At 47.5% G+C, this 144,179-nt stretch overlaps 1 long non-coding RNA gene across 1 annotated transcript; it reads right to left on the reverse strand.

The window, feature by feature from the left end:
• Window positions 1–44,023: 44,023 nt before the first annotated feature.
• On the reverse strand, window positions 44,024–117,704 carry LOC138487738 (uncharacterized). The gene is made up of 4 exons (XR_011274535.1): window positions 117,579–117,704; window positions 112,609–112,687; window positions 112,104–112,182; window positions 44,024–46,164 (listed from the first exon to the last, which is right to left on the reverse strand). It is a non-coding gene; the product is annotated as an uncharacterized lncRNA (long non-coding RNA).
• Window positions 117,705–144,179: the final 26,475 nt, after the last annotated feature.

Consider the following 144,179-nt stretch of genomic DNA (forward strand, 5'->3'; position numbering starts at 1 on the left):
TAAACGAAGGACCAAACCACTGGAAGCGTTGAATAGTTACACTAAGGCCACCAAAAATATGCAGAGGAGAGCAGGCGATTTGTCCCGTGTAAGGGTTGGGATATTTTGCAAACCCTGGATCTTTTTAGCGCATGTCATTCTGTGTTCTTGTTTCTACTATAAACGCAAGAGCACCAGGAAGTAATGTGATGGGGGCTTAAAGGCCAGGACTGGCTCAGCACATACATCACTGACACGGTCCAACTCGAGATGTCCTAAATATCTCTCCTGGGACAGTGTTACCATCAGCTGGTGACAGGAAGCCAGCCAGGGCAGCGCTGCAAGTAGCAAAACGTGTGCGGCCTGATCCAGTCCAAAATGAATGGAGCAAATCAGAGATGCCTGTGAGGCCTGATTCACAAAGGCTGGACATGGTGCAAATCTAGGGATGCCTGGGGCAACTTTGATAGCCCCTTGAGCAAATACGTGTTAATCACATGTGCACATGAACATCTAAGAGATGCTCCAGTCGGGACGTCATTTCACCAAAATGTCAGGGGTAGTGGAAGTAAAATCATATGACCCTTGACCTCTGACAACATCACAGGAAGTGATGTCATTTGACCCCACCCAGAAGTGACATTGAAGGAAGCGATGGAACATGACCGTTTACCCCTTAACAAAACAGGAAGTGGCATCACATAGCATTGTTTCTAAGTACACTATGAAAAATATGGTTACAATATCACTGTAATATGATATATACATTTCATACAAGAATGGACCACCATATGTATCGGCAGACAAAAACATGCTATTACTGCAACTTGCGAAAAGCAAACTACATAGTCCGAAATGGATGCTTATTCTACTCTAAATGCTTTTTGGAGGATTGTGTATGAATTGTGAATTTGAGGTGTTTAAGAACAGACTAAATCAGTGACTCACCCCTGAAGTGTGTCTGAAACAAACCTCTAATGAGTCTACCAATTATTTTGTGGGATTCCAGAAAGACAAATAGCTCAAATAGGCACATGGCTTTGGCCACAGCCCAGGAGCTTCAATTTGTTAAACAAAAAATGTTTTAATACCACAGGGGTAGCAAGGGAGACCTCAGGGGTCGCAAGTGGGACCCCTGGCGACCCCTAAATGACGTCCCTGAGCTCCAGGCATCTGGTTTGCACCCAATTTTGGGCTTGTGAAACAGGTATAAGGTTCCAGAAGCAAATCAGAAAAGTTCACAGTTTGGGGCTTGTGAAACAGGTATGAGGCATGGGCGTAGGACATGGGAGGGACAGGGGGGACAAACCCCCCCCCCCCACAATTAAGTGGGGGGGAGGTAATGTAATTTATCCCCCCCAGAATATGTGTTTGGTGTGTTGTGCAGGGATCTGTTTTTGCAGTAGGGGGAGGGGCTGCTTACTATGTAAGCTGCCCTCTCCCCCCTGGATCCCAAAGCATGGGGGCAATACCCTGGGGGCAGATGGGTGATCATCAGCCCCCAGGGAAGGGGGCAAACAAAAAAAATATTTTTTTAAACGTAGTTTTGGGTTGGGTGGGTGAGGGTGGGACCACTAGCCACCAGGGATTTTTGCAAGGGGGGTGGCCCTCACCCCCCCACCCTAAGTGGATGGGTGGCACCTTATGTAGCTCTCCCTGGGGGCAGATTTCTGCCCCTAGGAAGAGGTACATGAGATGCCCTCCATCCATTTGGGGTGTGGGGAGAGGCCACTGCAAATATTGGCAGAGCCACCCCTCCCAAGCCCGGGGAAGTACGTTTTGACCCCCCCTGGGGGCAGATGACACACACATGTGCCCATCTGCCCCTAGGGAAGGGCAAACAAATATATATATATATAACTTGTTTTGGGTGGGTGTGGGGGAGGGCCCACTAGACCACGAGGATTTTTTGTGTTTGAAAGGGGGGTGGCCCTCCCCCCCACCCTAAGTGGATGGGCTGCACCTCTTGTAGCCCTCCCTGGTGGCAGATTTCTGCCCCTAGGAAGGGGTACATGAGATGCCCGCATCCATTTGGGGTGGGGGGAGGCCACTGCAAATATTGGCAGAGCCACCCCCAAACCTGGGGCAGTACGTTTTGCCCCCCCAGGGGGCAGATGGCCACACACATGTGCCCATCTGCCCCTAGGAAAGGGGCAAAACAAAAATAAAATACATTTTAACTTGTTTTGGGTGGGTTTGGGGGACCACTGAACCACCATGGATGTTGTTAGTGGAAAGGGGGGTGGCCCTCCCCCCCACGCCAAATGGATGGGGGGCATCTCATGTAGCACTCCCTGGGGGCAGATTACTAGCACAATCTAGCACAATCTGCCCCTAGGAAAGAGGCAAAACAAAAATAAAAAAAATGATAACTTGTTTTGGGTAGGTGTGGGGGTCACTAAACCACCATGGATGTTTTTAGTGGAAAGGGGGTGACCACGGGTGTCTTCTTTTCGGGAATGCATGGGGTTCTCCGTTTTCCTTGCTGGCTTTGACACCCTACCCCCAAATCTGTAGGTACTCCACATGAGCAAAATCTGCTTTGCTGAAAGGCTTGGGGTTATCAGTGGGTTAGCCTTTTCCCTTTGGGCCGAGGTAGGTGCATCCACACGTGAGGTACCATTTTTGTTGGGACACCTTTGGGAACGCGGGAAGGTAGGACATCTGTTGTTGGCAGCGTGTTTCGGTGGGTGGCAAGAGGGAAATGTCTGAAAATTGTCATTTTTTCACCAAATTTCAGACTTTGCCAGGGATTGTGGGTAATACATTCTGGGGTGATTCGCGCAAGTCAGACCTCTGTTGATTCCCAGGGGTGTCCTCTTTTTGGAAATGCTACTGTTAGAAACAAAGGCAAGAGTTGTGTCTCTTGTGTAGGCATTAGGAAGGCAGTTGCCAGCCTCTGGCATAATATGCCCATGTCCTTCCAATATTGGCTAGCTGTTGCCCTCTCATGGCCAGGTAGAACCATCATGGCAGTGACTGGCAAATGTCTTTCCCCTGCAGACAGAAAAGCGGAAATAAGGGGCCAATTCAAGACACGGAACAAATAGAAGTTAAGACAGACTGCAGCTGCCTTTGCTGTGTTAGGGAGAATATGTTGAGTGTTCAAGCTAGGAGGTATGTATTAAGCACGCAAGCAGTGAGACAAGGGAGAAGCAAAGAAAGACCAGAGGGGCTTTTTGAATAATGTAACAGGGCAGAGGACCCATGCTCTGCCATCCTAGTAACATATGAGAGAATCAAATGGATCAGGCTTTGCAGCAAATGTTAAACGAGAAAGGAACAGAGTCCAGCTCTGCATTCAGAATAACAAAGGCAAAGAAAGGCTAGGCTCTGAAGCCTGCATGAGATGGAATAAGAGGGACCAGACTCATCGTGAGAGGCTGGCCCGGCCCTTGCAGGGGTGCTAGAGGGGCAGCCCACATAGCGGGCTGCCCCTCTGGCCACCCCCCTGGGTCCACATACACCCCACCTACTAGACATCCCCCGGGTCCGACACATCTGGCCATGGACCTGGGGAGTGCTTATAAGGGGGTGGGCTTGTGATCGCTCATCCTCTTTGTTTGCTGTATCCCCCCCCGGAGGACAGTCAAAGAAGCAACATCACACACCTGGTCCCTCTACTCCCATAACAGGGCTTACTCAGAGGTACAAACAAGATTTCCTCTTTCTTTGAAACCCCCATCTTTCCATTCCAAGAAACACACACGCCTGCTTGCCCCACACAAAAAAGTAGCAACTTGCAGTTGGTAGAAAAGGCTGCAACTCTTTTATTTGGCAGGAGTCCACTTACAGGTGATCTGCCTCTTAACGAGCTGGCGTCCTAGATGTGGCCCACTGGAAATAATTGTTATTTCCTCTCTCTTACCATGAGCTCATAGTCAGATGAAAAATCCAGAAATGCAACATACAAAGACATGTTCTTTGCTGCTGCATCCTTCTGTTTAATTTTCTTCTGTTTTCTTTTCTTCTTTTCTCTTGTTTTATACAGTGATATTTGTAATTTAATACGTACTGCTATTTCAATTCTAATTTTGTATAAAGTCGAGTTCTTTGACTAAAACACAATAAATACATGAAGCAAAGTCTCCAAGATGTCCCCTGTCCCCCCCAGATTTTATGTGTCTCCTACGCCCCTGGTATGAGGTACCAGGTGCAAATCAGAAAAGTTCACATTTTGGGGCTTGTGAAACAGCTATAAGGCACCCAGTGTAAATCAGAAAGGTTCACAGGCATCTCTGATTTGCACCAGTTGTGGGCTTGTGAAACAGGTATAAGGTACCAGGAGCAAATCAGAAAGGTTCACAGGCATCTCTGATTTGCACCAGTTGTGGGCTTGTGAAACAGGTATAAGGTACCAGGAGCAAATCAGAAAGGTTCACAGGCATCTCTGATTTGCACCAGTTGTGGGCTTGTGAAACAGGTATAAGGTACCAGGAGCAAATCAGAAAGGTTCACAGGCATCTCTGATTTGCCCCAGTTGTGGGCTTGTGAAACAGGTATAAGGTACCAGGAGCAAATCAGAAAGGTTCACAGGCATCTCTGATTTGCACCAGTTGTGGGCTTGTGAAACAGGTATAAGGTACCAGGAGCAAATCAGAAAGGTTCACAGGCATCTCTGATTTGCACCAGTTGTGGGCTTGTGAAACAGGTATAAGGTACCAGGAGCAAATCAGAAAGGTTCACAGGCATCTCTGATTTGCACCAGTTGTGGGCTTGTGAAACAGGTATAAGGTACCAGGAGCAAATCAGAAAGGTTCACAGGCATCTCTGATTTGCCCCAGTTGTGGGCTTGTGAAACAGGTATAAGGTACCAGGAGCAAATCAGAAAGGTTCACAGGCATCTCTGATTTGCACCAGTTGTGGGCTTGTGAAACAGGTATAAGGTACCAGGAGCAAATCAGAAAGGTTCACAGGCATCTCTGATTTGCACCAGTTGTGGGCTTGTGAAACAGGTATAAGGTACCAGGAGCAAATCAGAAAGGTTCACAGGCATCTCTGATTTGCACCAGTTGTGGGCTTGTGAAACAGGTATAAGGTACCAGGAGCAAATCAGAAAAGTTCACAGGCATCTCTGATTTGCACCAGTTTTAGGCTTGTGAAACAGCTATAAGGCACCCAGTGCAAATCAGAAAGGTTCACAGGCATCTCTGATTTGCACCAGTTGTGGGCTTGTGAAACAGGTATAAGGTACCAGGAGCAAATCAGAAAGGTTCACAGGCATCTCTGATTTGCCCCAGTTGTGGGCTTGTGAAACAGGTATAAGGTACCAGGAGCAAATCAGAAAGGTTCACAGGCATCTCTGATTTGCACCAGTTGTGGGCTCGTGAAACAGGTATAAGGTACCAGGAGCAAATCAGAAAAGTTCACAGGCATCTCTGATTTGCACCAGTTTTAGGCTTGTGAAACAGGTATAAGGTACCAGGTGCAAATCAGAAAAGTTCACAGGCATCTCTGATTTGCACCAGTTTTAGGCTTGTGAAACAGGTATAAGGTACCAGGTGCAAATCAGAAAAGTTCACAGGCATCTCTGATTTGCCTCTGTGCAAATCTTTGAGAGTCGGTCACCTTGGTGTTTTTTTTTACCTGCCCATTGCCCAGTGACAGTTTGTGTGGCTTTGTGCATTTTCTCTAAATATTAATATACAGAATAATGTATCCCTAATGTAAAACATGAGGATTCCTTTTATCAGAGTACGTTCCAAACTGAATTGTCTATTTTCTTCTAAAATGAGGAGCTGAAAGTAAAGACATCATTTTCTTTTTTTTTTAAATGTGACTCTAATAAAGCGGGCATGTTTGCCGAATTGTCCAGTTCACCTCTCACCTTTCACCTCTCTCACAACCCCACTGATGGGATAGGTAAACAACTTCACGCGTACATACATCTTGCGTGTCGAAACACAAACGCCGCAGTACAAAGGGCTATATTTAAACACTATTGTTGCGTTCAAGATATCTGTAAAGACGAACGCTTCAGTGTGCATTTGTAGAAGGAAAGCGCTTACCGTAGGGTTGGGCGATGGGGCCGAGTCTCCGGATACCAGCAGCCTTTGGAGGTTTCCAAGCTTAACGCCGCAGGGTCGGCCTCGATTCTTAATTGATAGCATTTTATTTGAACATCTGCAGACGTGTTCCCTCTCCTTGGTGGATGGCAGCCCGTGGATGGCGTCATGGCTGCCAGTTATCTCGACAGGCTCCAGTTTCTTTCAACTTTTCCTTCCAGCAACAAAAACTCCCCCAAACCCAAAACATATCAAGGTTGACTGTCCTGCCAGCTCCTTTCCAGCGCTGCTCTAATGAGAAGAACCCAACAACCGGGGGCCGGATTCCAGAAACTGTGCACAGGTGCAAGTTCAAAGTTGCAGCGTAGTAGCACCAGGGCAAAAAAACATTGGGACCATATTTGAAAACATTTACACTGTGACAAGTGCCTTTTTCCATGGTCTAAGCACGAGGGCAAAAAAGTCCCTAGTGAAAAAAACATGCACTTCCAGTGCACTTTTTATACAGGGCAAAGTCTGCCCTTGTGCTTACACCATTCCACATGAGCACGAGGGCAAACTTTGCCCTGTTTCAAAAATGCTTTGAAAGTGCATGTTTTTTTGCACAAGGGACATTATTGCCCTAGTGCTTATATCAGGAAAAATGACACTTGTCACTGTGCAAATGTTTTCTAATATGGCCCCAATGATTTTTGCACTAGGGCAAACATTGCCTTGGTGGCAATATGGCGCAACCTTGCACTTGCGCCGGTGCAAGGTTTCTGTACAGAAGAGGTTTTCTAAAAGTTGTGTGTGTAGTGTTCTCCTTGGCATGAGGACATATTTTCTGTAGCTGAGGTAGGAACACCTGAACCCTTTGACGTTGATTAAACCAATGCCCCCCTCGTCACACAATGACTTACAGAAGTTCTGCTGAATTCCTCTCCTTAGAAGATTTATGTAACTTCTTCTAATTGCGCCTCTTAAACTCACACTAGCAGAAGAAGGGGTGATTGGTCACCCGAGTGGTTCTGTTGCGCTTCACGTTCTCGAAGGATGCGCTTTCACGCAACAAAGCTTGTCCCCCACCAATGTAAGCAGGCCCAAGGCCCAACACCATTGAGCTCGTGGAGCTTTCTGGAAGCACAGTGAAGTAGTGAATCACAGGACCATAGAACCCCTCAGCCGGGCCAGCTGAAGATGTGTTGGGGCTCGGAGGGGCCCATTTCAACTTGATGTTTGGGGGATCCCTTGGCTGCAGCTCGGACAAACAATCTAAGGCCTTAGGGGTGCTTAGATTTTAATGGAGAGATACAGGAATGCAAGGAAGGGGTACATAGCTGCCGACTGTAACGGGACAGGCCGTCGGTAGGGACCTGAAACGCTAAATGCACACTGAAAAGCTATTAATCTCTCATTGTCAGCAAGGTTCTAATGTATTCAAAACTGGAATAGAAAGGGTAGGAGGTGATAAGAACGTTGGTGGATTATAACATTACTGGATAAGAACGTTGCTCAGTACTACAAAGCCCAAGGTAGGTGACAGCCTGAGGGTACCAGCAAAGGCAGCCTGTAACGTGCGTGCCACAAAGTCCACATTTAATGTCCAGAATTAAAGAAGTATTTTGCTATGTCATAAGACTGCCAACATGGGGGCAGCTGTTCGGGATGCCCCGTGAATATCGAGGTCCATCTCAACTGAAAAGGTCGAAAGGCCCTGACACCGTACCTGCTCTTCAGCCCCATCTGAGCATGGCCCATGGAGGTGGTAGTGGTGGTTCAAGTGAGGGTACTGAGAGTCACTAGCTGGTTGGTGAAGGCTTTTAGGCCACATCCTGTTCTATTGCTAAGCATTTATCATTGTTCCCCTTTGCCTAGTGTTATGTACAGCAGTGTCGCAATGTGTATGGTCTACAACGATTCAGTCTAGTCTTACACTTCCTTGTCTGGAAACATATTTTAGCCAAGATCCGCCAGACATTTGTCAGATATGCGACTGATGCCTTCTGTTTTGTTCTATATCTCTTTAACTCCTTCCTTTCTCTACTCTTTGGGCACTGCTCAGTGCTATCTAGCCAGCTTATTTGAACATGCCCCCCGTCCCCGTGCTTGTGTTGTACCCAGTTACCATACCCATCCTTCATAGATGACAAGTGATGTTGTATGCATGCGTTTTAATCGAAATTCAACTGGGGTCAAATTTGATTATCTATATTTTTAACCCAATTTTTTGGCAATCAATGTGGGGGGAGACCCTCAACCCCCACAAACCCTTCCCACCGCAACCCACCCACCACACCTAATATTGCCTGACCACAACCTACCATATATCTACTGGTGATAAAAAAATCAGTAACACAAATTTGAGGCCAGTTAGGGTTCGACCAAAATCGATACACCCGTTATGCTATGTTACTATGCTTTTTTACTGCATCAAATTATCCTGGGGTACACTGCAAAAATACACTTTGCACATTTCCATGAATCAGGGTTTTTGTCAGCAGTGCAAAGCCACTTTTCAGGAGTGCAAATTCACTTTGAATCGTGCAAATAACTGCATGAATGAGGCCTACAGAGAGCAGTGCTCATACTGCGTTTCATGTGCTTGCCATGCTCTGGAAGCAGGCACAGCCGATTCCGAACAACAAACGTAATATGACGGTGGCGGAGGAAGCACAGAGCCTGGAATAAGAGAGGTGGAAATGATGCCATGTGTGGCCAACAACATAAAAAAAGGACTACCTAGGCCTTTCCCTTTAATCGCTCCACCTCCACGAATTCATCAGTATTTCCAGCACTGCTCCTACATATAAAGTGTGTGGTTTTTACTTGGGATGTAAGCATGTTAATAACACAGGAGCTTTTGATCTGATTGATAGCACAGGCCCCGTGATCCCCAGCCAGTCTCTGTGGCCCAGTCAGTTAATGCATGTGGCTGGTACCTGAACAATTGGGAGTCAGAGGCCATCCAGCAATGGCGAAATTCAGACAATGGCAAGATGTTTATTTCTCCAAAACCGGAACTATCACCCTCCCATTCCCCAAAACCAGGACAGAGATTTTATGTTAAAGAACACTCGGGACAGGGGGAGAGGGGACCCTATTCTCGGACCTTAATTCACGTTTAAGATAGGAAAAGAGGCTCACAGGCAGTGGTCGAAGAGTTAAAAAGAAAGTAGTGGTGCTAGGTTCCCCTGCCTCGCCCCCTTCTACTCCCGCACCAGCCGGCCCCGTACCCACTTCCCAGTTACTCCAAACTCAACCCCCCAATAATGCAAACACCATACCTTCTTTTTCTCCACTGCACCCCGCAGAGTACCCTTAAGAACGAGGAGTCCACAATGAAAGAAAATGCACCCGTGAATAACAACCATTAGTCGGTCATTGCCCCCCACAGCAGCCTCACCCTTCCAATCACCCACCATCCACACCTCTTAAGAGACACGACTGGGGCTATAGCCACTCACCCCTGCCCATTATCTGTACAGACACTTAGGGCCCGATTCATGGAATATTTGCCCCGTTCAAAGTGAATTTGCACTGCTGAAAAGTGACTTTGCACTGCCGACACAAACCCTGATTCATGGAACCGTGCAAAGTGTATTTTTGCCGTGCAAAGTCCGGTCAAAGTCAGCGCATAATCATTTTTGCAGTTCAAAATGACTTTACACAGCAAAAATACACCTTGCACTGTTCCATGAATCAGGGTTTGTGTTGGCAGTGCAAAGTCACTTTTCAGCAGTGCAAAGTCACTTTGAACCAGGCAAATATGCCATGAATCGGGGCCCTAAGGCTTCTCCCAGGCATTCTATACAAAGGAACAACAGCAACCAAGCACCTGCGAGGGAGCTTAGCATGGTGTACCACTGGCGTGTTACCCACCAGACCCACGCTCAAATCCCCAGTAGGAAAGGAGTTACTAAATATATAAATAAAGGTGTACATCCCTCCGGGGCCTAAGGGGGCGTTCTACCCTTTAGTTCCCGCCCACTTTGATCTCTGCTCCCTGTGGTATGCATCTAATCGGAAAGTCAGAAATAAAAGCAGCGGCAGAGCAGCAATGATGTTCTGACCCAGGCAGCTGATACTCTGGAGGGCAGAGGTGGAAACAGAGAAAGGTACAGTGCAGTAAAATGTCCCCATCCCATTGGAGCCCCTGGAAGAGATGCCTTCTTATTAGCCAAGAATATAAAGAGGGATTCAGTAGCAAAAAGGCCCTGATATTTATGTTATGTTACTGGTCTTCAACCTGTGCTTCTCCGATTGTTTTGGACTAGAACTCCCATGATACCTCCACATTAACTATGCATCATAGGGTGGATGGTAGTTGTAGTCCAAAACATCTGGTGAGCCAAAGGTTGCCTGCCCCTTTTAAAGAGTTCTTTATACATCACCACTATTTGTCTGACAGCTCCCAGGCTGGGGGTGGGCGCAGCGGAGCTTGTTGCACCTTTGATGGAGGACATTTTGCCTGGGGTCCTTTTTCACATTAAGGTTATTGGGTGATTCTTTTTGCAAAGGTGACACAAAGAACCCATAAGGGCAGCATGTGATTGACTTTATTCCTTAACCACATTACACAAGATGTGCAGAAGACTCTGGGGGTGATACCCTGGGGTGCAAACTCAACTTGGGCTAGGAGCCACTGTAGGGTGTTCAGGGTTTGAAACATCTATCTGAATCCGACGAGCTGCTCTATTTTGAATAGTTTACAATCTTTTATTATATATCTAGGGAAGCTTACATGTATATTATGCAGAATCTGATCTTCCATAGGACCAGGGTCTAGGTCAGGGGACTGCAATGTTTTATCCTCCAGATGTTTTGAACTACAACTCCCAACAGCCCTAGCAACCATAGCCAATGGCAAATGATCATGGGAGACATAGTCCAAAACAACTTGAGAGCCACAGGTTACAGACGCCTGCTCTAGGTAACATCACCCATGGGATTCCTGTCCGGAAGCAGCAGGATGTTCCTAATTATATGAAGTTGGAGGTGGTAATTGCTGCACGAGCACTTATGTGATATGACCCAGAGACTGGATCCCTAATGTAAAACATGAATCAAAGTTAATGCAAGCTTTCTGACTCTGCATTATGCTCTACGTGGCCGGTCCAGGAGAGGAAGCTACCCGAAAGCAAACTGGGGCCTTACACGAGTACCTGTTTAGGGTGTGCGAGCCATTTGAACAGTGAAAGCCAGAGTTCATCCATGTTTGGACAGATTGGAGGAAGGCCATCAAGTTAGCGTTGCTAGAGTCATCTTTGTCAAGACAGAACAGCACCAGAGCATCAACAGAATAAAGGCAGGTAGATGGAGATAGACCTTTAACCACTAGGGTGGTGATGTGCAGCCCTCTGGGCCTCCACACCTTTGCAGCACCAGAGCTTACTAAGGCGTGCAGCCCTCTGGGCCTCCGCACCTTTGCAGCACCAGAGCTCACTAAGGCGTGCAGCCCTCTGGGCCTCCACACCTTTGCAGCACCAGAGCTTACTAAGGCGTGCAGCCCTCTGGGCCTCGTGCTTACTAAGGCGTGCAGCCCTCTGGGCCTCGTGCTTACTCCGCACCTTTGCAGCACCAGAGCTCACTAAGGCGTGCAGCCCTCTGGGCCTCCGCACCTTTGCAGCACCAGAGCTCACTAAGGCGTGCAGCCCTCTGGGCCTCCGCACCTTTGCAGCACAGGAGCTCACTAAGGCGTGCAGCCCTCTGGGCCTCCACACCTTTGCAGCACCAGAGCTCACTAAGGCGTGCAGCCCTCTGGGCCTCCACACCTTTGCAGCACCAGAGCTCACTAAGGTTTTGATATTGCACCTGAGTTTGGCGGTCTTTGCAAAAAAATGTGATCCAGTCAAGTGCAGATCTCGAAATGGCCACGTTCTACGCCGGGAAGAGAGCAGGGTCACATGACTCACGGTATCATAGACCACCGAAAGGTTTAGCAGTTTCATGGCAACCGGTTGGTTTGTATCTGTGGATTTTAGCATTGGTTCTGTTACATCCAATAGAGTAGATTCCATACTCTTGTCTGGTCTGAAACCAGATAGGCTTTCATGCATTAGAACAAAGAGGGAGAAATGGCGTATGAGGAGGGACACAAAGCTTGTAGGTGTTGTTTGCTTAATTGTCCACCCATTGACTGCCCATGGCCATGCTAATACCTATGGCAATTCCCGGCCACTTCCTGCTCCTCCCCGCCCAAAACACCTTCTCATGTGAACTCTTTGAGCTCACTTTAGCAAGCCTTACCATCAAACTTTACACCCGAAGTGCCTGGCAGTGTTTTTTCAAAGCAGTCTTCTGAGAGTTAATGACTTAATCAGAGCTGTAAATACGCTACTGGTGTAATAATGTCTTAACCACAGCAACTCGATTTATAAGCACTATGCATAGGCTTCACTGAAGTCCTGTTAAAACAAGCATTGTCAAAGACAACAGTTTTGGCTTGTGTATAAGTATTAGGCATTTGCCAGGCACTGCTATTAGGAGCTCGGGTACTTGCACCATTTTGCACCTGTTACCACCAACGGCCAGTCACTACCACTATGGCAGTGCCTTCCCCATCAACGCACAACAGCCCCAAACTTGGCATTGCGAATGCTTGTTTTTCAATGCTGTTGGTCTGTAGTTTGAAAGATCCATGACCTCTGAATTTACTTTTCCGATATTGGCGTGATTGGGTCGTCTTTAGGCCATGAGTAGCCATCCTGATTATAAGATGCATGACATTGGTGACTGAGGCTCGGGTGAGTATGCTGATCATTGTTTTGATTGGATGTGCTGAGCAAGGTGGTCATTGGGCTTTGGATTTCATACCATTGCTTGAGATACATTCAGAGCTTGCAGGTGACAACTCCTTTTTTTCTGGGTGAGTTTCTAGGCCTGAGTCCGAGGACAGGGTGACTGGCTCTTTCCACCTGCCACCTAACAGGGACTGGGTAATCTGCGCCTCCTGCTTTCGCCCCTGCTTGCTTGTAGATCCCTTGCGACCATATTGCCCGTCCTCCTGTTCCACCATTGCCAGCTCCCGCCCCCTTGTCTTTTTGCTTGGGACCATGTCCACGTATGCCTTGTAAAGCAATGTTTTGCTACTTTAAGGTAGATCTGTGCTCAGTAAACGCCCTGATACTGTTTTATTTTTTAAAACAAAGACTGATACTGACCAATGTCCCAGATCTAGCAGATTTTGTTAGAATTGAATGCACAAAGCAATCAGTTTAGTGAGTTCATTGTAGATGTTGAAAGTTTCAGCGAAATTGTTTGCAGTGTCTTGGATTCTCCTCTGAATGGGTCTTTGGAAAGCCTTTGCTTGTCTAAAACCGCCCAGTTTATGTATCTTGTCTTTCGATTTCCTCCAGGAGCCTGGGCCGTCACGAGGGGCAAACTGCCCTGGGCCTCGCACTTGGGGGGGCCTCGCGCCACCTTCCAGGACTGACCTTCATTCCACACCTATGGGGGCCCAGGGAACGTTCTCTCAAAGAGCTCTGGCAATGCGAGCTTAGCTGCTATCGGACAGTGGTCCATCTTTCGGCTTGACAGCTTTAGATCCCTGGTAACTAGGGCGGTAGCAAGCCAGAGACTCAGAGGTCGTATACTGTGACTAAGGGGACACACAACACACACACAAATGCACACACACGCGCCGGGGGAGTTATACCCGCAGGATGGTGTAGATTTTACAAACTGATTACGGAACATAATTTTCAGAAGGGGCAGTGACTCCTATTAAGCTAAAGAACCAGAAAAAAAATGTACCGCCGCTGGCCTCCCGCACCACGCTCAGAATCAGTGTTGCCGACCTTCCAAAACTCTAACAGGGTGGGATTATACTCTTGCCTCCCTTGCCACCCTTCCAAACCACACTCAGGGTTTAAGAGGCTTTAAAAGCACGCTTGAAATGAGTAAAATATAAACTTTCTATCTTCGAATGCACTATAACATGGATACGTGATATGTTCTGCATGAACCCACAATAACACGGAAGAGTGACATGTACTGCATGAAACCACTACAAACAAGCACTGATAAAGGCAACAGGTTTGGCTTTTGTGTAGCCATGGGATAGGCATTTGGCATGCACTGCCTGAATGGTGATACTTGGCTATAAAACAACGGCAGCAAAAGGGTGTGCACTCCTGGACCCATGATACCAGAACTTGGCAAACGTCTATGATACTATACATGATCCAACACTGTTATCTTTGAGAATGGTTGTTTTTCATAGGACTTCGGTGCAAGGAAGAGATGCAAGGAAACACACACTAATTATAAATCAAGTGGCTGAAGGCACACTTGTTTAAGACATGTTCTATTACACCAGTAGCACAATTACAGCTGCAATTATTATGTGTATTTCTATTAATATTATTATGGTATTCATTGAGCACAGACCGTGCTTTGGGTAGCAACAAAGCACTTTACACCTCTTAGGAGAAAGTACACAGTGGGGAGAGCAGAGATACAAGGGAGCGTGGAGCGAAGAATGGGTGAGGGTAGGAGTTTGGCAGCAATGGATATGCAAGCAAACAGGGGAGGAAAGAGGAAGGAGCAGATCCCCCAGTCTCAGGCTAGGTGGGGAGTTGAGCCATTAACTCTCAGAAGACTGCTTAGAAATAACACTGTAAGGCCCTCTACAGCACAAAGTTTGGTGTTACTGTTTGATAGAGATTGCTCAAAGAGTTCTCATGAGGATATAATTTGGTTGGGAAGATGCAGGTAGTGGGTTGGTATGGCGATAGGGATTATTAGCATGGGGTAGTAAATGGGTGAGTAAATACCCAAACAACACCCACACGCGGTGTGCCTCTCCTGATATCCTATATCTCTCCTATATGTAATCCAGTATAATAGTTTTGGCTTCTAGGTGGCACTTAGGCACTACCTAATAAACAAATAAAACTAATAAGGGGTGCCTCCTACCACTCTGAAACAGAGGGAAGAGTCCACATATTGCATTAAGAACACTGATACTGAAATTAGCCTATAGAACTTTCCCCCTTGCATAAAATTTGAAAATGGGAAATGTGCCTGCTTCAAACCACTCAGGTATCGCACCCTGTGATCCTCTCTGACAACAATCAAACATGTACTGGTCTAAGAAAAAATATATTGACAGCCCAATACCTCTGAAAGACTTATAGGGCTGTTGCAGAGTCTGTCGGTGGTTAATGAGAGCCTGATGTGAGACTGGCAGAGTCTATCCCAACCCTGCTGACCTCCCAGAGGCACAGACACTTTGAGAAATGCCTCAATGTGGCCAGCGGTGGGGGAGCCAGCTTGCCCCCACACTGGACTCCACAGTGCAGAAAACTTCCACGGCCATGCCAAACCCTATGGCAATTCCCACCCAGTTCCTGACTGCCCCCACCAAAAACACCTCCTCATTGGAACTCTTTGAGCTAACTTTAATCAAGCCTTACCATCAAACCTTGCCTTCAAAGTGTTTGCAAGTGGTATCTCAAACGAGTCTTCTGACAGTTAATGACTAATTGGAGTTGTAAACACGCTACTGCTGTAATAAAAATGTCTTGACCAGGTCTGGCTTTAGCCACTTGATTTTAAAGCACCACATGTCTTTCACAGAAGTCCTGTTAATCAAAGCATTGGCAAAGCCAACAGTTGTGGCTTGTGCATACGTATTAGGTATTTGCCAGGCACTGCTATTAGATGCTCAGGTACTCAAACCATTTTGCACCTGCTACCATCAACAGCTAGTTAATACCAATACAGTAGTGCCTTTCCCATGCCTACACAAACGCCCAAACTGTCAGCATTGCCAATGCTTCCTTTGCTTTGCCCTTGGTTTACAGGACCATGCATCAAGGGTAAAGCAAATATACTACTTGCCTACACTGAACCACATTGAATATAGGCCAGTCTAGTCAGTAATAAAATGTATAGTACATAGTCATCCTGGGTATACATTATTTTACAGGCTGGAAGTCCTTATATGGTAATAATGGCATATGTTGGTGCAGCCAGAATGGACAGACATGGGAACAACCAGCACAAATATATTCTTATATTAGCATATGTTGTGGGCAAAAGTGGCATGAAATATATTGGAAAATGTTCCTGTGCAACGTTTGGTGTTTTTTCATGTGCTTCCATACAAAACCAATTGCAAACTGTATGGCTTTCTACCCAATTCTGCAAAGAAAGTGCGTAAAAAGCATCATTTTAACCCAATGTTTCAAACATTTTCTTGGGAGTGAGACACCCCTCAAACTCCCCTTGTCTGGTTCGGTCTCCCTCACTGTGCTTTGTCGATCCCGCATAATTGACGCAAACATTTAAGCCTCTTCAGTTCAGAAATTCACCAGCCCCCACTTTACATCATCTATCTGTCAGTGTTTATGATGTGTGTTTTAATGTGCACACAGGGACAGGATGCTCCTTAATGCTGGTGCGACGCACCACACACCGTTATACAATCCTATATATCTTTATGCATATGATACGAAAGTTAGTCTGGCATAAACCTTTCTTCAGTAGAGAAATCTTTGCTGTAGTTGATTTGCAGTAGTAATAATTACCCATATTTGGTTTCCTCCACATAAGGGGAGATTTCTCACCACAGGTTTGCGGCGGTGCCGCGGCTGGCCCAGTGCAAAAAATGGTAAGGGGGCCTCACCCAATTTTTTGGCCCTGACTTCAACACACCTTGTGACAGCCCTGCCAGGAGTGTTCGAGTTTCATGTCTTCACTTGTTCAGTTGTTTATCAAGCCATTTACTTCTTGCTTTTAGTTCTGATTTAAAGTGTTTGGGAACCAGGGAGACAGTTGTGCCAAGAGGAACGTAATAGCCTTGTGAAAGTTCATAAGGAAGACCTTGGGGTCAGAGGAAACATCGTTTATGTTGTCTAGGGCTTCAAGGTTAAGTCACACGCAAATTCGACCTTGGAAATTTGTTTTCCGGCGCCGAAGGAGGTTGAATTCTGTGGTAGGGCTTTGTGCTGAAGGGGGTGGGAGTGAGGACGCTCTAGAATACCCCCGACCATATGGTGGGGCAGACCAGAAGAGAAGTGTAGATTGAATGTGTGAGAGTAGCATGCTTAGAGACAAGGTTCAACATGTGACCATGTTTATAGAGTGGGCCTTAAAATAGCGGGGAGATAACCCATGTGTTGCCAGTTCTCGAGGGGGTGACTGGTCTTATGGAAAAGGGGCATAAGCTTGAAGCCTGGAAAAGGGAAACTAATGAGTGGGGCACTTGCTCTGCCACGATCACTGACTATTTGATAGCACGCATATACTGCTTGCATCCTCTGCGCGGTCTGTTCCGTCGTGCCACCCAGGCCCTGTTGCACTGATATCATGTATGCTTGCCTGGAATTCCGCACTAGTATCCATCAATTCACACTGCTTCATATTATATCCAGAAAACCATTTCAGTGACAGTTCATTCCCCGGTCCATGTGGTTACAAAAATTCCTTGCCGCCTTCGAATGTAGGAAAAGCAAGCATGAATGGTCTAGTCATGGCGGCGCATCTTCAAGATGAATACAGGTCAATCCTGGATGTAATCCTGGAACTGCTTCTGGATATAACTGTCAAGGCCAGCACTTTGATGCTTAGGTATTAAATGTCCCCAGGTCAAATGTATTCATTTTCTGAACAATGCAGGAAGAGGGTGAAAGAGTGGTATGTGGACAAGTTTTCATTACTTGGGAGGATCAATGAAATTCTGGTGCCACCTCTGTTTTTGTTGTGCCGGATTTTACCAGTGCCAATTCCTGACAAATTTTGAAAGGAACCGCATAGGGAAACTACCTCTGTCATCTAGCCTAGCGAAGAAAGCAGATGACCATCGCTTAAATCAACGAAATGCAAGAAAAAGAAAGGATCAGCATTGCCTGTTAATCCTTGGCTGGAGCTCAGACCATTGGTTTGAACTCAATCAAATGCAATATTGATCATAACAGGAGTAAACACACCGCAGAATGTATTGCTTACATGTCCCAGTCCACTTCCCTTGAAACTACATGTCTTAAGGTTTTCTCCCAAAGCACAGGTCTGCATCAAGCTGCGGGTAAATATACCAAACTTCCCAAAACTTTGGTCTATTACCCAGTTCTGGGGTAATGATACCCTCCCTATAATCTTTTAAGTGTTCTTTTGAAGCCTTCTCTACTTAAGGAAATGAAAACACCCCACAACAAAAAATTGAAGGCCGCGGGGAGCCCTGGAATGATGCAGGAATGTTCCGCTTTGCTAGTCCTCGAATGTTAATGAATCCCACCGATTAAAATATCTTCATTATACAGGCATGGGTGCTAGTTAGGAAAATGTTTGCACTGTGGTAAATGGATGAGTCGATGAAATGCTCACATGCAAGGGTAAATCTCGAAGGCTTCCTCAGGGGCATCTCCGATGTGCTCCGGGCATCTCCAGATGTGCTCTATTTGTAGGCTTTGTGAATCAGGTATAATGTAGCAGGTGCCCATCAGAAATGCCCCTAGTGCCAGAGGCACAGATTATTGTTATTAAGCGATTTGCAAATGGAATTTATAGAATACAAAATGTATCTAGTTCTGTGTTTATGAGGCAATGTTGCAAATGAATCAAGAGATACCAGGGGCTTTGGTGATTCTAGGAGGGGATCTCAATGCATGTTGTATTAAAAGGGGGGGTGGAAGAGCAAGGCACGGGGAACCAAGGGGGGAAGTTAACCCCAATAAGCAAGGGAAAAAATATGGCTTGCTGTTGGTGATGATCTAGACTTAACGATGGTAAATGGGACAATTAAGGGGGATGCTCCAGCCACAAATACGTGGAGGTCAGGTTCGAAGGTGTCCGCCCTGGATTATTTCTTTTGTAATGAAGCAGCAAGACAATTTGGCTTTGAAATGAGGGTGGCCTTTCACCATTGTAGTGGCCACGTCTTCCTAAGGTTGTTATTGAGGATAGAATTGGATGATGGTTGTCCCAGGCCTGTGTTGGGGGAAGTGGATGTCAACAATACCGGGAATCGTTTCCAATGGACAGAACTTTGAAAGCAATAATGACCTATGCTGGGAATATAGATGATATGGATTGTACACTATTGCAAAACTGTCTCGAAAAGGATTATAGGATGGTTGAAAGGTTTTACGGATCATTTCCACCTATTGGAGGATATAATATCTTAAAAAGAGGGCAAAGCAGATCCTGCCAATTATGACAAGTCTATAGTCAATCGGAAAAACCCACTGAGGCAGAAGATTGGTAAGGATGGGTTGTTGTCGGACGGCCAAGGTGCACTGAATGTAAACATTAGGAAAATTAAAAATAACTACAGAAATTGGACAAAAGCACATGCATATTCATACAGAGTTAAGGTGTGGCAATCGGTGTATAGGATCTTTAAAAAAGGGGACAACAAAAAGCTATGCCATGTCCTTTCAAATAAAAAAGGAAGTACTCAAGGTACATTGGTAAATGTGGTAGAGGAAAATTGTTGGTATGAGTACATTTAGGAGAACTTTAGAGGAATTGAAACTATGATACATGAAGTGATCCCCTTTAATTAAGATGTAGAGTCCGATGATATCCTGAGTGTTCTAAAGGGTTTGAAATATTCAAGAGCCCCGGGCCCGGATGAGACAGCCAACATCGTTGTGAAGCAACAACCGAATGAGTGGACGAAAATACTGTTTTGCTTGTATAATAAGATCATAAGGACAGGTTTTATTCCTGATTCCTGGAAAGTGTCACATTTAGTACCCATATATAAAAAGGGAAGTAGGAAAGGCCCCTGATAATTACAGGCTCATCTCGCTACTGGACGTGGCTAGCAAGGTTTTGCGGCTTTATTGCTGAAGGATATAACTATCTGGGCAAAACTGTCAGAAATATTAAGTCCATTTCAAACTGGATTTATTCCAGGGCTCTCCACAGAGTTAAATATTTTAATCTTGAATTTAATGATTGAACAGGCTTGAAAGATCGTTAATCGTTCTCTGCATGTAATATATATGTATTTTACTGCAGCGTTCAACTGATTAATCGTGAAAGACTCTGGCTTAAACTAAGATCATTAATTTTCCAACTAACTTGCCGCAAATATTGTTACACTTGCATTCAGAAACTCCTGCCAGGGGTAGGTTGAACAGCATGGGTGCCTTTTCTAGAATGAGTGCTAGAGTAAAACGGGTGTGTGTTGGCACCCTATCTTTTGAACCTTAACCTGATGGACCTAGGGGTGGCATTGGAAAGAGTTAAACATTTGCCCCCAAAAATCGGAGGCCATTTGTCGTGGGTGGCCTATGCCGATGACTTGGTCATATTTGATCACACGTTGCTTGGTCTAAAATGAAGTTTCGAAGCATTAGTGGTGTAAGTACATGAAGATAAACATGTCTAAAACAAAATAGATGACCTTTGGCTTAAAGAAAGTCAATGCCAAGACTATAAAAACAAGTGTGGGTGATATAGAAAAGGTTAGTTCATACACATATTTAGGAATCCAAATAATGGAAAAAGAAAATGGGACTGAGCTAGTGGCAAGGAAAAGAAAAATGGCCTTGGCCGCTATGAATTAATTAAAAAAAATATGACGCAAACTGCTGGCGTTAGTCTGTTGGGAGTAAGACAGGCATACACATTGAAATTCGAGGCTAGTATAATTTACGGTCTAGAAGCAAGTAATATTGCTCATGATTCCTGGTTGAAAACAATTGAGAGAGTTATTTGGAGGAAGATCCTGGGAGTCACTGCGGGGACTCCGTGGAGGCAATAAGAAGGGAATTTGGTCTGTCATCATTATCTTCCAGAGTCAAATTAAGTAGAGGAAAGATGTTTAGTAAAATCATGACAGCAAGAGATAATTTGATTCTAAGGATGATATAGCAAGCTATGCTAGAATATAGTAAATCACCTTTTCAACAGTTCAAAGGAGTTAATGAAAATGTCTTTAAAGAAATAGTTTGGACCCCACATTTGGGAATATGGGTCTTCAACTCTCCTGAAGAAATTAAAAAAACAAGTGAACATTTGGGATTGGGCCAATAGCCATGATCATTTGGTTAAGCTAAAAACGTATGTAATTTACACTAGACTCCCTTTTTAAGATGCTGCAACCACACAAATATCACGGTCAGTTTCCAAGCCCCAAGTGTAGGTGCATTTTTATGCAAGTGTGCTTTAACCAACGAAGGGCCTGATTCACAGAAGCATTTTATAATGGCGCAATCCCATCAGGCCCTACATGTGTTGGTGGTAGTAGGGGCCCGGAGAGGGATATCAGTGGTGGAAAGAACGTGTCTTTGTAGAGAGAGTGGCACATTCAAGATAATGAGGACCATATTAACGGAAGGTCCCGCTCTCTTGGCCTTCTACGTTATCAATGATGGAACTCTGGTGAACGATTTGAGTGAAATGAATCGCAATTAATTTTGGCGGACATGTTTAGCGGGAGTCAGAGTAAGACTCACATTAGCAGTCATATGTGTATGGCTATATGTGGAGAAAACTCTTGGATTTTGTAATGAAAGGAAACTAGGGGCTCGTGCACCATGCATCCGTATCCAGCTTCAGCACAGATCCCTGCCCCGAAGGAATCGGCCAAAATGACAGAGAACAAATTACTGAATGGGAGATTTGGCAGAATTTCAGCCGTTTCGAAAATACCGAACAGCCGAAAAGTTCGTCCAAATCCCCCATCGGTGGCGGGGGCTACAGGGGTGTCCCCCTCACCCTTGATCACTATATTGTGAGTGGGGGTTGCGGGTGTGTCCCCTGCAGCCGGTCCTGAAAAAAAAAAGGAAAGGACCCTGCAGCGCCAGTTCCCAATCACAGAAGTGAAAGGGAACAGGCGTTGCAGGGACACAGTGAGTCGGCAGCAAGGTAAGTAGGGGGGTGGGGGGGTGGGTGGGGGTGTGCTGGGGGTGAGGGTGGGGGGGGTGCCAAGTCGGAAATGTTCAGAGGAGAAAAGACTGAAGTTTATTTCGGAAAAATAATCTTCAGTCTTTTCTCCCTCGAACATTTCTATCTCAGGATTTCAGCCCCCATCCGCCCTGAGCGCTGTTCCTGTTTCTCTCACCGAGAGATCACAAGGACACTGCCAGGGGTAGCAACGTTGGAGCCAGGGGTAGCAGCTGTTACCTCAAATGGCAACCCTGCACACAAATCCCAGTTGTGACTCAGAGATTTATGTGCAGGAAGATTCAGTTATATACTCTATTTTGAACCCAGTATACCTCCTCTCACTATATCACCTCACATATATCTTGAGCATTTGCTCTGTCATAAATTGCATTGCTTATTCACCGTCCCTTTTGCAGAGAGAGATCATTCTTGAGTAAGCCCTAGAGGCGTCAAATTGGGGACACAGATCCCCGGAAAGCCTCGCTCCTCAGTGTGTGAGGGTCATTGAGAGGGTTTTTGGAGGAATAATTACCTAATGCAAAAGAGACTTTAGATAAATATGCGTGGCCACAGTTTTTGCACACAATAGGATGTGGTAAAGGTGTAGAGATGCAATGGCGATGTTTGACTCTCAGCACTGGTGCGATGCAATGGCGATGTTTGACTCTCAGCACTGGTGCGATGCAATGGCGATGTTTGACTCTCAGCACTGGTGCAATGCAATGCCGATGTTTGACTCTCAGCACTGGTGCGATGCAATAGCGATGTTTGACTCTCAGCACTGGTGCGATGCAATGGCGATGTTTGACTCTCAGCACTGGTGCGATGCAATGGCGATGTTTGACTCTCAGCACTGGTGCGATGCAATAGCGATGTTTGACTCTCAGCACTGGTGCGATGCAATGGCGATGTTTGATGCAATGGCGATGTTTGACTCTCAGCACCAGTGCAAGAGCACAGCAAATCTAGGTGGTCTGTTGGGTGCCACTAGCAGAGGTGCCAGATTGTTGAAACTGTTGAGTGAAAACACAATCTGAGTGGCATATACGGATTTGTCGTAGAAGCACAGACCTGTCAATTAACCCGAATAGACCCACACCCATTTTGGCTGATGCCATGCCATGAGGGCGAACGAGAAAGTGGGAAAGACAACGATGCATCCATACAAACAGCACCTTTGAATCTCCTGTCGTAGCAAGATTAGTAATGCAGACCGCTTTCGCTTGAGAAACTTCAGAGAGTACACCTATTAAAATACTTCTTCCGTTCCCCGATATGCCTTAAAGGGGATGTTCCAGATTGTTATTGTCCCAATGGTTCGGGCATGTAGTTTTGAGCATACTGAGATTGATCTATGTATCTTACCTTATTTCACATTTACACATGCGAAAAGAACGGGTTGGGTGCTGCCATCTTGTGCTAATCTTATCCGTTGTTACATCGCCCTAAATTCAAGTGCCCATGCAGCAATAATTCAGATCACCCGCACCTCAAGCTGCCATCACTAGATGCTTTCAGCCCTTTTCACAACATCAATGCAGGTCTCGTGTCAGCATCCTCTGTGCGCAATCTATTGACGTGTCTCCATGGAAATGCCAAGACACCTCTTTCCTCGACTGATCACACAACGTTGGAGTTTCTTTTTCCTTCTTGACAGCGTATTTCGTTTCGAGCCTCCGTGACTTGTTTCTGCTCTGTTCAGCTATTTTGCCAGTACGACGCACTGAGAACAGGTTGACACTTCCTGAAATGAATTAACTCAGTAGTTTCTTTTGATTGAAACATTTTTTATATTATGTACAAATGTCTTTACCAAACCATATTTAAATTCTACTTTTACAAGGTTTATTTTTTACGTGTCAATGTGAAAGTTCAAAGTTTTTGCCTATTCTTATCTTTTCACTAAGGGTTTTTGTAACATGGCAGTATATTCTCTTCCCCTTCTTCTACAGTCATTACTGTATACAAACAAAAACATTATTATTTTTATGACTGCTGATTTTGTACTTGTTCAAAATTCAGGACTATGACAAAAATACAGCCCTACCAGTACAAGCCCAAATATTCAGAAGAGGAACTGCCGAAGAAAGAGAAAGCAGCCGAAATGATGGGCATTCGGATGAGAGTAGTGAAGATGAATTACCGGAGCCTGAACCCAGTTGCATGGAAGACGTTTCCACCTGGTGTACCTGCGATCGTTGTGAGGTTATGCCAACTGAGGTGGAGAACTGCTGTTGCCGAGAAATCTCAGGATGTTTGGCCTACATAGCCGAAGAAGACACACCAGCACTATGTGTTAACAAGCTGCATGACTTCAGGGCTGCCTGCCTCACAAGAGCCGTGTTGCGGATAATGATGGTCCTTATGAATGAACTTCGAGCAATAGTTTGCCCTTGTAATCCAAGTAACGAGTACGTTTAGTCTATATTTGTTATATGTTTGACAACTGAGATGAATAACATTTGTTGTTGTTCTCCTACATCATTTTAACTTCGATCGATCACTGGCAAATTATTTTTTCTGTAAATTGAATACATTTATCATACTAATCTCAAACCAAAGTATTCATCACTAGATTTAAAGTCCGAACAATTACGTTTATTTCGCTTTGAACTTAAAAACAATATTTCCCCATGTCCAAAACGATTCTTGCTTGAATGGGCGTTCTCATTTGTAATTTATCGATACTTCAAATCACAAGTACCTTGTTCTCAAAGCTACGTTTTTAAGGGTAGCAATGCCATTGAATTTAGAAGGCATTGCAAACTAAATAAGTAAAATGATCTGGTTCATTCAAGTAAACTATTTATGTTTCTCTTGCACAGGTGGTACAGGCTTGTGGCCTATGGTGCCTTTACATGGTGGATTCATGGAAGACTTGTATTCCGTGTTCGATGAGTAATACCTGCCTCTGTTGTCCAAGCCATTCGCAATACATTCCCCAGTGATTCCAGACAATACAAAGGATATTTACGCACAGTCCCTCAACTGCATCAATATAATTTGTAGTTTGTTTGTGCCATCAACATTACCAAACTAAATAAAATATAAAGAAATTAATGGTTATGAATAGTTATTTGACTTTTTCAGTAATTCAACAACACGTCCAATGTCTAGGACGTTCATGAAAGAAGTTTGTCAGCCTATTGCGCTCGACGCATCCACATCCATCCCCCGTTCGGTATCAATGCCAGTTGGCTCCTGTGGCCATGCATTCCGGAGTGGGCTGGGTGGATGGGAAAGCTCAAGGTGCTGAACCCCCTTTACACCTCAAAGGGCTCTTTGACACGGGACCATTGTCCACATGGCCACCCCAGACCCGGTGTCTCCAGACTCGCCTTTGAACACCCCATCCTAGCAATCAACATATCTGTGTCTCCCTTGAACATTGATTCCGGGCCTATTGCACTCGTCGCATCCACATCCATCTTCCTTTCAGTGTCAATGGCAGTTCGCACCTGTAGACGAGCGCTTGCAAGGGGACTGGATCGGTGGGAACGAACAAGGTGGCAAACACCATGTTCAACTTAAAGGGCTTTTTCGCACAGGGCTATTGTCCACATGGCCACCCCAGACCCGGTGTCTGCAGACTCCCATTTTAGGACCCCGTACCTGCAATCCACATGTGTATGTGCAGGGTTGGACTGGGAACCAAAAGAGGTCCTGGAAATAATGTTCAAAGTGGCCTCTTATTACACATTTTCAGCAAGCCCAAACCTTTTCCTATGAGAACATTGGGAAATGAAATAGGTTATCACACAAAACAGGCACGGGTGCAGAGGCCTGCCAGGTAATCTCCAGAGTTCCCTATATGCCAGTCGCCCTTTTGCATTTGCCTTTGAATATGTTCCAGGCCTATTGCGCTCGCCTCTTCCACATACATCCCCCCTCAGGTTTCAATGGCAGTTCGCACCTGTAGCCATGCGCTCCCGAGGAGGCTGGGTGGATGGGAACGCTCAAGGTGCCCCACACCATGTACACCTCAAAGGGCTCTTTCACACAGTGACCATTGTCCACATGGCCACCCCAGACACAGTGTCTCCAGACTCCCCTTTGAAGACCCCGTCAAAGCAATCAACATATTTGTGTCCCTTGAGCATTGTTCTGGGCCTATTGCCTCGCCTCATCCACATCCATCCCCCCTCCTATATCAATGGCAGTTGGTACCTGTGGTTGTGTGCTCCAGACGGGGCTGGGTGGATGGGAATGAGGATGTCAAACACTGGCACTTTTCAAAGCCTTTATAAACACCTTGATAGTTACCAAGAAAACATCTCTGCCATCTACAATGGATATCGTCATCTATCCACTTGTTACCTGGCTTGCTGAATCGACTCAGGTATTCATCCAGGTAAGGGTGGGTCAACTATCTGTTTCTGTTGTTTCATTGATCGCTGCTAGTAACATTTCTTTTGCTGTATACTCAATCTACAGAGTGTTCTCATTTTAATTTATCTCAAAGACTTCACCATTATCAAGCGTTTTATGAATTTTGATCTCTGGAATTAACACATAACATTACAGAGTATTGTAGCCAAATCTAATGTTTCGTAGTCCATGTTTTGAACGCATGTTTTATTTAGGTGTCTCAAATTGTGTTCAGTGGGCTACTAATATGTTTCGGCTTGCTGTAGAACAATTACTTCTGACTGATTTGATAGCCTGCATGATTAGACCAGGTTACAGGGCTTTAAAAAAGAAAAAAAAGGTTTACAAACAAAGCTATGTGATGGTTGCTTTACGCACAGTGATACTTTATTAATTGTAATTTTTTTAAACTTTTTTTAACAGATCTTATGGACATTCCAACAATTAGTTTAGTTTAGATTATTTATTTGTAAAGCGCACCAAGCCCTTGGGCATCATGGCACTGTGCTTACAAGCTGCAGTTACATACAGGCATGGAAAACAATAGAATAATGCAAGAAAGTAACATATATACATCAGACATGAAGAAATATAATACATATATACAATGGAGGTCATGGTAGAGCTATTGGAGTGAGGTCTTACTCATGGAGCCAGACCCTGACTTTATTGCAGGATTGGGGGTAAGAGGGTTCCTCTCTTATAGATAAAGGCAGGGCATTCCATTTCTTTGCAGCGAGTACTGGGAAGCTCACCCCGCCTGCTCTTTGTTGTTTGAAGTGTGGGATGTTGACGCAATGCGTCTGGGATGTTCTAGTAGGATGGGATGTGGTCTCGCGGGTGATAGTATCGGCTCGGCTCGGAGGAGCCTGAGAAACTCGGAAAGAAAAACCGCAGCGTTTTCCAACACAACCGCGTTGTTTCTGCCTGAATCTGCTTTCCCATTTGGGGCTCTCGGGCTCCCGGGGAGCCCGAGAGCCCCAAATGGGAAAGCAGATTTAGGCAGCATTTAGCATTTCCCATTTGGGTCTCTCGGGCTCCCCAAAGGGAGCCCGAGAGCCCCAAATGGGAAATCAGCTGCAGGTAGAAACACTACGCGGCATGTAAACATAACCGCGTGTGTTTCTGCCTGCTGTGGCTTTCACTTTGGGTCTCCGGTGCTGCCCTGGGAGCACCGGAGACCCAAAGTGATAGCCACAGCAGGCAGAAACACACGCGGTTGTGTTGGAAAACGCTGCAGTTTTTCTTTCCAAGTTTCTCAGGCTCCTCCGAGCCGGAGGAGCCTGAGAAACTTGGAAAGAAAAACCGCAGCGTTTTCCAACACAATAATGTTGTATTTATGTTTGCGGTCGCTTCAAAAGCGACCGCAAACATAAATACAATGTTTTTAAAGCTGCAGTTTTATTTCTAAGTTTTCCGGGCTCCTCCAGCCCGGAAAACTTAGAAAAAAAACCGCAGCTAGTGCTTATTTAAAAGAAATAAATAAATAGCACTTACCGAGATTCAGCTGCAGCTTTCCTGCTCTGGTCTCCGGTCCCCGTCCTCCGCCTACAGCACTAATGAAGGGAAAGCCTCCCAGCGGTAGCCTTTGTTTATTACAGCTGGCTGGCTTTTCCTTCATTAGTGCCGCAAAAGCAAAAGCCAGCACAGGCGGGGCATCCATTTCACAAAATGGATGTGCCCATGTGCTTGCTTTTGCGAATTTTGAGCTTGAGTAGCTCAAAATTTTACATAGGAAGTTTTAAAACGGAGAATGCTAGTATTTTTTTTTTTTATGTTGCCTATCTATTTTTTAAATAAAAATTTTTACTAGACCATCCCTTTAATGATCTCTCAATCTATTGAAATAGTGTGTGGGAAAGGTAAAGTGATGAGCGGTTTTGAGTTTTTGTGGAATATTTCAGTCAATTTTATATTACACAAGTTGCCTTTGCGACACAATGCACTGTAGTTTATACATTTTTCACTTTAGACTACGTTGTGTATCCCCACTTTCGGGATACTCTCATAAATCAGTGCAATGGAAAACTTCCTAAAAGATTACATAGCGTCGTTTAAAAAACGGTTTATTTGTTAGATCTGTTGGTTACCATGTCTTTCTTTACGTAGAGCTCGCTGATGAAAGTACGGACAGTTACCACTGAGGAAACCACAGACACATTGAATATTGAAATGGTGAGGCCAAGCAACATGCACGTAAACCTATTTCAGAGCGTACAATGAGGTTTAATTTATAATACTAATGTACCTTTTATATTGAACACTGTTATGAATATATACATTGAATTTAGGACCGAGATTCAACATCGACCACTATTCCAGAGTCAACAGCAACCTCACTTACCTAACAAGTCATTTTTTTATACTAATCCCTTGGATGCGACTGAACTCTATGTGTATGTGGCCTACTTCGAATTTAAACATAATGAAGATTATCATGTATAATATCATCTATCGATACAAAGTGGCGTGTAGGATTGAATCTCAATAGGGACCATCTTCTGCATCTGATGTTTTCTTTTAATTTTGCTTTTACATCCTTATTATAACAATTGATATGTTATAAGGGGACGCTGGAACTTAAACGACATTCCCTTCCTCAATTGCAACCGGTCTGGAGTATGAATTATGCATAGTGGGAATTTGTGTTATATTGCTAGTTGTGTATTAACAATATTCTGTTTGAAATGAACCTAAGTGCTAATTTACAGACAGTGGGCCTCATTACAAGTATTGGCGGTAGCCTAACATTTACCTGCCTACCCAATGCTGGTTAACATTGTAATCACCATGTTTTGCAGGATGATCTCACAACAACTTCATGTGACATCTCGGAATGTTATCAGGTCAAATCTAACATATATATTTTGAAAATGTCACACGTACACAGTGTTCGACTTTATCTTGATAAGAATATACACATTGCATTACAACTAACCTTATCGTTTAAGGTTGATGATCATTTAAATCAACTTTGTCAAGAAGTACTTTATGAGATCAAAGATTGTAAAATTCAATTTGTTTAATCATTTAAAAAAAATGTTTATGAATTGTTATGTCCAAGGAGTGTGCCATTGAAGTGGTCGAAATTGAAGAGACACATGGACCAGAGGTACATACATAACATATTGTACAACTTCAGTTATCATCCCATTTGATTGGCAAGTAATTTATAACATGTTTTATTGTTTTATGTATGTAAAGTAGGTTCTATTTGTAGATGCGTATATATGTTTCTTTAAGTGGAAAATAAAATTGCTTGGTTTAGACATTGTCGAAATGCTGTTTTTCAGCTAGGTCTTGTGGTCGGCAAATAGAAGTCGACTGTTTCAAAGCAAATTAAGAAAAAAAAGGTAAACACCAAACCTGTCAGAAATAAGGGCTGGGGCAGCCCTGGGGTGTTACAGTTTGCTCGTTGAAGTGGCATTTGAGCTACGGGATGCAAAGACTACACTTCCCAGCAGCCTTAGAGTTCTTATGTAGTTCTTTGGTTATGCACGCGTTGCCAGCTGACCATAATTAAGAACAGCTTATTAGCCGGCAACGGCGCAGTGCAGGTGCGGCTTATTTTGTATTTCAGGCATTGAAGAAGGAGGTTTTGCTGCTCGCTACCGACATGGTAGTTTGACGGATTGCAGATCAGTGCCACGCAGGTCGTAGGGCAGAGACACTGCCAGGCCTTCTAATCTGCTGCGCATTCTTCGTCCGGGTAGTCCCATGGGGTTCCTGGACTAAAGATAAGTACAAGGCGGGGACGGTGTTAAGTTGTTAAAGGATACCAATCAAATGATCGATTTCTCACTCTTGATGTTGGCCGATGGGTAACACAATCAAAGTACAGCCTACCTTGTCTTCGGAGCTGCAGGAAGTGATGAAAGTTCACCTGCCGCACTCTCCTCGCGCTTGTAATTAAAGCTCTTGGAGACCACAGCAGGGAAACCCTCGAAAGGGAAAAAACCCTGGGCTGCTTGAGAGCGCTGGTCAATAGAAATTGGGGTGCGTGGCTAGAGAGCGTAGTTTGATCCCCAATGTCTAGCAGGTGTATTCTACTTCACGTGGAGGTAACTATAATATAAGGAGAGAATTACTAAGATGTTTTTGATGGAAAGGTATGTCAAAAGATATAGGAAATGAGGATACCTTTCCGGACTGTATTTCTGTTGGAACGGGAGAATAGAAGGATGTGAAGTCCTGCTGTTTGAAACATGCTTGACTCCTTTGGGTAAAAGAGTAAGGAAAAAGAGAGGTTTGCAAGAAGGGAGTAGGAAGTCTTACTCAGAATACCTATTGAGGAGTTTAGTTTACCTAAGTTGACGAGGACAAGGTTCGTGACTTGTGGAGAAGGGGTTACGGAAATGTAGTCTGATACCACAAATCCTCGTTTAGCAGAAAGGAACACAACCTGAAAGGGTCGAGAATTACTAACAGCAAAAAGTAGCCTGATGGGAGTCAAGTATCTGACGAGGTACGCGACCTACTTGAAAAGAATCTTCCTTAGCTACGGGGAACGCTGCTTGAAAGGGTTCCTGCGATAAGCTCGGGGCCGTGGGAGTACTCTCTGCGCTCGGTGGGCGCGGAGGAAAAGAAAACCTGGAAATATAAAGGAGTTGAAAGGTAAGAAGCAGAGGAGTTGCGGAAAGGTAGGGAAGCAGGAGGAAAGTTCGAAACTATTCGATTACTCACGTAACGTAGCTACAGTAAGCAGTAGCAACGCACCCTCCTCCTGGCTTCTGCTTCAGATGTACCGTCTCCAGGAAAGAGGGAGGAGCCTCTTGTCCGCCATTCTGCAGGACTAGACTGTTACTTTCAGTTCGATGCGCCATTTTGGAAGAACTATACGTCAACCTGGGTTTAAAGCGATATGTTGACGAGATGTGACGCCAACGGTGCCAAACCGACCAAGTCCGCCGTCGATGCATAACAGTATGCCCCCTTCCAAGGGATGAACCCCCCGGTTTGCCCGGATGATTTCTGTAAAACAAGCGAACCAGGCGCGGGGCATGAACCGCTGAAGCGGGTTCCCAAGAGCGCTCAGCCACGGAATATCCCTTCCAGTCCACCAGGAATTGAAGAACCCCGCGATAGTAGCGGGCGTCACAAATACCCGACACCTCGTATTCAGGGGCAGAGTCTAGCAAAACAGGGGGAGGCATACCAGAGTGTTTAGGATGAAATTGACTCCTCACATCCGGTTTCAATTGAGACACATGAAAGGTAGGGTGAATGCGACTCCATGACAATGGTAACTGTAAACGATAAGCCGCTGCTCCCTTCTTTTCCAATACAGTGAATGGGCCATAAAATTTAGGCGACAATTTGGAAGGGACAAGTCTTCTGGGCAGGAACTTGCTTGCCAACCATACTTTGTCTCTGATATTTATAAGCAGTGCTGGAGTCCGGTGTCTGTCCGCTTGCCTCTTGCTTGCTTCTTGGGCAGCTTGTAGGGCTGTAACCGCTCTGGCGTGTCCCTGTCGGATTCCGTCAGCGATTTTCTCCAAATTCGGAATAGGCAGGGATTGAGGTAGAGAAGCAGGAAATACTGACGGATGAAATCCATATGTACAATAGAAGGGGCTGGAACGGGTTGCGGAATGTTGTGCGTTGTTATACGCAAATTCTGCTAACGGTAGAAGTTCCTTCCAATTGTCTTGGGCCGACGATATGTAACATCTGAGGTAACCCTCTAGGGTCTGATTGAGACGCTCGGTTTGCCCATTGGTTTGTGGGTGGTAGCCCGAACTCAGGGCTCGTGAGATCCCTAAGGCGTTACACAGGTGGCGCCAATAGTTGGAGGTATATTGCGGACCACGGTCTGATATGATAGTATCAGGGAGTCCATGCAATGAAAAAATACGGTCCAGAAAAATTCGAGCCATCGTACTTGCTGAAGGTACGGAAGAGAGAGGAATAAAATGAGCCATCTTGGTCAGAGAGTCAACCGTGACCATAATCGTGTTACAACCCTCTGACAAAGGGAGATCCACTATAAAGTCAGTGGAGATTATTTGCCATGGCTTATTGGGGAGTGGCATTTGAGTCAATTCACCAATGGGGGGTTGACGTGATGACTTGGTTTGAAGACAGACCGGGCAGGAACTGATGTATAGTCGTACGTCCTGTTGCAGAGAAGGCCACCAGAAATGTCTCTGGATCAATTCCGTAGTGTTTACAAAACCCCGATGTCCAGCAACACGAGAATCATGACAGAGTCGTAAGACTTCTTTTTGCAGGATTTCCTCCGGAACAAACATCTTTTCATCTTTGAACAGCAATCCCTTGCTAAGTGTAAGACCATGTCGTGCGATAATCTCGGGGTTAGAAGGGAGCCAAATCTTGCTTCGGTCTTTCATCCTTTGCAAGAAGTTATGGAGGACTGAAATGAAAAGCGCCTTGGGAAACAAAGGTTCAGGTTGAAAAGCTGTCTTCTCCCAGGGATCCCGTCGAGATAGTGCGTCCGCCCTTTGGTTGTTTCTTCCTGGAATGAAGGTGAAAACGATGCGAAAAGGAGAAAAGAAATGTGCCCATCTCTCTTGTCTGCTGTTGCAGGTTTGCGCGTATTGTAAGGTGCGGAGGTTTTGATGGTCCGTTCTCACCTCAACAGGATGTTGTGCTCCTAATAAGAGATGGCGCCATTCCTCAAAGGCACGTTTGATGGCCAAGAGTTCCTTCTCGAGGACTGTATAGTTCAGTTCCGCAGGGGTCAGAGTCTTGGAAAGATAGGCGATGGGTTTCTCATTGTTTCTATGGTCCGGTTGTAAAAGAATAGCGCCGATGGCGTGATGAGAAGCATCGGATTCCACAATGAAACGTCTCCTTTGATCAGGGACCGATAAGATAGGTGCAGCAGTAAACAATCCTTTCAGGTCTTGAAAAGACCTTTGTGTCTCAGAAGACCAATTGAAGGCAACTCCTTTTTTCAACAAATGAGTTAAAGGCATGGTAAGCTTAGAAAAATGGGGTATAAAGCGCCTGTAAAAATTTGCGAAACCTAGGAATCTCTGGATATCCTTTACCGATCTTGGTGAGGGCCATTCAATGATGGCTGACACTTTTGTTGGATCCATAGCGATACCCTGAGGGGATAGAATATAACCCAAGTAGGCGACAGTTGTTTGATGGAACTCACATTTCTCCAGTTTACATAATAGGTGATTTTGTTGCAATCGATGTAGGACTTCACGCACATGTCGTATATGTTCGGACAAGGAAGGAGAAAACACCAGTATATCGTCTAAGTAGACGATAACATAATGAAGAGAAATGTCTGAAAAGACATGATCCATAAACCTTTGGAAGACTGCGGGGGCATTTGCCAAGCCAAAGGGCATTACACGATATTGAAAATGTCCAAAGGGCGTTCTAAACGCTGTCTTCCATTCGTCTCCAGTACGTATGCGAATCAGATGATACGCACCCCGTAGATCGAGTTTAGTGTAGATTTGGGCTCCTCTGATCGCCTCCAAGATGTCTGGTATAAGCGGCATGGGGTACTTATCAGGTACTGTGATTTTGTTTAGTCCTCTATAATCGATACACGGACGAAGTTCCGTTGTGTTCTTCTTTGGAATGAAAAACAAAGACGCGGCCGCTGGGGAGGTTGATTCCGTGATCAAACCGTTTTGTAGATGGGTATGAAGGTACTCTTTTAAGGCTTCCTTCTCTTTGGCTGATAGGATATACATGCGACCGAAGGGCAAGGGACAGTCGGGAAGCAATTCGATAGCACAGTCGTCCCTTCGATGTGGTGGGAGAGATGAATATTCTGACTGAGAAAATACTGACTGGTACATCTGGTATTCTGGGGGTATTGAAGAAACCTGATTAAGTATCTTGCTGGAAATGCTGTCATCTGGAGATCTTTTCATTTCTTGACAGTGATGAACACAATGTTCTGAACCCAAAAAAAGCTACCCGCTGACCAGTTGATGTATGGGTTGTGTCTCCTCAACCAAGGTAGTCCGAGTATGATCGGATAATGTGCAGTGCGAATTATATCAAGGACCATTATCTCTTGGTGGGCAGATATGTGAAGACCAAGGGAACAAGTCTGTTCCTTAATAGGGCCAGATGTTAATGGACTACCATCTACACTTTCAACTGGGATTTCCACGTGTTTGGTTTCTCTGGGTATCCCATGATTTCTAGACCAAGAGTCATCTATAAAGTTACCTGCAGCGCCACTGTCTATCAATGCGGATACTCTCTCTAATCTAATGTTATTCCAAGACAAGGATACTTCAAGAACCACCATGGAATTATTGATGAAGTTGGGAGGATGAGACTCCTTCTAAAGTAGGGAACCGGTAACTGAAAGAAAGCCCTGCCCCGTCGTTCCCTTTACGGTCGGGCTTTGGCGTTTCCCGGCTTCCTTTGTGGAGCCACAGTACATTCTTTCACAGTATGGGTGTTGGAACCACAGTACATACAAAGTCCCTGTGTCTTTCGCCTAACTCGTTCTTCTGCCGAAAGGGGGCCTCTGGTAGTCCCCAACTGCATAGGTTCTTCAGATGAAGTGCCTTTGTTTGAGGAAGTACCACCTTCTGTCAGCTGTCTAAAAGTACGTCCCTTCCTTCTCTCCTTATTCCGTTCTTGTAGACGAAAATCCAGTTGCATTACTAAGGAAATGAATTCGGCCATGTTGTGTGGTCTCGCTACTCTGGATACCTCGTCTTGAAGTTCCTCAGAAAGACCTCGCCTAAATATGGTGATCTGAGCATCGTCTGCCCAAGAGGTGTCTGCAGCCATTTGTTTAAATTTGGTTATGTATGTTAGGATATCTTGATTTCCTTGTTTTAAATCCAATAGCTTCTCTTGGGATACAATGGTAACTTCTTGTCTCCCGAACATACTTTTAACACTATTACAAAAGGCAGGATAAGAGTCGAGAATGGGATTGTTGTTGATAACAAGAGGAGTGGCCCATGCCAAAGCGGCTCCCGTCATCTGGGCGATCATGTGACCTACCTTATCCCTGTCGGTAGGAAAAAACGCTGCTTTGAAAGTAAATTGGATTGTGCAGGATTCTAAGAATTCTCTCACCATATGTGGGTTTCCATCAAATCTGCCACAAGGCAAGGGACCCGGGGGAACCCCTGAACTCTGTCCTGACTGCCCTATAGTCTGACGTAAACTGAGGTTTTCTTGTTTAAGTTGTTGCATTTCCGCCGATAATGCTTGCATGGCCGAAACCAACTGTTGCACTTGTTGCTCCATAGTAGGGCTACACTCGGTTGCGTTCTCCAACCGCCAACACTAGGTGATATCAGGCGTTGCTATCTGTTAAGTTGTTAAAGGATACCAATCAAATGATCGATTTCTCACTCTTGATGTTGGCCGATGGGTAACACAATCAAAGTACAGCCTACCTTGTCTTCGGAGCTGCAGGAAGTGATGAAAGTTCACCTGCCGCACTCTCCTCGCGCTTGTAATTAAAGCTCTTGGAGACCACAGCAGGGAAACCCTCGAAAGGGAAAAAACCCTGGGCTGCTTGAGAGCGCTGGTCAGTAGAAATTGGGGTGCGTGGCTAGAGAGCGTAGTTTGATCCCCAATGTCTAGCAGGTGTATTCTACTTCACGTGGAGGTAACTATAATATAAGGAGAGAATTACTAAGATGTTTTTGATGGAAAGGTATGTCAAAGGATATAGGAAATGAGGATACCTTTCCGGACTGTATTTCTGTTGGAACGGGAGAATAGAAGGATGTGAAGTCCTGCTGTTTGAAACACGCTTGACTCCTTTGGGTAAAAGAGTAAGGAAAAAGAGAGGTTTGCAAGAAGGGAGTAGGAAGTCTTACTCAGAATACCTATTGAGGAGTTTAGTTTACCTAAGTTGACGAGGACAAGGTTTGTGACTTGTGGAGAAGGGGTTATGGGAAATGTAGTCTGATACCACGAATCCTCGTTTAGCAGAAAGGAACACAACCTGAAAGGGTCGAGAATTACTAACAGCAAAAAGTAGCCTGATGGGAGTCAAGTATCTGACGAGGTACGCGACCTACTTGAAAAGAATCTTCCTTAGCTACGGGGAACGCTGCTTGAAAGAGTTCCTGCGATAAGCTCGGGGCCGTGGGAGTACTCTCTGCGCTCGGTGGGCGCGGAGGAAAAGAAAACCTGGAAATATAAAGGAGTTGAAAGGTAAGAAGCAGAGGAGTTGCGGAAAGGTAGGGAAGCAGGAGGAAAGTTCGAAACTATTCGATTACTCACGTAACGTAGCTACAGTAAGCAGTAGCAACGCACCCTCCTCCTGGCTTCTGCTTCAGATGTACCGTCTCCAGGAAAGAGGGAGGAGCCTCTTGTCCGCCATTCTGCAGGACTAGACTGTTACTTTCAGTTCGATGCGCCATTTTGGAAGAACTATACGTCAACCTGGGTTTAAAGCGATATGTTGACGAGATGTGACGCCAACGGTGCCAAACCGACCAAGTCCGCCGTCGATGCATAACAGACGGACAGGAAGTTATGTGTGCTATATGCTTTTGAGAATCCTTGCTAAAGAACCGGGGGAGTGATTTTACAATGCGGGCACGAGGCATGGGTTTGCTTTATGGTTATATGTGCCTTGCTGGAACTTTTGACAATTAAGGAAGTACAGACTTTACGGTGCTAAAGCAAATGGGCTTAGCACGAGGATAGACAAGTAATCCTGGTATCAGAGAATCATGTGTGCTGAGAAAACACGTGTCAGTTTTGGGAAGCCACGCTAGTGCTGCAAACTAGTGCTGGCTACAGAGTGCTATTTTATGTTTCTTCATGTGTTGCTTATGCCTGCCCAAGAGACCATGCGTTTTGTCATCTCATGTTGGGATGTCTCCCATTTGTTTGTTTCATTCTGCTTAAAGCACATTGTTCTCTATGTGTTCATGTTTATCGGGTACATGTATTAAGGTGTGCTTGACTAGGTAGGACCAGGAGACAGGTATATAGGTGTGTGTGTGTGTGTGTGTGTGTGTGTAGCCACACAGGACTTGAGTTATATGACTATGTAAAAATATGTTCAGATAGGTTAGGGTTTACCCTGTGCTCCCCCCATTCCTATCCAATCTAGGTGTTTCCTTACCCTCTTACCAGTGTTCCTATTTCCCCACCCTATCCACAACCTCTCCCTAATCCCTCTTCCCCCCCATTGGCTGCCAGGTGGTGACCTGTATATATATTTGTCAGGTGCCTGTGCCAACCACGGTGGGAGGGTTGAATTCATTCAGCTTCTGTGGGTCGGTGGAGAGTGTTGAGCTCTCTTCCCTTACAAAGTGTAATTGTGACAAAACCAGTTTCTTTTAAAGAATTTGTTTAGTGTATAATTTACTCGTATTAAGTTTTTTGTTTATAAATCATATGTTCTGTAGGTGTGCTATAAATTGAGCATGTTTTTCTTTAAATATGTTAGAGGCCCAGGAGGAAGCAAAGCATAAAGACTCAGACAACAACAGAAACTAATAATGTCACTTGCCAAACCAATGTCACTTGGGAGCAACTACATTTTGAGGCACAGCATGGTCCACTCAAGATTCAGAGTCGTGATGCAGATGTACAGTGGCCGGGAATTTTAATTGAATGTCACCAGTGAGCAGCAGAAAATAGCCATGGATCATTGCTACATTACAAAACATCACCCTGATGAAACTGACAATGACTGTCCGTGAGTACACTGTCTGTCTCTTCGCCATAGACCCCACACACAGTGTCTCTATGAGTCCCAAGATTCCCTTGCTGTCTGTCCATGAGCCACAGGCTCCTTACGCTTTCTCTCCATATGTCCTGTGTTTCTGACACTGACTGTACATGTGTCTCAGGGCCCTTATACTGGCAGCCCCTTGGTCTCTCGCCCTCGTGCCTATGAGTTCCAAGCTTCTCACACTGTCTTCTCCCAAGTCTGTCACTGTGCTACAGGCTACCTACACTGACTCGCCATCTGTCCCAGGCTCCTGAAACAATCCGCCCAGGCATCCCGACCGCCCTGGACATCGCCCAGGCCTCTGTATCAGCAGGTAGCCACAGTGGAGGATAATGGGAGGCCAGGTCCCGCCTCCCTAGCGAGGATGAAAGGAGTAGGTGACATAGAGTATGCGTTCTTTATCTCAGCGATATGCCTGGACTCGTGGCAACAGCGAAGGGAGCCCTGCTGCTCCATCATCATCATAAACACGAGGATGTCGATCCTGGTGGACACCGGAGCCTCGGTTAACGTGATGCCAGCGGCTGAATTCAGGAAGCTCTTACCTGCGCCCCCATTGCTGCAGCATCCGACCATTCGCATCTTCACATATGGGGGGTCCTCAGCCCTACCACTGGATGGATTCTTTGTCACAGCAGTGCAGCACAAAGATTTCACGATACAAGCCAAGTTCTACGTGATGCCGGTGGCAAAAGAGACTCTGCTCAGCTGCACAACCGCGGAAGACCTTGGACTGGTGCACTTTGCCTTCCAGGTATACCGCCAAGACATAGGTTGCCTGCTGTTGCAGTTCCCAGGCCTGTTCTAGGGAGTGGGCTGCCTTGAAGGACAAGAGGTGTGGCAGCACGTCGACCCAACTATCCAACCAGTGGCCCTGTGCTGCTGATGCGTACTACTCCACATGTGGCAGAAGGTAGAGGCCGAGATTGTCAAGAAAGAAAAGTCTGGCATCATCAAAAGAGTAGAAGGGCCCACGCCCGGGTGTCACCGATCATCGTGGTGGCCAAGCCAAAGTGTCCAGAAGAGGTGCACATCTGTGTGGATATGAGGCTGCCCAACCAGGCAATCAGGAGGGAGAGGCATCCCACACCCACACTGGACGACATCCTGGTGGACCTACGGGGAGCGCAGCTCTTCTTGACGTTGGACCTCAAAGCCAGGTACCACCAAGTCCCTCTACACATGGACTCGAGAGCCATCACAATGTTCTCCTCCCATATCGGCGTGTTTTGGTACAGGCGGCTGAGCTTCAGGGTGTCCTCGGCGGCCAAGGTCTTCCAGCACACCATCAGGGGTGTGTTGCCGGGCTTTCCAGGGGTCTTCAATGTGACCGACAACGTGCTGGTATACTCAGCGTCGCCGAAGGAGCACATGGCCAGACTCACAGCGATACTGGTGAGGCTTTCCCATCTGGGACTAACCCTGAACCGGAGGAAGTGCAAGTTCATGGAGCCAGGGGTTGAATTCCTCGGCTTCGTCTTTTACGATGGGGGACGGTCGCCGGACCCCAAGAAAGTAGAGGACATAAGGCGGCACCGGCACCGACATCACCCTCTGAGGTCCGCAGTTATCTCGGCATGGTCATCTTTTGGGGGAGATTCTTCCCGAATCTCGCACCCTCACCAAACCACTATGCATCCTAATGAAGAAGGACAAGGCCTGGAACTGGGGCAAGGAGGAACAAGAGGTATTCAAAGCCTCTAAAATGCCCTCACGGTTGATGCTACCATTGTGTACTTTGACCTGAAGAAGGAGTCAGAGGTGATGGTGGATGTGAGCCACGGAGGTCCTTGTTCTTACAAGTTTCTGAATCAGGTGTACAGCAATCAATTGCCTTCACAAGCAAGGCACTCATGGCCATACAGCGCAGGTACTCGCAGATTGAGTGGGAGGCACTGGCCTTCCTGTGGGGGTGCAGGAACTTCCATATCTACATTTACGGGCATCCCATCACTGTGGTCACGGACCACAAGCTCTTGGTCCCCATCTTGGGCGGGACCTCAGCCAGGCCCACGATCAGGTTCGAGCCCTGGCTCCTTCAACTGCAGTAAAATAATATGACAGTGACTTTCAGAGCAGGCGCCAACAACCCGGCTGACTACCTTTCCCGACACCAGAGAGGACTGGCAGGAGGGGAGGAGACACCTGTGGACGATACAGAGGCCACGGTCGCAATGGTCACACAGGCGGCGATCACCAGATCCATGTCCATCACTGATGTTGCAGAGGCAACCTGCCAGGACTCAGGCATGCAGGAACTGACAAAGAAGCTGCAGTCGAGATGATGGAAGGACTTCTTGAGCATCACACAAACCTTTCTCGAGGCCTATGGAAAGTGAGGAACAAGCTCACGATTGGATCAGACCTCGTACTGCACCGGGGGACACAAATGGTAATCGACGTGTCCCTCCAAAAGTCAGTAGTGGCGAGGCTCTGCGGAAAGGTGCGGTTCCCAGAGATGGAAAGAAAAGTGGACGATGCGGTTGCTGCAAGCGCCTGGTGTCAAAGGACACCCCATTGCATCCTCAGCATGCGTGGACGCCCCGTGGAAAGCCCTCAACATGGACTTTGGAACTATATTCCAGTCCCAGCACTTCCTGGTGCTGCTGGACGAATACTCAAGGTACCCAGTGGTACACTTAGTGAGCTCTACGGTGGCCAGGACCGGCATCCCAGTACTGAAACAGGCGTTCGCCACCTTTGGGTTCCCGGAGTCCGTGAGGTCGGACAAAGGATCCCCCTTCCAGAGCGAGGAGCTAGCCACCTTCCTGGCATCGTATGGGGTACAGCACTAACGGATTACACCATGCTCACCCCACCCAATGGCGATGTGGAGTGGTTTATGCGGACCCTCAACAAAGTTTTCCATATTGCCCTGGAGAGGGGTCAGGCACTAAAGCACACACTCACAGAGTTCCTCATGGCCTACCACACAACGCTGTACTCAACCACAGCTGTGTCCCCAGGGGAAGCGCTTTTCTGACGCAAAGTAATATTAACAATCCCGGAGCACGAGGCTTGGCTGCCCGGAGTGTTAGAGCCCACGCTGGTGAGAAGCAGACAGGAGCAATCAAATGCCAGAGAGTCAGTTTGTCGTGGCCTGGCTGAGCAACCACTGAAAGTCGGTGATCAGGTACTGGCCAGGGCCAGAAACCCCATGCACAAGCTGTGCCTGCCCCACAACCCAATACCCTTGAGGGTGGCGGCTCTACAAGGAACAATGGTCACAGCATCCCGTGAAGGCACTTCCCTCACAAGAAACTGCAGCTGGTTCCGTCGCATCCGAGGGACATTGACAAGGGATAAACCGGAGAGGAAGGAGGACCAGAGCCCGCACCAAGATTGAGAAGGCGAGCTGCCGGCAGAGGGAGGCGACTGGAGCAGCGACGCACCTGACGCAGAAAGCACCAGCAGCTCAACACCCAGTCTGGCGAGATATCCCCAGCGCGCTGGCCGCCGACTCCCAGAGAGGCTGAGGGACTATGTGATGGAGTAGGCTGTTATGAATCGCAAGTACAATAAGTGACACGGTTCAGTAGTGTTTTGTTACTGTTATATGTTCTTGTTCTGGAGGAGAGTTGGAAGGGGATGTTACGGTGTGCGTGGGCACTGTGCATGGGCACTGTGTCAGGTGACCGCAGCGCGCCGCGGTCAATAAATAGGGAGAACTTTGTGCCCTGAGACAGACATTCCCAGTTGCACCACAAAGACATCTCGCTTCTACATTTCATGGCCTGGAGATTCCTGTCCCGAGCCTACAAAACAGATCACTGTCTTCCTCGACCCTATTGGGCCTTTGGTGGCCCTCCAACTCTTGGGGTTAAAGAAGTTTAGACTCTCACAGGGCTCAGCATCCGGCTTCCCCTTCTTGCTCTCCCACTTGCTAGCACACCTCTCAACCTGTAGTGTCTCCAAGGTGTGGGAAACGAGATTAAACTTTTGACAGGTGACCCCATTGAAGTCAAGAAAGATATACACTATTTTTAGAGTCTGATGATGTTTTGCTGCAAGGGTGAACCCATTAAGGTCAATAAAAGACATGGGGTTGTTGGAAGGGTGTAAATGAGTTCAAGGTGAGTGCCATCCACTCAATGAGGAGTGTGTGCTAGGTCTACATCTGTGCTGTCTCTAGGACTCTTCTACTGCGAGGACAGTCTACAATTGCAAGGTCTTGGAATTCACTCGCCCCTTAATCTCACCCCTCTCAGCCTTCACGTCATGCCATCCTTCCCCAGACTTGCCAGGCCTTTCTATAGTCCCTTCACTCCTGCCCATGGTAAAGCAGCACAAGGTCAGCCTGGCATTGAGCGTGTCCACCTAATCTCGGCCCCGGCATGCATTGCAGCGAGGACGCTTTGCGTGCAATTCAATGCAAAAAATCCTCTCTGTGATGCATGGAGATCGAGAGGGGACAAGACAGGCCGCGGCTGTGGAGAGTGTTATGGGGGGTGGGGGGGGGACTGGTCATGGACATCACACCAGCCTCCGGTGGTACTCTGGGACACGAGTACCATGGAGGCCCAGTGCCTCGGAGGATTGATGGGTGGGGGCTGGTCATGGACATCATCAAACCAGCACCCCCCTGAGGTGCTATGGGACACCAGCACCTATGAGGCCCCGTGCCTCTAGGGGTGGCAGGTCGAGACCTACCAGCACATGCAGACCCTGGCTGCCTTCCTGGCAGGGGGGCCCCGTGGCAACCGGGGCTGCAGGCCCTGCTTGTACAGGGAGGGCCTGCAGGCCTTAATGAGAGACAGACTCAAGTCATTCCATTTCAGAGTCTGCAGCCGTTCTGTTGCACGTGCCTACAGGGCTCCCTTAAAAGGGCAACCCACAAGAGAGGGGCACAACACACATGGGAGTGCTACTCTGTAACATCCCTCCTTTTTTATAAGGAACAAACATGCATGATTACAACATAACTGATTCCCCCCCCCCCTTTACAGAACGGCATTACTTCAGAGTCGTGGGACCAACTTTAAACAGGATATGCTACTAACACACATATGGTCTCATATTCTTATATACCTATCACATATCGACCCATCACCCTCAGGTGACAGTCACAGTGGGAAAACCTCTGGTGGATGGTTGGCAGTCAGACCGCAAGTTACAGAACCCTTTATTAACCTGGGTACGGAATTGCCACCATTGCGTGACGCTCACGGTTAGCCACTGGTACCATTTAGAGCATCCCTACCACCTGCAGGAGCACAGCTTCACATCACCGTCATTTACTGAGACCACTTAAAGCATGTAAATACTATGCAGGTTCACAGCATCAAAGCGCATGTTTACTGAGACACCAGTACCACGGAGGCCCAGTGCGTCGGAGGATTAATGGGTGGGGGCCGGTCATGGATATCGCAACAGCCCCCCCCCAGAAGTGCTATGGGACACCAGCACCTATGAGGCCCTGTGCCTCTAGGGGTGGCAGGTCGAGACCTACCAGCACATGCAGACCCTGGATGCCTTCCTGGCAAGGGGGCCCCATGGCAACCTGGCCTGCAGGCCCTGCTTGTACAGAGTAGGCCTGCAGGCTTTAATGAGAGACAGACTCAAGTCATTCCATTTCAGAGTCTGCAGCCGTCCTGTTGCACGTGCCTGCTGGCATCCCTTCTATTAGCTTGGGCCATGACGCAGCCATGGCCCATCTTAAAAGGGTAATGCACAAGAGAGAGACTCATCCCTTTAAAGGGTCAACACACATGGGAGGGCTACTCTGTAACAGAGATGACGGGCCACGAAAGGAGGTGAGGGGTAGTGCGTTCTTTTGCACAGCTAGCGATTTAAGGGCACGAAGGTTTCTGAACTTGAGCCATGCAGTCACGCAAAGCCCAAAAATGGTCCAAAGCATAACCATGATTTTCAAATTTAAAGCGGAAATTCAGAAAGGATATGATTTCACATTTTTGTATAGCAATTCGTGCTAGATTCCGGCCGTTTCTAACCACTCTTACGCGATAGGTGAAACTATTACACAGTTTTTCTCAGCTCTCAATAGACATGGCCTATTGAAGATGACGGGCCGAGTCGTCCATGCAAGGATTCGAACCTGTGACTGCAGCTAAATGCAGACAGCAGCGGCATGTACTGGACTGGATGACTTACGTTAGCGGCTTGGCCTGTGGATACCGTAGCTTGCAGTCAAGCCATGAAACACACATGTGCATATACAGGTGGCATACAAGTTATTTATTATAAGATATTTAATATGGTAATCATTTGGTTGTAATACATTCCAAATAAGATTCACAGTTACAATAGGAAACATTTGTGCTTGCATGGACATTGTGTATGGTAAAGCCAGGGTGTGCATTAATTAAAGGCAAGCTGGACAAGTGCAGAATTGCAAGGCTTATCAGCAAAATCATCTTTTTCCTTCCCCCACTCTTACCAGTTTCCATGAGTAGCTGGTGCACAATGTGGGGCTGTGTCTTTCTTTTGGTAGTTGTCATATTATGCTGTGTCTTGTTATGCGCCTTACTTTAGTGCCATTTCTGCCATTTTCATGACCTCTTGGCGCTTAGGGACCTCCAAGAGAAGATTTGGGTTGGAGTGGGAGGTTAGTAGGAATAGAGGGAGAGCAAGCTGAGTATTACTGAGGTCCTCAGTAACAGCCAGCTTGCAGGGGCAAGCTGAGTATTACTGAGGACCTCAGGAACAGCCATCTTGCACACTGTCTATTACTACTAGTCTCCCCCTGTGTAGAGAAGCTTGGAGGTGTTTTTGCAGTCATGGTGTCCGATGAGTGCTACTCTGGGGTGGGCATGTTTGTTATCAAATGTGGGTCCACACAGTGACCCAGTCGGCTTCATGCTCACCTGTCATGTGATTTGAGGTTGCAATCAAGGGTGCTTGGAATGGAGTGTTTTTGTGCTACCGTGGTATGGGGGAGATGGTGCTGGTTACGGCTGGAGGATGAAATGTGAGTTGGTACTTAGCACGCATTATGTCAATTAGATCCCTTGCTCCACCCACAGAAGAAATCAAATTGGACAGAAAGAAGGACACAGATCCTTACATTTAAGTGGCTGTCCATCATGTCAATGGATCACAGTGAGGCCTAAAGAGAATTCATTGGAATTAAGAAAACGAACTGCAGTCAACACCAAGCCTGCACACAACAGGACATTTCTTTGCTATTACCAACAACGTGTCCTGTGGAATTTCCAGTGGCCTAAAATCAATTGTCCACACATTTCCCAAATGAAAAAATCTAGACCCATGGCAGTGAAATCCGGATTTTAATCCTCAGATGTGCGTCTGTTGGTTTCAATTTTCAGGAATTCAAATATCCACCCAAATGCCACAGCTTTAATATCAAAACATTTCAATTTTCACCTGAAACATTTTAGTTTTCAACATTGTTAGCCCAATGATAGGAAAAGTCTTATTTCTAGCTCGATGGAATTGCTACAATGTTGACTAGAATTTCTGAAAAAAGGGATTTATCCAAAATTCTGCAAAATTCAGGCCCTGGGTAGACATTCTCGTCTAAATATAGTCAGGAACACAGAAGTGGGGATGAAATCCATTGTGTTCTGCAACCAAGGACAAGATTGCAGGTTTTATTTTCTAAGAACTACAAAGCTTTTATGTTATCACCATCAAATATATATCTTGCAGAGGTTTGTCTAAGAGTAAAGATCTGTACTACGAATCCCCGAAGAAGAGACTCATCCCATCTTGAAAATTAGCCTACTAAACTGCAAAGTGAGCCTATTAAAGGAATCATTCATGCAAGACTCCCACAACCTGCTAGTAAAATCAGTCGCCATTACTTCTTTTTTCTGACTAATGAATTATGTACTAATTGCTTCAGTGTATTAAGAATTTCTAGAGATGGAGCGTAATCCACATCAATGACCTTGAGTCGGGTGGGATTGGCAATACAATCCTCCTCTAATTTCCCCACACCCACCCCAGCCATGGGGGGTATCCAGGCAGTGTCGTAATGGCTGTGCCAAGTTGTCTGAAGTGGGTGCCCCTTTCTGTCAATCTTTATAACTCTGCCTACATTCACTCGTACCCTCAGGACCACATTCTGACCCCTCATGCCAGGAGGGTAACGTTTAGCTTTCTCCAACTGTCTGCTTACGTAGACCCCTGGCCCTAGTGTGCCGCCGCTGGACCGTTGGAATCCATTTCTGATGATTGACTCTGCCGCCTTCACCGTGGTCCCGTGGAACATAACGTAGAGCTTGCCATTGGAGGGAATCACAGCACTTTGCAGAGTGATGTCCACATAGCCTTCTGAGTTCTCTTCTTCCCACAGGTCTACCACTCCAACCCATAAAGCACTCATTTTGGTCACTGTAAAAAAAAAAGAATACACAGTAGGTCATTTCCCCAGGTTACTGAATGTGACCTCACATCCATATATTTGACTCCCTGATGACAATGCATAAAGGGATATCACACACATTTCTAACCTGGCGACATCACATGGAGCGACAGAGGAAGCAACGCCGCACTGATGACATCACAGGAAGTAGATAAAGTGCAGACATAGGCGATGCAAGCGGAAGCAAAGGGTTAGCAATGCACCCCCTGCTGGCCTCTAAATAATGCTGCTGACATCAGTCACTATGCCACAGTGTTTTAATCCATCAATTTCTTTCTGGTTCCTGTGGCAATGGCAGAGTGGTCGTACGCACACGATAATGTTGTCTGTGCGTGCTGGCATAGATGATAGGGACGGTGCCTCTTTGAAAGCTGAGTCCAATGAGTAAAGAGGTTGCTATGGAAACCAAAAGGTGCCCAATTGATACTCCTGAATACCCCTAAATGGCATCCAGGGAGAAATGCAGGCTGCACCATCGCAACATCCTGCTAATACCTATAGAACATGACACGTACATGATTAAAAACATTGCAGGTTCTCAGATATCAATAAAACGTTCTCAGATATTTTGGTTGAATAAGATCAAATTCATGCGGTCAATTTCTATAAAGTCTGCCCAGCGCATACTGCATCTTTCTGGAATTCCAGATGACATGGTTGCCAGGCAAGTACGTCAGGTAGGACTAGCATGTTTTTCTACATGGCTACCTCTCAGGTAGGCCGGGGCAGCTATGAACCCGACATGAAATGTACTGAGCGACGGAGAGAATAAACTCCAGCAGACCACAGGATCGAATCCACAGCACACGTACGAAACCAAGAAACCAGCCGGGGCACACATGTACGTATCACACTCCACGCTTTGGAAGATAGCCCAAGGCACGGCCAACCCACCCTCATGCATCTGCTGCCATACACTACGTAAGACACATCACACAACACCTCTGCCATAAGAATGCAGCTATCCCCCACGACAGAAATTCGGTCTAGCTGCACAAATAATGAGTCTCTCGCACTCGCATACTCTCCAGACTACCTCACAGCACCCATCCACATGCCAGCTCGACATGGGTAACTAGCAGGGACTTGACCACACCTACCTACCTTCGTATTGGCTAAAATGCACACACACATTCTAAACTCCTCTGACGAATTTCCCATACCTTGGAATTCGGTCCCTCAAGGGTGTTCACCTACAGCACTTCGAGGCCATACCAATGGGAAATGGCGCTATACAAATAACTAATTACATTACATGAACAGCAGAGCTATATATTCAGCAAAATCTGCTCTAGACTCTTGATGCAGGTCCAACACTGAAATATGTCGTGTAACAGAGAATGAGTTGGCCAGCATTGACTCTTCTTTGAATTTTACAATGATATAAATACATGTAAAATGGAGAAATAAAATGTGTCTACAAACATATACATGAAAATACTTTTCTGTGAAAGAGACCGCTGACAATGGCACGTCATCTTGCATAAAAATAATGCATAAAAATAATCACCTGTTCTCAAGAAAACAGCCGAATATCATCATTAAAAAACACGTGGTCATCATTGCTAAGTTGAGTGCCAAACAAGCTCAGGGTTTCAGTGAATATTTTAGCCACCGCTCTGCTGTCATCTCTGTGCTTCTACTCTTTCCTTTGCTGCACTGACTGCAGATCTAAACCACCCCTCAGCTGTCATCTCTATGCTTCTCTTTCCCTTGCTGCACTGACTGCAGATCCCAGCCACCCCTCAGCTGTCATATCTGTGCTTCTACTCTTTCCCTTGCTGCACTGACTGCAGATCTCAGCCACCCCTCTGCTGTCATCTCTGTGCTTCTTCTCTTTCCCTTGCTGCACTGACTGCAGATCCCAGCCACCCCTCAGCTGTCATATCTGTGCTTCTACTCTTTCCCTTGCTGCACTGACTGCAGATCTCAGCCACCCCTCTGCTGTCATCTCTGTGCTTCTTCTCTTTCCCTTGCTGCACTGACTGCAGATCCCAGCCACCCCTCAGCTGTCATATCTGTGCTTCTCTTTCCCTTGCTGCACTGACTGCAGATCTCAGCCACCCCTCTGCTGTCATCTCTGTGCTTCTACTCTTTCCCTTGATGCACTGACTGCAGATCTTAGCCACCCCTCTGCTGGCATATCTGTGCTTCTACTCTTTCACTTGCAGCACTGACTGCAGATCCTAGCAACCCCTCTGCTGTTATCTTTGTCCTTTTTCTCTTTTCCTTGCTGCACTGACTGCAGATCCTAGCCACCCCTCTGCTGTCATCTTTGTGCTTCTACTCTTTCCCTTGTGTACTGACTGCAGATCTCAGCCACCCCTCTGCTGTCATCTCCATGTTTCTACTCTTTCCCTTGCTGCACTGACTGCAGTTCTTAGCCACCCCCTTTGCTGTGATCTCTGTGCTTTCACTCTTTCCCTTGCTGCACTGACTGCAGTTCTTAGCCCCCCCCTTTGCTGTGATGTCTGTGCTTCTACTCTTTCCCTTGCTTCACTGACTGCAGATCTCAGCCACCCCTCTGCCGTCATCACTATGCTTCTCTTTCCCTTGCTGCACTGACTGCAGATCCCAGCCACCCCTCTGCTGTCATCTCCGTGTTTCTACTCTTTCCCTTGCTGCACTGACTGCAGTTCTTAGCCCCCCCCCCCTTTGCTGTGATGTCTGTGCTTCTACTCTTTCCCTTGCTGCACTGCCTGCAGATATCAGCCACCCCTCAGCTGTCATCTGTGTGCTTCTACTCTTTCCCTTGCTTCACTGACTGCAGATCTTAGCCACCCCTTTGCTGTCATCTCTGTGCTTTCCCCTTGCTGCACGGACTGCAGACCTTAGCATTTCTGCTCTTCTGTGTAATTGTTCAGATTCCTCTTGCACTGGCTGCAGAGCCAGCTCTAACCCCCACCCCATTCTGCAGTGGCTGCATTGCCTCCCCTCAGTAACCCTCTCATGCCACACTGGCTGCAGTGCCTGCCATCAGAACCCCACTCACATGCTGCACTGGCTGCAGTACCTGCCCTCAGTGCCACCTTCACACGTTGCACTGGCTGCAGTGACACCTTCTCATGTTGCACTGCCTGCAGTGCCCTTCCCCAGTAACACCCTTCATGTTGCAGTACCTGCCCTCAGTGCCACCCTCACATGTTGGACTGGTTGCAGTGCCTGCCCTCAGTGCCACCTTCTCATGTTGCACAGCTTACAGTACCTTTTCCCAGTGACTCCTCTCATGTTACACTGGCTGAAGTGCCTGCGCTCCGTGCCACCCTTTCATGTTGCACTGTCTGCAGTGCCTTTCCCCAGTAACCCCTCTTATGCTACACTGTCTGCAGTGCCTGCTCTCAGTACCCTTACGCTCATGCTCAGTACCCCCAGCCCTATCATGTTGCACTGGCTGCAGTGCCTACCCTCAGTACCTCCCTCTCATTTTGCACTGTCTACACAGCCTGCCCTCAATACCCCCCTCACATGTTACACTGGCTGCAGTGCATGGCCTCTGTATCCCCACTCTCATATTAAACTGACTGCAATATAACCCTCAGTCCCCCCACTCATGTTTCACTGGCTGCAGCGCCCGCCCTCAGTACCACACTTCAATGTTGCACTGGCTGCCGTGCCTGCCTTCAGTACTGCAGTGTGATGTTGCACTGGATGTTGTGCCGGTCCTTAATAATCCCCTCTTGTGTTACACTGGCTGAAGTTCCTGCACTCAGTAGCCTGACTCTCCTGTTACGCCAGCTGCAGTGCCTGCCCTAAGTACCCCCTCTCATGTTACACTGGCTGCAGTGCCTGCCCTCAGTATCCCCTCTCATGTTACACTGGCTGCAGTACCTTACATTGGCTGCAGTGCCTGCCCTCAGTATCCTGCTCTCATGTTGCACTGCCTGCAGTGCCCACCTTCAGCACCCCATTCTCATGTGTTAGTGGAGTTTTCCTAAAGTCCCACTGGAGGTAGGATTTTAATAAGCTATCCCAGTGGTTTGTACATCCCCAACTCTTAGTATGAGTCTGTACTATTGCTGGAACCTTGGTAGTGAGGCAGAGCAGGCAGGCTTATCTTACGAGGAAGATGTGAGCTGCAGGTAAGTACTCTGAATGCAATTAGTAAAGCACATCAAAGAAACACTTACACATAAAGGTATATTAAAATATAGATGTATTATATTTAAACAAGAATCACTTTAAATTACTTAGCACAATAAACCCAAAAACATAGGAATACTTTAGGATGCTTTTCAAAGGCCAGCGCTTAGTGTGCAGTTGCTCGCGGTTACATTTGTTACAGCTTTTGACAGTAATAACAGTTCTATCCTATTATCGTTGGTAACGTGCACTCGTGAATCTTGGCAGAAAGACAGTAAAGACATTTACTCTGCATACACATCTAGGATAGTGACTTTTGAGAAGGAAAATTGTTGGTTAGTACAACACTAGCAGTGCTTAAGGTTTTAGAGGCAGTTTCTTCGCACAGCAAGTCTTTTAAAGTCCAACACACAACCCAAGCTAAAGGTGGTTCGGAGAGGGCTCAAAGTCTTGACGAGCAGCAGAATACAAAGGTTCCTGTGGATACTTTTCCGTCTCTAGTATTTAAGATGCAAGAGGACACAATCAAAATTGGAGACCCCATTAAAGGACTCGCTAAAGGGACACAAGCAGTGTCTTGAGTCTGAGGTAAAAAGGGGGTACACCTGACACCTCTAAGTGCACTCCAATGCTCTGAAGCGATTTCACAAATTAAAGTAAGAAATAACTTTCTCGCATCACTACCTTAGGTTAGAAGAAAAGATCATGGCTGGATTCTCCTCGATGTGGCGGCGCTGGACGCGACCTCTGGATTCCTTGGTCTGATGATGAAATGCAGGACAATGGATTGGATCTCTCAGCAGCAGTCTTGAGGGAGGACCTCTAGCATGACTTTCAGTAACTTATCCTGTCACTCTGTGGTTTTGGCACCTTTTCTGCAGGTCCAACAAAAGATGTGATTTACCCAGTTGATCTTCTTCGCTTCCTGCAGTCCTGCACTCTGCTGAGGGGGTCTGGGTGAGTTAGATTGGATCTCTGGAGTGTCATTGAGGGCTCAACAAAGCTTTGGACGATTTCAGTCTTTCCATGATGATGCAATCAGAATGGGCAGCAGGTCTCCTGGTATTGGGGTTTCGCAGCTCTGGAAACTCACAGAACCTCGGGAGATGGCTCAAATCAAAGTTTGTCTTGGGACTGGTTGTTCTCATCAATCAAGGGAAGAAGTCATCCTCCTCAGATTTCCTCTGTCACACAGAAAACGGGGTCAGGACAGCAGTGGTTGCTTCACAGTGTTGAAAAGGGTCTGCAGGTGTCTCTGGTCGTCTTTTTCTTCAGTTACTTCAGTTTCCAGTGGTCAACTTGCCTTTCACCTCAGAAGCCTCACCTTTAATACGGTTCTAGCACACACTCCTCTGCAATCTCTCTCAGCAATTTACAGAAAGGGGGGGTGGCTTTCCAGCCAGACTCCCAGTGCGAGGTGGACCTATTCAGGCACTCAGACAGGCAAAGTACAGTGGAGTGAAAAACTCCTCCCCCACTTCCTGCCTGCCCAGACACACTGGAGCCTAGGCGGGGACACCCAAAGGTTCCCGCCAAAAGGAAAAACACACACAGAGGCTTCCCCACCCAGAACGGTAGAAGAAGGGCAGACAAAGAACAACCATGCTATAAAAGGCGAAAAAGAAAGGAGCCACCAAGTCAATACTTGGGTGACCCTATTGTGTATAACTGAGGCTATGGACATAGCCTGCAGTAGAACATGTGCACAATAGTTGGTAGAACATGTCCACTGCCACCAGCCATAACTAGGAAATTGTCATTGTGACATAAAAGTCACAGGAGCAGAGAGAAAGGGGATACTAAGTATTCCTTTGATACTCCACCTAAGCTGGTGTCTGCCAGTCTCTCAGACTATAATGTTTTAGGAGAGATACTAAATATCTTCTCTATCCTTGAGAACTGTAGTGACTCTAGGATATTGAAAATAATCTCAAAGGAGAACCCAAGGGTCCCCAGCAACACTGCCCATGAGGAGCTGTCTGCTGCCATAGTAAAAATACATATGCCTTAGAAGCGAGGAAAGTAGACTCCGTTGGACAGTAAAATACAAAGTAAAGAGTTGCAAAAGACAAAGCCCATAAAAATGAATGAGCGGAAAAAAGCTCCACTCATTCAGGATTGAAGAAAAAGGTCCCTAAGTCCAGCAAAAAGTGCTGGGGGTCCCACTAGGAGAGGGGATGAAGCATGCACATGATAGGTCTCCCTAACATCATGTTGCACTGGCTGCAGTGCCTGCCCTCAGTACCCCACTCTCATGTTGCACTGGCTGCAGTGCCTGCCCTCAGTACCCCACTCTCATGTTTCACTGTCTGCTGTACCGGCCCCCCAGTGCCCCCTGATGTTATATTGGCTGCAGTGCCTGCCCTCAGTACCCCACTCTCATGTTGCACTGGCTGCCCCCACTCAGGGACACCCATGACCCACTCACACGTGCTGCAGGCCTAGGGCATCATGACTGCACTCTCCGACCCCCACCTAGGGACACCCAGGACCCACTCACACTTGCTGCAGGCCTAGGGCATCATGACTGCGCTCTCCGACCCCCACCCAGGGACACCCAGAACCCACTCACACTTGCTGCAGGCCTAGGGCATCATGACTGCGCTCGCCGACCCCCACCGAGGGACACCCAGGACCCACTCACACTTGCTGCAGGCCTAGGGCATCATGACTGCGCTCTCCGACCCCCACCCAGGGACACCCAGAACCCACTCACACTTGCTGCAGGCCTAGGGCATCATGACTGCGCTCGCCGACCCCCACCCAGGGACACCCAGGACCCACTCACACTTGCTGCAGGCCTAGGGTATCATGACTGCGCGCCCCCACTCAGGGACACCCATGACCCACTCACACATGCTGCAGGTCTAGGGCATCATGACTGCGTGCCCCCACCACCACTCATGTACACCCATGACCCACTCACACGTTCTGCAGGCCTAGGGCATCATGGCTGTGAGCCCCCGCCCCCACCCCCACCGGACACCCATGACCCACTCACACTTGCTGGAGGCCTAGGGCATCATGACTGCACTCTCCGACCCCCACCTAGGGACACCCTCAGTTCCTCACTCTCATGTTGCACTGTCTGCTGTACCGGCCCCCCAGCACCCCCTGATGTTATATTGGCTGCAGTGCCTGCCCTCAATACCTCACTCTCATGTTGCACTGGCTGCAGTTCCTGCCCTCTGTATCGCATGGTGCACTGGCTGCAGTTCCTGCCCTCTGTATCTCATGGTGCACTGGCTTCAGTTCCTGCCTTCTGTATCTCATGGTGCACTGGCTGCAGTTCCTGCCCTCTGTATCTCATGGTGCACTGGCACTGGCTGCAATTCCTGCCCTCTGTATCTCGTGGTGCACTGGCTGCAGTTCCTGCCTTCTGTATCTCACGACTGGCTGCAGTTCCTGCCCTCTGTATCTCATGGTGCACTGGCTGCAGTTCCTGCCCTCTGTATCTCATGGTGCACTGGCTGCAGTTCCTGGCTTCTGTATCTCACGGTGCACTGGCTGCAGTTCCTGCCCTCTGTATCTCACGGTGCACTGGCTGCAGTTCCTGCCCTCTGTATCTCACGGTGCACTGGCTGCAGTTCCTGCCCTCTGTATCTCACGGTGCACTGGCTGCAGTTCCTGACCTCTGTATCTCATGGTGCACTGGCTGCAGTTCCTGCCTTCTGTATCTCATGGTGCACTGGCTGCAGTTCCTGCCCTCTGTATCTCATGGTGCACTGGCACTGGCTGCAGTTCCTGCCCTCTGTATCTCGTGGTGCACTGGCTGCAGTTCCTGCCTTCTGTATCTCACGACTGGCTGCAGTTCCTGCCCTCTGTATCTCATGGTGCACTGGCAGCAGTTCCTGCCCTCTGTATCTCATGGTGCACTGGCAGCAGTTCCTGCCCTCTGTATCTCATGGTGCACTGGCTTTAGTTCCTGCCCTCTGTATCTCATGGTGCACTGGCTGCAGTTCCTGCCTTCTGTATCTCACGGTGCACTGGCTGCAGTTCCTGCCCTCTGTATCTCACGGTGCACTGGCTGCAGTTCCTGCCCTCTGTATCTCACGGTGCACTGGCTGCAGTTCCTGCCTTCTGTATCTCACGGTGCACTGGCTGCAGTTCCTGCCCTCTGTATCTCACGGTGCACTGGCTGCAGTTCCTGCCCTCTGTATCTCACGGTGCACTGGCTGCAGTTCCTGCCTTCTGTATCTCACGGTGCACTGGCTGCAGTTCCTGCCCTCTGTATCTCACGGTGCACTGGCAGCAGTTCCTGCTTTCTGTATCACACGGTGCACTGGCTGCAGTTCCTGCCCTCTGTATCTCACGGTGCACTGGCTGCAGTTCCTGCCCTCTGTATCTCACGGTGCACTGGCTGCAGTTCCTGTCTTCTGTATCTCACGGTGCACTGGCTGCAGTTCCTGCCCTCTGTATCTCACGGTGCACTGGCTGCAGTTCCTGCCCTCTGTATCTCACGGTGCACTGGCTGCAGTTCCTGCCTTCTGTATCTCATGGTGCACTGGCTGCAGTTCCTTCTCTCTGTATCTCATGGTGCACTGGCTGCAGTTCCTGCCCTCTGTATCTCACGGTGCACTGGCTGCAGATCCTGCCCTCTGTATCTCACGGTGCACTGGGTGCAGTTCCTGCCCTCTGTATCTCACGGTGCACTGGCTGCAGTTCCTGCCCTCTGTATCTCACGGTGCACTGGCTGCAGTTCCTGCCTTCTGTATCTCATGTATCTCACGGTGCACTGGCTGCAGTTCCTGCCCTCTGTATCTCATGGTGCACTGGCTGCAGTTCCTTCTCTCTGTATCTCATGGTGCACTGGCTGCAGTTCCTGCCCTCTGTATCTCACGGTGCACTGGCTGCAGATCCTGCCCTCTGTATCTCACGGTGCACTGGCTGCAGTTCCTGCCCTCTGTATCTCACGGTGCACTGGCTGCAGTTCCTGCCTTCTGTATCTCACGGTGCAATGGCTGCAGTTCCTGCCCTCTGTATCTCACGGTGCACTGGCTGCAGTTCCTGCCCTCTGTATCTCACGGTGCACTGGCTGCAGTTCCTGCCTTCTGTATCTCATGGTGGACTGGCTGCAGTTCCTGCCCTCTGTATCTCACGGTGCACTGGCTGCAGTTCCTGCCCTCTGTATCTCATGGTGCACTGGCTGCACTCAGCACCCCCTCTCATGTTGCGCTAGCTGCTGTACCTCCCCTCAGTAACCTCCTCCCCCCTGTGCTATACAGGCTGCAGTGCCTGCTCTCAGTTGTTATACTGGCTGGCAAGTGTAGGGGTTCTATAAGCCCCTTGTGCAATCTGTAGGTAGCGGATGTGGGGAAGAAGCACACGACAAGTCTTCTTGGGGGTTCTTCCACATCCACCCATTCTCTATTGGTGGGGTTTGCCCCGGCTTTGCCAGCGGTGTCTGTTCCTATGCCATGATAACATACCTCAGGTAGGGGCCTTGAATGGAGCATTGTTGAGTATTCTGCTGACAGCGAGAGAACATGACTGCGCGCCCCCACCCCCACCCAGAGTCACCCATGACCCACTCACACGTGCTGCAGGCCTAGGGCATCATGACTGCGCGCCCCCACTCAGGGACACCCAGGACCCACTCACACGTGCTGCAGGCCTAGGGAATCATGACTGCGCTCTCCGACCCCCACCCAGGGACACCCAGGACCCACTCACACGTGCTGCAGGCCTAGGGAATCATGACTGCGCTCGCCGACCCCCACCCAGGGACACCCAGGACCCACTCACACGTGCTGCAGGCCTAGGGAATCATGACTGCGCTCTCCGACCCCCACCCAGGGACACCCAGGACCCACTCACACGTGCTGCAGGCCTAGGGCATCATGACTGCGCTCGCCGACCCCCACCCAGGGACACCCAGGACCCACTCACACTTTCTGCAGGCCTAGGGCATCATGACAGTGCGACCCCACCCCCACCCAGGGGCACCCATGACCCACTCACACTTGCTGCAGGCCTAGAGCTTCATGACTGTGCGCCCCCACCCAGGGACACCTATGACCCACTCACACATGCTGCAGGTCTAGGGCATCATGACAGTACGACCCCACCCCCACCCAGGGACACCCATGACCCACTCACACGTGCTGCAGGTCTAGGGCATCATGACTGCGTGCCCCCACCCCCACCCAGGGACACCCATGACCCACTCACACTTGCTGCAGGCCTAGGGCATCATGACTGCGCTCGCCGACCCCCACCGAGGGACACCCAGGACCCACTCACACTTGCTGCAGGCCTAGGGCATCATGACTGCGCTCTCCGACCCCCACCCAGGGACACCCAGAACCCACTCACACTTGCTGCAGGCCTAGGGCATCATGACTGCGCTCGCCGACCCCCACCCAGGGACACCCAGGACCCACTCACACTTGCTGCAGGCCTAGGGTATCATGACTGCGCGCCCCCACTCAGGGACACCCATGACCCACTCACACATGCTGCAGGTCTAGGGCATCATGACTGCGTGCCCCCACCACCACTCATGTACACCCATGACCCACTCACACGTTCTGCAGGCCTAGGGCATCATGGCTGTGAGCCCCCGCCCCCACCCCCACCGGACACCCATGACCCACTCACACTTGCTGGAGGCCTAGGGCATCATGACTGCACTCTCCGACCCCCACCTAGGGACACCCTCAGTTCCTCACTCTCATGTTGCACTGTCTGCTGTACCGGCCCCCCAGCACCCCCTGATGTTATATTGGCTGCAGTGCCTGCCCTCAATACCTCACTCTCATGTTGCACTGGCTGCAGTTCCTGCCCTCTGTATCGCATGGTGCACTGGCTGCAGTTCCTGCCCTCTGTATCTCATGGTGCACTGGCTTCAGTTCCTGCCTTCTGTATCTCATGGTGCACTGGCTGCAGTTCCTGCCCTCTGTATCTCATGGTGCACTGGCACTGGCTGCAATTCCTGCCCTCTGTATCTCGTGGTGCACTGGCTGCAGTTCCTGCCTTCTGTATCTCACGACTGGCTGCAGTTCCTGCCCTCTGTATCTCATGGTGCACTGGCTGCAGTTCCTGCCCTCTGTATCTCATGGTGCACTGGCTGCAGTTCCTGGCTTCTGTATCTCACGGTGCACTGGCTGCAGTTCCTGCCCTCTGTATCTCACGGTGCACTGGCTGCAGTTCCTGCCCTCTGTATCTCACGGTGCACTGGCTGCAGTTCCTGCCCTCTGTATCTCACGGTGCACTGGCTGCAGTTCCTGACCTCTGTATCTCATGGTGCACTGGCTGCAGTTCCTGCCTTCTGTATCTCATGGTGCACTGGCTGCAGTTCCTGCCCTCTGTATCTCATGGTGCACTGGCACTGGCTGCAGTTCCTGCCCTCTGTATCTCGTGGTGCACTGGCTGCAGTTCCTGCCTTCTGTATCTCACGACTGGCTGCAGTTCCTGCCCTCTGTATCTCATGGTGCACTGGCAGCAGTTCCTGCCCTCTGTATCTCATGGTGCACTGGCAGCAGTTCCTGCCCTCTGTATCTCATGGTGCACTGGCTTTAGTTCCTGCCCTCTGTATCTCATGGTGCACTGGCTGCAGTTCCTGCCTTCTGTATCTCACGGTGCACTGGCTGCAGTTCCTGCCCTCTGTATCTCACGGTGCACTGGCTGCAGTTCCTGCCCTCTGTATCTCACGGTGCACTGGCTGCAGTTCCTGCCTTCTGTATCTCACGGTGCACTGGCTGCAGTTCATGCCCTCTGTATCTCACGGTGCACTGGCTGCAGTTCCTGCCCTCTGTATCTCACGGTGCACTGGCTGCAGTTCCTGCCTTCTGTATCTCACGGTGCACTGGCTGCAGTTCCTGCCCTCTGTATCTCACGGTGCACTGGCAGCAGTTCCTGCTTTCTGTATCACACGGTGCACTGGCTGCAGTTCCTGCCCTCTGTATCTCACGGTGCACTGGCTGCAGTTCCTGCCCTCTGTATCTCACGGTGCACTGGCTGCAGTTCCTGTCTTCTGTATCTCACGGTGCACTGGCTGCAGTTCCTGCCCTCTGTATCTCACGGTGCACTGGCTGCAGTTCCTGCCCTCTGTATCTCACGGTGCACTGGCTGCAGTTCCTGCCTTCTGTATCTCACGGTGCACTGGCTGCAGTTCCTGCCCTCTGTATCTCACGGTGCACTGGCAGCAGTTCCTGCTTTCTGTATCTCACGGTGCACTGGCTGCAGTTCCTGCCTTCTGTATCTCATGGTGCACTGGCTGCAGTTCCTTCTCTCTGTATCTCATGGTGCACTGGCTGCAGTTCCTGCCCTCTGTATCTCACGGTGCACTGGCTGCAGATCCTGCCCTCTGTATCTCACGGTGCACTGGGTGCAGTTCCTGCCCTCTGTATCTCACGGTGCACTGGCTGCAGTTCCTGCCCTCTGTATCTCACGGTGCACTGGCTGCAGTTCCTGCCTTCTGTATCTCATGTATCTCACGGTGCACTGGCTGCAGTTCCTGCCCTCTGTATCTCATGGTGCACTGGCTGCAGTTCCTTCTCTCTGTATCTCATGGTGCACTGGCTGCAGTTCCTGCCCTCTGTATCTCACGGTGCACTGGCTGCAGATCCTGCCCTCTGTATCTCACGGTGCACTGGCTGCAGTTCCTGCCCTCTGTATCTCACGGTGCACTGGCTGCAGTTCCTGCCTTCTGTATCTCACGGTGCAATGGCTGCAGTTCCTGCCCTCTGTATCTCACGGTGCACTGGCTGCAGTTCCTGCCCTCTGTATCTCACGGTGCACTGGCTGCAGTTCCTGCCTTCTGTATCTCATGGTGGACTGGCTGCAGTTCCTGCCCTCTGTATCTCACGGTGCACTGGCTGCAGTTCCTGCCCTCTGTATCTCATGGTGCACTGGCTGCACTCAGCACCCCCTCTCATGTTGCGCTAGCTGCTGTACCTCCCCTCAGTAACCTCCTCCCCCCTGTGCTATACAGGCTGCAGTGCCTGCTCTCAGTTGTTATACTGGCTGGCAAGTGTAGGGGTTCTATAAGCCCCTTGTGCAATCTGTAGGTAGCGGATGTGGGGAAGAAGCACACGACAAGTCTTCTTGGGGGTTCTTCCACATCCACCCATTCTCTATTGGTGGGGTTTGCCCCGGCTTTGCCAGCGGTGTCTGTTCCTATGCCATGATAACATACCTCAGGTAGGGGCCTTGAATGGAGCATTGTTGAGTATTCTGCTGACAGCGAGAGAACATGACTGCGCGCCCCCACCCCCACCCAGAGTCACCCATGACCCACTCACACGTGCTGCAGGCCTAGGGCATCATGACTGCGCGCCCCCACTCAGGGACACCCAGGACCCACTCACACGTGCTGCAGGCCTAGGGAATCATGACTGCGCTCTCCGACCCCCACCCAGGGACACCCAGGACCCACTCACACGTGCTGCAGGCCTAGGGCATCATGACTGCGCTCGCCGACCCCCACCCAGGGACACCCAGGACCCACTCACACGTGCTGCAGGCCTAGGGAATCATGACTGCGCTCTCCGACCCCCACCCAGGGACACCCAGGACCCACTCACACGTGCTGCAGGCCTAGGGCATCATGACTGCGCTCGCCGACCCCCACCCAGGGACACCCAGGACCCACTCACACTTTCTGCAGGCCTAGGGCATCATGACAGTGCGACCCCACCCCCACCCAGGGGCACCCATGACCCACTCACACTTGCTGCAGGCCTAGAGCTTCATGACTGTGCGCCCCCACCCAGGGACACCTATGACCCACTCACACATGCTGCAGGTCTAGGGCATCATGACAGTACGACCCCACCCCCACCCAGGGACACCCATGACCCACTCACACGTGCTGCAGGTCTAGGGCATCATGACTGCGTGCCCCCACCCCCACCCAGGGACACCCATGACCCACTCACACTTGCTGCAGGCCTAGGGCATCATGACTGCGCTCGCCGACCCCCACCCAGGGACACCCAGGACCCACTCACACGTGCTGGAGGCCTAGGGCATCATGACTGCGCGCCCCCACTCAGGGACACCCATGACCCACTCACACTTGCTGCAGGCCTAGGGCATCATAACTGCGCGCTCCCACTCCCACTCCCACCCAGAGACACCCAGGACCACCTCACACGTGCTGCAGGCCTAGGGCATCATGACTGCGCGCCCCCACTCAGGGACACCCATGACCCACTCACACTTGCTGCAGGCCTAGGGCATCATGACTGCGCTCTCCGACCCCCACCCATGGACACCCAGGACCACCTCACACGTGCTGCAGGCCTAGGGCATCATGACTGCGCTCTCCGACCCCCACCCAGGAACACCCAGGACCCACTCACACGTGCTGCAGGCCTAGGGCATCATGACTGTGCGCCTCCACCCCCACACAGAGACACCCATGACCCACTCACACGTGCTGCAGGCCTAGGGCATCATGACTGCGCGCCCCCACTCCCACACAGAGACACACAGGACTGCCTCACACGTGCTGCAGGCCTAGGGCATCATGACTGCGCACTCCACCCCCACCCAGGGACAGCCAGGAGCCACTCACACTTGCTGCAGGCCTAGGGCATCATGACTGCACGCTCGCACCCCCACACAGGGACACCCAGGACCCGCTCACACGTGCTGGAGGCCTAGGGCATCATGACTGCGCGCCCCAACCCTACCCAGGGACACCCATGACCCACTCACATTTGCTGCAGGCCTAGGGCATCATGACTGTGCGCCCCCGCCCCCACACAGAGATACCCATGACCCACTCACACGTGCTGCAGGCCTAGGGCATCATGACTGCGCGTCCCTCCCACCCCCACTCAGGGACACCCATGACCCACTCACACTTGCTGGAGGCCTAGGGCATCATGACTGCACTCTCTGACCCCCACCCAGGGACACCCAGGACCCACTCACACTTGCTGGAGGCCTAGGGCATCATGACTGCACTCTCTGACCCCCCCACCCACAGGGACACCCAGGACCCACTCACACTAGGTAGAGGCCTAGGGCATCATGACTGCACTCTCTGACCCCCACCCAGGGACACCCAGGACCCACTCACACGTGCTGGAGGCCTAGGGCATCATGACTGCACTCTCTGACCCCCACCCAGGGACACCCAGGACCCACTCACACTTGCTGGAGGCCTAGGGCATCATGACTGCACTCTCTGACCCCCACCCAGGGACACCGAGGACCCACTCACACTTGCTGGAGGCCTAGGGCATCATGACTGCACTCTCTGACCCCCACCCAGGAACACCCAGGACCCACTCACACTTGCTGGAGGCCTAGGGCATCATGACTGTGCTCTCTGACCCCACCCAGGGACACCTAGGACCCACTCACACTTGCTGGAGGCCTAGGGCATCATGACTGCGCTCTCTGACCCCCACCTAGGGACACCCAGGACCCACTCACACGTGCTGCAGGCCCAGGGTTGCAACCTTTCTTTGAAGCAAACACCGGACTTGACGCCCGCCCACATTTTAGAAGCCACACACCTTTTATAGATTTGAAAACTGGAGTGCAATAGCAAGGGGAGAGACAACATCTTGCTTGCAGTTATATTTTAATGTACCTCTGTTCATTTTTTAAAGCAATCTTTACTGTTAAAATAGTTAAAATAAAAAATTATATGAGGCTGAAAATGACAATTCACTAATTTATATACCATACATTTTTGATTTAGAATTTGGAAAATCTGAGCTGGTTCTGACAAAAATGGATCCAGTGACTGTCAAGCTGTTCAAACTCTAACCAAATGTGCATTAACCCACTCGCCCAACTTGCAGATCAACAGAAAACACAGATCATTTAATTTCTGAAAATGTTCTTCGTTTAAAGCAGCTGTAAAAACATTTCTATATATTTGAAGCTTTGAAAGACATAAATTTTAGGAATAGCTCAGTAGGTTAAGAACCTGCAGCAAAGCTCTAGCTACAGGTTTCACATAAATCACTGCAGCAGGCACATTAACCCACCAAGCCAAAATGTAAGAGTAATTATTTAACCATAATAAAAAGCACACACCAAAAACAGAATGGTGTTTAGCGATTTTTAAGAAACACTGACATTACCCCCCAACCAAATTAGTTTTATAGGAGCAAGAACGTTCAAAAGCTGGTTGAGGCACATCTAGTATTAAGCTGGCTCATCCCAACCTCTACCAACCTTTTAGAGGTACAGGCCAGTCATAACTTCCTGCCAGATAATATTTTCCACTAGAATCATATTCATTTTGTCAGATGAGAGAAGAAGCTGAGCCGGGTACACTGACTTGTCCCAGTTCCTCCAAGTCTTTCACAGAAACTGGCCTGTTATTAACTCTTCCCATGTTAGCTCTGTCCTTGCACTTGTTAAGCAAATCACACAGCAATATTGTAGCTTTCTTACCCCCTTAAACAGTAATCCCCCCATCTAATTGCCTTTTCACTGAAAATACTGCAAAATATTTGGGAGCACTGGGCCAGAGAGGGAGCAGCGGGCCAGACTGCTTTCTGGCCCACTGCTCCCTCTCTGCTGAGAGGGAGCCGTGGGCCAATAATAGTAGAGGGAGCGGTGGGCCAGAAAGCAGCAAGGGGATAGTGACCAGAAAGCAGAGAGGGAGCGGTGGGCCAGAAAGCAGAGAGGGAGCAGTGGGCCAGACAGCAGAGAGGGAGCCGTGGGCCAATAATCAGAGAGGGAGCGGTGGGCCAGAAAGCAGAGAGGGAGCAGTGGGCCAGACAGCAGAGAGGGAGCCGTGGGCCAATAATCAGAGAGGGAGCGGTGGGCCAGAAAGCAGCGAGGGGATAGTGACCTGAAAGCAGAGAGGGAGTGGTGGGCCAGAAAGCAGAGAGGGAGCAGTGGGCCAGACAGCAGAGAGGGAGCCGTGGACCAATAATCATGGAGGGAGCGGTGGGCCAGAAAGCAGAGAGGGAGCACTGAGCCAAAAAGCAGAGAAGGAGATGTGGGGGCACAGAGGGAGCAATGGTAGGTAAAGCAATGAGGGGGTGGGACAGGAAGCAGAGGGGGATCAGTGGTACAGGAAACAGAGGGGGAACAGTCAGAGAGGAAGCAGACGGGGAGCAGTGGAATTGGAAGCAGAGGGGCAGCATGGTGAACTAGAAAGAGAGGGAGTCTTGGCCCTTCGGTGTGAAAGAGGAAGTGTGGAGCAGATTTGAAGAAAAGATGGGGGAAGAGTGTGATAGACTCGCAGAAAGGTTGCAAGATGTAGAAGGAAAGAGAAAGAATGAATGACTATAGACTGCACGAGGGACTGGAGAGGGTATGGTGTGAGTGGAGAGCATGGTTGAGAGTGTAGCAGGGAGTAGGCAGTGAGAGTTGTGACTTAGTCATGTGACAGATCAAGTGAGTATGTGCATGGCTGGAAGAGTGAGAGGCATGGGAGTGTAATTTATGATGGTGAATTGGTGAGTGTGTGGGATATTGGTGAGTGGGTGTGGTGTCAGTGCTCAGAAAATTGGAGAATCCAGAAGGGGAATATTTGTGCCATTACAAATCATAACGATTGATAAAGTTAATAATCTAAAATAGTCACACACATTAAATTTAAAAAGTAGAGCAAAACAAACACTTTTCTGTCAAGCTGCGGCATCTGGGACTCTATTAAAATGAAATCTGGAACCACATGCAAAAGGTGCAAAGAAGGACACCCTGGCTCTTTTGCAGGTCCATGTATTGTCTCTTTATAGCAACCTGGCTCTCTTGCAACCTGGCTCTCTTGCAACCTGGCTCTCTTGCAACCTGGCTCTCTTGCAGCCTGGCTCTCTTGCAACCTGGCTCTCTTGCAGCCTGGCTCTCTTGCAGCCTGGCTCTCTAGCAACCTGGCTCTCTTGCAGCCTGGCTCTCTTGCAGCCTGGCTCTCTTGCAGCCTCCCGTGAATAAGAAATATTCTACACTAAATAGAATGTTGTGCCGTAAAAATGTGCTTTTTATGCTGCAACATGTTACATTTCATGCAGCAACATCTCAGAGGGTCTGAAAAATTAAGTTTAATTTTACCAATGGAAATTTAGATCTATAAATAACAGACGTGAAAGGTTATGTTGGCCGTGAGGCCATGAGTGGTGTAGCTCTCAACTCTGGTTAGTTGGATAGATCTAAGAGAGCACACTACATTCCAACAAAGATTTATTGAGAAGTGGTGCCATAACATGCCTGACACCTCACATCCAGCCCTGGCTGTCCATCCAACAGCGGTTTGCATTCTGGGACTTTTTAGTTCAGGTTTTCCCAAATGTGTGTACCTCAAATCAAATGTAGGTTGGCACTGGCTAAAATGCAAACACTGACCACTAGCCAGCTTCTTTCCCGCCACTGCCTCTGTCCTGTATATGATGGGGGTTGTGAAGCAGACCATTTCAGTCAGCTGTGAGTGCTGCATCCGAAATAAATGAAATACAAATGGCTGCCATGGAATGGAATGGAAAACAAAGTATGTTTTCCCTTTTCATGGAGGACATTGAAAAAAGTAAAATAAAAGTAAAAACAGATGTGTTGCAGATCGTGAGAGGACGCGCCGGGGGCAGAAGTGTACCTGGCATGTCCGCTCCCGATCCAGACCAGAATGAATAAGGTAAGTGGGGCGGGAGTGGGAGGGAGGGAAATATGATGTAACGGAGGGGGTGCGGGCAGTGGAGTAACTTCGCTGAAAATGTTGGGGGGACAGGGGTGGGCTGGAGGGAGGATGGTTGGTGGCTCTTAGGGATCTTTACGACCAAATTGTTCAAAATAATTTGGTCGAATGGTAGATTTGACTGAATTCAGACACCACCATTAGTTCGAAGCCGAAGATACTGAACATGAAGAGCTGGGGTTGCGGGGTGGTCCCCCGCTCCCAATGTTTGGTATATTTGGCTTCAGCGGTTGCGGGGGTGTTCCCCGCTTCCTCCGCATTGGTGGCAGGGGACCCAACAAAAAAAAGAAGAAAAGGGGACCCTGGAGCGTCAGATCCGATCCACGTTAGATGGATGGATCTGACGCTGCAGGGTACAGGAGAGGCGGCGGATGGAGAAAAGATAAGTAGGGGGGTTTGTGGGTGTACTGGCAGTTTGGGGGGAGATGGGTTTGTTTTTTTTGTACCGAGGTAAAAACGTATTCGCAGCTAAAATGACTACCGTCAATTTCGCCGTGATTTTGTACCTCAGTCAAAGAACCTAAATCCCTGAGGGATAACACTAGACTACTACACCACAAGAGTCCATTGCTGACGCTCTGTTATAACTTTCATAAGACTGGTGGCCTATCTTTAAACTTCAATTGGGCCCCCACACATCTTCAGCCGGCCTGCCATGCACCCGGTGACACAACATAACATTCATAAACTTAATTCCAATAGAACATACAAACAATGCATTATGTGTCATTCATTCAGACACAAAAGTCAACACACATATGTTTGCACACACTCTGACTCACACACAAATGCACCCAGCACCTCCATTGGCATACACTGTGTGCACACAACATTTATATGTACATATACAATAACACATGGAAACAGTTGCGCACTGTCCATTGAGAAGACCAGACTTTATCACCCCCTGATACCTGAAATTTTGGGCTAAATTGACTTGACCTAGCTGAACTATTCACTGGAGCGTCAGCAATTCCCTTGATTTTCCTTTCATTCAAAGGCAGAAGCCATTGGTTAATGCAGTGCAGTAGGTGACCAAGTATACTTGGTGTCCATTTTTAAATGCCATACATCTCCAAACTTGGGTACTGCATAGCACCTTATATATGTATGCATTGATAGATGTTTTCTAAAAGATTCTGGCTGATTAAAATTAAGGTATGTTTTCATGTGTTCAAATGGCTCCAAGCAGTGGAGTAACAAGCCGTTAGAGGCAGTGGGGTGGGGGGAGCTAACCCCGTGGCTCTTTTAAGAGCCAGACCGGGACATTTGTCATTGGGACACCTCTCCCAATCGGCACATCAAAGAGGACGCCCAACAGCAAAGGTGTCCTGCTGGCAGCACAATGTGTGCTGACCAATTCCTGTTCAGCAATCTCATTGTCCTGGCAGCAGTACACCTTACCCGTTCTGAATGGTAGAGGTGTCCTGCTGCCAGGACAATGTCACAAGGAACTCGGGCAGCAGAGGGTCCTCACGTTGCTCTGTATCAACAGAGCATTACAATGTGAGCCATTAGGCAATGATGGGAGGGAGGGGGGTACTTTTAGCAGGGACTTTTGTCCCTTTAGAAATGGGAATGGGAGGGAGTGATCACAATTGAGAATCGTGCATAATGTTGCATGCTTTATGAAATAATGACTATGGCTTTAAAACAAAAGGGGATTTGTAAGGCTCACATTAATCTATATGATGCTATTGTGACTTTGCATGCAGAATGGGGAGAATAAAACTAAAGCCATACTCCCATTGCTCAACATATTTCTATGACAATGTACATAGTGTATGGTTAGTTTACTGTGAAAGGCTAGTTTATTATGTAATGTGGTTTGCTTCCAAGGCATTGCTATAAATAATTATTTAAGCACATGAAATGTAAAGCAAAACCTTAATAAATATCTATTATCAGCTTAACCTGGAAAGATGTGCGTGGTTGCTTAAATTGTCCACATCCCAGTTTCACCATTTAACCAAGTGTGTGATCCTGAGCAAATCATGTAATCACATTGTGCCTTATATGCAGCTCTGCAAGTGACTCTGATTCACTTCAAAGCTTATGTTAATGTGTCATGGTATTATAATAAAAAAGCCTAATAACTATAGAGTTGCTCCACATATAACAATAGTGCAAATTAGGTATTTTGCACCACAAAGTTATGTGTCACTTGGCTTATTTATGGCGACTTATTCTAAACTCACTTCCATGGTGCCTCCATGCGCCTTGCAATGTCCTTTTCTGTGAAGTCACTTCTGTTGGTGCAATCCATATAATAATTAGGATGTTTGCATGTATTTTGCCCCAGAGGGCTTGGACAGAGCTCTAATAGGCGAGTTTCCTGCATCTGGAATGATCCTGCAGTTTTTTAGTTTTTTTGTTGTGTGTTAAAATGCCATCTACTACTAATGTTACCAAAAAAGTAGATTGGGGCAGGGGTGGGCGGTTTGGGGGCACCAATGAGACCATGTGAAATTCCACACACTGCATTTTGTTGTTCCCCCCTTCCCCCAACTCTTACAATGCTGGACACTCCCATGCTTAGTTTGGTAAGTGAAGCAATTTTTGGTGGCCTGTAACCTGAACCATGACACCCATTTACTAATTTGCACCAGACTGTCCTGAAAAAGCATCTTCAAAACTCAAAATACTTTGGTGAAGATTATTTTTGGCGGCAGGGTGAAATGTGCTTTTAACACAAAATCCCATACGGTTCCTTCTACGCACCTAGAGCAAAAACTGCTTAACAAAAGTTTACCATGTTTGGAAGGCGTATAGCACTCAAATTAATTTCACAGAATTTACAGAGTACGACAGTTTTGGGTCACAGGTTTTCTCACCTTTACTCTTTCCACTCTACTTGGGGAGGGCGCTCCTTCTGCCAACTTCATTTTGAAATTAGGATGGTGATGCTTTAGTAGCATTTGAAACGTGGCAAGACTAACTTTGGAGGCTTTGCAGAGCTGTGGCTTCCCTCGGAAAATGCACCATTTGTTATTGTTAGTGGGCCTCATTACGACCCTGGCGGTAAGGGGTTTACGCCAGCGTTAGCTGCGCCGACCCCTTACCGCCAATTACGAGGTCCCTTAGCGCCATGGCGCTTTTAACACCTGCTTTTAGCAGGTGTTAAAATCCATGGCGCTAAGGGACCATGGAGTTAATTACGCCACCGTAATTTACGGTGGCGTAATTAACGCCTTCCCCACTCCCATTATGCCCTATGGGGCAAAAATGGGAATGGGGAAGGGTAAATGGGGATTGGGGACTTACCGCCCCGCCGACCTCGGAATGGGGCGGTAAGTCCGCCAACCACCATGGCGTAAACGTAGTTTACGCCATGGTGGTAAAGTCACGGCCCAGGCGGTAACTTACCGCCTGGGTCGTAATGAGGCCCGTTCATACCTGGGACCTTAATGTGTACTGTGAGCTCGGCTCATATTGTCCAAATGTGACATGCGCCTTCACTAGGGTCACCCCACAGCACAGCCCCCCAACAAACATACACAAACACAATAAAAACATTTTTTTTTTAAGTACCTCTGCTTTCAAATACCGCCTGGGCCACGTCTCATGTTACATCGACCTAACCTCTTTGTACTCACGCACCTCCAGACAGAAACCAGCAAGCTGAATGAACTTCCTAGTTCCTGTCTGTGTGTCACATGAACACAAAGCTGGAAAGCAATTCTCTGCGTTGCGGCTCCTTAGCTTGGCAGCACAGGCGCCAGTCCCTGAAACACCCAGTTCAGCACCCTGGCTGCTGACTTTGAATCAGGCCAGCCAGGGTGAGGACTGAGCCATGCAGGGCATCCCGGCCCTGAATGTGTTGCAGCGTCGCTGCCAGGCATCTCAGCATTATGTAATGAGACAGTGCAAGCCTTGCTGGGCACCCCAGCTGGGCTCGCGCTGTCCAATTACATAATTGATGATTGTGGCCCCCCAGCCCTCCCTTCAAATGATGGGGGGGGACAAAAAGGCATACCACAGCAGTTGGGGGGGCAAAACCCCCTGCTCCCATAATTACACCCATGGGTGCGGAGGACGCCACTTACCTCATTCCCCGGCTGGGAAGATGGCAGCCTCTAGCTCTGACGAGGGTCAGGGCACTGGGATTACTGTTTGGTAATAACCCTGTTCCGAGCCTCCTCATTGGCTGGGAGGCCACTACACACCCCTCGCCGGGTACTAATATTGATAACTTTACAATTAAACCACTTCACAGGCATCAGTGCCAGGGTGCTGTGAGCGAGGAAGCAGTGGATGAATGCCACCTAATGGACAATGGCTGCAGCTGCAGATGCCAGGGGCATGGTTGGAGGGAGGATGCTCACCATAAACAATGTGGCCGTCACTGTACACAGATGATCGCTCGTGCACTTGATGAGTCATTAAACCTACCATGCTATCGCTATACTCTGTCTACCACCATATGCGTGTGCAGTGTATGCACTCCATACAATGAGTCATGGCCTCTACTGGAACACCCCTTTGTTTCTCTGTGTGACATGGGTGCTTGTACCTTCCACTGGACATCACTTCAATGTATGTGACAGATGCTCATCTGAGGTGGATATGCATGGTTATTCCTCGTCCACTGGTGGCACCATAGCAGAGGAAGTAGCATACATTGTCTGAGGTTGTGGAAGAGCAAGGCTACAGGGCTTGTATACACACAGGTGCGTCTAGGTCCACATTCTCAGCAACACTGTGGGACATTGATAGGATGTGCAACTTGCAGTCATGATATTACCTTAAATGTCGAGGCTTAAATGTTGAGTCATGCGAGGAGGATGCACCTCGGGTGCACCCTCGTAGCCAACACTTGTAAGTCACTGAATCAAGTGCACACTACTTTGTTCACTTATCTGTGGATGAGGTGTGTGGTGCGACTCGTGTTAAGTGAAATACTCACATACAGCTACACTGCTCATGATGATGAATGGGGTGTTAACATCATAAAGTGAACATTGAACTTGACAAATTTAAATGGCAATTGCTACTGGATAGACATCGATATGGCAGTCACTGAAGATGAAGGTGTTGAACTTTGTCCATACTGTGTGTCAATCAAGTCACAGAATTCCACACGCACACACCAATGGAGCTTCTGTGTCACTGACATTAAGGTGAAGCATGCAGTGTTAGTACTTGAAAGTGGGAGGTTGCTCAACACTGCCAAATACAACCCTGTGGTGTACAGGCACATGAGGGTGGATGTGCAAAAACCACACAGAATGACGGGGGTGTCTGAACACATCTACAATAGGCCAACACAACATACTAAACTGTGGCCAATGAGGATGAGGACCTGTAGCCTATGTGTGATGTTGTGCGGCATTCATATGTCAGTCATGATGAAGTCCAAGTTGTCTGTGGCAATTACCCTGCCAAGTCAGCATGCATGTTCTGCAGCTCACTCCACGTAGGGGAACATCAGTCCGTATGTACTGTGGGTAGAGGAAACGTCCCCCATTTAGATGTTACACTGTGTCAATTGAAACTATGAGCCACAGACTGTGACATCGAAACTTGTGACATGCAAAGTACAGACCCTTTAAGATGGAGATCATGTGAGAAACAGACATGGACATGTTATGTTATTTGGCATTTGTATAGCGCTCTATATGTCAGTAGAATGACCTTAAAGCGCTAGTAGGTTGAACGCCCTTGGAGACCGTAGTCCAGGTCAGTTAAGAGAATAGGGTGTTGAAGGGTGCTTGGGTGCACCAGTTCAGTGTGCAGCTGATGTAATTGCCCGACGGTAGCTGCATTCTAGCATTAGGTGTGGTGGTACTGATATCTGTTCAATGTGTGCAGTCTGGCGGGTGGACACAAAGACTGGGTTCTGGCTGCGTTAGGCCTGTGGAACGCTTATGTGTGCAGCTAGGCCGGTTTGTCGTGGGATATAGCTGCATTTTATTAGGATAATGAGGTGTTCATGGGATAGTGTTCATATGTGAGCAGCTAGGCCAAATTGATCGAGGGGTATAGTTGCACTCTAATTGTGTGATGGTGTAGAGTAGTGAGTAAGCATAGTGATGTGATATGATATGATATATTAGTTTATTTATACAGCGCCCACACACACTGTGTTTCAAAGCATCCCACAACAGGGAGGGAACAAGGGAAAACACAAAAACATTCCTACAGGCCATGAATAACAAGAATGTGAAGATTAACCATCTCGCTCGGCCTAGCGACACCCCAGACAGTGCAAGTGCCACGACACAGACTTGAGGGAGATGGAAACAGACAGGCGATTACCACGCTAGGCCTGACGACATCTCCGGAGAATCACACAAAATGAGGGAGAGGGGAGGAGAAATAACCACAAAGGCACACATACAACAGCCAGCAAACTCATGCCACACACGCCTAAATGAGACTGCAACATCCACTGTAGGTAAAAAGTATAACTGTAGTCATAAAATGTAAAGTGAGTCAAACACTGTACAAATCTATTAAAATGAACAAAATAAACACAGAACAACTGCAAAAATGTCCAAACCCTCCCTATATTTTCATAACTATTTTCATGAGTCAGCGGCCATGTCCTCTTCAATGGCAGCCAATGCCCGGGCAAGGCCGATTCACCTTCAGCCTCTGCCTCATGCAGGTGGACTTCCGTAGATGTGTGGAGGGCATGCAGGGCTACCTCATCCTATTCTCAATGTCCTGCAGCCCAGCACCACTTTCCATGATGGAATCCCGCACCTGCGCCATCCTCTCCTCCACCTCGACCATGGCCCCAGTAATTGCTGCCTTCCTAGCCCTCCTCCTGCTGCCTCATGTGTTGGAGTTGCACAGACACCTCGGTATGCATCCTGTACATAGCCCCATACCTTGCTCGCCAGGTGGCATATGTCAGTTGCCTCCTCCTGGCATACGGCCGTTGCAACTGCTGCTTCCTCTGGTGTAGAAACCCCTGCTGCCAGGCAATGCGTTTTAGGCGCTGGGACTCCCTCCTATAAGAAGAATGGATGCAGAGGGAGTCAAACGCACTTGCAGTGTCCTCTGGTTTCTCATTGTCCTTTAAAGCCTGCTCTCATGTGTGGGCATTTGCAGTGCCTGTGAACACCTCATCTGGCTCTGTGCTGACTACCACCACACCAGGGACAATGGCACATCCAAAGTGTCCTATGGTGGGACAGGGGCAGAGGAGGCTGCGTCCATGTCAGCCATGGAGTCCCCGCTTGAGGTAGTCTGGGGCACAGATGTGGAGGAGGGGGCCATTGAAGGGGTCTGTCCGAAGAAGCCACCTGCAAGTAGTGCAGCAGCCAGGCATGAAAAGAGGTGTAGCACCTGTCCGTGATGCCGTATAATGTCCAAATGAGTGGCTTCCACGGCATCACGGACAGCTGCTTGCCGAATCAATCCACCCACCAGCAATGGCAGCACTGCATCACGGATGGCCTCATCTGCCGTAACAGCGGGCGTTGTCTGGGTGGAGGCATCACAGAAGGTGGGTAGGGCTGCAGGCGATGGTCCAGGGGCAGGAGGATGTGCTGACTCCTCCATGGTGGTGTCCTGCTCAGCCTCCTGCCGCCCAGGTTTGCAGCCTGTGCATACCCCTTTGAGCATGCCCGGGGTCTGCGGGGGCATCTGGATGGAGGCCTTGCCCATGGCATGCAGCTCCTCTTGAGGTCCGAGTCTCTCTTCCTCAGCATTAGGCACTGGATAAGAAGGATGAGAAAACAAACATATACCATAAGTATGTGATTACACAGGCGTGAGAACATCAATGTAAATCGTACCATATAGTCATAAGAAGTCACAGACCAACTGTATCACACACACACACACACACACACACAAGAGTCTCGGGAGGAAAGCTCAGGGCAACGTGCTCACCTTGGAAACAAGACGACGCGGAGCAACACAGGTTCGATCCCCGGGTCCGCGCTTAGAAACCTCTGGGTATTAAGCACGTTATAAATAACATATAATATCATCCATTCACATAAGGAAATGTGAAATGCAAAATAACAAACTTTAGACCTACAGATGTCAACAGCCAACCATGATCTCTGGCCATGGCAATTCAGTACTGCAGCATAGTTGTCAATGAATGTGGGAAATGTAGCTTCCACAATAATGCATGTGTTGCGTCCCTCTCCTTCGCCTTGGCACCTGTATCAGCCATTCCTTGCACACATGGCTTGTTTAGCACCCCAAGCTTACAGACACCACCACTTCACAACTTGACCCAGAGGCGTTGCTAGGAAGAGTCTGGGGGGCTTTAGCTCCGTGTCTTTTGCTTGTAGCCCCTGATAGAAGCTCAGGGGCTACAACCAAAAGGCTAGCTAGATGCGAGTCCTGACAGTCCCAACATTAGCATAGCCCTAGATCTTTTCCAGAACTAGCAACACCCCTGACCTGACCACTTGGCCCATGTGACCCTTACCATTGTGACAGTGCGTGAAGGAGGTAGCAATGCGAGTGATTTGTTTGACAGCATGCACGTACAGTTTCAAGAACTCGTTAGGTCCCATCCTGCAACTTCATACATGAAATAGTTACTATGCAGTACTGTTTTTCCTCTGTGTAACCGACAACATCTTGGATCTGGGCATGAAGCGCTGGATAGATTTGCTCCAGGATCCGGAGCTGGAGTGGTGTCGCAAGATGGCGGCCTGCAGGGTGCACCTCCATGGTGGCTCCTGCCTCAATGGCTTCCCTCGCCTTCTTCTGACTCTGGATCTTTAGGTCATCCCAGCGCTTCTTGATCATCTCGACAGTACATACTGCTACCCCCTTTGCATTGATGGCGACTATGAGGTATTCCCAGATCCTATGACAGGCAGAGGCCCCATGCTTCTCTGCATGGAAGAGGGATTCATAATGTCAGTGACAGAGAAGTTGACAGCCGTCAGCCTCACCACCCTGGTGGTGCTGGATGATGTAGCAAACATGGTGCTGGTGAGGATCCTGGGGTGACAGTAGGTCAGGACTGTAACTGTCCAGAGGAGCTGTGGTGGCACTAGGGAGTTGTGGTAGTCCTAAGGAGCCAGATGAGGTGGTCACAGAGCCTGCCAGGGAACCCACAGCAGAACAGGCTGTGGAGGACAATGAGGCACCCCACGATAGTGCAAGTGGTCAGCAACCAGTGGCACACTACCAGGCAGAAGGAGATTTTGCAGAGCGAAGGCAAAAATATGCAGGAGGAGGCACGAAATGGCTGAAGGCAGCAGGACAATCAATGCACAGGTGGGATGAGTAGCTTGACGAGGCAGCAGTTTGAAAATATTTGAGGAAAGTCACTCTGCATGTAAGTTCCACACATCATGCAGCGTGCACTGCGCATGTGTGATGCCACCCTGGAATTTATTGTATGAATAGGGCTTGCATGCACAGATTGGACTTGCATCCCGTTTTCCTAACAGACCCAGTAGTCAAGGAGCAAATTACGGATAAGCGTGGCCAACACAGGATTCCTGTGGCATTTTCCTTTTTTTCTTGCAAAATCCATCGTGAGGGAGAGGGAATCTCAGAGAGGCAGGGGGTCAGGGAAGAAGAAGAAGGTTCCACCAGCCAAATCTGGGAACAAGGTCCTAGTACCATCACATGGGAAAAAGGCCCCAGGACCACCAAAGCCCACTAGGGCTAAAATGGGACAGCCCACTGAAGACCATAAAACCCAGGAACAGGCACAGGTAAAGGAGAAGAGCGGACCCAGGAAAACGCTTCTCTGATGAGTAACTGCAACTCCTAACAGATTTTGTAGAGGAGCATCAGGGAGAGATGTGCACCTGTCCTGGCAGTACTCTGTCCCTGGCCCAGCAGTGAAAGCTGTGGCCGGAAGTCATAGACAAGACAAGCATTGGCAATTCCAACAGTTTGGGCTTTTTTGCAGGCATCGGAAAGGCACTTGCCAGGCACTGCCGCATTGGTATTAACTGGCCATTGATGATGGCAGGTGCAAAATGGTGTGAGTACCTATGGGCCTCATTCCGAGTACGGCGCTAATGGAAAAACGATGGCGGTAAAGTAATTCCGCCATCCTTTTCCGGCGTGGACTATTCCGACCCTTCACACCGTAATTACCGCCGCCGTAAAGTACGACGGCGTAAATAGCGGACCAGTGTCGCGCGCCCGACACACCACGTCGGAAATAACGCTAAGGCGTAAACCAGTGCTGATCCCAAGTAAAGCGGACACGGTAAAAACGGCCTCCACAAGGGCGCAAAGTACCTTAACGCCATGGCGTAATTACCGGCATCGCAGAGAAGGTGTTAACAACCCTGAACAGTGCCAGAAAGAGGAACAAGTGCACCCAATCAGCACAGGTGGAGTCCATAGAGTCAGGCACAGCACAAAAGGAGCACACCCACACACCACACCCCCTCCCACACCAAGATGATACCAATTCTCGCAGCATTCATGGAGCTGGAGGCCCTGCTTGCAAGGCAGCAACGACGACAACATCAACAACAGCAACCACAGCAACCACAGCCCCCAGCACAGAGGATACACAGGAGGAGAAGGAGGCAGAGACAGGCCCAGCATGCCCTACCGGTGCAGCCACCATTACCACGCCGTCAGCCCCCAATTCCACGCATCAGACCCACCCCCTTCAACCTCACACCAGAGCAGATACACACCCTGTACCGGCTTGACCGGGACACGATAACCACCATAGTGGCCCTGATACATAACGACATAGTGAGCCTAATAGAAATCAGCACTGCCATCCCCCCTCTACTAAAGGTAGTGTCTGTGCTCCACTTCCTTGCCACAGGGACCTACCAGCATACAGTGGGGCACATGCATGGCATTTCACAGCCCATATTTTCCCGGATACTCAACCAAGTGCTCGATGCCCTCCTCAAGCACAGAAGGGACTACATATGCCTCCCCCGGACTCCCCAGGAGACATATGATACCAAAGCTGCCTTCCATGCACTTGCAGGCATGCCAAATTGCATAGGTGCCATCGACTGCACCCACGTAGAATTGGTGGTTCCCCATGCCATGGAGGTGCCGTATCGCAACCGCAAGCAATATCACTCCATCAACGTCCAGATGGTGTGTAATGCCAGTAAAGCCATCACACAATGCAATGCCCGATACCCCGGATCAACTCATGACTCCTTGGTCCTGCGGAACTCTACACTACCACGCTACATGGAGCGACATGCTGAACGACGTACCTGGCTGCTTGGTGAGTAACCGGAATGGGCCATGGCAGTCCATTGGGGCTGTGAGTAGGCTGTCAGCATACTCCACCCGGGTGGTAAAGGGTGGGGTAGAGAGATGCATAAGGGTGGGACAGTCAACGCCATTGTACGATGTAATGGGATGACTGTATCCTGGGACATGTGTGCATGGCCAGTGAACACCTGCTGCAATGTCAGATTAGCCCAATTCTCCACCATGATTGCACGAAAACTTACCTTCATTCCACTCTCATGCAGGTGATGCTGGCTACCCATTGAAGCCGTGGCTCATGACCCCGGTCCGCAACCCACAAAACAGGCACCACGAGGACTACAATAGATCTCATACCCGTACACGGGTGGTGATAGAGCAGACCTTCGGCCTTTTGAAGGCACGATTTCGTTGCCTCAGCCGGTCAGGTGGGGCCCTCATCTACAGCCACGAGAAGGTGTCCAAGATCACCATGGCATGTGCAATGCTGCACAACATGTGCATCCATCGGAACGTGCCACTGCCCCCTGACGTGGGTCTGCTACCACCAGAGGAGGAGGAGGAGGAGGAGGAGGAGGAAGGAATGGCAGGACAGCATCACGGGGCCGATGCACAGGAGGGACGTCACGTGCGACAAGCATTGATTGACCAATATTTCTGAGTCACAAGTCAGCTGAGGGGGTGAGGATGACAGGACATTGGGCACTGGGTGTGGGGATACATGTACTACATGCACTGTGAGACATTAAAAGACACATGCACAATGATCAATGTCCACTCTGTTTTCCAGGATACACCAAACTGTGTATTGTATAATCATGTGAAAACGTGTACAAATAATCCTCCACCCTCACCCCCCTCCCCCCCAACTCCCACGCACACCCTCACCCCCCTCACCCTCCCCCCACAACAGCCCCACAATCGTCCCATCAATACTACATAGGCCACATGTGTGTGGCTTCATAGTCAATGGGCACGCCCCGAGCATGAGGAATCATTTTCGCATTGTGCGTTGTGACCTGCGGACCGGGCTGGTCTGCGTGGAGGAGCACTGGGAGGGTGGTTCCTCCTGCTGGGGCTGAGGTCTGGGGGTTGCTGCCTCCAGGGCATCAGCAATCCTGCCGAGCACCTCACAGAGCCGGTTTGTTGATGTAGTGATGACCTCGCCCAGAGCCTGCAGGTCATTGTGATGCACCAACCCTGATTCCCGGTTGTCCCGGAGAAACTCCTCAATCATGGCCGTGAGGTTCTGGGAGTGCACAGCTTCTGCGGCCGATGTGGGGGATGTGGTTGGCAGGCTCGGTATTGGGCCTGCAGGCCTCTCAGGTGTTTCGCCAGGGGAAGTGGGCTGATGTGAGACAGGTGTTACCCCTTCGCCTGTGAGACCTGGTCCATCACTCGACCCGGAGTCGCTGTGTGCAACCTGGCTGTATGATGGTGACTCAGGGCTGTAGACGTTGGTCTCCTCCACGTTGACCACGGAATGGGATGTGGGGCTGTCTGGCACACTAAGGAGGCACATGGCAGCATTCTCCCCTGACATGCTGGATTCCTCAGGGTGCAGCGTGGGGCATGTTTCCGGCGGAACTGCAGCCATGTCCAGGTGCGCGGGTGGGGGTTGTGTACCCTCCATGGGGGTTGCTGGAGCAGGTGGTGTAGTATGGGCCTTATGTCTGCCAGCAGGTATGCGCTGTACCCTGCGCCTGTCCCGGGAGGTACTTGGCCGGGAGCCTTCCTGCTCCTCACTTTCATGACCGCTACCTGTGGGGGGCAAGAGAGAGACAGCATGATCAATGATCTGGGGGTCATCATGACTTCAAGCCTATGGTAACACATTGGGAGAGCAGCGTCTTGGTGATATTTTGGTTGGTGAGTGAACTTGGCTTGGATGGTAAAAGCATACTGTTGGCGGGGTCAATCATGTTGGCGGAGTACTGTGGTGAGTGACATTGACCAGCTTTCTGTGTGGAATGGCCAATATGGGTGTCAGCCTTGCACCTGACATCATCCTGGGTCCCACTTGTTACGACATGGTTGCAGGGGGGGGGGGCGGCTACGAAGCAAACATGATGTGACTCTTTGGCCGGCCCTTTGCGGTGAATTACATTAGGGATGCATGTACTGTTTGGACTCATGACACTCACCTGCATCAGCGGATGAGGGATCACCGCAATCCATTTCGCCCACACCTTCGATGGCTTCTGTGCCCATCATCTCCGCACATGTTTCCTCCCAGGGCATCATTTTAATGGGTGAGCCTGGGCCTCCTCCTGTCTCCAGGGCCTGCTGACGGTTTGCTGACATGATGGCCCGCACCCTGAGACGGAGGTCATCCCAGCGTTTGCGGCAATGCGTTGTGCTGCGGGGGGTGTTCCCAGCGGCGCTCACCCTCTGTGCGACCAACTCCCATATCTCCTTCTTTCTGAGGCTGGTGGGCCTACGCATGTCGCTGCAGAATACGATATCTGCATGTTCATGCAGAGTGTCGACCAGGACCTGTAACTCATCCTGGGTGAATTTTTCTTTTCGGATGCGCGCAGCGCCCTTTTTCAGAACTTTAGGCATGATGATCTTCTCTGTTGTATATTTGGTCGATCTGAGTCCTGTATGGAGTCCTGTATGTCCTGTATGGAGAGGATTGCAATGGATTGTGATTTTAAATATGGCAGCCGTGATGCTTCCCGTTCCTGTGCGATGACGTTATTTCCGTTTCCGGTATTTAACGGTGGCCGTAATTTACGGTTAGCGTAAATTACGGTCTCCGCTAATTACGGATTCCATCGAAGGCGATGGTGTTAAATGCGTCTAGGTTTATGGCGGTAAGGGGTTTGACGGGACCTTTTGCGCTATGCCGCAAGGGAGTTTACCGCCATGGCGGAATACTCGTGCACGCAAAGTCGGAATATGGTGGAAATAGCGCCTTCCGACCACATCGTACATGGTATTTACGCCATGGCGGTAATTACTGTTACTTACCGCCGGACTCGGAATGAGGCCCTATGACTCTAATAGCAGTGCCTGGCAGATACCTAATACTTATACACAATCCAACACTGTAAGCAGGACTTCAGTGAAGGACAAGCATAGTGCTGATAAATGGAGTGGCTGAAGGCAGACCTGCTTTAGACATTATTATCACACCAGCATCAGGTTTACAGCTCCAATTAAGTTATTAACTCTCAGAAGACTGCGTTTAAAAAGATACTGGCAGGCACTTTGAGTGCAAAGTTTGATGGTACGGCTTGATTAAAGCAAGCTCAAAGAGTTCCCATAAGGCAGTGTTTTAGACGGCGAGGGGCAGGAACTGGCTGGGAATGACCATGGGGATTAGCATGGCACTGGACAGTCAATGGGTGGGCAAATAACCAACCAACACCGTCAAGCTGTGGGTCCCTCCTCATTTGCCATTTCTGCCTATCTGTACTCTAACGGAATAGTTTCGGCTTACAGGTGTTGCAAGTGACACCTAATCGACCAAACTAATAAATGCCTGTGGGGTGCATGTGGGGTGGAGAGACATACAGCTGAAGAGGTGCACAAAAGGATGGGGGGCCTCGCTAGGCGCACTAAATCGAAGCTCAGCCACTATGTGGAGGATCACTGCAGATGGAGGGACTGATATTCTTTGAGGTGGTGGCCAGTAGGCTCATCACGAGTGAGCAGGTCATGGGGTGGCAGCTATGAACACCTATGCAGACACATCCTGTGAGTGACATGTGTGCATGTTGTTCTCACCACATGATCTGTGTGCTCGTGTGAAAGGATGGTTTGTCTGGGTCCTCCTCTTCCAGCCCTCATTCCTCCTGTAATGTGTACACGCCCAGTTCAAATACTTGCTGTTCTGTGATCAAGGTGGAGGCTTTATGCCCGATTCCCCCGTGACGTAGCCTTTTCTGCCACTCATGCCGGCTTACTCCAAATAATAGAAGGAGAGTGGCCAATAATGTGCTAATTGTTGGCAACACACATGTTACAGCGGGCAGTCCCTGGGGCATGCCTCTGGGTAGGCCTGTGGCCCCATACCAGTTGCCTTTTTATGGCACACACTTTGCAGCTTGGTTTTCATGAGACATGTCTCCACTGCCAGAGGCTGCCCGAGTGTGTGGTGCAACGTGTGTCATAAGGAGCATATGGGTTCTTGTGTTTAGGAAAAGGTCTAGTGTGGCCAGCAAAGTCATAGCGGTGTTCAGGGCCTTGATCCATGTTGAGTGTGATACATGTGGTGAGTTGAGGAGGCCACAGTGGTGATGTCCACCGTACGCTCATGTCAGACACGTCACTGATGAATATGAGCATGGCCAAGGCAACTATTTACTTAGGTATGAAAGGGAAGAGGGTGAAGGGGATATCTGTCCCACATGACCTATCATGCATGTGTTGTCATTGTTCCATGACGGCTATGCCTCAGGTGTAATACTTAATAGTGGAAAATGAGGACAATAGGCACATCATTGAAGTGTCAAAGTACCATTGAAAATAGTTGCAATTGCCATTCACAAACATGTGCGTATGCCTTGATGCAAACCCGCACCTGTGCTCGCATGATGTGAATTAGTATTCAGTTAATTGTCCCTGGACTTGCCACATGTGCCATGTTCATTTGTCTGTGTGTTGGATGCTGGGCAATACATGCAGCCACATCCCAAACTACTTACTGCACACCGTACTGATCACATCATTGTACCAGCGGCGCAGCTGGGCGTAGGGCTGGGCAGTGCCATCATCTGGGATTTACATTTGGAGGTTTTTCCTTCAATGACTTCAACTGACGTCGTGATTTTCACTGCTACAGACTCACGCATCCAGGTAAACATTGGGTTAACAAACAAAGGGCATTATATGTGTTGTTTGTGAGACACAATCTTGTAGGGATTCTAACCAAATCCCCACTCTCATATCAGGTCTCATTCCACTTACGGTAGCCAACCACCCAGCCAAAACACGCAGAGCCCTCTTAGTCCCCCTCTACTCCCCATGCCTCTGTTGGACACCAGCCCTCCTAGTGCCATTGAGGGTGGGCGGTGTTTGCTGGAGGTGGTGAGGGATTCACAGCACACCCACTCTACATGAAGTTAAGGCCGAACTCTCTCCTGCACTTGGCTAGCTGTTGATATTAATATACAAAGATTGCACTGATATGATAGGATATGATATGATATGGCAATTATAACGCACCAATACACAAGTGTTTCAAGGCGCGACGAGGCAAGGGAGGGGGAACAGAGGGAAGACAGACAACGATCCTACTAGGCCAGGTGACATTGAGATTGTGCAAGTGCAGGGGAAGGGGGAAAGGCAGAAGTGCAAGGGGAAAAGGGATGGGGAAGTGCAGTAAATAGGATAAAGAGTAAATAAATAAAAAACAATAGATACGAATAATAAATAAGAGGTGTGGCCAGCTGGTGGCAGGTGAAGGGTAAGTGCAAACATCAGGTGTCAGTGCTGGTAGGGGGCCGTAGGGATGCAGAAACAGCCCCAGAGTGCAAGGGTTGCCAGGGGGGGCAGTGCATGTGTCCAACTGGCGGGGAGGACCTGGGCCCGAGAACAGAGGGTAGCCAGGTGACCAGTGCAGTTTCAGTTTCAGCCAGGAGTTCAGCAGGGGAGAGGAGGAGAGAAAACAGAAGCAAAGAGGAAGGTCTTGACGTGCTTCCAGAACCAGAGATGATTCTCCTCAGTTTTCAGAGAGGCAGGGAGGCTGTTCCAGAGGGAGACCCCAGCCGAAGAAAGAGATCGGCCACCAACTCGTTGCTTGTAGAAGCTACTGACCCTGAGGGAGTTGGTGGCGGATGAGCGAAGAGGTCGAGAAGGAAGATATTTAGGAAGTGAAAGTTGAAGGTATTAAGGCCCCAGGCCCCAGAAGGCCTTGTGGACAATGCAGAGGGTTTTGAACTTAATCCTCACAGCCACTTGGAGCCAGTGAAGAGATTTCAGATGTGGCACTCATAGGCGTGTGGATATATACTTTTGGCATGTTCACTGTGGGTGATGGTCACTTTCACCAATGAAGGAAGTTGTCCTACAGCATTACGTGTGATTATGTGAATGGCTTCCCATGTTCATGGCCTTTGTGTTTTTGGGTACACCTCTGCAACATGCTTGTTGCTGTGTGTCTCCTTGTGATGTATCTGTGTTACTGTTGTTGGTGCAGGTTGTTGTTGTACTAGGTTATTTGGTGAGTGTTATGTCATGTTCACTTCTGGGAGATCTTGCTTGCATGAAATCTCCCCACATATGACGGTGGTTCTATGTGAAAATGTCCCCTAGAAAAATGTAGTCATGTGAAAAAGTAGTCAGCAAAAAATAGTTTGCAAAAATGAAGTCATTCAATACAAGCAATGCAAAGTGTGAACATTTTGCCAGTAACGAGGTTGCCAAAAATCTATTTTTAAATACACAAATGTACAAGGCAGTAACCCTAACAATGACCTAAACCTCTAATAAAACCTCAACAATCACCCCAAATCCATTCCCTTTGTGGTGACTTTTGCAAGGGAAGTGATGATTGGTAAGCCAAGGTGTTCATTTTGGTGGATAGGTGTCTTGTGGCAACTGTGGTGTGGCTTCTTATGGAAAACAGTAGATTGCTATGGGTGTGAATCCTATAATATTCATGAGATTTGTGGGTGTTTCATGAGGGGCTGCATTGCTTTTGGAACGCTATGGAGTGCTTTGGAACCAAAGGGAGTAGTGCACATTGAGGGTATCAAAGACATACATAATCAGGGAGCAGACAGGGGAGGGGTAGGGAAGTCTAATCTCATCAATGGATGGACTGACAGTGAGGGGAGGTGACGGGGGAGTTGCTCACACAGTCTCACGTAAGGTGGTGAGTGGAGGGTGTGTTGCCGCAGGTGTTTGGGAGGAGCCTTACATTGAAGAGGGGGTCATCAGATCCTTCCTGAACTCTAACTGTGTGGGGTTAAGTCTGATGTTGACGGGGAGGAGGATTCAGAGTCTTTGGGCCAGGCAGAGAAGGGCTCTTACCATCATGCACCGGCTCAGAAGAAGTCTGATAATGTCCTCGCTTCTGGTGTGTTGTAGGCCCAGGCCTCAGGTTGCTTAGTAACCTCAGGGTGACAGCCTTGTGGATGATGCTTCATGATTTAAAGATAATACAGATGTGCAGTGGGAGCCAGTGCACTTCCATGAGGTTGAGGGTGTTGTGATGTCATTTGCAGAGTCCTTTGATGAGTGGTGCAGATGCACGTAGGACATGTCTCAGGGGCAGGAGGGTAGTCAACAAAAGGGCTTACGGATGAGCATTGCCACCACCCAGGTGGGAGAGCCACCACCCAGGTGGGAGAGGACCAAGACTTGGACAGCAGATCTTACATAGTTTAGTGGCCTGAAGGGCTTAATCTTCCACGGGCATTATAGTGCATGGCAAGCCATTTGGGTTAATTTGTGGAATATATGCAGCATTTGTGCACAGGGGATGTTATGGCCTCATATGCTATGGGTGTTGAACTGTTCCCTTTCCAGGGCTAGGCAGTGCCGTTAGTTACTGGACACAATTCCTTTGTGGACCGAACACTGCCCTCACAGCATGGCACATGGCCTGGCCTTCCATACCAATACCATTGACGGTATTGTCAGTGTTGTATGCCCCCCCGCCCCCCGGCACTATAATTTGCCTCCCAAGATGTTAGTCTGCGAGGAATGGGGGGGGGGGTGTTAGTAGGAAAGTGGCATGGCCTGTTGCAATACTCTGCATGCATTTATGTCCATGGTACATAGGGTACATGGTACATGGTTAATGTGTGCACATGGCCTGTAATCATTTCATTTGAATTCCTATTTGTGAGTATGTTTTCTTTTATATAAGGGTGTTAATCTGACAATGTCCTGCAATGTGGGTTGTTGTCGGCTGCTTATGTTTGTCTGATAGATGGGGATGATGTCAAGAACTTTTGCATGGTTCTGTGTGTGTCCATGTGCTCACGGATCGGCATGAGTGTGGCAGTGGGGGTTGCTCAGCCAGGGAATAGGCAATAGGAGGGTAGTGGACCTTCCAATGCTAATGTAGTTTAGCAATGTTACAAATACAACAACGGCCTATTGCTGGTGGTGTCCATTTTGTTTGTGTTCGTTGTTCACTGTGTGGACATCTGTTCCTCTCTTGCTTGCTCTCACTCGCTGTGAGCAACATCATGTATCAGGTGGGTGTGTATACAGGATAATGGTTGTTGACATGTGAGGTAGGAATGGTACAGTAATTGTAATTGTTTATTTATAATGTGTTTAAAGGTATAGTGCGCTCAAAAATAATATTGTCCCGAGGGTTCGGGCATGTGTTTTTAAGGATACGTTGATCGATCGTACAAACATTTCCAATGCACCTTACCGTAGTTTTCCTCTTTTGTACACATGCGAAATCAGGCAGCAGGGTGCGGCCATCTTGTGATAATCAGATCCGTTGCCGCATCGCCCAAGGTGGACTGCCCTGGCGGCACTAAATCGTATCCCCCGCCCCTGAGGCTGACATCACCAAACCTAGTGATATTCTCCGCCTATCTCCATGATGTTACTGGGCAGCGTAGCCAAACACGCCCAGTCATCACCTATGTGATGTGACGCAGAACCCGGAAATCTACACACATCATCTCACAACACATCGCATCACAATTCGGAATATACAACTATACTTTAAAAGGAAATAGCAAAACAGTACAATTTGTAAAGTACTTTTATTTCACAATAAACGCTCCGAGAACATCCGCCGACTGCCATATTCAATCAAATGGGTAATTTTTTTCTTTGTTCTCGGTCCACACATGTTTACCGTGAGTCACGCGGTGTTCCTGTTGGGTATAAGAAGTGCATTGGACGCACCGTGAATCGCAAGGCTTGGGCATCAGCTTAGCGCTAGGCCACCATAAATGATGTCGGGTTGCGCTGGTACCGCGTAAGGGCATATTGGCCCGTGGCGATCATCCCAAAAAAGGGTTATTTTGATCCAGCCATTCAAAAGTATCTGCAGCTGGTGGTTAAAAAGCCTGTCTATTGGTATCTGGAATCGATGATAATTGCAAAAAGGCAGGATGTAGCTGTTTGGAAAACATAACAGAAATGTGTCTCAGTAGCCGATCTTTATTACAATTGATCATTTTACCCATTAATTCGGCCCCGTGTTAAAACTAATGATGAACACAGACGTGAAACAATGGGAACACAGAGAAAACAAAGTGGAAAGTAGTCTCCAATTTGCTTCAGTGATTAGTGCTATGGAGTATGTTCAGCTCGAAATGGGATGCGAAAGCTGACACTACAATTCAATGAACACATAGATGGCATTTTAATAAATATTAGCATTGAATGATTTTTCATAAAATGAAATGACATGTTCCTTTGTCCAGTTTTGGAATGGTGAACCTTATCATATTTGACGTTATTACACCCCTCCATGAATTAATTCCTTTCGGAATCATCCCTTTCTCTCAAGGTCGAAAAACAATTGAACCTTACACTGTGTGCGATGCGTGGGCTTGCTGAGCTCGCAAGCAAAAATTCAAAGCTGCTGACCTTCACTCAGAATGAAGATACATTCTTAGTTTGCAACATCTTGTCTCGGAGCATCCATGAGAAAGGGACTTGTGAGGCACAGGCACAGGAAGAAAAATGTGGGGGCTGTCAGTGCTCGCTGTTTGCGGCGCTGCTGAGGGGTAGGGGAAACTTTGCAATGACAGAATGCGGCCTAGTTCAAAGTTGGAGTCGAGGGTACACAAAATGGAGTCCAAGTGTGTCTAGCAATAGCCCCACCTCTGCTTATGTCAGGGCCTTCTTCCCCATGGCAGCAGAAGGACAAAAGGTGCGCTCCCCACGAGTGCAAGAGCAGGGTGTCACTTTCGCGTATAATGTATGGGGGCCCGGAGGCTCAACCGACCCACTCCTTCCTTACATTAGCAACAACCCCCAACACATGCCCCATAAATATATTGGTCAGAGTGCAGATAATTCTCACCAACAACCCACTTTGATACGCTGTTTTGCTCACAGTCAGTAGTTCTTGCGTGCCGAGTATCTTATCTAGCCTAGGTCTCATCCCTTTTGTGGGACGAGTAGTTATTCAGCTATTTGGGCAACTGTTTGGTAAGGCAACTGCAGAACCCCAAAGTTGCTTTCATACTGTTATCCATCTGGCCCTCCCACGATCAGTGAAGGTCCCACAGTAGCTCGACAAAAACTGGGAAGTGTGAAAGCACAGCATTACATTGTATGGCATTCGTAAAAATAGTACTTGTTGAAAATAAAATTGACAAAGAGGATAGATTTCAAGAGACAGATTGGATGCTTTTTTAGGACACTTCATAAAAACATTGTTGATCAAAAAAACAGATGGTAATCATTTGTACCTGGAAGTGAACTGTTCCACGAGCTCTGCTTTAGGTGGACAGGGCACATTGGCAATGTTTTTTTGTAATGTATGTGTCCTTGGAACAAAATCATACACAATTCCGTGAGTATGTATCTCCAAGACAGTCATAATAAGATCTTTCACAAAATTGAATTTCATTTCCTCATATATTGGCTTCACCACCCATTTTTTGCTTCTTTTCTTAAAGGCCATTGTGTAGCGAAGCATCCCAAAGTTTCCTGCAGTCCTCGATTGTACATGCCCCACATTCTCGTTATGCGCTAATACCGCTAGTAATGTCCTATATTGCATCCCTTCTATGCCGAAATGCAATCTCTTTGGCCTGTACTTTAGGCACATACTGTGGAACACCTCCAAATCTCCTGTGTGACAGAAATCTGTGAGTCCCTTCAGATCTCTTGATAGAGTTTTATCAAACACAATCTTCTCAAGGGCTTTATGTGGAGGTGAAGATGGAATCAACCACTTCTTCTTCCGTTCCTGCTCTGGCGACAAAGGGCCATGTGCACATTGGTGGAAATGTTGGTTTTCTGTCCAAGAGTGAACGTTGGAACAGTGGTGCATTAGTGATCGCCATTTTTCTAGTAGAATTTCCATAGACCCATCACAAGTTTTGGAGCTCCACCAAAGATGGTTGCTGAAATACTGGGACCACTGTAAAATATTTTCAGAACCTTTTTTTTTCCCTGCAGCTGAGATCTTTTTATTGATTGATTTGGCAACGTGCCATACATCAAATTGATGGCGAATATTTGGAAACTGCTCTCTCATTGTCTTGGCTATTGAAACATGTCTATCCGTCACTATGAGGTCGATTTGCATTCCCCTCGATTGGAGATCTTCCAGTGATTTTATAAAACCAAGTTTCTCCATGGCAACTGAGGATTTACATTCGGACACCTGCACAACCACCGAACTCACAATTTTTTTAGTGTCCATGTCCTGAAAGTGGTATGTGCAGTACTTTGCTGAACGTCCGGGGCTGTTAAACTGTCCATCGGAAGCTAGCCTGAACTTTTTTTTCGGAGAATGTACTTTGAGTAGACATTTGTTCAATTTTCCAAGCTTCACTAATGGCAGGGAATAGATATTGACGTTGATATTTGTAGTACTGCGTTTTAGAAAGGAAATGGAGTCCCACAAAATGACAGAAACTGGACAACTTACTGAAACTGGAGCCACTGAAAAGTAAAGCAGCTGCACACAGTAGATTCCCAGCTGGCAGTTTCCCCAGCATCGGTTGAGCGGACCATGAACATTTTTTATGGACCATTTCACAGGTGGCATGTATTTTGAGGTTACTGCCTTGTGATACACGGGTCACATTCACCAATGGCTTCCCACATACTTCCCCTCTCACTGAATGCATACATTTCAGCATCATTATAATCTCCATCTAGCTGCTGTCGAATACTATGTATTTGGGCTCCTCTATTAGACTATCATCCTGCATTAATGTTGTTTCTGACTGAACTGTGGTTGACATATCAGCCAAACTGGACATACTGTAGTCGAGATCTTTGTCTAGTTCCTCGGTCAATTGTATTGATTCTTCAGTCTCTGTCATTTCAGCGTCTGTTACTTGAACATGAATCGCAGAAAACATCAATGTCGATTGGTTTTTGGGTGGCCCTTTTTTGGTGGGTGTCGATTGTGTCAAGTGGTCTGCGACTAATTCAAAAGCATCTTCATTACATTCAGTTTCATCTTCATCTGGTGGAGCAGTCGCATTGTAGCAATGGTCCAACAACACTTTGCTGGCTTCGCCGGTCACATTAAATTCATATTCTGGCCATTGGGCAAAAGCATCTCGAGTCTGCTTCTTGATTTGAACACGCTGCACCTCAAATAATAGTTGCTCCATGGTGAAATCAGTTTGGCAAGCAGAATCTCTGACTTCTGTCGCTGTCTGTGTCTGCATAGTTCGTACACCATTGGGCAACTAGAAGATAGGTTGGAAAAACATGTTCAATGTAAATCCGACATACAGTATTGGACAACTTAGATTTTAAAAAAAGCATGTTATGAAGGCAACAGCACAAAACACTGTTTGAAAATGAAATTGTTTGTAACTTACCGTATATTTCTTGCTTTTCTGTGAAACCTTCTTCTTTACTCTAACGACAGCACCAGCAAGCTGGTCCACCGACTCGGATCCACGTGCCTCCTCTTCTATATCCTGATCTTGTATATATCCCTAGAAAAGAGTATCCATTAAAAATAAGTCATTTGTATTTTAAATCAATTTATTCCATCGCACACATGGCTTACACAGATACACTCGTACATCGTGTCCCTCATTTAGTCAAAATATACATTTTGAATTTCACCTGATTGATGGCTAGTTTATTCGATCAAAGGTGACTGTGCAAAACACACATATTGATATGTTGCACTCAAGCAATTTGCAAAAGCTGCTCGTTTATAATAATGTCACTGTCTAATAGTATTAGATCTAGGACCTATTTTCTTTCATTCGAGGGAACTGTCAGTACGCATACCTCTGGCTCTGGATCAACTACGAGGGATGATTTAATTGTAGTCGAAGTATCAGCATCTCCCTGTAACACAGAACTTGTTTTAGTATGGATGAAAGAATTGAAATTGAACACACACAATGCGACGCAGACAATGGTACACATCAAGAAAAAAACGTAAATTAAACATTGTGTAAACGAATGACACGATACATAAATGTAATCATATTATCTCAAATTCCATGCATAAAACATATCCGGAACTGAATAGCTAAATAAAACTACCTGATACGCGCTCAAAGTTGTTATTGACTCCAGCCAAGACATGGTTGCAGAATCTTGCTCCTTCATATTCAGTGCATAGTCATGGAGTTGTAAAGGGAAAATTTGATTTGATTTAGAAATGCTAATCTTAAAAGTATGCATGTAAAGAGACAGATTATGGAAAAATTATGCTTATTTCAAAGACCACTATAGCATAGTTATCTGTGCCCATAAATAGTTTTCTATGATGCTCCTAAAACCAAGGACAGGTGTTTAGCAAAATGGGGTTCAGTTATAAAGCAATACAATCTTGTAAATATAAAAAGTATTATAAGGGATATTTACACCTAAAACACCAATCTGTCCATTTAGTTACCTGTTCCCTACCCCAAGGCCTACAGCTATCTCAAGAACCGTGACTCACCTGAGGCGGCCTGTGCATGAATAGAGTCGGAATTGCATTTGGAAGCAATTTACGAGATGTTCTGAGTCGATGCTTCTTTGTGTATTGCGATTGGTAGTACATATTCGTGGCAAAGTGCAGGCTGCAGAGGCGGAATCGATTACCCCTCAAGTCCCCCAAGACTCCATGGGCTCTACTTTCAAGCTCTTCGTGCGCAAATCCGCAATATCTGACCCATTCTTTTATTAGATCTATATTCCTCGGGAATACATGCATTGTAGTGCCTTTAGGTTTGTTATGGGTCTTAGAACGGCAACTGTAAACCATACATGCAGGCATTGTTGGAAATTCTGTAAAATAAAAAGGTCAACATTATTAGAAAATTACTTTGCATAAAAGCGTGAGAAAGATGTAATTATACCATACATTTTTTCTATGCAATCTATGTTTTGGTCACCGAAGCAAAACCAGTGTAGCATAGTTGGCTGTATTATAGGATAAATTTCATAAACAATTCATTGATGTGACACAAATTGTAACATGTTACTCGTCCCTTGAATGTACTATCGTGCATCCAAAGGAAACATGCTCATAGACACGGTCCGCAACGGATGCAATTCGATCCCAATTGACACTGATGACAATTGCTATATATCGATAACATAACAAATTAAAATCAAGTCAATGTCAATGAGATGAATGACCATAACACTACTAGGTATGTTCGTTCGAAATAGATCGAAATTTAGAGATCAAGGAGATATGATTAGGTGACCTGCCCTTACCTTGACCAACAAACAGTTAGATTCAGCAAGCAGGATTGTTAGTGGCAGGAGAACAGGGAGATGTTCACAGGTAGCACGACTACGAGCTGACTCGCAGTGGTCACAGAATTTCTCAGGTAGCACGTTCATGAGTTGACTTGCAGTGCTCAAAGATGGTCTCATGATAAATATCAAGTGGTTTATAAAGAATTAGAAAAGAGGGTATGTATGTGAATGAATGACGTGTATATGGCGTGGTCTTATGTGGATTGCAGGGGCGCGGCCTGCTTCAGGGGGAGCCTGCTTGGAGACACAGGGTCTGGATAGGCCATGTGTAGAATGGCCCCTGCGCCTCAGATACCTTTGAAGTGTACATGGTGTTTGGCACTTTGGCCGTTCCCACCCCTCCCAGCCCCCTTTGGCAGTGCACATCCACTGGTGGCAACTGCATTTGATAATGGAGGGGGATAGATGTGCCTGAGGCGTGCAGGAAAGGGCCGGAACACTGCTGAATGGAGACACACTTATGTGGATTGCAGGGGCACGGCCTGCTTCAGGGGATCCTGCCTGGAGACACGAGCTCTGAGGAGGGGCATGTGAACAATGACCCCTGCGCGTAAGATGCCTTGGAAGTGTACACGGTGTTTGGCACCTTGGCCATTCCCACCCCTGCCAGCCTCCTTTGGCAGCGCACATCCACTGGTGCCAACTGCCTTTGATAATGGAGGGGGATGGATGGGCCTGAGGCGTGCAGGAAAGGCCGGAAAAACTGCTGAATGGAGACACACTTATGTGGACTGCAGGGGCGCGGCCTGCTTCAGGAAGAGCCTACCTGGAGACATGGGGTCTGGCTAGGCCATGTGTAGAATGGCCCCTGCACGTAAGATACCTTTGAAGTGTACATGGTGTTTGGCACCTTGGCCGTTCCCACCCCTACCAGCCCCCTTTGGCAGCACACATCCACTGGTGGCAACTGCCTTTGATAATGGAGGGGGATGGATGTGCCTGACGCATGCAGGAAAGGGCTGGAACAATGCTGAATGGAGACACACTTATGTGAATTGCAGGGGCACGGCCTGCTTCAGGGGATCCTGCCTGGAGACATGGGCTCTAAGGAGGGCATGTGAACAATGACTCCTGCGCGTGAGATACCTTTGAAGTGTACATGGTGTTTGGCACCTTGGCCGTTCCCACCCCTGCCAGCCCTCTTTGGCAGCGCACATCCACTGGTGCCAACTGCCTTTGATAATGGAGGGGAATGGATGTGCCTGAGGCGTGCAGGAAAGGGCCGGAACACTGATGAATAGAGACACACTTATGTGGTTTGCAGGGGCGCGGCCTGCTTCAGGGGGAGCCTGCCTGGAGACACAGGGTCTGGCTAGGCCATGTGTAGAATGGCCCCTGCGCACAAGATACCTTTGAAGTGTACATGGTGTTTGGCACCTGGGCCGTTCCCACCCCTGCCAGCCCCCTTTGGCAGCGCATCCCATTAATCAAAAAGCCCACGCTTGACCCGAGTAACCCATCCAATCACCGGCCTATTACTACTGTGCCATACTTACTAAAAATTCTGGATCGCGCTGCCTACCTACAAATTCAAGGCTACCTCGAAACAAATGAACTATTGGGTCTCCGGCAATCTGGTTTCCGCCCCAGACATGGGACGGAAACTGCCCTGAAGACTTAAAAACACAAATCGAGGATCTAAAATATAAGGGCAAGTTGGCACTCCTACTTCTTCTTGATCTTTCAGCAGCTTTTGATTTGGTTGATCATCAAATTCTCTGTCACCACCTCAAAATAGCTGCTCATTTCGCAGAAGATGCCAGATCCTGGATCAGTTCCTTCCTGACTAACAGAACCATGAGGGTTTTCTCACCTTCTGCCTCTGTTGATCCAGCACCTGTCCCATGTGGTGTCCCACAAGGATCTTGTGTCTTTTCCACACTGTACAATGTGTTTACAAAGCCGCTCTTTGACATACTTGACTATCTGGGTGTCTCTTACACAAACTATGCTGATGACACCCAGATACTCATCCCTATCACAGGCGACCATGTAATCGACTCTAAAGCAGTCAATGAAGTCTACTCAGTGATCCAGGCTTGGATGGCACATCATGGGATCTGCCTTAATGATGAAAAGCTGAGTTATGCGTTGTATCTGCGCTGTACTATACCTGCAAACTTATCACCACTTGCAGACATTTCCTGACATCTGATAACTGCATTATCCTCGCTAGAACCCTCATCATGGCAAAAATCAATTACTCTAACGCCCTCTATTTAGGGACTAGCCAAAGAAATATTGATAAATTGCAAGTTACTCAGAATAATGCCATCAGGGCTGCCCTTAACTCCCGAGGAGATCACACATCTCTGTTACAAGACACAATTTACATTGGCTCCCCATCACTCACCGAATATTGCTCAAAACCCTTGCTCTAACATACAAGGCCCAGAACAATCTGGCACCCGCATACCTTGCCAATCGCTTCACGCGGCACACAGCCAACAGACCCCTAAGGTCAGCCCATGTCCGCACTTTGACTGTACATAGCTACGAGCTCCAGACAGCCGGAGGTTCAAGCTCCCTACTCCTCTGCAACACAATACCTACTACACTCAGAGCTGAACCATCCGTTCATTCCTTTAAGAGCAAAGCCAAACTTTGGCTCTATGAGCTCAACGCACCTGCCTCATCCACCTAACTATGGAATGGTTGTGCGATAAAAGCATTAGCCTAACTGGCTGCGCCGAAATGCCCTGTCCCGTGCTCCAAGCCCCTTGTTTTATGTCCAGTCTCTTGGTGACTGTTGTGATACATCGCACAACCCCAACTAATCACATTTAAGCAGCACAGAAATGGGAAAAAAAAGACCGGCTGCAAGAAAAACATATGCCCAGGTAGTTTCTGCACCCATAGCGAAAATCAAAAGCTGACACCCATGAATATACGCACAGTACTGCTTAGCTTCAAAATGAGGAAGGAGCCAGCAGCCTCAGGCCATGTTGCACTAGGTGTTCTTGTAATGCTGCTTTGTTTATTACGCACCATGGCCTGAGGGAGCCGGCCTTTTCTTCACTTTGAAACTAAGCAAGGGCAGTCCTGGTTACTGCATGGATGAGAGACCCACACCACCAGTGATTTTTGACCACCGATCTAGCTGTAAAAATATCCATTTTTTTAATGTTATGTATAAAGGATTGCAGGCTTTGAGAACTCCCAATGTTTTATGTTAATGCCCTGTGTGATTACATTATTTATCGAGTATCACACACTTTAATTAAGCAGCGTGCTACAAGCCCCTTGTTTTATGTCCGGTCCCTTGGTGACTGTTGTCATACATCGCACAACCCCAACTAAGCGCATTTAAGCAGCACGTAATAGGGAAAAAATGACCAGCTGCAAAAATAACATATGCCCAGGTACTTTTGCCCCCATAGGGAAAATCAAAAGCTGGCACCCATGAATATACACAGTAAGTGAACATATATCCTAAAGTGAAATATACAAATGTAGTTTGATAGACCTACTCCTTAGACGAAGGTGTGCAAGACAAAATAGCATTGGACTTTTAAAAAAAGTAATGAACACCAGAAAAATAATTATATGAAAGGTGCTCACCTTTTAAACGCAGTAATCTGTCCTTAAATATTCCCTGGAAAACTAAATCCGAACACGAAACAAGTGTTTGTGGTCTTGTGAGTAAGCGTCTGCACTGGGAACATGAGAACCTGAGTAAAATCCTGTTAGCCAAATACTTGAGCAAGCTGGCCTACCTCAAAAAAACCCATGGGGATGCGTTCGCCCTCTGAAAAAATGTTTACACTGTCCACCCACATGTGTCCTTTACTGGTGCCCTGAAAAGCAGCCACAATCAGGGGAAAAGAAACTGCACCCGTCTCCAGGATTGCAAACTCTTGTGCCACATTGTGGGCAAATACTCATGACTTACTTGCCCTCTCATCATTTCGCCTCCTCACCCACATGTCTGGCTTTCAACATTAGTCTCTCTGCTTTATAAAGACAACTTGAAAAGTACACATACCATAGTGTCACTCCAATATATAAATCCTCATAGAACTATGTTAGGCAAAAAGTGTACAATTGTGGCATTGTTCCCCCCATCTTGACTGTGAGACTACAACTAGCAGAATGCAATTCAGAAAAAGGCAAAAAAAATGGTCTGTGAGTGCAAAACGTTCAAGGTATGACAGTAGCACGGTTTTAAAAAAAAGTAATGCGGTTGCTGTGTTTTATGAGATATTTAAAACTAAGAAAATGCACAGCATTCAGGACTGGGGACTTTCTCCCATCCATGCAGTAACTGGGGCTGACCCCGCTTAATTTCAAAGCAAGGAAGAATCCAGCCTCCTTAGGCCATGTTTCTCTAAGTGGTCTTGCAAGGTAGGCTCATTCCTTAGGTAACATAGCGTAAGGGGGCTGATCCCTTCCTCACTTTTAAGCAAAGCAGGATTTATCTTAGTTACTGCTGAGATGGGAAACCTACTGTTGCTGTAAAAATATCTATATTTTTTTTATTATTGACTGGGAGACTACAAAATGCAATTTAGCAAAAGGCAAAACATGGTCTCTGAGTGCAAAACTTTCATGGACTGACGTAGCATGGTTTAAAAAAATAGAATAATTTGGATGCCCATTCGGTCGCCCATCCATGCAGTAACTGAGACTAACACTGCTCAGCTACAAAGCGGGACTGACCCTGCTTAGCTTCAAAGCAAGGACAGGGCAAGCCCATTTCTCTAAGTGGTCTTTTAACGTTGGCCCATTTATCAACCAACATGGCCTGGAGGAGCTGGCCGCATCCTTGCTTTGATGCTAAGCAGGGTCTGTCTTGATTACTGCAGGGATGGGAGACCTGAATGGCAATTGTGATACTAGCCATAGCATGGAATGTTACACCCCTGCTGTCACAATAACTGTCAAAATATCTTACCCTCTGCTATCTGTAGTCCTTTGTACCTCTGAATATTGGCAGGAAAAAGATATGTTTTCTGGCTTGCCTCAGATGGCAATGACCTGTTCACCTCCTCTGCCCTCTCACTTTCACCCGAGAACAGTTTGCTTCGAGAGGTTGGCTATTCAAGTTGTGTTGCAATCACAGTCCCTATCCAACTCGCAAATTCCATGTGGTGCCTTCTAGTCATCCCCGCCTTTTGATGGCATTTGCATGTTTTTTGACCTGCAAATAGCTTTTTTCCTGCATTTCATTTACCTATATCCTTCGCTATAGCCGTGGATATCTGTCCATCGAGAGAAATATAAGATGGCGGACATTTCATTTTTTTAAAAAAAAATGGTTTCGGGTAAATCCCTGAGATATAGCTACCTATTTTTGAGAAGGGGGCACCCCTTCACTGTCAAATATTTAAATAACTACTGGACAGAATAACCCCAATAACCATGCATGGTTCGCCAGTCAACACTTCGTGCCCAAGTTGTTTCAGACCGGGTCCAAATCCATTCAGCGGTTTGAGCTGTGCGCTTTGCCAAAAATTGACCTGTTTGTCTATGGGAAAATGAATGGGAAGTAGGTGGCACTTTTGGAGAAAATAACTTTTTTTATGCTTAATACCTTTTTTATTTTTTAACAAATCTTTATGAAAGTTTGTAGTCTGGGGGGCTGCGGGGTTTTAATCACTTTCAAAATGTCAGCCAAAACCATTACTCGAATCAAAAGTTATTAACAATAAAATTTTGAGGGGTTCCTATCGGAGTCCGACCTTAAGTAAAGGAAGTCTATCGCTGGCCTTTAACAAGCTGACGAAGCCCGTTCTGTGTGAAAAGTGTTGTTTGTGCTGTAATGTCGATTTTATCCACTGGAAATGAATACAGAGGAAACATAACCACTGAAGGGGTCAGAGTGTTTTATAATCCATGGGAGAGAGTGCTGCCGTTTTTCTGCAAAGGAGGAATCCTGTTCATATATATATATATATATATATATATATATATATATATATATATATATATATATATATATATATATAGATTTATTCAATGAAAAAAACATTGTTAAAGGGACGTTATGGTTAAGTTGCACTAATAAAAGCCTATGAAATTCAATGAAAAACATTGTTAAAGGGACATTATGCTTACAAGTAAAACCGAAAAACCTAAGAAACTCGCCAGTTATGGTACGCTAAGCAACCATAACTCGCGCCACCACTGTGCACTGCTAAGACTAACACCCAGGACATCAAAGATGACATCACAAATTACGAAGTTTTTTCATTGAATTGACTTTCATAGGTTTTTATTAGTGCAACTCAACCATAACGTCCCTTTAACAAAGTTTTTTTCAGAAAATTTCATGGATTTTTACCAGTGCATGTTTTTTTCCTACTACTTACAAATATCATACTTACCCCAAAATAGGAGTATTTGTGCCCAATTTACCAAGTTGCACCGTAAATCTCTGCCATTTCCCACCTTCTAGCATCATTTTTAACACTTATATACAATTTCAACTGTTTTTGTAGATGTTTTTTGCGAACATCTGACGTCATCTAGGGCCTTCCGGACAGTCCCACGTGACCATGCGCTCGCACGCGGCATGATCATGTGTACATGAACACGTTTGCACTTCGTGTTCGGGTCCTTGCTTTGAGGACATTTCGGAACTGCATTTCCTACTGATCTAGGAACTTTCAAGCTCAAAATTTACCCTTGCACAGCTCCTACCCCCAAACATACTCATTATCCATTAACAATCTAGTACAAAGCACATACTTGGAAGAATAGTAGGTAGCAAAACTGCTATTTATCTTAAAAATGGCATCAGCTATTGCCATCCCTCTTCCCCAAGAGCGACCACCACCAGCTGGAGGACCCACACAACAAAAAAAGCGCAGTATTTAAAAAGACAATGAAGAGAACCAAGAAGATGAGGTAGAGGAAGTGCCTACCTCTAGCACCCAGAGAGGATCATGGGTGTGGCTGTTGGGAATGTACCAAAGGCTAAAGCTACAAAAGTGAAATGCACTGAGTGCAACTTTGTACTCAGTTGCAGTGTACCTGTACATTATTCCTACAGGACCACCTCCATGCGCCGCCACACCAAATCCAACCACTGCAATGCACTCAGAATGATTGTTCCTTTCTTAGCAAGTAGTAGGCTGTCTTCCTCCATCTCATCTTCCTCAATCAATACTGTAAACACACAGCCTATTTCTGTGGGACACAAAATCCCACCAGCTACCTTTCAAGCAATAAAGGAGGCTGCTGATCCATATCTTTCAAAGACAACAGTCCTCTGTATATACTGCAACACACCACTCTGCAGGGGGAAGCAATTTCAAAGTGCTTTTGAAGCTGTAATCAAGGAGCATGAGAAACATAGAAAAGTAACCTCTCCTGCACAAAAAGAAAATACATCAAACAACAACAAAAGGAAGGTTCCTTTAGGAACCACCTTTCACAGTTAAACAATCGAACTAAAAATAAATCTTATAGACTCCATCTACTTTAAATTTCTCAGTAAAGTACATAGACTCAATATGTTTTTCCAACATTCCCATCAGCATTTTGTGTTATGCTAATGGGAATAATGTGGCGTTCATCCCCCGTTCCAGGAACTGGAACAGGGGATAACCACCCGGCAGCCCAAGTTATCCACCCAAGCGAAGTGTGTCTGTGTGCGCCCTGATGCCTCCGGGCTTCGGCGCGGTATAAATAAATAAATAGCGAGGGCTCCAGACCATTATCCGCCATTGCAGCCCCTGCAATGCCAGACAAAGCGGGAACCCGGGTTGCTAAAAAATTGATTTTCCAAGATGGCCACCATGGAAAGGGAAGGCAGGTCTCTGTACAGAGCCCCTCTTCCCTTTTCATGGCAGCCTGAAGAAGGCGAAGACAGAACCCTATAACCATATTAGCACAAGCTATTTTTGTTTCCCTTTCAAACGTATTCCACTTTCGAGTAACTTAACCACATAGCCGGTTCCAGGTGGACACGGCCACTTTAAGCCCATTTTTGGTCCCTCGCGGTCATGGCCAGTAGCCAGATTGTCCGGGTCATGACCTTAGACCATGACCCGTATAATCTGGCCACTGCCCATGGCCACAAGCTATACCTCAGTCACCAAAGGTATATCACTATTTTTTGTACCTAAATTATAATACTCTTCAAAAAATAAAACACAGGCAAATTTGCAAAACCATGCTTTTAGGTCCTTGCCAATGCTCCTTACATGAGTTTGCTTAAAAATTCACCCATGTTTTATTTTTTTCAAAAGTGTCAATATGTATGTACATACAATAGTCATATAATTTAGCCCCCACATTGACAAAATCCATTCAGACTTTACACAAACTTTCAAGGTTGGGTCTATAATCTTTCTGAAAACATGTGTCCACATTTGTCAAATTGCAACAAAGGGTTCCATGTTATAATGTCCCCTCAAAAATATCGCCATGCAAAAATGTCGCCGAAAAATGGCTGTTTGTTGTGGGGACATTATTGCATGGAACATGCGGGGGACACCCCTGCAACCCCCAAACACTTTTTATTTTTTGCTGCCCCTGTCCCCATATATATGGTCACCCATATAATATCACCACAACCTTTTCCCGGCGATATTATATATGGCGACTATATATATGGGGATAATATTACCTGATACTGTTATAAGCCATCTAAATATGTTGAGAACCCCCTCTAATTTAGCCCCCTCTTGACAGAATCCCACCAAACTTTGCAAAAACATTTATATTTAGATTTAAAATCGTTCTGCAAACTGTTGTGCAGATTCATCAAATGGCACCACATTTATAAGCCTTTACGATATTTTGGGACCACCCCTCGAATTTTGCCCCCTCTTTACAGGATCCCACCAAACTTTGCAAAACCTTTTACAACCAGGTCCAGAATAGAATTCCAAAATGTTATGCAGTTTAACTGAGTGGCGACAAAATTATAAGCCATCCAAGGACTGCTTTTCCTCAACCCTGTAATGCAGAAATAAGCACAGATGTCCCCGAACATCTGAAGTGTAAGCGAATATCAAAGGACTGTGCTGTCCCTGCTCATCCGGAGTGTTCGCGGACTTTGGGGACAAAAAACACCAATTCTTTTGCTTCTTATGGCCATATCCCATCCCATACTTATCACCCCTCCCCTCCACAAAGATTGTTTGATGAGTTTGCCAAGTGCAATGTTGTGTTTTTTATATGTTTTTACTGCAATGTCTGCGGACACCGACCGCTGTCCGCGATTCCAACATGGCAAGTGTTTCCAAAAATCTGACGCACTTCATGCTTTTCACCATCAGTGGGCGCGTCCGATGTCCGCGGACATCACGTCGCCTTCTAGGCCAATCGGATGCTGTCCGCGGACCGGACAGGGAAATGGGTCAGCGGAGCAGAGCCAGATATCACCCATTTTTGGGGACCTACATTTTACATGTTTTTTTAAAAACTACTGAACGGATTTCCACCAAATTTACAAAAGCACGCTTTCCAGACCACGCCGCCGCGCCTGCCTCACATTTTGTGAAAATCCCTACAGCGGTTTGGGCTGTAGGCGTGTGCACATTTCTTTTCCATTCAGTCTATGGAAAAAAAATACTTTGCCCCCCCTTGATGAAACCTCACCAAACTTGCCAAAATAATTCAGAGCGGGCCATATACTCTTTTTGCATAGTTGGATGAGGCTTCATCCAGGGGGAGTGGAGTTATAAGCAGCCCAAAAAATGCTCTTCTTATGGGTTGAGAAACTTAACCATAACTACAAGTCCACTACCGCAGGCCGTGTAATATATATGCATATATATATCTATACATATGCGCATATATATATCTATATATATATATATATAGATATATATATATATATATAATCAATATATTCATGAATACTTGGGTGGCAGAACTGGGGCAACATTTTATTTGTAGCAGGAGTAGACATGGAGGGGCACAGCGATGGTGAAGCATGGCACGGTCAGCATAGGTGCCAGAGTTGCTTGCGCATTTGAGGAATTTTCACCCAAACTTGTTTAGAGCAGCAAAGCAGAAGGAGGGGTAGATCACCCCTTAAGGAATAGCATAGTAGGTTGAAATGGGGGCATGGAGCGGAGGGGGCTGCTGGTAGGGCTAATGGGAGACTTCAAGAAGAGCTCTGTCGCTGGGATTGAGTGGATGGGACAAGCTATTCAATGATTCATTCAATGGAGGCCTGTCTGACAAGAGGCAGCCAACTATGGCAAGACGAGGAGGGGGGTGTGGTGAGCCAACACATGCATGTGTGCTGCAGGTAGCGGGATGGCACCTGGTGTGGGTGGGGGGCCCAGCCAATGGCAAGGGCATGGCGAGGGGGGTGGAGGAAGGGCACAGGGAAGGGAGGGAAAGGGTCCATCGCAGAGGCTCCCCCATACAGTAGGAGCCATTAATGTCATGATGGAATATGGGGCAGGGCTGGAGGGCATTTCACAATGCAGAGGGCTATTCCAGAGCAGCGTTGGGGGGTTCTCTGATTAGTGGAGTGGTGGGAGCCTTTGCTATACCAGGGGGGAGCATTGGTCCATAACAGTGCCATGGAGGAGCTGTTTCCTTTTTTGATGTTGTTGGCCAGGTCTGTATGGACGGAGCGGTTGGGCTTGTATAGGGTATAGCAAGGTCGATAGTTGCTGGCTTACATGGGAGATGTGCCATGGTTCAGCAGAAAGGACCAAGGACTTATGGTGGCCAGTCTATGAGTAATAGGATGCTACGGTCCTCTAGGTAACGGTTGGGTGTTGGGTGTAGTTGGGAAATGAAGCTGATTGGCTGGAAGGGCGTGCCATATGAATGCGGCCGTCTAAGGGTTGCCGCAGGCCGTAGCTGTCTGCAAAACACTTGGGTGGATACTTTAACCTAAGTTCAGCATTAAGGTGTAATGGGTGTGGCTGAAGTGTGAGGGAACAGCAAGGGGTTGGCGTTCTGCCGGGACAGTTTAGCAGAAAGGGGTCGATGTCCCACTGGGAATGTGTAGGGTTGGTTTAACATGGGGAGGTGGGTGTAGGGGACAGCATGTGACAGGTGTACGGTCCCACTTTTTGGAAATTGGAGGGCTAGGGGGTCTCAGACTTTGCAAGTAAGAAGATGGTCTTTCATTTATTTATTTATTTGGTCTTTAATACAGATAGCTTCGGGAAGAGATATTGGAAGGGGTGGCTTGAGAGAGATGGCATGGCCCCAACAATGACGTATGCGTCATGCTGGGGGGGGAGCGGGGGTAGGTAGTGGCGAGCGGGATGATCAAGGGTGAGTAGAGGGGCATAGGACAAGGTTTGGAGTTGCAGGGGCTTAGGTTCGAGCATAGCATTTTAGGTGAGGGGTGGACAGCGATGCGACTTTTCCGCATCTCGATTAATAGGGAAGTGAGCATGTGTAGTAAGGTAAAGGGTAGGAAGAGGTAGGAAGAATTAGGGAGTCTTACATGAGAGTATAAAGGTGCATATAGGGACAAACGGGTGCCATGGTGTCTATTGTTAGCGGTGGTGGGCGTTTACGGTTTACTCTGTCTACGGGAGTAAATAATATTGGGGTGTTCAGTTGATGGTAGGGATGCGAGGACGTGGTAAGGTTTTCAGGGGGAGGGGTGCATGGCGGACACTGGCACTGTGGGGAATGGTGGGGTAGCTGAGGGGGAGGGCTGAGGTTTAGGGCGTGCCTCATGTTGTGGGGTTTCTTTTGAGGTTTCAGGGTCAGTGTGTTGGTTTGTCAGAAAGCAGCATGGGCGTTTGACTTGTGGCAAGTATTTTGGGGACTTTGCTTGATGCTTTGAAGGAGTCGAGTAGTGGAAAACAGTTGAGGGTCGCAGTGAATGGTATTTTCTGTGTTAAAGTGCAGACCTAGCTCGGGAGCAGCGGAGCACTTTCCAGCGGGCATGTAGGCAGTGTTGTGCTGGCATCTTTTAACAGTAGCGCAGTACTGTGAGCTGCGGGTGGTGGGTCAGTAGTACGTCCACTGGAAGAGCCCTTGATGAGGTGCAGTTAGAAAGCCACCTTTTAAGAGGCTTGCTAATTTGGAGAATTGTGGGGAAATAATGAGTCAATACTGGGTCAGGTTCTAGTGGGTGGGCACGTGGCAAGCGCAGGGTTGTTTGGGTCCTCTCTTTGTGGTCTGCTCTGGAGCTGTGACAGCATCAAACAGGGGCGAGGAGATGGATGATTGGGGCGAGGAGGTGGGAAAGGGTGTAGGGTGGGAGTGTGAGGAGAAAGGGGAGCTCGGTGTGGGAGCAAGGGTCTGCAGAATGAGGTGGAGGGCTCGCTGTTTGTTCTTATTCACAGATGCAGTAGAGCAGAGGAGATGAGGACCGCATGGACTTGCGGGCATGGGCTGCTGAGGTGCGCGGACCAGCAAAGAGGAAGACATTCAGAATGAACTAGGGGCAACGCAGGCAATGATAGAGGAGGCGCATGTAGAGTCAGTGGGGATGAATGCGCACGGAGTGGGGAAGACCGCTTGCAGTGGATCAGGAGAGGGTAGTGGGGCCATGCAGTGCCAGTGGCAAGGGTTAGGGACACTGAGGTAAATGATGAGCTGAAGAGCCAGCTTCAAAGAGTGGATGTGGTTCTTGTGAGTTGTCGTTCCCCAGAGAGGACCTGTATTGCCATATGGCCATGGTTCGAGTTCCCCCACACGGGGGTCTCCTGCAGCTGGAGCCTTTAGCCTCACCCATCGCCTGGCACTTGCTGTAGAGGAAGCTGGAGTAAGGCTGCCTGGGCACAGGGTGGCTGTGCTGTCACCGGAGGAATATCTGCCAGTAGAGTGTGCATGGTCTTCCCAAGGCAGGACTCTCCTATCACCACATGCAGTGGTAAGGTTGCCACAGCATGCAGTACATGTGTTTACTGTAGCTAGTGGTGTGTTGAGGTGTGTGTCAAGTGGTCATGTGTGTGCTGGTGTGTGCATGCAGTGCATGGATGTAGATGGGGTTGCAGTGTTCATCTTATGTTATGGAGCGCACACTCTTTGCCATTCCAAGACTGGCATTCCCAAGGGGTTGTGTATGGGCAAGCTGGAGTTTAGGAAGTCGGTTTAGGGGGCGTGTTCGAAACTAGCCCATTCCCTCGCAGACCAGTTAGTTTGAGGCCCATTTGTTCTTACGTTTCTTTACCACATTTCATCGCAAATGTAGACGGGGGCTGGGTTTAGGTATTTAGAAAGGTGGGAGGATGTGGCGGGGTTGCGGGGGGTTTCCCCGTGCATTTCTTGCAGTGAAATGTGGTAAATAAAATTCAAACAAATGGGTCTCGAGCAAATTGCTGCGAGGAAACATCCTAGATCCTGTGCTGCACACAGGGAGCCCTTTAAATGAAGTCGTTTTGAACTACATAGGCGCAGGTGTCCTGTCGCCACGCCCTTTGCCCTGCTATGGGAATGGGTGGTGCACCTCAACTGCTGTGTCATGGCATGTGGTAATATTATGCAGGGCATAACACGGATTATTATTTTATATACAACGGCTGGTGCATATAGCAATACCCCACCCAAGTGGGCAAGGCAGTGGCAGCATGACTTTAGCATTCCGAATGTGTGCTCCACTGTGTGCCCAGTGGCAACGGGAGTGGCATTCTAGCGGGCCTCACCTCGGGTGGCATGATTCCTGATGGATGTCAACATGAATGCCAATAGCGGGCAGGCACTGCCCCCTGCAATAGAGTCAATGCTGCTTTTGTTAGATTTGCAGTTACTCGGTAGGTGTATGTGTGGTGTATGGCCGCTTGTGTGTGTTAGTCTGCGCATGATGGGTGATAATCACCGCTGAGCCACATGTTGCCAGAGGTTCCCGATGCCAGAGCCTGGTGAATAGGGGAATGGCGTAAGATGTAGCTGTCATGCACACATCCTGAAGAATTGGCATTCACATGCATTATGTCTCCAGTGACCTGCACATTGATGGAATGCCAACTTTTCCGATAGCAACAAATTTGCTCTGTCTCGCTGGGTGTTGCATGGGCGCAGGGGGACCCGGGTAAAGAGGGAGAACTGTATACAATTCCTGGGCCACTCTTTGCCTTGCTTGGAGAGTGTGTGGCATGTCAAGGAGCCTATGCATACGTGCTATTATGCAGCACAAGACATGGTGGAGGCACCGGGATTGGGTGGTCTGGGAAATACCACTAACCATGGCTGCGGTGCCCTGTAACAAACCAGTGGCCAGGAAGTGAACGGTAGATAGCACTTTTACATGACGTGGTACTGTCTGTGAGCACATGGTGGGTGATGCCAGGTCTTTCTCCCACTCCCTGGCCAGGTCAATGATGATATGTAGGGAGAACCTATATTTATTTATTTATTTATTTATTTATTTATAATGTGATACAGTTTAGTTTACAAACTTTACACATAATACATAAAATCGTTCCATATAAACAAAAAGAATACCTAGAATTTGATTTAGTTTAAAATAGTAGAATACAAATAACTCAACAGAGAAGGAATCATAATTGATTAAAATCATGCAGATTTAAAAAAAATATATAAAAGAACAAGAATAAGACAATTTGTCAATAATACAGCTAATAAGAGACAACAAATAATATGATAGATGCCAAAAGTAGACATCCGTCTATCACAAGAAGCAATTTTTCAGCCTATACTTGCTCTCTGACCAATCCATAGGACGGGTCAACAGCTTCAACACTCTGTTTGGATCTAGCCAGTTAGCCTATGAATACTGACTTGCTCAGGTTCTACCCAGAAGCTTTCCAAGAGATAGGGGACCTCTATGTGCCATGCCCCTCCTCGTCTGGCATGCCAAATACTGTTGTGCATGTATGAATATTCTTGCCCTCCTCTTCCTTTCTTGTAGAAGCAGTGCAAACAATGCGTCATCTGCCATTGCCTCGTGGTTTTTCAGTACCATTGCATTGCGCTTTTATAGTTACCGGCTGGTCAATGCTGACGGTAAAATGTTGCCTCTTTGAAGTTTGCGCGGTAGTGCAATGGAATCTGTGAACTAAGTCACGTTTGCACTTGATGGGGCGTGTTTGTAATTTTGCACAGTGCCTCCCTCCCCACGCCCATGTTATCTACCATTGTCATGTTTTAATGAGGGCTGTTGCATGTTCTGCCCCCCTCTCAGTCCTTGCGCTCGCCTTTAGCTAATCTGTGATCTAAGTCACGTTTGAACTTGATGGGGCGTGTTTGTGATTTTGCACAGTGCCTCCCTCCCCACGCCCATGTTATCCACCATTGTCATGTTTTAATGAGGGCTTTTGCATGTTCTGCCCCCCCTCTCAGTCCTTGCGCTGGCCTTTAGCTAATCTGTGAACTAAGTCACATTTGCACTTGATGGGGCGTGTTTGTAATTTTGCACAGTGCCTCCCTCCCCACGCCCATGTCATCCACCATTGTCATGTTTTAATGAGGGCTTTTGCATGTTCTGCCCCCCTCTCAGTCCTTGCGCTGGCCTTTAGCTAATCTGTGAACTAAGTCACGTTTGCACTTGATGGGGCGTGTTTGTAATTTTGCACAGTGCCTCCCTCCCCACGCCCATGTTTTCCACCATTGTCATGTTTTAATGAGGGCTTTTGCATGTTCTGCCCCCCTCTCAGTCCTTGCGCTGGCCTTTAGCTAATCTGTGAACTAAATCACGTTTGCACTTGATGGGGCGTGTTTGTAATTTTGGACAGTGCCTCCCTCCCCACGCCCATGTTATCCACCATTGTCATGTTTTAATGAGGGCTTTTGCATGTTCTGCCCCCCTCTCAGTCCTTGCGCTGGCCTTTAGCTAATCTGTGAACTAAGTCACGTTTGCACTTGATGGGGCGTGTTTGGAATTTTGCACAGTGCCTCCCTCCCCACGCCCATGTTTTCCACCATTGTCATGTTTTAATGAGGGCTTTTGCATGTTCTGCCCCCCTCTCAGTCCTTGCGCTGGCCTTTAGCTAATCTGTTAACTAAGTCACGTTTGCACTTGATGGGGCGTGTTTGTAATTTTGCACAGTGCCTCCCTCCCCACGCCCATGTTTTCCACCATTGTCATGTTTTAATGAGGGCTTTTGCATGTTCTGCCCCCCTCTCAGTCCTTGCGCTGGCCTTTAGCTAATCTGTGAACTAAGTCACGTTTGCACTTGATGGGGCGTGTTTGTAATTTTGCACAGTGCCTCCCTCCCCACGCCCATGTTTTCCACCATTGTCATGTTTTAATGAGGGCTTTTGCATGTTCTGCCCCCCTCTCAGTCCTTGCGCTGGCCTTTAGCTAATCTGTGAACTAAGTCACGTTTGCACTTGATGGGGCGTGTTTGTAATTTTGCACAGTGCCTCCCTCCCCACGCCCATGTTTTCCACCATTGTCATGTTTTAATGAGGGCTTTTGCATGTTCTGCCCCCCTCTCAGTCCTTGCGCTGGCCTTTAGCTAATCTGTGAACTAAGTCACGTTTGCACTTGATGGGGCGTGTTTGTAATTTTGCACAGTGCCTCCCTCCCCACGCCCATGTTTTCCACCATTGTCATGTTTTAATGAGGGCTTTTGCATGTTCTGCCCCCCTCTCAGTCCTTGCGCTGGCCTTTAGCTAATCTGTGAACTAAGTCACGTTTGCACTTGATGGGGCGTGTTTGTAATTTTGCACAGTGCCTCCCTCCCCACGCCCATGTTTTCCACCATTGTCATGTTTTAATGAGGGCTTTTGCATGTTCTGCCCCCCTCTCAGTCCTTGCGCTGGCCTTTAGCTAATCTGTGAACTAAGTCACGTTTGCACTTGATGGGGCGTGTTTGTAATTTTGCACAGTGCCTCCCTCCCCACGCCCATGTTTTCCACCATTGTCATGTTTTAATGAGGGCTTTTGCATGTTCTGCCCCCCTCTCAGTCCTTGCGCTGGCCTTTAGCTAATCTGTGAACTAAGTCACGTTTGCACTTGATGGGGCGTGTTTGTAATTTTGCACAGTGCCTCCCTCCCCACGCCCATGTTTTCCACCATTGTCATGTTTTAATGAGGGCTTTTGCATGTTCTGCCCCCCTCTCAGTCCTTGCGCTGGCCTTTAGCTAATCTGTGAACTAAGTCACGTTTGCACTTGATGGGGCGTGTTTGTAATTTTGCACAGTGCCTCCCTCCCCACGCCCATGTTTTCCACCATTGTCATGTTTTAATGAGGGCTTTTGCATGTTCTGCCCCCCTCTCAGTCCTTGCGCTGGCCTTTAGCTAATCTGTGAACTAAGTCACGTTTGCACTTGATGGGGCGTGTTTGTAATTTTGCACAGTGCCTCCCTCCCCACGCCCATGTCATCCACCATTGTCATGTTTTAATGAGGGCTTTTGCATGTTCTGCCCCCCTCTCAGTCCTTGCGCTGGCCTTTAGCTAATCTGTGAACTAAGTCACGTTTGCACTTGATGGGGCGTGTTTGTAATTTTGCACAGTGCCTCCCTCCCCACGCCCATGTTTTCCACCATTCTCATGTTTTAATGAGGGCTTTTGCATGTTCTGCCCCCCTCTCAGTCCTTGCACTGGCCTTTAGCTAATCTGTGAACTAAATCACGTTTGCACTTGATGGGGCGTGTTTGTAATTTTGGACAGTGCCTCCCTCCCCACGCCCATGTTATCCACCATTGTCATGTTTTAATGAGGGCTTTTGCATGTTCTGCCCCCCTCTCAGTCCTTGCGCTGGCCTTTAGCTAATCTGTGAACTAAGTCACGTTTGCACTTGATGGGGCGTGTTTGGAATTTTGCACAGTGCCTCCCTCCCCACGCCCATGTTTTCCACCATTGTCATGTTTTAATGAGGGCTTTTGCATGTTCTGCCCCCCTCTCAGTCCTTGCGCTGGCCTTTAGCTAATCTGTTAACTAAGTCACGTTTGCACTTGATGGGGCGTGTTTGGAATTTTGCACAGTGCCTCCCTCCCCACGCCCATGTTTTCCACCATTGTCATGTTTTAATGAGGGCTTTTGCATGTTCTGCCCCCCTCTCAGTCCTTGCGCTGGCCTTTAGCTAATCTGTTAACTAAGTCACGTTTGCACTTGATGGGGCGTGTTTGTAATTTTGCACAGTGCCTCCCTCCCCACGCCCATGTTTTCCACCATTGTCATGTTTTAATGAGGGCTTTTGCATGTTCTGCCCCCCTCTCAGTCCTTGCGCTGGCCTTTAGCTAATCTGTGAACTAAGTCACGTTTGCACTTGATGGGGCGTGTTTGTAATTTTGCACAGTGCCTCCCTCCCCACGCCCATGTTTTCCACCATTGTCATGTTTTAATGAGGGCTTTTGCATGTTCTGCCCCCCTCTCAGTCCTTGCGCTGGCCTTTAGCTAATCTGTGAACTAAGTCACGTTTGCACTTGATGGGGCGTGTTTGTAATTTTGCACAGTGCCTCCCTCCCCACGCCCATGTTTTCCACCATTGTCATGTTTTAATGAGGGCTTTTGCATGTTCTGCCCCCCTCTCAGTCCTTGCGCTGGCCTTTAGCTAATCTGTGAACTAAGTCACGTTTGCACTTGATGGGGCGTGTTTGTAATTTTGCACAGTGCCTCCCTCCCCACGCCCATGTTTTCCACCATTGTCATGTTTTAATGAGGGCTTTTGCATGTTCTGCCCCCCTCTCAGTCCTTGCGCTGGCCTTTAGCTAATCTGTGAACTAAGTCACGTTTGCACTTGATGGGGCGTGTTTGTAATTTTGCACAGTGCCTCCCTCCCCACGCCCATGTTTTCCACCATTGTCATGTTTTAATGAGGGCTTTTGCATGTTCTGCCCCCCTCTCAGTCCTTGCGCTGGCCTTTAGCTAATCTGTGAACTAAGTCACGTTTGCACTTGATGGGGCGTGTTTGTAATTTTGCACAGTGCCTCCCTCCCCACGCCCATGTTTTCCACCATTGTCATGTTTTAATGAGGGCTTTTGCATGTTCTGCCCCCCTCTCAGTCCTTGCGCTGGCCTTTAGCTAATCTGTGAACTAAGTCACGTTTGCACTTGATGGGGCGTGTTTGTAATTTTGCACAGTGCCTCCCTCCCCACGCCCATGTTTTCCACCATTGTCATGTTTTAATGAGGGCTTTTGCATGTTCTGCCCCCCTCTCAGTCCTTGCGCTGGCCTTTAGCTAATCTGTGAACTAAGTCACGTTTGCACTTGATGGGGCGTGTTTGTAATTTTGCACAGTGCCTCCCTCCCCACGCCCATGTTTTCCACCATTGTCATGTTTTAATGAGGGCTTTTGCATGTTCTGCCCCCCTCTCAGTCCTTGCGCTGGCCTTTAGCTAATCTGTGAACTAAGTCACGTTTGCACTTGATGGGGCGTGTTTGTAATTTTGCACAGTGCCTCCCTCCCCACGCCCATGTCATCCACCATTGTCATGTTTTAATGAGGGCTTTTGCATGTTCTGCCCCCCTCTCAGTCCTTGCGCTGGCCTTTAGCTAATCTGTGAACTAAGTCACGTTTGCACTTGATGGGGCGTGTTTGTAATTTTGCACAGTGCCTCCCTCCCCACGCCCATGTTTTCCACCATTCTCATGTTTTAATGAGGGCTTTTGCATGTTCTGCCCCCCTCTCAGTCCTTGCGCTGGCCTTTAGCTAATCTGTGAACTAAATCACGTTTGCACTTGATGGGGCGTGTTTGTAATTTTGGACAGTGCCTCCCTCCCCACGCCCATGTTATCCACCATTGTCATGTTTTAATGAGGGCTTTTGCATGTTCTGCCCCCCTCTCAGTCCTTGCGCTGGCCTTTAGCTAATCTGTGAACTAAGTCACGTTTGCACTTGATGGGGCGTGTTTGGAATTTTGCACAGTGCCTCCCTCCCCACGCCCATGTTTTCCACCATTGTCATGTTTTAATGAGGGCTTTTGCATGTTCTGCCCCCCTCTCAGTCCTTGCGCTGGCCTTTAGCTAATCTGTTAACTAAGTCACGTTTGCACTTGATGGGGCGTGTTTGTAATTTTGCACAGTGCCTCCCTCCCCACGCCCATGTTTTCCACCATTGTCATGTTTTAATGAGGGCTTTTGCATGTTCTGCCCCCCTCTCAGTCCTTGCGCTGGCCTTTAGCTAATCTGTGAACTAAGTCACGTTTGCACTTGATGGGGCGTGTTTGTAATTTTGCACAGTGCCTCCCTCCCCACGCCCATGTTTTCCACCATTGTCATGTTTTAATGAGGGCTTTTGCATGTTCTGCCCCCCTCTCAGTCCTTGCGCTGGCCTTTAGCTAATCTGTGAACTAAGTCACGTTTGCACTTGATGGGGCGTGTTTGTAATTTTGCACAGTGCCTCCCTCCCCACGCCCATGTTTTCCACCATTGTCATGTTTTAATGAGGGCTTTTGCATGTTCTGCCCCCCTCTCAGTCCTTGCGCTGGCCTTTAGCTAATCTGTGAACTAAGTCACGTTTGCACTTGATGGGGCGTGTTTGTAATTTTGCACAGTGCCTCCCTCCCCACGCCCATGTTTTCCACCATTGTCATGTTTTAATGAGGGCTTTTGCATGTTCTGCCCCCCTCTCAGTCCTTGCGCTGGCCTTTAGCTAATCTGTGAACTAAGTCACGTTTGCACTTGATGGGGCGTGTTTGTAATTTTGCACAGTGCCTCCCTCCCCACGCCCATGTTTTCCACCATTGTCATGTTTTAATGAGGGCTTTTGCATGTTCTGCCCCCCTCTCAGTCCTTGCGCTGGCCTTTAGCTAATCTGTGAACTAAGTCACGTTTGCACTTGATGGGGCGTGTTTGTAATTTTGCACAGTGCCTCCCTCCCCACGCCCATGTTTTCCACCATTGTCATGTTTTAATGAGGGCTTTTGCATGTTCTGCCCCCCTCTCAGTCCTTGCGCTGGCCTTTAGCTAATCTGTGAACTAAGTCACGTTTGCACTTGATGGGGCGTGTTTGTAATTTTGCACAGTGCCTCCCTCCCCACGCCCATGTTTTCCACCATTGTCATGTTTTAATGAGGGCTTTTGCATGTTCTGCCCCCCTCTCAGTCCTTGCGCTGGCCTTTAGCTAATCTGTGAACTAAGTCACGTTTGCACTTGATGGGGCGTGTTTGTAATTTTGCACAGTGCCTCCCTCCCCACGCCCATGTTTTCCACCATTGTCATGTTTTAATGAGGGCTTTTGCATGTTCTGCCCCCCTCTCAGTCCTTGCGCTGGCCTTTAGCTAATCTGTGAACTAAGTCACGTTTGCACTTGATGGGGCGTGTTTGTAATTTTGCACAGTGCCTCCCTCCCCACGCCCATGTTTTCCACCATTGTCATGTTTTAATGAGGGCTTTTGCATGTTCTGCCCCCCTCTCAGTCCTTGCGCTGGCCTTTAGCTAATCTGTGAACTAAGTCACGTTTGCACTTGATGGGGCGTGTTTGTAATTTTGCACAGTGCCTCCCTCCCCACGCCCATGTTTTCCACCATTGTCATGTTTTAATGAGGGCTTTTGCATGTTCTGCCCCCCTCTCAGTCCTTGCGCTGGCCTTTCGCTCATGCTAATCTGCCACAAGTGCAAAGCGGAAAATGTCCGCGCAAAATCCAGTCTTTGAATCAGTGTTAGATGTTTGTGTGTTGCAAAGTGCACTTTTCAGGCGCAAAGTGCATTTAGCGCTACGCTAAACGTTTTGAAAATTCCATTTCCTTGATTTCGATTTCTGGAACCAAACTCATTGTATTCGTTAACATCTCTAATAATAGGGAATAATATACCTAGAGCAACAGGAATATTTCTAGTGCCAATTTTTAAGATGCCATTTCAAATATTTGTCAAGAGAGAAAGAAGTGTTGTTAGCACAGGTGTTTACTATATTGCATTAACCACACCCCATCATGCATTAATGGCTTTCTCTGGCCGTGGACAGCATCTGTGGGGGGCTGGATTTCCACTTACCGGATGCACAGGGTCTGCTCTCTGGCTCTGCTGCTGCTTATGGTTCTGAATACTGGTCCACACTGATCTGCTTGAGACTCTATGGAAATAATAATGATAACTTGCCATTAATATAGCACTTTCGCCAAAGCGCTGTACATAGAACATTTATATATACAATTATTATTACCCAACAGAAGTTGGTGCCTCTTTATTGACCACAGAAGGATGAAAGACTGAGTTGCTCGGATTTGAGCCTGAAACCTGCAGATCACACAAGATCTCAACAGCAAGCGCTTAACCCGCTGAGCTACCTCACCAGCAGTAACAAAAGAATCAACAGGAGCAGGAAAAACAGAGAACTTTCCAAATTCAGTCTACACAACCTCAAATTTTTTCTCAAAAGAGAAAGGAGTGTTGTTAGCACAGGTGTTTACTATATTGCATTAACCACACCCCATCTTGGTGAAATAATGACTTTCTGTGGAAGTGGACAGCATCTGTGGGGGGCTGGAATTCCACTTACCGGATGCACAGGGTCTGCTCTCGGGCTCTGCTGCTGCTTATGGTTCTGAATACTGGCCCACACTGAGCTGCTTGAGACTCTATGGAAATGATAATGATAACTTGCCATTAATATAGCGCTTTCGCCAAAGCGCTGTACATAGAAAATGTATATGTGCAATTATTATTACCCAACAGAAGTTGGTGCCTCTTTATTGACCACAGAAGGATGAAAGACTGAGTTGTTCGGATTTGAGCCTGAAACCTGCAGATCACACACAGATCTCAACAGCAAGCGCTTAACCCGCTGAGCTACCTCACCAGCAGTAACAAAAGAATCAACAGGATCAGGAAAAACAGAGAACTTTGCCAATTCAGTCCACACAACCTCAGGCGCCCCAGGATCAGCCTGCCTCTTCTGCACCCTGAAGTTTCTCTGTTACCAAATAGCCCCCCTGTTTTACCAAAGTTATAAGGACATCAGCGTAAATTCCAATGCTAAGAAGCACCTGTGCGGGCACGTTCCTGCTTTCCAGCCCAAGTAATTGTGAAATCCTGTCAAACTATTGGGATCACGTGGGCACTGATGAGTTTTCTGAAACAGGCACTTTAAGTAAGATAGTGTCTCACTTTTCCCCAATGCATTAGGCTGCATGAACATGAAGGCTCCATGCTGTCCGTGTTTATGGGTTTTTACACTTAAGTACAGATGGAAATCATTCTGATTTCTGTTTATTTCTTTTGTTTTAATTGGAAAAAGCAGAAAAACAGTTCTTTCTGCTTGGTTCCCATTGCTGTGAATCATGTATTGCAGGCCAATCGCATTGCAGACGGGCAGCGTGGAGAGTGTAAACATTGGACCTCATTACGAGTTTGGGGGAAGCCGTCCCCTTAGTAAGGGCATGACTACCGCCAAACTCGCTACCGGCACCCGCGAATGGGCATTACTGGCCCATTACGAGTTGAATGGGACGGTAAGTGCCAATTCGCGGGTGCCGGTATGGCCGGGCTCCCGATGGGGGTGGGGAGCATGGTTGCACCGGCCATACCGGTGCAATTACGAGTTCTGTTCATGGGTGCCACTCTGCACGCCTTGTCTGACCAGGCGTGAAGAGCGGCACCCGCAAGCAGAACTCGTAATGTGACGGTATGGTAACAACGGCGCCGGTAGCACTACCGGCGCCGTTGTTGCCTTACCGCCACATGCGTAATGAGGCCCATTGTGTGAAGTTCTTCTAATTGCCGACAACATATATTTTAGGTCATCAGCAATCACTGGTGCAACCATTTCTAGTTATGGTAAACATGGATCTGTCATTGATGGTGAATAGCCCAGTTCCAGCTGCGCCCTGCATGGTTGCGCGTGTGGTTGAATAAATCTGGTTATTTTCCACTTGAATAAATGCAGAAATATACTGGTTGCAAGTTATGTTTTCATGGGACAAATAACAAATGTGGATGAACACAGAAAAAATGGCCCAAAAACAAATATGGATAAACAGAGACGGAAATGACGGAAAAATCAATACAATAAAACTAGGAGCCTCAATTGTAATGACATATTGCATCATGGAACATTTTATCGTTGTATTGATTACATGATCTGCATTATATTGTGATATATTTTATCGCTTTTTTTGCTTTTATGGAAGATCAATTGCGAAATAAAGTATGATGAGGCGGAGCCGGTCCAAGGCATGGACGGTCTGTGCGGGGGCCCAGGGCCCCGCTGTCAAGGGGCCCCGCAAGACACCAGTGTCTGCCTCAACTGCTGTGCAGCTTCCATGTAGGAAGCTCGCGTGAGGCCACGGTGTCGCCTCCCAACCTCCTGTGTCGCTCTAGAGAGAGAGACACCAGTTCCCAGCGGCCCATCAGATGCTGCGGCCCTTTAATGACTGCTTATCACTTTTTTTCTTCAAGCAGCGCATCAAAGTGGGGACGATTTACAAATTATGGCCCATTTAAGAGACCATTGTTTTGGAGGAGATGTTTACAACGGTTCTGTGTTAAGAAATGCAAATCGGAATTTTCATCCGGAAATCCCACACACCCGGTTAGCTGCCTAAATCTACGCTCTCCTCCAGGTCAATTATAATGTATCACACAAAACAGTTTTTAAATTAGCTACATTCTTTTCAGATGTTCATATTTAACGCATCAAAAACAGTTTATTTTTGGTAGAATGTGATATTTTCATCACATCATATATGAACCCTGCATTGCTCAATCACTGAAACACAGACAGGTAACCTTTTCACACATTACATGTTCTTATACGTCTTGAAAATACATTTTCAAAACCCAAAGGCAATTTTTTGGCATTTTGCTGAATTGCATTCTGGTATTTGTAGTCTCCCAGTCAAGATGGGGGAATAATGCCACAATTTCACACTTTTTGCTTCACATATTTCTGTAATGATTTATATATTTCAGTGGGAACCTTTCACCACATGTTGCCACAGGAATAGGAAAGAAGAAACAATAGGATTCACAGGAATGTCAAAATGTATAACATCTCAGCAACAGTCTCCCAACCTGCTCAGTTGCCTTTGCACCTTTCTGCTATAGGATCCCCTGCTATTCTACACCCGGCGAACAGTTTTAGCCTTCTCACCCCCTCCAACAAAGGCTCAGGGAGTACATTAATGAGGCCACCTTCCCATTTTGCAGTGAGCAGCACTTGATAAACGTTGTTATTATTTGCTATAATTTTTTTTGACAGTCAAAATATTTCTTCTCTGTGGCTTCTGAAATAAAAGCGTATTGCTAATTTAGACAATATGCACAAATTATCCACACAATACAAATAAAAACAGTTGTGAAACTTCTGCAAAAACAGCATGTATTTTCATTTGGCAAAACACAATCACCATGGTTTTGCAATGCCTTGCACTGATAGTGTTTTTAAGCCAAAGTTTCAAAAGAGCTTTTGCAAACAGTATTTCTATCAATTACATCTGGGAAGAGATGTTTTCAAGTTTCTGAATTGCAGACTGCTTTCAAATCCAGCCTTCGCGTAGAGCGCTCCTGAAACTTCTGCCCACATGAGAAGTCTGTACAAGGTATCCAGCTGTCTGCTCCTTCAGAACATGCCTCACACCTGAGATTGCCACATAGGTAAGTGTTAATATTGACCATTCATATGATGGACGTCCCCGAGTATCTGTCTACTACCTTACGCATGGCAACATGTTTTAAACGTAACTTCCCATGATACCACTGCTGTCACTATTTATGCAAATTAGGGGGGTCCCAGCATATCTTTTACCTCCCTTGGCACGGCTCTGTGGTGAGGATAATGATGCTGGCCAAAGGGTGCAGTGTTGGGTGAAGTGGACAAAGCTTGCTCCCCGAAACACAGGCGCCCGTGCGGTGCAGCTACCGAGAATGCACCCCGCCCCCCGCCCCCCCCTCTAACGTGTACGCGCATCGGCGGGGTGTCATCTCAGCCACCTGAACGTTCTGAACAGGAGTGGCTTTTAACCTGTCCCTTTATCCCTGTACAAAAACATACTCCTGTGTGGTGATTTGATAGTATTTTAACATCACGAGTCAATGCTTGTATCAATAGTATTTAATATTACATCGCCAGCGCGCGTTGCACCTGTTGATAGCCATGCGAATTAGCCTGTATGTAGCTGGGAATGACTGAGTTTATGAAAAGTGTGCTTTGCTAACACAATTTGAAAACATTGCAGAAAGAGCGCAGGGAAACAGGTGTATGTGTTCCACCGAGTTTGAAAGACTGGAATGTCCAGTGTACACACGTGGGCCTCGTGCTTCATTAATAAAGATGCAGAAATGACACTGAATAAATAGACAGACGCCTCCAATGCGCTAAGAATCCTCAAGGCGCTTGAGCCTCGGAAGGAGGCTCCCGACTTTGATAGCGCTTTCATTCGGATCTTCGGCGCGCTTCTGAAGCGCTAACATCTTTTATAACTGCGGTAATTGAGGCGCGAGTGGCTAAAGTGGTGGGCGCAGCCGCGCAGCTTTATCCATGCGGGGTGCTGGGATTAGATTGCGGGGGCAAATACCAAAGCCAGTATCGGAATCCCTCCCTCAGAACTCCTCAGCATCGCATTCAGCGAAAGGACGGTGATTGCGTGAAATGCGGTATTTCCACCAGGAATACGTGTCGCTGTTACCACATGTGGTATCCTGCGGGTGGGGCGGTACCCTGCTGAATTATGGCTTTAAAACCGCTGCGATAGTTCAGAAGAATGCACGTTTCTTTTTTCCTTAAAATTTAATGGTGTATTTCGAGCCCTGTGCGAGGCATGTGAGTGCAGCAGAGCAGCGCTTAGCATTTGTGGGACTATATTTCAGAAACTTTGCACGGACGCAAGTGCAATAAGCACTAGAGCAAAAATTGTGCAAAGGCACAAAGCGTGTCCTGTCAATGCATTTTTGCACCTCAGCTCAGAAAAGGACTAAGACTGGCGCAAACACTGCCTTGGTGCAAAAAATCCAATGTGAAAACCTTGTTTTTGCACTAGGGAAATGTTTGGCCTAGTTCTAATTGCACTTCGACTGGTGCAAACTTTCTGTAATAACTCTCCTCCTGACACGTGGAGAAAAGGCAAAAGTACAGAAACTTAGCACTTTTGCAAGTGCAATGAGCACTTGCGTAAAAATTGCCCTAGTGCACAGAATATACAATTAAATTGCATTTCACACTAGTGCTAGGATTAGGGCAAACATTGCCCTGGTGCCAAATTGTATTGAAAGTGCAAACTGCACTCGCAGCAGGGCAAAGTTTCTGTAATACTGCGACACATTGCGCATTTTGCACCTCCACGCACAAACTTTTTTACCGCTGTTGGCAAAAAAAATGTGTTCCTTCACCTTTTGGGCGGAGATACAATTATGGAGAAATTTCTGATTTTTCGCAGGTGTTTTGCCTGTTTTAATGTTACTGCCCAGTTCACAACAACCTGCAAACTAGAGAAAGAAAATTCTGTTAAGAGATAGCGAAAGGGTTGCACTTACCTACCCCAGGAAGGATAACCCGGTGTGTCCCGCCGCCGCTGCTGCTTCTTTCTGGCTGCAGGATGCTCGGGCCGCCCTGTGTCTTGGATGCCTTCTTCCTCCACGGCAGGGGTTGAGGTTAGGAATGAACCTTGAGCGGTGTTATATCATCAGGCTGGGATGGGGGGCGTGGGCAGAGGGGGAGTTAGTTCGCAGGTGCCAGGATTTTTAGGGCCTCCGATCCAATAGATGTCAGTTTCATTTCTCTGCTCCCACGACTCGTCTTAACATTACCTTCCTTTCTTGGACAATGTTTCTTTATTGGACAAGGCCAGCGGGCAGTGTCACGCCACCTGCCCTCAATGTTTCAATCCTTACCACTAGACAGGAATCACACTCGGACGGTTGGGCTGAGGGTCCTTCCCACGCCTTTTATGCATAATGTCAGGGGAGTATCCAGCATTGCAAGAGTGGGGGGGGGGGGGGGGAGTCCTGCTACTTTCCCCCCAAATACACTGCACAATTCCACATGGTCTCATTCGCGCTCAAAAACCGCCCACCCCCGCCCCAATCTACTTTTTTGGTGACATTACTGGCAGATGGCATTTTCACAACAACAAAAAATAAAACGGCAGGATCATTACAGATGCAGGAAACTCATCTATTAGAGCTCTGTCCAGGCGCTTTGGGGTAAAATGCATGCAAACCACCTAATTTGCATATGGATTGCACCAACAGAAATTACTTCACAGAAAAGGACATTGCAAGGAGCACCATCAGTCTTTGATACTTGGAGGCACCATGGAAGCAACTTTAGAATAAGTTGCCATAGGTAAGCCAAGTGGCAAATAACTTTGTGGTGCAACATACCTACACTGCACTATTGTTATATAAGGAGCAACTCTATAGTCAGGCTTTTTTAAAAATAGCATTATATATTAACATGAGCTCTGAAGTGAATCGCAGACCTGCAGATAAGACACTGAGTGATTAAATGTGATCTGCCCAGGATCACACACTTTGGTTAAATGGTGAAACCGGGATGTGGACAATTTAAGCAACTGAGCACAGGTTTAATTGATATAGATATTTATTAAGGTTTCCCTTTGCATTTCATATGCTAAAATAATACTTTATAGCAATGCTTTCGAAGCAACGCACATTACATAAGAAACTACCCTTTCATAATTAACTTTACACCATATACATCATCATAGAAATATATTGAGCAATAAGAGGATGGCTTTAGTTTTATTCTCCCCATCCTGCATGTAAAGTCACAAAAGCATCATGCAGATTAACCTGAGCCTAACAAATCCCCCTTGGGTAAAGCCATAGTCATTATTTCATAACGCCTGCAGCATTATGCACCCATCTCACTGCTGATCACTCCCTCCCATGCATATTTCTAAAGGGACAAAAGTCCCTACTAATAGTTGCCCCCCTCCCTCCCATCAGTGCCTAATGCCTCACATTCTAATGCCCTATTGACACATAGCAACCTGAGGTCCCCTCAGCTGCCAGAGTTCCTTGGGACATTGTCCAGGCAGCGGGACATCTCTCCCATTCGGAACGGGTAAGGTGTGCTGCTGCCAGGACAATGGGTGTGCTGAGCAGGAATTGCTCGGCACACATTGCCCTCCCAGCACGACACCTTTCCCGTTGGGCACCCTCATTGAGCTGCTGAACATGAGAGGTCCCACTGACAAAAGTCCCAGCCAGGCTCTCAAAAGAGCCTGTAGGGGGGCAGCTTGCCCACCCTAGCTCCCGCTTGGTACGCCACTGCATAATGGTATGGTACATTTGAAGTGGGAGAATGGAAGAAAAAGCTCCCCCCAATCTCCTCGCGACCATGGCCTAGAGGATTGCGGCCCAGACACCCACCACAAGATGAATTCGTCTATCTACCAGACGACCAAATACCCTGGTTCAAGAACATAAGGATATGCCCACCAGCCTGCCCTACTCAAGCCGACACCTGCGGCATGGATGAACTCGACTAAGATCTCAAAAACAAACACCCACATAGTTAGAGATGCCATGACAACCTAGCCAACTGCCAAGAACACACGTGCCACCATGCACACTGGTCACTCACGCACCAACCCACACGAAGAATATATTCAGTGCTATGACGTAGGTGACGGATACACCCACTGACACGCATCTTTATTATTTTTCACATAGTTTTTTCCTAATGCAGAAACGCAAGACGCATAAAGCACTCGCGTATACGCTTGCTGACGCTTCTCCCACCCCTCGCATCGTGATGAGAATATAACGAAGACGTAATACTGCCCATGAAGCCATGTCACACCGCAACATAGGTGCCGTGCATTACACAACCCCACCCATGAACCAGGCCCAAGTAGGCCGCAAGCAAGAACCGCCATGAACACTGAATGAGCGAGAGTACACGTGCTTATCCCGCAGAACACGAGCCCAGTGAGAGCTCACAGCCAAGGGGGCGATGTTGCAACTCGTATGCTACCAGCCGGCGCCAAGGTCACACCTGTAAGCAAAGCCAAGCACACAGAAGCAAAATACAACTTTAAATGTGCAGAATTCCGCGTCAGCCACGGTCTCTCCACACGTGACCAAGCCAACCTGACAAGGTGCCAGACCCATGAGGGAGAAGTCCCCTGGGTCCCATGTCTGGGACACAGGTTGCAACAATGAAATGACCCGATGGACACCTACAGCGATGGGATTGGTCTGCTCTCAAGCCTATGAGCAAATCCGCACATTGTCCGCATGAACACATAGTTACACATTGTTGCTAGTGACAGGTACACCGCGAACTGGGAACAACGATGGTCCCAGACTGGGGGGCTCGCGGGTGGACCAATCAGAACATGGGGGCACTCATCACTGACGCCACTAACATTAGCCAATCATCAGGGGTCTTCGTGTAACAATTTTCAACTATCTAATAGAAGGGACAACCCAAGTATACCACCTGACTCATCCTCAACCACTAATATTGCTCTCTATATGTATGCTATACTAACCCTACCACTCGAGGAACCAATCCGGAGTGGCAATAGGTTTTTCGCTAACTTTCCCAGGTGACGCAAGTAGCGCGTCATACTGAGGCAAAAAAGGCCTGCGAGCCCCACGAATTTTGAGACCCATCCCTGCCGTTGTTTTAATAAACAGCAGAACCGCCTCGCTTCTTGTGTGTGTCTCATACTCATTTTTGGGGAACACGGGAGGAGTTGGGGCCTCCCAGCCCGGAGGTCCGCGGACGGCTCAGCCGACCCCGGGATAATCACCCCTACAAGTTGGAGGCACTGCTGAGATCTGTTTACGATCTACCTTTTTATTTTTCCAAGGCCTCTCGTTGCGAGGAGGCCCGGCGGCGCGGGCCCCCTCTGCCGCTGCCCCCTTTTGAGGACTACAGGACCATCGCGGAACTGCGAGAAGACCGGACAGCGCAATCCAGATATTGGCCCTCGGAAGCCGGTTGAGAAGTATCCCGCCCGCGGTTGGCGAGTGTCCAGACGTGGTCCAGACGAGGGGTGGTGGTGAGCCGCTTGGAGGGGTGCACGCAGTCGAGCTGCCCTGCATCGAGAGAACTTGGTGAGTATGTCACACCCAACAAGCAATGTGAGATTGTGAGGGAGGGGGGAGGAGTGCAATAAGGGCGGAGGGAGGTGTTACTAAGGTGTGCGGCGAAGATTTGATCAATTAGTGTTAACGGTGAAGTGAATGGTAGCAGGACAGGCGCGAGAGCCGTCCGCTACCACGTCACGGAAAAGGGTGGGTGGAGCAAGAAAACATCACACGCGGTTGCTCGTAGACACTGATTGGCCTAGGTCGTGGCCACCTGTAACGGGGGTGTGTGTGATGGTTTCCTACGTATTGGCGGTTATTGATCAATGAGTAGATGAGGATCCCTATTGATCGAGCAGTGAAACTCGGTAGATAGATGACGTTTTCCTGTAGGTGGTAGCTAACTTGTTGCCTAGTACGGAAGATAATTGGCTGGTTAAGCCCTCCCATTGAGGGGCGTATCACACGCGAGGCGACGCAGTGTGCGCAGTCCGATTATATTGTTGGTTACCTTGTTCCAGGCGTAACAAGAGGACAGCTGTGGGGTTAACGGGGACAAACAGCAAAAACTTATTGTGAGCTTTCTGAAGTGTAAAAGATCTTACCGGTAGTTTTTGGAAGAAGTCGGTGACGTCACCTGTAGGGCTTTCATAGGATACCTTGACCATACAGCATTGTTGAAGGGTGGTGGGGAAGCGAATAGAGGACAGGGGGTGTGCACGGAGGTTGTCGGCCACCCCAAATACGGGACAGGTGGAGAGGGGGAAGTGACCGTGCACAGAGAACGCTGGCCACGCCGAGTGAGGTAGGAGGACGAGGGGAGGAGACGGCTGTATAAGCACGTCACACAGGGCACGCAGCCGCAGGGGGATTCGTGCGCCGTGGCCGTAGGGGGCCGTAACGGTATTAAGGAAGAAAAACAAATAAAAGAAAAGACAGCATATTTGCAATTGTTATATTTCACTGTTTTCCTTTTAGCGGACGGTTGCAAGTCCCCAAACTACGGGGCAAGGTAACATATCTGCAAGTGTCATATTTGACTGGTTTTCTTTTAGCGTACGGTCGCAAGTCCCCAAATTACGGGGCCAGGTAACGACAACTATACTGAAGGGAGCTAACAACACAGTGTAACCATGTCATACGGGTTAGGATCGGGAGGGTGGGGGAATACCCTCACTACCCCACTCCAGCATATGTGTAAAACACTATTGCCCCATAGGGAAAAACTTATCAAATACAGCATAGAATGGACACAAGGGACAGACAACAAAATGACGACACCCTGGCCGCCTAACGGCAGTTTCGACCCGTATGTCCAACACTCACTACTGACACATATACATAACACATACAAGGGGAAGAAGTTGGCGCATCACGTGGAGGTGTTTAACTTATGGAGGATGTCCCAGGGGTCCCTACCAGGACCAACCGGGATGTTCACTGTGGAGGAAATGAAGGAGGGGAAGAAGATTAAGGAGGAAGAGGGAAATGGGGAAAAGGAGGTTGACAGCGCACAGTGCGCGGGAAGAGACCGAGAGGGGGAGGAAAAGCTTAGCATCGCAAATGAAACAGAAATAAAAAAGGAAAGGACCGACGACATGCCCTTAGCGAAAGTAGTGAAGAAGGAAGAAGGGGGGTTATATCCTGTGACGGAACTACGAGAAGTGGTAAGGCAACAACTAACGGCGGTTGAGGGGTATTCGAACCCCGCGTACAGCCCACCACCATATACAGCTACAGGTAGCTACACAGGGGGGGGGGGTGACAAGTACGGTAGGCCCAACTTATACGAAGATGCATGCAAAGGAAGGGAAGAATAGTGAAGAACCAATCCCAACCATAGGACACGACGAGTGGGTAGCCGCGCAAGTGCTGTTAAAATTGCGAGGGACACTAACGGGAGAAGAAAAGGAGGTAGTACGGAAACTGAACCAGGCCAATGAGGGTAGCAGTGAAATAAGAGGGGAGGAAGATAAAAGGAAAGAAGGGGAGCTGTTACGAGCAGAGGAGGAGATGTTGGAGGAACGATTGGCAGAGTTAAGGAATGAGCAAAACGCCCTGATCAAACAGCTTGAGAAAGAGGAACGAGAGAGAAGGAGGGAAAGGAAGGAAAGTAAGGATGAGTTAGAAAAAATGAGGGAACGGACTGAAGAACGGAAGCGGGAAGCTGAAAGGATGAAGGCGATAGCAGAAAGGGTATCTCGAGCAGCACAGCGTGACAGGAAAAGAGAGGAAGAAGAGAAAAAAAAGGAAATGGAGATATGGAAGAAGAAAATACTATCAGAAACCACCAAGAAATACGAGGAAGGTAAAGTAATAGAAAGCATATTAGAAAGGGAGAGAGAGAGATGGGAAAGGAGGAGAGAGGAAGAAAGGATATTAGAGAGGGTGAGTAGTGAGGTGATAGAGGAATTGAAAAAGAAAAGGGAGGAAATAGGTGGTGAAATAGTGGAGAAGAGAGAAGGGGAATAAAGAGAGAGGAAAGGGGAGAGTGGGGTAAGGACATATGTACGTCGGGATGCAGACGTAGCCACAACATCAGCGCAAAGGGGAGCAATTGGTAAAGAAGAAGCAGAAGGAACGGATTTAATAGACTTAAAAACAGTGACGATTAGGGGGAAAAAGACAGATTGGGGGTTGTCACTCCTGGATGAGTTTTGCAGCGAAGAAGAAGAAGGAATGGGGGGAGAAGGAAGAAGCGGCGATAGGGAAAGCTTAGACAAATTGTACATCACCCGCAACAACCGGGAATCACCATGGGCATGCAGAAGGAAGGAAGAACTGGGGGGAAGTGAGGAGAAAGAATGAGAAGTGGAGGGAAGGCAAACACGTGCAGCTACACCCGCATCATCCGGTCCAACATGTCCGCCCACACCCGCTCCTGAACACACCCCCTATGCCGACAGGCTTAGAGATCTCCCCGGACGTAGGCAGGAAGAACGGACACACACACCCACATCAAATAAAGAAAATAGTAAGAGAAGGGGAAGAGATGAAGGGGAAGCTACAACGAGCGGCGGTAATATGGACAATGCAGATGATCTAGATGACACAGAAGAAGAGGAGGGGTATGCAGACTCCACACCGCGACAACTGGGGGAACAGATGGGACACAATCTAATGGCGCTATTGGAGAGAGGGGGGGTTAGACCATAATACGTCCCTTGGAAGCATGCCGATAAGGAAAATATAAAGTGTAGGCTCCCATCACTAAGTGGAGGAGCGGGAAAATGGATATACGAGATGGAAAAGCACACTGCAGGACAGAAACTAGCAGTAGGAGACGTGAAGGGCCTATTAATATCAATATTAGGGGATGCGGCAGATGACATCTGGAAGAGAGCGGGTTTCCCCGGGGTCACAATAACGAACACACCACATGACGGGGCGCCATTTGTGAATTGTAGGCATGCATTATTGCAAGCTCTGAGGGTACAATACCCAGACAGCTCAGATATAGGAGCAATTACGTCACGCAAGATGCGTGAGAACGAAGATCCTGTTGATTATATCCAGGAGATTCAGAAGTGGCGTATGGCAACTAGAGAGCAATGGGACAAACACCGGCAATATTTTACCACATACTAATACAAGGGCTCCCGGAGGCAGTACAAAAACAATTGAAGAAAGTAGTGGGGATGGAAGCCAAGGCTTGGCCGGGAATACAATTGACAATAGTACACCATTGCAGGACGTGGCAAGAAAAGATGAAACAGAAGGAAGAAGATAGAAAAGCGGAAGAGGCTAAATTAGTGCAGAAAAAACTGACTAAATACACCATGGAAGGAGCACTAATAACTACACCAACAACAATGACACCAAACCCCACGAAAGTAGTGGCCGCACAGGATCCCTCACAACTGCACAACCACAATCACCACACACTTATAACACAACAGCTGCCACCACCCCCACCATACACGGCTAACATGGGAGGAGGGTACATGGTACCAGGAAATGGATATTATAATAACATCAGGGGAAGGGGAGGAATGATGAGGGGGAGGGGTTATGGCCAACCAGCACAACAGCAAGGGGGAGGATTCCGGAGCTTCTACCCCACTGGGCAACCAGTGTATCAAGATAATGCAGGAAGTTTCCCATGGCAGACCAGGGAACCACCTGTATGTTGGGTGTGTGGGATGTTAGGACACATGTCACGTACGTGTAGAATGAGACCCTCCCCACCAGCATGGGCGGAACAAGGACAACAAGGGCCTATGAGGGAGCAGCAGGGTTACCAACAACCACAGGGGCTACCACAGAGAAGCACACAGCAACAATTAGCAACGCAACAACAGCTGCAGACATATTCACTACCGCAACAACAGGTAGCAATAACACAACAACACCAAGTGCAGCCTGTGCAGCAGCCCACTCAAATACAGGACCATAAGATAATCTCCACCGATACACAGCTACAACAAACACAATTGGGAAGGGTGACTATCCTGGGACACAACCCTTATACAGGAAGTGGTCAGTCATTATACTCACAATAGGACAGCCCACAGACGTCCTTGGTGTGTCCCATCCTGTCGATAACACCTAATAGTGCGGAGGAACCACGCATTGAGGTAACGATAGGTGACAAAAAATTATCATTCCTTGTTGACACTGGGGCAGCCCGGTCTTGCATAAGGGAGGGTAGATTTAAAATGTCAGGTGAGGCCATGAACACCCAAGGGTTCTCTGGGACTAGGGGGTTGGTTCCCTTTACTGATAACATCTCCTTATCTATTGGAGATTATGACATGTCTGTCCCGCTCCTGTACTCAAGGGAGTCGTACTTGGGAGGGACATAATGAGCAGGCTAAATATGACAATCTCCTTCACGGAAGATGGCATAATCTGCTCCACACCAGGAATAAACATGCTTACTGCTCGACAAATACTGCAAGCGTACTGTGGCCAGACAGTAGCTCGGGCTGAGCCAGTGGATGGCGAACTGTTCCAGTACGGAACAGACATGGCATTCGCCTGGATGGCAGGAATAGAAGGAAAGATCTGGAGGAGGCCAGCAGCATATTTGTTCAGGCCCGAGACACCAGCCAATGAACCAGAAGGGAAGGTGATTTCGGTGAGCATTGAGAGTATTATAGCAACTGCTGATTATATCGCAGTACATGCCCAAGACCGGGAAGGGAGAGCATGGAGGACGGTGATAGCCCTGGCTGAGGGATGCAGGCTCACCCAGGTGTCCGATGAAGAGCTCTTTTCAGAAGACAGGGAAGAAGGTCAGATGGCATTTATGATGAGTGTAGATCTATGGCTAAGAGTGACCTATAAGCAAGTGGCACAGAAAATGGCCATGGCACTTGAGGCACCCACATCTACCCCAGTCCCATTCTACGAGGAAGATATGGCAAAAGTTCCAGCATCACTGTGTACCACCAGTCCCTATGACGTGGGCTGCATAAAGAGTATCGGGGGAGTAAGAATAAAGCTGAAGAAGGGTGCAATACTACCTAGAGTGAAACAATACCCACTATCAAAAGAGGCAGATGAGGGCATATACGAAACCATAACGGTCCTAATAAATAATGGCATATTGGTACCATCAGAATCACCATGTAACACGGCCGTGTACCCAGTGCGCAAAGCTAAAGGAGGGTCTTGGTGTTTTATCAGGACCTCAGACCCTTAAATTGTCAAACTAGAAATTATATTGTGCCTCCTATTGCTATGAATATATGTATATTGGCCTACGCCAAGCTGCTAACAAGCTGCTTATAAACTACATGTGAATAAACTCGCATTGCAAGGTTCTGACCTTAGAAACCATGTAAACTGTCATTTTGGGTCAAGCCGCCATTTTAGGTTTTCTTGCTCTATAAAGTCACCATGTGAGCTAAAATGGTAGCCTATGGTATTCAGAACAGAACTTGATTGTCATGACCTCTGTACAGCTAATGTATAACTTGCCTGCAGGCCACTTGTTAGGGTCATGAGCTGAGACCTTGTCCTTCTGCTGACCTGTGTTCAATGGATTACCTGTATCACCGAAACTGATCTATAATTGAATGAGAACACCTGCTTAACTATATTGTATAAATTAAGTCCTGCATTGTAATGTTAGGCCTAGAGCATACATTATTACCATTTCTTCTTGTTAATGTATAAACCTAAGATGAACTAGATTTGTCCTGGCTAGGGACCCTAGAGCAGTAACTTATTTATGGAATGGTTAACCTGAAGAAAGGCTGGACAACTGGCTGGAGAAATGTATAAAAGCCTGACTGTTTCAATGAATATTTGCACTCACTGAGCACACCGAACCACGCCGGAGTTCGCTGTGTTGTACTGAGAGTCGATAGCTATCTGAATTTTGTTCTGTTCTTTTGTAACTGGATTCAGTATAAAATAAAGTACTTTGTATGTTCCTTTGTAACCTGTGTTTGGTGTGTTTCCTTTTTGGTTACCCTGCCTCATATTATTTCCTTGTTTTCACAGTTGGCGCCCGGAATAGGGACCCTCAAGATTGATGTCGGATTATTGAAGGTTGACGCACGCTATCGGACCGGGATCGGACCGTGTGACATAACGGGCCCGACTGAACGAGACGCGACACCTCAACAGCGCTGCACGATCCGTTCCCTGGACGATAGCTGTGTGGTCTGAGACGGCATCTTGACGAGGGTCAATTTTTTGAGGCGGGCAGATTTGCCGAAATCACCATACACAAGGTAAAAGTCGTTAGGTAAGTCCTTTGTAAACCGATCGGTCCTCCTTAGGTTTGGTCAGGTGAGTCGTTACCCGACTCTTAATTCAACCCTGACAATTTGAATTTGGCGCATTGTATCTGCAGACACAATTATTGACCAGGTAACACCGAGTATTTGAGAAATGCCTGGGAAATTGTCTAGCTGCTTTAGGGCATTATTCCGCAGCGATAGACAATCTTTGGAATTTAGCCGTCCGGCACCGCAGGAGGGGTCACCGGCATGTACTATGTACTGTAAGCATGGCATTGGAAGTGTAGTATTTAATAAAATTTGGCACAGACAAACCAGACATGCCTCCGAACTTCAGTGGCCAGTCAATGGTAGTTTTGAGATCCCTCGTATTGAATATTTAGAGTCAGTCTTATTAAAAAAGAAGGCCAGACCTGCAGCATTTGATGTTTTGCAAAATTGGAAAAGAGAAGCTTTGCAGCAGCTTAAAAGTAGGGAAAAACATGTGCGCCGTCATAAAACAAATGCTGAAAAGGCGTTGTTATATGATCAGGACAAACAGTCTGAGTCGGTTAGGAATATGGACAGGGCTTTCTCACTCGGTATTCAGAAAATCTATCCTTCTAAAGATCTTCATGTTTCTGATGAGTTTATCGACAAATTGTTAAATGAACGAAGGCCTGGTGCCTCTGCACCACCTCCGTATGTTCCTCTTCCCCCTGCTGTACCTCTTCTTGCTGTTATTCCTGCTCTTCCTGCTCAACCTGTTGCTCCTATTCCTCCGGTTGTTGTTCCTCCACCTGCTCCTCTGCCTCTTGCCATTGCACCAGTAATAGTACCTCCATTGAATTTGCCTGCACCCTCACTCCCAAGTAGTTCTGTACCGCTTGTAGTTGATCAGGGTGCGGGGTCGAGGATTGTTACTCGTAATACTGTTCCTACAGAAAAGAAACAGGATTTGTTTGCATGGGCTAAGCATTGTATGGAGAGAGATGATCAAGCTAATGTTCTTGCCACACTTTCTAATATGGATAATTTTCCTGAGAAAAATGTTTTCATTGAAGGTTTAGGGATTCATTTATGTGTAATGTGGGGTAAATTAAATAATGCAGACCTCCCACAAGGGTTGAGGGACCTGAATACTTTAGCGTTTTCAAGAGACACTGTGGAGAAGGTACATGAGCATGTTGAGAGGATATTTGAGTATAGAAAGGAGTTGGAAAGGTTACGGAATGAGGATGACGAAGAAGAAAGTATGTATGTACAGAAACGATTTCTTCTGTGTCGTAAATCGACATCTGAGGAGGCGCGAATTTGTACAAAAGATGCGATTAGATGGATTTCAGACATATCGATAACTCCAGTTGAGGTATATGACACACACAGTCAATATACGCTAGAAATGCAGAGGAAAGTGATACAGGTAATGGTAGAGTACCTGCAGGATGAATCTTTAAAGAGAAAGGTTAATTGTCCCACAGAGTTATTGAGCATTTATAAGAGAGCTTTTTCACTTGACACTTCTTCAACTGCTTTAGCGCTCGACTTAGCTCTGTTGCTTAGTAAGCGTTCGGAGTTGCCTACATCTCAGTTGCCTATGAGAGAGGTTCCTCCGACATTTGTCCCAAAGGTTGAGATTCCTGCTAATGCTGCAGCAGGTACACCTGCTGTGGACATTCCTGCACATTATGTATCGCAGTTTGTTCACGTCCCGTTTTCACGACAGGAAGTGAATACTATTAGACAAACTATTCCTGACATTAGGAAAAATCTGACAGGGTTCTATAAAGAGGTAGAGTCCGTTTTGCAGTCCTCAGTGTTTACCCTAGGCGACATTGATTTGCTATTCCCTGTACTCCTGCCTGTAGATTTGTGGAAACAAGTTATAACTATAGACGATGTACCAGGGTTGGGAGATACATGGGCTAACATAGTTAGGCTTGATGGGGAAAGGCCAGCTGGTGAGAGACCACCTCAGGTGATACTAACTTTGCCTGACAGAATCATTGCAAAACTGAAAACTATAATCCCCGGAAAGAGAATTATTTGGGACAAGCTTACGGCCTGTGTCCAAGGAAAATCTGAGGGTGCTACCGAGTTCTTTAATCGGTTCGAACAGGTATTCTCGGATTTCAGTGGACAAGACTTAGGCACAGAGTCTGGGAAAAGATTATTTGTGGACAAATTTGTACGTGGATTGCTGCCTGACATCCAGTCACAAATTTTGTCTTCTGAGAGCGCTTGGCAGGCGAAATCCCAATCAGAAGTACTGCACATGGCTCAGTACTACGAGAACCGTGTCAATAATGAAAAAGATAGAGTCGAGAAGAGAAAAAGTGATTTGAAGACTAAAGTATTGTTACAGCAAATTGTTAGAGGCCCCAGAGGGGGTAGTTCGCAGATTAGAGGTCAGTATGTTCCACAAGGGAATGTGCCCTTGGGTCCTGTGAATATTAACCAGTGTGCCTATTGTCGCCAGGAGGGTCATTGGCGTGCACAATGCCCCGTCCTTCGACAGAGGTCGAATAACACATTTGGAAATATGGGTAGACGATCCAGAGGTCGCCCGGGTGTACGGGGCCCTGATAGAGGCCAGTTTTCGCAGGATCCCCAACAACCTTTTTCACAGGATAATCAGACTTTGAGTGTGGATACTAGAAACATATTTGATCATCCTTCTGCTGCATATCTATCTGAAGAACTTCCTTTTGATGATATTTTGTTTCGTTAGGATTGCCCGAAGCAGGGTTTGGAACCTACACCTATTCCCGTTAATCAGAAAGGTCCCTACGTTGAAATGGTAGTGGGAAATAGGAAACATCAATTTTTGATAGACACTGGAGCACAGAAGTGTTCCATTGATCATTCTCGGGTTCCAAACATTCCACTGTCAGGGCAAACCAATGTTTCTGTAGGGTTTTCTGGCACACCAGTTGTTTGTCCGGTTTCTTCACCGGTACCTATTTCTTTGGGTCCCTTTACGGACCACTGTCCATTTCTCTTGACTTCGAATTGTGGAGAGAATTTGCTGGGGTTGAATCTGTTGAAGGAATTAAATGCGGTAATTCATTGTTCTTCTGATGGAGTGCGTTTGACGATTTCACCACAACAATGTTCTGTTTCGCAATTCTTGACTAGACCTTTGCCGCCAGAATTCAGTAACGTACCAGAGTGTTTGTGGGCAGTTGATGACAATGATGTCAGTGTTTTGCAGATTGAGCCTGTTAAAATAGTTTTGAAACATGGAATTAAGCTGCCCCGTATTCCACAGTATAAGATCTCAGTTGAAGGCGAGCGAGCTTTGAAGAGCATTGTTTCCGATTTTGTGCATCGTGGGGTGATTGAGGAGATTGCAGGAAGTTTGTGCAATAGTCCGATTTTACCCGTGTACAAAAAAGGTGATAATGCAATTCCATTTCGTTTTATAATTGATTTACGTGCCATTAATAAAGTCGTCGCTCCGCAATTTCCAATTGTGCCTGATGTGACGACAATATTAACCATGATTCCAGCTATGGCTACTCACTTCAGTGTTGTGGACCTAAAGAATGCTTTCTTCAGTATTCCTATACATGAGGATAGTAGATACTTGTTCGCGTTCACCTTAGGGGGACGCTCATTCACATTTACTCGTGCACCTCAAGGTTATACTGAGAGTCCTAGTATTTATAGTAGGGCTTTGAAAGAGCAGGTTGATACCCTTGCATTGCCCCCTACTTGTACGTTGCTTCAATATGTTGATGATTTGCTTTTAGCCGCTGACTCTGAGAGCTCTTGTAAAGAGGGCACTGTGTTGTTGCTCATCCATCTAGCTAAGCATGGTCACAAAGCTTTGCTTAAAAAGTTTCAATATTGTTGCCAGGAGGTCGCCTATTTAGGCTATCTCCTGTCAAAGGAGGGAAGAAGATTGACACCTGAAAGAATAAAACACATTTCTGGCATGTCTGTCCCAAATACACAAAAGGAAGTTAGAGCCTTGATAGGTATGGCTTCTTACTGTAGGTTATGGATCCCAAACTTCTCACCTGTGATAAAACCGATGTTGGCCTTGACGAAGAAGGGTATTTCTTCGCCATTGCCATGGAATACGGAGCATCAACATTCATTCGAGTTGCTCAAGGCTGCATTATGTTTGGTGCCAGTTTTGGGCACACCGAACTATGAGAAGGCCTTTGTGTTGTTTGTGCATGAATGTGATGGATGTGCTTTGGATGTATTAACGCAGGAACATGGATGGATGAATAGGCCATGCGGTTACTACTCTTCCGCCCTTGATCCTGTTGCATGCGCTTTGCCAAGATGTTTGCGCGCTGTCGCTGCTGCTGCTGCGTCTGTAAAACAGAGTGAGGGAATGGTCCTAGGCCATGATTTAACCCTGATGGTGCCTCACTCTGTAGATATTCTATTGAACAAAACCCAAACGCAACACCTCACTTCCGCACGACTGACAAGATATGAATTAATCTTGTTTGCTCCCCACATTCAAATTAGGAGGTGCTGCGTTCTTAATCCGGCTGAACTCCTACCTTTCCCACAAAATACTGTTTGCGGTGACGAAGAGTCACATGACTGCCTGTATACCACTGAACAAGATACAAAAGGCAGAGTTGATTTGAGGGACACTCCTTTGGATACCCCACAAGGGGAGCTGTTTTGTGATGGCTCCTGCTTCAAACTACTGGATGGTACATCCACAGCTGCTTATGCAGTCACTACATTAAGTACGGTTGTGGAGACCAAGAGAATTACGCATAACTCTGCGCAGGCCGCAGAGATTATAGCATTGACTCGAGCTTGTGAGCTTTCCGAAGGGCTAACAGTAAACATATATACTGATAGCCAGTATGCCTTTGGGGTGGCTCACAACTTTGGGAGACTTTGGTCAGAGAGAGGGTTTTTAACTTCGCATGGCACCAAGATCCAACATGGCTCCCTGATAGTACAATTGCTTTCAGCGCTTGCGCTCCCTAGTCAGTTAGCAATCATTAAGTGCGCAGCACATCGCAAGATTATAGATGATGTAGGGAAAGGGAATGCTTTCGCTGATCAAATAGCTAGACAAACTGCCTCTGATCTCTTCACGGAGATGTATGTTTCAAGGGAGACTGTAGATGCCTATGCAATGGATGAGGGTGTTGGGTCTGTACGGGATATCCAAGCCGATGCCACATTAGAAGAATCCAAGAGGTGGGCTGAGGGCTTGGGGAAACTCGATGATGATGGGTGTTGGGTGGACATGGTTGAAGGGAAATGGTTGCTTCCTAATGCCTATATAGTAATGATGGTTACCATGGCACACGGTCCCACACATGTGTGCGCTCAACAGATCACGAGAATGTTAGAGAAAGTCTGGGTAAATGATAAGATTTCAAAAATTGCCCAGCATTATGTCCAAAATTGCATAATTTGCCTACAACACAATGTGGGAAAGGGGACAGCAACTCCAAGAGGTAGCTTTGGGCCTCCTTCTGTCCCGTTTGAAGTGATTCACTTTGACTTTATTGAAATGGAGTGATGTAACAATCTAAAATATGTCCTTGTGGTCATTTGCGCCTTTAGTAAGTGGGTCGAGGCTTTCCCTGTTAAAGACGCTACAGCCATGACCACTGCAAAGACCATGTTAAAGGAATTCTTCCCACGGTTCGGTTTGCCGAGAGTTATCTGGTCGGATAATGGTCCGCATTTTATCGCTGCTGTAATTCTACAGATATGTACGGCATTGCAAATTGACAAAAGATTCCATTCGGCCAGACATGCTCAGAGCGCCGGATTAGTGGAAAGACACAATGGTATCATAAAAAACAAGCTCGCTAAGACGTGTGCCGGCACCAAACTAAAATGGCCGGACGTCTTACCGATCGTGTTACTTTCAATGCGGACAACCCCTCAAACTAATACTGGGCTCTCTCCCTTTGAGGTGGTAATGGGGAGACCTGCTAATATTTGGGGTTTGCCTAAAAGCTGCGCATTGCGCGATGTAGAAAATGTACTTCTCTCCAACTATTGTAACCAATTGACTAAAAACCTGTTTTCAATTTATCACCAGGTGCGAGAGGCATTGCCGGTGAGGTACGAGGGCCCCGGTCACAGTCTACGACCAGGGGATTGGATCCTCGTTAAATCCTTCGATAGAGCGTCTTGCCTCGCACCACGTTGGAGGGGCCCCTACCAGGTGCTCCTGGTCACTAAGACTGTGGTGCGGGGAGGAGGACATCACCACTGGATCCACTGCAGCCACACCAAACGGATCCCACACCCAGTGCCATACGATACAGAAGATGTAGAACCCCTTTCCAACATTGAAACCAACGTACCCGAAACGGCAGACGGTGGAGAGAGAGTATCGGAGGCCGTTCCGGAAGTTGTAAGGCCCGACAAAACGGCCATCTTGCCTCCTTGCTCCCCCACTGCATCGTTTGTGGATCATCCATCTTCTGATCCAACTTCCGTTCACTCGCCACCTCCTGTGGGAAGTGACAACATCCTGTCTGCTGATTCTTTTGCACCGGAAACTGTGAAGTATAATCTCCGCCCAAGGAGATAGGTTTGCAATACGGCTCTTGCTGTACAATTGAAAGAATTTGAGGGCTTGCCTTTTTTTGGCCCAATTGCATAAAGGGTTCTGCTGGCTAAGGGTTGTGGGAAAAGACATTAAGAAGACGCGCGACCGGAGTCGCCAGCAAACGAACAATTGGTGTTTCTCGATTGAAGACGACAATGCCCGCATCCGCTACCGTTCGTACTGAACTTTTGGACAAAAATGTGACTAGGAGAGACAATGAGCAGATATATATGGGGGCCCCGAAAACGTTTTGTTGTCTACTGGTGATAATCACGGGACTTTTAGTAACTGTTGGTTGTGGGTTTTGGTATTTGGAGAGAATGTACCCTTTGAATGATTTCCTACCTGTTGAAAATATAACTGTTGTTCCCTCTCCTTCTGTGCAACTACATACCTTGTCACTTAGAGATCTTTTGCATAGACGGAATGATCAAAATAACACTCTACTTCTAATTATGAATGCTACCCATGCAATCTTTAACAAAACCAATTGTTGGATCTGCTCGCATTTACCGCAACATGGGGATAAGGGGCTAGGTTGGTATATTCACCCTTTACCTTTGACAACTGCTTGTTATGCTTCACTTAGAGCACTGTTCTTTGGCCGATGGAACGATAGCTTCTCGGGGAACTTTGATGGCACTAATTTGAATAGTTTTGAGAAACGTGTTCTGACTCCCCTGGGATGCTCGCTTTTCGCAAATAGGAGTAAGCTCAATATTGCTTCTATTAGGCCTTCTGATAGACTGTCTCGTCCTTTCCAATCTTTGATTTCCTTTAAAATGGCTCCGATAGGCAATAAGGATGCCGTGCCTCCTTCTTATACTGTTAACCATAGCCCCGATTTAGTTTCTTTCTGCATACAGAGGAATGGCACTCGGTCAATGGGAGATTTTAAAGGTTGTGCCACCGTTGCAAATTTGACTGGGGAAGACAGACATTTGTATGTAGGCGAACCTATCTATTTTGTTTGCGGTAATGTAGCATTTCCATGGTTGCACAGGGATTGGCAGGGAACTTGTTATCTAGGAATCCTGTTACCTGGGGTGTTTATAGCAAGTACTGTAGAGGTTTCGAAGGCTCGTCCACGGCGGGACGAGAATGGCGACACTCCAGCACAGGTTTTAGGAGATGTAGCGAAATCATTCCTTCCATTCTTTGGGCAGATAGCGAATTCCGAGGATATCAGGAAACTAGCGAGAGTACTGGAGAGAACCATCAACCGGACCACAGATATACTCTATAATATGACTTTAGAGCAGAAAGAGATCAGATTGGTAGCGCTTCAGAACCGGATGGCATTAGATGTCATTCTGGCTGAACGTGGTGGAGTATGTAAACTAGTGAGGTCCGCTTGCTATGTTTTCGTACCGGATTCCTCCCCAACTATTTTTAAGGCAATACAGAATCTGCACATTCTTAGTTCAGAAGTGCATGTTCCTGAGGGAAATTGGGATCTTAGCGCTTGGTTCTGGGATTTCTTGCGGTCTTGGGGTTGGAAAGTGCTTTCAGTCTTGCTGATTATTTTGAGAATTCTGCTATTTCTTTGTTGTTGTATCCAATGTCTACCAAGTATATGTTCAATGCTAGGGGGATGTTGCGCTCAGGCGATAGGTACAATAGGACATAAAGTGTATGCCCCGGATAAAACCTCTAAGGAGTATGTACTGAAAGAGATCTTAGTAAAAGATCTAATGGCGATAGATATTTCTGACAGCTATTCAGGGTGTATGGATGATGACACATGGAGTTATTTGCAGGGAGATCAGAAGTAATTTAGCACTTGGCATAGGCCAAAAGGAGGGTTTCTCAAACTAGAAATTATATCGTGCCTCCTATTGCTATGAATATATGTATATTGGCCTACGCCAAGCTGCTAACAAGCTGCTTATAAACTACATGTGAATAAACTCGCATTGCAAGGTCCTGACCTTAGAAACCATGTAAACTGTCATTTTGGGTCAAGCCGCCATTTTAGGTTTTCTTGCTCTATAAAGTCACCATGTGAGCTAAAATGGTAGCCTATGTTATTCAGAACAGAACTTGATTGTCATGACCTCTGTACAGCTAATGTATAACTTGCCTGCAGGCCACTTGTTAGGGTCATGAGCTGAGACCTTGTCCTTCGGCTCACCTGTGTGCAATGGATTACCTGTATCACTGAAACTGATCTATAATTGAATGAGAACACCTGCTTAACTATATTGTATAAATTAAGTCCCGCATTGTAATGTTAGGCCTAGAGCATACATTATTATCATTTCTTCTTGTTAATGTATAAACCTAAGATGAACTAGATTTGACCTGGCAAGGGACCCTAGAGCAGTAACTTATTTATGGAATGGTTAACCTGAAGAAAGGCTGGACAACAGGCTGGAGAAATGTATAAAAGCCTGACTGTTTCAATGAATATTTGCACTCACTGAGCACACCGAACCACGCCGGAGTTCGCTGTGTTGTACTGAGGGTCTATAGCTATCTGAATTTTGTTCTGTTCTTTTGTAACTGGATTCAGTATAAAATAAAGTACATTGTATGTTCCTTTGTAACCTGTGTTTGGTGTGTTTCCTTTTTGGTTACCCTGCCTCATATTATTTCCTTGTTTTCACAAAATAACATTGTAGAAGCAGAATACCCCATAGCAGCAAACCCAGCCACAATATTATGTGGAATTCCGGCAGAGGCCTCACGGTTCACCGTGATTGACCTCAAAAATGCCTTTTTCTCAATACCCCTGCACCCAGATTCACAAGACTTGACAAGCTTCACATACAGGAACACAAAATGGAAACACACCAGGTTACCACAAGGGTACTGCGAGTCACCCTCAATTTTCAACAGAGTAATACAGATGGACTTGGGAAACATTGAATTGGAAAGTACGGTGCTTCAATATGTTGACGATATAATAATTTGCAGCACAAGCGAGAAAAGGTGCAGGGAGGACTCATTGAAAATGCTGACAGTGTTGGCTGAAAAGGGTTACAAGGTAGACAAAGAAAAGTTACAGTACTGTCAGGAACAGGTACTATACATTTGTCAACTAATATCCAACACGGAAGAAAGATTGCACCACAAAGAGCACAAGCTATATCCAACACGCCACTACCACAAACGGTGAGGGAGCTGCAGCAGTTTTTGGGATTATGCAACTACTGTAGAGCATGGGTTTTTGACTACAGCTCATACATAGGACCCCTACTTGAAGCATTGAGAGAAGCACACAAAGGGGACAAAACATTGGGATGGACAAGGGAAATGAAGGAGGCGTTTGACGAGTTGAAGAACGCCATATCCACTGCTCCGGTACTAGCCACCCCAGATTATGAACGACAGTTCTTTATCTTTTCGCATTGCGACTCAGCAGTAATGAAAGCAGTATTGACTCAGAAAACCAGCATGGGACACAAGCCAATAGCGTTCTACAGCGGTCACTTGGACCATGTCATTTCCCTTGCGAACAGAGTCTCGCCGCGGCTGCATTTGCGATAGAGAAATCATCATCGATTACAATGGGGTGCCCAACCACACTATTTGTGGAGCATGCGCTATTTGCAATATTGAATAAGCCTAAGTCCACACTAACCACACAGAGGGCGTCAGGTTATGAGATCATCTTGTCTAGACCCGAACTGTCAATTGTCAGATGCAGTACATTTAACCCAGCCAGATTAATAGCGGAAGTTATTGAGGAAGGTGATTATGCTCACGATTGTACACAGACTATCGAAACGTACTCATGCACTAGAAAAGTTGAAGAGGATGCACTTAAGGGTGGGGAGATTTTGTACATTGATGGGTCATCAACAATAGACCAAAGTGATGGGATAAGGAGAACTGGGGCAGCAGTTGTAAAAATGACAGAAGATTTGATGTATGTCCCGGTGAAATGCGTGCAGTTACCACAACATTATTCGGCTCAAGCAGCGGAATTGGTTGCACTGATCTTGGCGTTAAAGGAAAGCGTTGACAAAAGAGTTACTATATATTCTGATAGCGCATATGTCACGTCAACCGTCCACTCGGGGCTGATAAAATGGCAGAGAAGAGGGTTTAGGAGAGCTGATGGCACCCCAGTGCAACATGCTCTCTTGTTAGCAGAATTAATTCAAGTAATTAATGACCCCCAAGAGATAGGTTTGGTAAAATGCCCGGCACACACTAATGGAGACGACCATATCTCGAAAGGGAATGAAACAGCAGACGCACATGCCAAGCATGCTGCATACTTTGGTGAAATATGGAACCCCCCAGAGTCAGAGAGAGGGAGAGGGAGGGGGATGGCAAAACAGATGATGATGAAAGAAGGGTACACCCATCTCCCCGCAACAAAGATAATGGAATTACAGGCAGCCTCACCAATGGCAGAAAAGGAACTATGGGTAAAAAGAGGATGTACGATGTCCCCAACTGACGCACTGTGGCATCAAAATAACACTGGAAAGGTGGTCATGCCGTTGGCACTGTTGAACACCGCCCTGGCCCAGCTCCATCACCCAGCACATACAGGAAAGGAAGTGATTGCAGCACGAATTAGGGAAGATTGGTTCTGCCCCGAGTTAAATTCTCATGTAACAAATTTCATCAGCAATTGCCTCACATGCCAACAGTTTACGGCCGGTCACACGCTGCAAGTAATAAAATGTACTATACCCCGGCCAGAGGGACCCTTCCTACACATTAATATTGACTACGTTGATATGGTCAATGTATGTCAAGGATATAGGTATATGATTGTAGTGGTATGCCCATTTTCAGATGGATCGAGGCCGGACCCTGCTCACACGCGGATGCGTTCAGAGCCACTACATTTTTAGTGAGAGAGGTTTTCCCCAGGTGGGGTGTGTGTGAAGTGCTGCGGTCAGATAACGGCCCACACTTTGCTAATGAAATGTTCCAGCACATCACGTCCTTGCTGGGTATTAAGCATAAATTTGCATCTGCATATCACCCACAGACCAACGATCTATGTGAACGCCTGAATGGCCTATTGAAAGAAGAAATAGCGAAAATCCAGCAGACAACCAAGAAGAGCTGGTTGTACTGTCTTCCGCTAGTTCTATTTGAGCTAAGGAATAGGCCAGGGTCTGATCACCATCTCACTCCTCACGAGGTGGTGACAGGACATCAAATGCGCCTTCCTCTAACGCCTACATCAAGAGCATTAACAGACCATGAAAACACTGCAACTGTTCTTGGTGACGAAATGTATCCATATGTGTCTTCTTTGATTACTAGTGTAGCGTTTGTATCTCAACAGCTCGAGCGCACACGGGGCGGGTCGAAGAGTTCTCAACAAGAAGACACCGACAAGGAACTGGGAAAGGAAGGACTATGCAAAATTGCTAAAGGTGACCATGTGCTACTCCGCAACTTTAATAGAAAGTGGAACAGCCCACGCTTTACTGGTCCTCATTTGGTAGAGGAGGTAGCTACCAGAGCGGTGAAATTGCAGGATAAGCGTGCCTGGAATCACCTACACGACGTGAAGATCTACAAACTCCAGACCCGCCCTAGCGTTAACGACAGGGCCATTGGAAGAGCAACGACAGCAACAGCATCGGCTACAGAGAAGGAGACGTCGACCACAGCTGATAACAGTAGTATCACTACACCTGATCACCCCCCAGATTCCCCACATGCAACTACTGAGATGGACATTGGACGCTTGCCCACAGCCCATCCCATGGTCATGAGATCACAAAGTAAACAAACTTTCGCCAATTGAGCCCCAGCCCCCTCCCCTCTAAGGTCACCCCCGATTGAAGGACGTTGTATAACAAACTTGGGTATTGCACACACACACATATAAAACACTTGTATGTTTTCTCTTTTCTTCTCTTGCACATGCAGGTACCGTGTATAATTGTATTGTTAAGAAAATAAGTAACTAACAGTGTACTCTGCCCAGGAGTAGATGCTGCCCTATCACACCAATTTGAATATCATATGAGAAGGCCAAAGTACCTAAAAAGAAGGAGGGTACGCGTATATTACACTGCATTAGTTTTGGCCATAGGACAATCATTTCCCCATCTTCACAAGCACTTACCGGCTCTAAGAGATAGATCACTAAGATTAGCGTGGGAACAGCTCTTCGCCTGGGCACTCAACGATTACTTGATAGAGAGAGCTTAATAACAACCACTAACAATAATAACAAGCGTATTGAGGATTTTCAGGCGGGCACCTTTAACGTCGCAAGAATAATTTGCCGGACTGCAGCAAGGTAAGAGCAAAATGCCAGTGAGACTAGCTCTTGTAATAAAAATGATAGGTGTATTGGTCATCACTGGTCTGTTGGCTGCCTCTGTATGGCAGAAAAGCTAACCTATCAATATTATGGCTGCACCCAAAACTAACATGCCCCCTCCCACGGCTGCAACAGGTATGACGTCAGGTGGTACTAGCAACCCTGCGCATAAGGGAGGTAGAGTTAAACGCAGCACATATACAGATAACAAGGGTATTGATAATTACATAACAGATTCAGCACACGTCTCAAACAACATGTGGTACCAGAACATGACCCAAATTGGTAAGCAGACAACAGAAGATAACTGTTATGTGTGCTCATTGATCCCATACGCCATGAGCGCTTCACGAACATTCGTCGCCACAGAAATACAAGAAAAGACGGCGCGATGTATAATATATCTGGCACTATTTCAAACGAGAGGACGATTTCAAGGAACGGTGGTGAGAATGCAGTGGGAAACAAGAGACACATACCCATACGAAAACAATTTCCTCAAGTCATATTTGAGTTACCATAAGAGCAGTTTACACGCTGAAGCGTTCAGATACACGACGAGTGGCCCTGAAAAGGGAGAAAATAATGCTACAATACCTACCATGTGATTGGTACGCCACTGAAGTTCCTGGTATACAAGGATGTTGGGAAAGGCCACTGATAACAATAACAGGGAAGGTATACATGAACAATGAATGGGAAATAGGAGTGGTCGATAGCAACATGATAACAAGAGAAAATATTACCACCATACAGGAACACAACGACAGATGTTGAACGACATGGGGCAAATACGTACCCATGCTGACATGGATGGAGAAGGATGAAGACCCAATAAGCATACTACCGCTGACCGCGCCCAAGTTATGCTACCAACACAGAGGAGATGTGGATGTGGGATACAACACCAACTGTGGAAGTGTGTTAGAATTACCAGAGGGGGGAGCTGGAACAGCAGTGATAATGGATCACTATTGGGCCTGCGGAGATAAGGCATATCACACCCTGCCCCCGTTGTGGAATGATATATGCACAATGGTACACATCAACGTACCATCACTAGTGGTGCCCCAAAAACATGTCAACATGGCCAATTTCCCCAAAATGGGTGAAGGGAACAAGACGAAGAAGAGATCCGTACAATCACAGGAAGGAGAGAACAACAACAACAATAATGTCCTAACAAAGATGAAGAGACAAGGAGAACCCCTGACAGGAAACTACCTGTGGGGAAGGTCGGAAACAGCACTCACTTCTATTCCACCAGAACATAGATTATTCAGCAGGGCTGCAATGTTCTTTTCGTCAATAATACACCCTGGACTGCAGGCTTATGCAAACGCTAAATGGCTCCAGATCACCCAATGGGAACTAATGATGGCGATTAATTCAACAGTAAACGGATTCAATGCCATAAAAGAGGAACTGCGGGCGGTAAGAATGGTAGCACTACAGAACAGATATGTACTGGATCTTCCCACAGCGATGGAAGGAGGAGTTTGTGCAAAAATAGGACAATCATGCTGCACATTTATTCCTGCTAACGATGCAGATAATGGTACACTTACCGAAGCAGTATCACAACTGGCCCAGATGCACTCCAAAATGATGGAAGAAAGCAAAGGAGTAAAAAAGGATGATAGCTGGTTTTCATTATTATGGTCATGGTAAGCAGACAACAGAAGATAACTGTTATGTGTGCTCATTGATCCCATACGCCATGAGCGCTTCACGAACATTCGTCGCCACAGAAATACAAGAAAAGACGGCGCGATGTATAATATATCTGGCACTATTTCAAACGAGAGGACGATTTCAAGGAACGGTGGTGAGAATGCAGTGGGAAACAAGAGACACATACCCATATGAAAACAATTTCCTCAAGTCATATTTGAGTTACCATAAGAGCAGTTTACACGCTGAAGCGTTCAGATACACGGCGAGTGGCCCTGAAAAGGGAGAAAATAACGCTACAATACCTACCATGTGATTGGTACGCCACTGAAGTTCCTGGTATACAAGGATGTTGGGAAAGGCCACTGATAACAATAACAGGGAAGGTATACATGAACAATGAATGGGAAATAGGAGTGGTCGATAGCAACATGATAACAAGAGAAAATATTACCACCATACAGGAACACAACGACAGATGTTGAACGACATGGGGCAAATACGTACCCATGCTGACATGGATGGAGAAGGATGAAGACCCAATAAGCATACTACCGCTGACCGCGCCCAAGTTATGCTACCAACACAGAGGAGATGTGGATGTGGGATACAACACCAACTGTGGAAGTGTGTTAGAATTACCAGAGGGGGGAGCTGGAACAGCAGTGATAATGGATCACTATTGGGCCTGCGGAGATAAGGCATATCACACCCTGCCCCCGTTGTGGAATGATATATGCACAATGGTACACATCAACGTACCATCACTAGTGGTGCCCCAAAAACATGTAAACATGGCCAATTTCCCCAAAATGGGTGAAGGGAACAAGACGAAGAAGAGATCCGTACAATCACAGGAAGGAGAGAACAACAACAACAATAATGTCCTAACAAAGATGAAGAGACAAGGAGAACCCCTGACAGGAAACTACCTGTGGGGAAGGTCGGAAACAGCACTCACTTCTATTCCACCAGAACATAGATTATTCAGCAGGGCTGCAATGTTCTTTTCGTCAATAATACACCCTGGACTGCAGGCTTATGCAAACGCTAAATGGCTCCAGATCACCCAATGGGAACTAATGATGGCGATTAATTCAACAGTAAACGGATTCAATGCCATAAAAGAGGAACTGCGGGCGGTAAGAATGGTAGCACTACAGAACAGATATGTACTGGATCTTCCCACAGCGATGGAAGGAGGAGTTTGTGCAAAAATAGGACAATCATGCTGCACATTTAGTCCTGCTAACGATGCAGATAATGGTACACTTACCGAAGCAGTATCACAACTGGCCCAGATGCACTCCAAAATGATGGAAGAAAGCAAAGGAGTAAAAAAGGATGATAGCTGGTTTTCATTATTATGGTCATGGTAAGCAGACAACAGAAGATAACTGTTATGTGTGCTCATTGATCCCATACGCCATGAGCGCTTCACGAACATTCGTCGCCACAGAAATACAAGAAAAGACGGCGCGATGTATAATATATCTGGCACTATTTCAAACGAGAGGACGATTTCAAGGAACGGTGGTGAGAATGCAGTGGGAAACAAGAGACACATACCCATATGAAAACAATTTCCTCAAGTCATATTTGAGTTACCATAAGAGCAGTTTACACGCTGAAGCGTTCAGATACACGGCGAGTGGCCCTGAAAAGGGAGAAAATAACGCTACAATACCTACCATGTGATTGGTACGCCACTGAAGTTCCTGGTATACAAGGATGTTGGGAAAGGCCACTGATAACAATAACAGGGAAGGTATACATGAACAATGAATGGGAAATAGGAGTGGTCGATAGCAACATGATAACAAGAGAAAATATTACCACTATACAGGAACACAACGACAGATGTTGAACGACACGGGGCAAATACGTACCCATGCTGACATGGA

The sequence above is a fragment of the Ambystoma mexicanum genome, chromosome 9, assembly GCF_040938575.1.
Source record: "Ambystoma mexicanum isolate Mex_15411 chromosome 9, UKY_AmexF1_1, whole genome shotgun sequence".
Classification (NCBI taxonomy): Eukaryota; Metazoa; Chordata; class Amphibia; order Caudata; family Ambystomatidae; genus Ambystoma; species Ambystoma mexicanum.